The sequence below is a fragment of the Hippocampus guttulatus genome, chromosome 21 (genome assembly GCF_054856545.1).
Source record: "Hippocampus guttulatus isolate MCC_2025c chromosome 21, RoL_Hgut_1.0, whole genome shotgun sequence".
NCBI lineage: Eukaryota > Metazoa > Chordata > Actinopteri > Syngnathiformes > Syngnathidae > Hippocampus > Hippocampus guttulatus.
In genome coordinates this window covers 8,733,937-8,878,115 of record NC_141281.1, presented here as the reverse complement: position 1 = coordinate 8,878,115, position 144,179 = coordinate 8,733,937, and the positions used below count along the sequence as shown (strand labels likewise).

At 45.0% G+C, this 144,179-nt stretch overlaps 1 protein-coding gene across 1 annotated transcript; it reads right to left on the bottom strand.

Moving 5' to 3' along the window:
- Positions 1 to 37,245: 37,245 nt before the first annotated feature.
- On the bottom strand, positions 37,246 to 110,865 carry LOC147187008 (cadherin-12-like). The gene is made up of 12 exons (XM_086101918.1): positions 110,553 to 110,865; positions 90,820 to 91,249; positions 80,247 to 80,541; positions 74,363 to 74,482; positions 71,459 to 71,626; positions 69,177 to 69,364; positions 54,631 to 54,884; positions 50,527 to 50,663; positions 45,384 to 45,505; positions 43,571 to 43,688; positions 41,341 to 41,592; positions 37,246 to 39,477 (listed from the first exon to the last, which is right to left on the bottom strand). Exons 2-12 carry the CDS (start codon positions 91,075 to 91,077, stop codon positions 38,972 to 38,974), a joined length of 2,418 nt encoding a protein of 805 aa, XP_085958044.1. The 5' UTR covers positions 91,078 to 91,249; positions 110,553 to 110,865; the 3' UTR covers positions 37,246 to 38,971.
- Positions 110,866 to 144,179: the final 33,314 nt, after the last annotated feature.

The window sequence follows — 144,179 nt, the reverse complement described above, 5'->3', positions numbered from 1 at the left end:
TTTGTCAGCCGGCCCGATTGGTTTTATTACCTCGATGGACATCTTTAATAGCAGAAAGGGGAGGTGGGGTGGGGGGTTGCTAAAGCGCTCGCGTCACATTCAATTCATTTCCAGAGCAGCCAAGGAGCCCCGAGACATACCATAAAAAGGCTCAATTACAATGTACATCAAACTCTCCGACAGCACCGCCCGCTATTTTGATTCCTCGACTAATCTGTCGATGCCTGATTTATTTTTAAGTAGTGTGAGCAACTTCCTTTCCTCGCACTTTGGAGCCGAGCCGCCGCTTGGCGAATAGGTGTCATGATTTGCATCTCTCCGCACCTTGGTGCGTCTGTGCCGCCAAATGTGTTACTGTTAATTGCCTGTAGGAGAAAAAGAAAGAAAAAAAAAAGCTGGCGGCACATCAACCAAGCACTTTCCTGAGTCACTCAGCAATGAGAGACTTGACAATTGCGGCCCGGGGGCTGGGGTAGTGCCTCAGTTCATCAGACTGTGAAGGCTGATTATTAGCCCTTTGTTTCTTCTTATTGTCGTGAAACCATGCGGGTGTTTTTTGTTTTTTTTTTCCCCGACGGAAACAAGACTGGTGCTCCAAGAGGGCCGAAGCAGCTGTCTCGAGAGGAAAGTAGCACAGTGGTGCTAAAGAAGGACCGTAAATCTTAACAACACAACCGCAGCAGCGCTATTTGTTAGCCTCTCTGTTTTACTTAGCATGAAGCTAAACGCACATTAGCAAACGCACACCGCCTTCCTATTTGTTTGAAGTTGAGCATCCCGACTTTCACCGCTCTAATAGGACAGTTGTCGCTCCCGACGGCTTGTAATTGACATGCGGCCGAGTGGTTCTATTAATAGCGCGGTTAGCAGGAGCCCGGTCGCCCGTTTGCCATGATGGCATCGCAGTCTGTCTCGCCGGGTTTACCGCTGCATTTCGTGCGAGCAAAGTGAAGGGCAAGAAGATGCTCGCGGTGCCGTAAGTACGTTTTAAGCGGCGTACAATGACCAGCGTGAAGCTGCGTGCCTTGATAAGGTAGTTGAGCAGCACCGGCCGCCGTGCCAGGAAGTCCCCCAATCCCCCTGCTTTCTTTGTACTTGAACCTGTGCTGCTCGCCCACTCGCCTCCATGGTGACGGATAACTTGCAATCTGCCTCACAGGCCAAAATAAGCCAATGGAAGATTAGCGCAGCATTTAGCACTTTGACACGCCTGCGTAATTAATGGCACTTCTAAGGGTTGATTCTATGATCGCAGTGGTTCTAAAAATGCAGATGTCGGGTGAAAGTGGCATTTTCCTGACTTTGTGGTATTTCTAGTCATGATGTTTATTTCTGCTGCGCGAGGTGCTGGTTTGGTCCTGATGGTGGCAAAAGCAGAGCAAAATATTTTGCATGTTACTTGGAATTTAAAAAAAAAAAAAAAAACGGCCTCACACAATCCAAACATAGTTGAGGGGTGGCCGAGTGTGAGCGTTCGCTGACTAAGTGGCGCGAGCGCCGTTGTGACAGCTCAATGACGGAGCGATTACACGCAGCATCAACAAGAGGCTTTGGTATTTATCGGAAATAAAGGGTCAACTAAGTCATCAGGGCGAAATGTCACAGGGCGCGCTAACCTTTTTCCACGAGCTGGCCTTTTGTTGAGCGGCAAGATGGAGAGTGATGCCCAGGGGGCGGAGTCACGTCTAATGAAGTCCAAACCTGTGTTTGTGACACACATGAGAGATACCTCGGATGGACCGACGCACTGCATGGCAAGATTGTTTTCGTCAACAAACACGGGATAAAAAATCAAAACTAAATCAAAATGAACCGTCACGAAAAATCCAAATGTATTATAACTGAGCCACATGGACACGAGAAGCTATCTGTGCTTGGAAGTGAACCGCAGCACCCTTTCAAGTGACTGTCACTTCAAAATAAAATAACATATTAAAAAAAAATACAGCGGTCTCTCCTGACAGCAGTGACATATGCTGAATTTGTCTGCAAATGGGAACTTGGATGTAATCTCGTGTTTGCTAATGAAGCGATACTTGCAATTACAATCGTAAAAAAAAAAAAAATGTATGGAAAATGCTTCAAGGCAGTCGGTACAAAAATAAACAATATACAATTACAGAGAAAACAAAAGCAAACTAGTTTATTGTGCGCCAGTCGTGACCTTCAAAGCTCAAATGTTGGGAACGTCGTACACAAAGCAGACATGCTAACTTTTGATTAACGCCGTTACAATGCGTTTGTTCTGGCGTTGAGTCTCATTTCCACCAAGAAGTAGCGTTCGCTTCAGTACGATTCCGCATTTGCGCCGCAACACGTCCCCCAATTATTCAAACTACTCCGTCCCACTTTCCCAGGAAGCTTCCATTCAAGTGTTCGCCCGTTTTTAGTCCGTCCGCCATCTTTCGTCAGGTGAACGCGTTGTGGCAAGAAGCTCGCAGCCTTCACGCTCAAATCCGCCTGCGGCTTCGCACGGCGTGATTGGAAGCGAGCGCAATGATTAGGTTGGGAACGAGCCAAGTCAGATGCGGCGTTGTGTACTCAAAGCCCGCTCGTCTCCATTTGCCTCGGCGCTGCCAATGAAGCCCTTTGGCGGCATTTATGTTTTTTGTGACTTTATCACAGGGACGGACGGCGCCAGTGCCTTATCGCCACTCTTACATTTACATAGGCGCCAAGAAATCTTTTGCCCTGTCTCCGCTGCGCAAGATAAGACTTTATTAATCCCTGAAGGGAAAGTAGTCAGCGGTGTGCCCACATTTGTTTGGAAGGTGTCCTGAAAGAACCCGTCGCCGGCGAGGACATTTTCACAATGTTTGCATTAAAGGAACTCGCCGTCTTTTCCTTTCGGTACCTAGTGAAGTCCGAGGTAAACTGATCATCACTTCAAATTCAACCCGCCTCCTTTATTTTGTCTCTTTTTACAAAGTCAGTCAGTTTTATCTTCAGGGCTCTTATCTTATTTTTAACCTGCGTCAGACAAGCAATAACCTCAAGTGGTTTCTAGAAGTGCCATCGTAACATGATTTGGATCGAAAGGTCATTTCCCGGTTCCGAAAAACGTTATCATAAACAGTTATTTATCCGCAGTTTACGATCGTCACAACATCCGACACTGAGGTTACAAACAGCACGCTATGAACAGGTTTACTGGGCGGTGTAAGAACACACGGCTACACAGCATAAGGCGCAATTCGTGAGTCAGCACTATGCTTTTTTTATATTACACACACACACACACACACACACACACACACACACACACACACACACACACACACACAAACATACACTCAAAACAAAACACCTTAACTTTTCTTTCGGCAGCTAAACAGGCTAGCTAGCTTAAGTAGCTGATGTAGCAGGCAGCATATTCACTCAAATTTGAACTCCAGTTTGCGACATCAATCATCAAATTAAAAAAATATTTTTTGGTGTCATGAGTTGAAAAATACAAAATGAAGATTCCATCTCCTAAAGTTTTATTTTTCGCAAAAAAAAAAAAAAAGAAAAAAGATGACCATATCTTCCAAATTGTTGACTTTTGGGGGCGATTACACTTCAAGGCGCTCGGGCATTCGTGGTTCCCGGCTTGGGGTATCCTTGAGCGCGTTCAATTGGGTTTGTACTTAATGTGGACACTGCAGTGGGACGGTCGATAAGACGGGAGCGGAGTTTCAGTGCTGTATGAACTCTTTGGGCCACTATCGATATTCACTTTCAGCAAGTCACAATCAACAGGAGGCAGTAGCCAACACCACCGCCCCTCCACCACTACCACGGCCCCTCTCCCTTGCAAATGTTTAAGACATTATTGATTACTTTATTCAATCCCTGACCCTCTCTGTAAATTGTGTCTTCAGTCATCCCACCACGGGTAACTGATGTTACACAAATACTGTTTATAATTGTCTATATTCATGGTTTAAACCATAAATATAACACAGCAAACACCCAAATAGTTTAATATCATTACATTATCCACAAAACGGTTTCCATATGATTTGATTTTGCTCGTCCACGGTGTACAAAGCTAGTTTTTTTTGGGGGCTGTACTTGTGTATGATAGAGTCCCTCCACTTGCTAGCATCTTTTAGTATCAGAGTGAATAATCTGAATGAATCAAGATTTAAAACACACCAATAAAGGATGAATGCTTTTCAATTCCTATTAAAAGCTATGCTACAAATTTCACACCCTGCTGTATGAATTGGCAAGGAGAAATAATTATTAGAACGGTAGGTGACAAATAGCTAACAACATGCCCCAAACGGCTGTTGCCAATGCTAGCGGGCTAATGTGGTTAACTGATCCATGACCATACGGACTATTACAACTGCAGGATACGAGCACATATCATGTCCTGAGTTGTCAACATTAGCTTAGAGTTGAGAAGAATATTAATGAGGTTTGAAATCTGGACATATAAGGCAACTCAGTTTTCAATTACCCGGTCGGTGTTATTGCAGGCATTTCGGATATAGCGCCAAACACAGGAATCAGTTCATTTCTCGGCAAATAACTGGGGATAGGTTGCCTGGAAAAAAAAAAATTTAACGTGAATATGCTGGGGTTTACTTTACAGCTTTGGGTTGCGAGGTGAATCGACCCACCCCAAACGGCGCACGCGCCCAGCCTGCCACACTCTCACGGTTGAAGGCCTAAGTGTGAAAGTGATGGCCCAGAAAAGCACACTTTCAGAGCAGGTAATCATAACCATTAATCATCGCGCCGGAACTCGCCTTCCCATTGGCCGAGCGGAGGACTCGGTCACGGCCACAGATTGTGCCACCGTCGCCACCGCCGCACTGGCTGAATTTGCATGGCCCGCCACCCGCTCAAGGCCGTTTGGAGGCTGATTTGTAGCGGCTGTCCCGCCTAATCAACTGAGTTGTACTTCTGTAAGGTAAATGATGAAAAGGACTTTGGGCTGTCCGACTCAGTGGACGCGGAAGCACGGCTCCTAATAGGGTCCAAATGGCGTTATGAATGGCTTTATTATTTCAAGTCTAGGGTAAGTTATCAGCGTATTGCTTTGTGAAAGACTTCAGTTGGGTAGCAGGTGTCAAAACAGGAAAAGTAATGATTTCATTTCGTTTCAACACGCCCTAAAAACACAAAAAGTAATCAGTCCAATGAGGAGGTCAAAGCCCTTTGGTCACTGAAAAAAAATGTACTTTTTGTCAGTTGAAGTTGAACAATTACTGCTGTTCTATGACTCATTGTTATATTTTCTTTATTTTATTTGGAATAATAGTATGATTATATAATGCTATACATTATACATGGATATTATTAGGAGTATAGAAACCGAATGACAGATTATTGCAACTGCGCCAAATTATTTTATGTCACATATGGCAATTATATTGCTTGATGTTAGCTGATTTATGTATATAAAAATATATCTATATTTTGGCATGCATTATATTTGGCGGCATTCCAAAGCTCATGTTTACACCATTTTGGGCGCAGGCTAATATGTGGAACACCGCGATACTATTAGCCTAATTGCTGCCGCGCGACACTGTCACGGCGCGCGGTAAATGCCCCCAGCGCTCGTTTTTCTTGTGTACAAGACTGATAGCTGACGAAAAAAGTGCTGTGTTGCCACTGCTGGCAATGGCAATAGTGCTGACAAACTCTTCTGATTGCGGATAATGCAATTCCTCACGCTGGCAAAAGAAGTTGAGACTGCGGCGCAAACGACAATTACACGAGGGAGTCTCGGGGTCAGCGCGCTCGTATTTGAAGTGTCAGCAGTGGATGTTTAAAAAAAAGAACAGCCTTGCAGTCGTCATCTTTTACATTTGACAAGGTGGTGATTGTTGTTTTGTCCAAAAAAATGTTTTGGTTTTTTTTAAAACCTCGTTTGACCAACAAAGTCTTTTCTGGTTCCCATTTTTTGGGGAGGTTTGTGTCACCGAATTTAAAAGACCGCAGAGGTTTTTAAATACAAACAAATCTACTTTGAGTGTCATTCTAATGCAGTCTGAGTTGTAGTTCTCAAGATCGGATTGGTCTCGAAATCACTTTGTCATTTTGACTTGGTTTTGATTCCCTATTTTGAACAGGTGGGAATCCGAATTTTTGATCAAGGCACATGTCGAAACCAAGCTGGTACGACTGTGATCTGGGAGAAGCTCAGAACGCAGGCGCTGTGCTTCCTTCCTGATGCCACACCCCCTTGCGTTGTCCTATTTTAAAAGCAACATATCAGAATTTGTTTAATTGCAAAGATAATGAGAAAAAAAACACCCTCGTCATTTTGGTCTTTGTTTTTTGTGTGATTTTTCTTTGATATCATCTGTCTTAGTCTTGGCTGCTTTCCTGTGCAAGCACACATTTTTTTAATCACCTACTGTATGTCTTGTCGGTTCTCATGGAGCTCTAAGTCCCTCTCGTCTGGTCTCATTCATACGGGGAGCAAACTCACACCGGTTCAAATATTTGCCCGTTTTTGAGATGGAATGAGTTGCTGAGGGAGCGCCGGGTTAAGCCACTGTGACTCCTGAGGGACGGCGATCGCATTAGAAGACCGCACCGAGCCTCATCGTCCATTCAAGCCATTGTTTTCCCATCTAATCCCAAGAAGGCTTCCGCTGCTTAATGGCAGAAAGAAAGTAGCATAAAAGCGGCAGGAAGCCGAGGCAGAAGCGACGAAAGAAAAGGTCGAAAATGACCCAGAATACTTTTGGCAAGGCGTATCTTTGCCGTATCTTATCACCACCCAAGCAGACAAGCAGATTAGTATGGACTGGTTGAAGTGGGAAACAGATAGCAGAGGTTTTTTGTTTACCCCGCGGAGCCATTTATCAAGGTAAACACAGTCCAGGACAGACGCGACGCGAGACTCATCGATGCCGATCAATGAAATTGGGCCAAACGGGGTGAAGCCTGGACATATTAAAGGTTGATTCCACACAATGGGAAGTCAGCCCAACTTTTGCCAACACTTTCATTGGCAAAGTGAAATGAGAGTGACGCACAATACGATATGCGACATCCTTTTCAGTACCTTAATCTTGAAAGTTAGCTAGATGCCGCGATGCTAGCATGAGCGGCGCGACGCTCTTTTCACTTCAACTCTGTTCCTTGACGGCAGAAGAGCATCGCTTCTGTCTCAATGGAGATGTTCAACTCACTTCGACACGGTTTCTCGGGACCGAAATGTCACAAGAGGGTGGCAAAGCACCACTTTTGTCTAAATAACAGCGCATCATGTCACTTCAACATAGTTCCTTGACATCTAGATGCGACGATAGATATATTTTATATATAAACCTATATATATATTTATATACATATATAGTGCGCTCAATGGCCCAATACCCAAATTGTTTTGGTGTTTCTGTTTGAGTCACAGCTTCAGAATAAAAGGAGCCCCATATCATTAGCGCGCACAGCACCGCCACCATTAGGCTCATTGTATTTCCGCGTCGGGGAGCGGCTGCGTAATTGTCGCCGCGGGCGGTTTTAATCGACAGCAACAGGGATGTGCCGACAGGATGTACCAAAAGGCACAGATGAGAACCAGCCAACGCAAAAGGTTTGGGACGGAGGTGATCTCCTGAACTTCTGGCTCACTTTTATTCGATGGGCGCAAATGAAGAGGAGTGCTTTTCATCCACTTTGATGTGAATACTCCGAGCCAGACACTTAAAAGACACTTTGTTGTATTTGACTTTCTTTGGCCTACTTTCTTTTTTGGTCAGAAGTGCAGCCGCGATGGCCGTTGGCTCGGTTTCAAAGCGAAAACTGGGTTGCTAGCCACCTGTGCCAACCAAGGGTGTGTAAATCTGTACAGGCGCGCGAGTCCGTTTGACAAATGCAATGACACCACCGAAGCCCGAGGCTTGACAAGGACTTAAAATGTTGACAACAATGGCAAGGCGAAGCCAAAAGTGTCCCTTTGATAAGTGATCTGGGAGTAACCAATTTGTAACTCAGTCTTCGCAGGTAGAGACAAGTATTGACATTCTTGCACTTCAGCGCGCCGCGCTCCACGTGCCGATTATCGGGTCATTTTGAAACCGATTCCCTATTGACAACAAAGGCCTAGTTATTGGATGTCTGTAAAGATTATACAAAAATTATTAGAGCACAGTACAGTATGGGTTTGGACAAACAACTTCAGTAAACAGGCATATGGTATTACGCAACACAAAGACTAGACACAGACATTACACTTCACCTAGAGAGGGCGCGACGGGGCGCCACCCGACCGCATTTTTCAGGTGTGCCATAATAGGGCAAAGGAAAGAGGAGAGAGCCCTCAACCTCCCAGACGGGAATTTCTTCCAATTGTGACGACACTGCACGGATGTCGGCTGCCTGGCATGAAATCGAACCACGTCGCTGCCAACCTGCCTTCGTCGCCTCATTCGCACTCGCAGCACAGCCGCTACCTCACAGCGCCGAGTCAACGGGAACTCCTGAACTGTATGCCGCAGTGTATCAAACGCATTCAGTTTCACGACACGGCGGCTCACCTTTCAATCTGACCGCATATGGCTCGGGATACATATCAAGGTATTATATAGACTCGCTGTGCCAGACAGGACACGTATTGAATCACAGCAGTGACCCAACATGCATTTGCGTACGTTCAATAAACTAGGAAACAGACAGAACAAAGTGACTGAGCTTCCATCACTTTTTTTTTTAGCTTCACTTGGTGAGCCTCCCCAAAGCACATTTAAAAACTTTACCCCATGACACCCATAGAGGTATACTTCATTAACATACCTATGATGCTGCAATTTCTAGTTCCTTAAAGGCTGCCATGGCAACACCATTTTCAGCTCACCCTCCCTACCCCCCCCTTGAAAAATCTAGCGGCTTATTGCAAGAAAAAAAAGGAGGGTAAATGATGCAGCAAGTGAGAAAGCAAATCGTCCATTTCACAGCTCACAAAGTCTGACGCCAAGTGGCACTCGAATGGCGCTTCTCGCCTTACCTGTGCGGCCGCACGCAGGCTTACAGACGGCCGCTTCACAGAAGGCTGATGGCCAGCTGCTAAGACGCTACGCTGGAGTGCGCGCGGCAGCCGGTAGGAAACGGTAAGGAGGAAGGCGATGGCTGGTGGGGATGTGGAGGGGAGGGTCGGGGAGGTAGGCGTCAAACGCTGAATTATAGATGTGAGATGGTGAGAGAGCGAGCGACCTCTTTGCTGATTTCACTCACCACAGCGTGAATCATTTCCTGCGCGGATCAAATGGCAGCGTCCACTGAAGGGCTTCAGATTCCTGTGGAAACTGAGCAAGGTGCAATGTGGGCCATATAGGAGGACTCGCATCCCAAGTACTCATGTGCACAACTAATCCGATCAAGTCGCAGTGTGCGATAGGACCCCCTCCGGACTCGCTGTCACATCTGTTGCCCAAACCCGGGGAGCACTTTATTGGGCTTTTAGCGGCCAGAGAAATTATTCCACGCTTGTCGCAGGTGTTTATAGGCTCCCGGAGAACCAAACGGACGAGATGTAAACACGATATGGAGCCGGCGAGGCAAATTCGTGCATCGTAAAAAGGCCGAAAACGCACCTGTTGCCTGCCCTCTGCGGCCCAAAACCTAGAGTCCTTGAAACTAGCTATGCTAAAATTAGACGCATACCAACTAAGGAGAACCTTTTCAGTTCCACTATTTCCCGAACAAACACCTGTTAGTTGCCCAGACTGGTGCATATTATATTTGGGCTTTACTTTTAAATTTGGCAAGATGCCATGACGCTGACATGAGTCCCAACTGAGGAGCTACATACTCGCCTAAAAGACAAAAAAAAAACTGACCCAGCATGTCTAAATGAGCACCAATATCTATAAAAAATGTCTACTTGCGATTACACTAACACTAGCTGTGCCCTAACTAAGGGGCTACAACCTTTGGAGACTTACAACTTACCTTTAAAAAACTGCTGCTTACCTAATAAGGCCAAAATGAGCAGCTATACTTTTCAAATTTACCATTCTCTGCCACGCTACATCCAACCGTGTCCCAACTGAGAGGCTACAACCCCACAACCTTTGGAGGCCCACTATCGGCATAATAAACGCCTGTTACCTGCCCAGCATTGCCCCACGCGTAATTGATGCCTTTCAATGTCGCTACGTGCTGCTCTACGAACACCACCTGTGTCACAATGAGGGGATACAACCTGCGGAGATCCATGTCTCACCAAAAACCCACGTCTGGGTCCCACATGATCCAAATTTAGACAATACATTTAAAGTACGTTGGAGGCCGACAATGTCGCCTGTTTATTCTTTTTGTCTTGCCTAAAACTTGCCAGTTGCCCGACCATTCTACACTAAGCTAACACTAGCTTAGCATAGACCAATAACTTCAATCACAAACATTAGCTTAGCATAGACAGATATCTTCAATCACAATTTTGTGTGTCACAACATGACGCTAGCATGCGGCAACATAGCCCTGAAGAAGGGCCAGGATGTTTGTTGCCTGTATCCATTTATTATTTTTGTCTCGCCTAAAACTCGCCAGTTGCCTGACCATTCTACACTACGCTAACACTAGCTTAGCATAGAGAGATAACTTCAATCACAAACACTAGCTAGGCATAGACAGATAACTACAATCACAATTTTGTGTCTCACAAGATGACGCTAGCATGCGGCAACATAGCCCTGAATGCTAATGTGAAGTAACCAGGACCCAAAACTGAGGAATAAACATCCTACTTATCAAATGTTGATGCATCTCAGTGTCCTAAGTGGGTACTGCGCCCACAAATTGGGTAACGGATAATCGAAGCTAGCTTAGCTGCTAGCCAGAGCACAGCTGCGATGGGAAATGATCCGCCTTTCAGCTGGAAAAGTCCGATAATGAACCACTGGCCTCCCTGGCAGGAATTGATCCACGGCTGCTCGGTGCTAGAATCTGTGCAAAATAACAGCGTGTGTTGGCCTGTTTGGTCTAACAGTGCAATGAAGTGTAGACTAAGAGCCTTCCCTTTAAGCCTTTCCGTGGGGGATCAATACGCGGGCTTCTCAGAATGTCTCTTCACCAATTTGATGCTAAGAGACTGCTCAGTCACTTCTTCGGTATAGGCTGCAGCAAGAGAACTTTGAAGTGACTTTTTGTTGCATTATTGGACTCGGATATGCTCTTCAGTTCACCAGAAGTGCTTGCTGTTAACTTACGCTAAGATGAACATTGCAGCTCTGCTTATCTTTGAAGGTGTGCGGGATCTTTTCCCATCTTGGTTGCTAAGCCGTTGGTGGGAAAACTGGGCGTGAGGGTGGGGGCAGGGGGGGTATACGATGTCAATGAATCGCCAAGATGAACAAAGATTTGCTTCAAAATAGCCCCGAGACGCCTTGTACTTGCGAAGAGGAGACGAGGTGTTTATCACCGAGCCCACTGTGTTCCTCACTCCACGTCTGTTTACCCAACGCGATCGCCGTCCCAAAACGCATTACAAGCTTGTCTTTTTGTTTGCTGGCCACGACGTCGCCTTTACTTTCCGCTTGGAAAAATGGCTTCCAACAAGAGCGGCTCCTTGAACACGGCGGCAAAGTGCAAATGCATGTTTAACCGCTGAACCGCTGCGGAAAACACAGAATATTTTTGTTTTCAAGAAGATGACAAGCTTTTCAATGTTTGTGGAGAAACGTACAACCTGGACGTTTTTTTTTTTTTTGGTGGAATCGGGTGAGGTGTTTGGAGCGCTCATTTGGTTTTTTTTGTTTTTTTTAAGAAAAAAGATTCACAAAGATGGCGGCCACTTATTACATTGATAGTCCTCGCTATTTTATTTAATTTTATTTTTTAGAACGTCAAATTGACCTATGAACATTTTTGGTGCACCACAGAAACAAATATAACAAAAAAAAATAGCTGAACAAAGATTTATGATGGTGACCCAGAGGCTTTTTCTCCCTTAACTGGGAACAAATTGAAGCCAAGGGGAGGAAAAAGAAAAAAAATGAAGTAGAATTTACTAAATTTTATTTTGGCAATGGTTGCACAAAAAAAACAAAACATCTGTATCCTGATATATATATATATATATATATATATATATATATATATATTTTTTTTCAGTAGATGTACTGTCTACATAAATCCAAACGGCAAGCCCACCAGATTTTATCCATGCAGGAGATTTATTTTTTATTTTTTTGGGTGGGATGTGATGAGATCGCGGCACAGCACGAAGCAGAAAACATCCCAAGCGGGAAGGCGGGATTCTAATGAGCAGCTAACTAATGAGCGTCTCTTGTTTAAATAAAACAACTCTGCGCGCCTCCTGTTAACCGTTGCCGTGGAAACAGCGCACACAAAACACACAGCCAATTACAATTCATGGCGGGAAAATATCACTCATGAATATTTAGGCGACGCGAAGTCTCGAGAAAGTGTCGAATTAACTAAGCAAACGGCGTACAAGGGTGGAAGCGTGCGAAAATAACGCAACTCCACAAACGCAAACATGAGGAGCTCGTTTAATTGTCGTCAGAGTGATGATGCCAAGCGATTAAATATGGTGTTAATCGCCGGCATCGTGGAAAAAGTCAATTAGCATCCCAGATTTTTTTGTTGTTGTCATGAAGTGTTGCATGGGCGGCAAAAAAGCAAAACAACAACCAAAACGCACTGACTTTTTTCGACAACTAAAGTGATAATTTGAGCGTTTTTTTTTGTTGTTGTTGTTGTTGTTGTTGTTTCAAGTGGGTCTGCTCGGCGAAGGAGGCGGCGCTGCCGGTTTTCCGTCATTAATTATAAAGATAAACAGGCTGTCGCCGTGTCCGCCTTGATGTTGAAGGTCACGCCGCAGTTATCGCCGGCGCTTTGGCCGCTCGCTCGCTCGCTCATTCGCGTGTGCATCTTCGTTCAAGTCGCACGTGTCTTTCTACTCCCTCTTGATTCAGTTGCGCATTTGAAACCCTGACTTGAAATACGATTTAGTGATTTCGTGATGTGACGCTGGTTGAAGTCTGACTTAGGTACCAAACAAGGTGACTTGCCAAACTGGAACGGAAACGTTATGCTTTGTCACCATCTTGCAGGTGCCGAGGGACTGCGTTGAAGTGAGTTGATGCACCTTTTACTTGGACAAAATTAGCGCTTTGAGGCATGTTGGCGCCAAGAAACTATGCTGAAGTGAGATTCTTTTTCAGAAAAATCAGGGCTTTGCTGACATCAATAGGCGATTACTCGCACATATTAATTGTTTGTAAATGCCTTTTGAATGCCGTACTTTGAACTGTGAAGCACCTTGAGCTAGCTGCCTTGCGTATCAAATGCGTGATTGAAATAAAGCTGCCTTGCCGCATCCCCTGGAGCGGGATTCCGCAGTACGATTTCAATGGAACTGATCATTCGGTCATCAAGATTTCGATGAGTTGAGCAGAAAAAAAAAAAAAAACGCATCTGATTGGCGAGACGAGAGATCACCTCGTCGTCGTCGTCACGTCAAGCCGTGAGCCACCATGATTGAGGCCAAGCAGCGTCAACCCGACCGACCTCCTCCCGCTTATCCTCGCCTTTCGCTTGCGACCTTTTGCCTCGACGCCCACAGCTCAAGCATCAACCTCCGCCCTCTGTCGCACCCCCCCCCACCCCCACCCCCTGGCAATTGACGTTTCCCCAACTCCCCCCCCCCCCCCCCCATTACCGCCGATGTGATTCAATTCCCCCCAGGATGCAAGTCGGGCTCCATCTCGCGGTTATTGACCCACTTCGAGCTGGCAGTGTGGCACACGACGGCTGACGGGCTTTTCTCCCCGCCCCCCCTCCCCCTTCACCCACGCCGTGTGTGAACACGAAATCGTACTGCTGTGATATGTTGAACAAAGTCACAAACGTTAGTCATCGCAGGGGAACAACTGAAGGGTCAGCATCATGACCGCCGTGATAACACGGACGCTTACTGGCTCCGCCTCTGACCAAACGCACCATTAGCCAACGATAACTTTCGAAATAAACGTACACCGGGAAAAATGGTGCGTTGAATTTACTCAAATTTATTTTGCGGTTGCACAAAATACGTTTACATGATTTTTTTTCCCCCCTCAATACTTCAGTGTTGCTCCCACGCTGATTTTGTTGATTTGTTTGTGCCAGCTTCCATCTCGCCATCGGCGTGTTTGCGCGATTCCGATCCATACGACGACGCGTAATATCCAATCCGATGTTGGTCAAATGGGTCTTGATTTGAAGATATTTTCCACGCTCGTCCGCGAATCTTGTGAGTTGATTGCACGATTGGCGAACACCGGGGGGGAGCGCGGATGGGGTGTAATTCGGCTGCTGATTAGATGACTGTCAGGTTAAAAATAATAATAACATCGAGCTCCGTTGCCCTTTCAATGATTAGTTTTCACGTGTTGTGTATTTGTCAGCATGTCATCATGCTATAAATAACCGAATCTCGGGAATGAATTTATGAAAATTGACTTTTTTGACATTGCTCTTTTTGTCAGGTTTTAACAACTGTTTTGTTTTAGTTTTTTTCATATTCGGTTTATATACGGTATGTTGTTAGTTGATCTGAATGCGTGTCCGATCGATTTGCTACCATATTTAATGAAACACTTTTAACGTTATTTCTTTTTCATAAACAAAAATTTTCAACCCGTTTCTTGTGCCTACTAAGCTAGCTATGTCCACACCCCGATAACGCATCTGCCCTTCAGATAGTCAATGGTATGGCCACTTTAGAGCGCCACGTCGTCGGGCGTCAAGTGCACGCATGTCACTAAAGAAGGCGGAAGAGCAAAGTGATAAAATAATTTCCAAAATAGTCTGATGTGATAGCCAGCATGCGAAAAAAAAAAAGCCCAGTGTGCATAAGAGCACTTTGGTTGCGACAGAACGGAAAAGACGCGTGACCCGGCGTGGTATATTCACATTTACGGTAATTCAGCGCTTCTTTCACATACCGCTAGTAGCACGTTTTGACAATGCAACTCATTTCCTTCAGCGGCGAACAAAGTCTGCGTCATACTGCTTTCGATCCCCTCAACCCCTCATAATGTGCAATACTGAATTTAGCGGCATGCAAACTAGGCTAGCACAGCCTGTACATAAGTCACACTTATGACTGCAACATTTTTATCAGCACTTTCTACCTCGCAAGCGCAACAGTGTGCTTTGGACATCTTCCCATGAACCAGAGTGCCTTTGAAATTGGTCAGTTTTTTTTTTTTCCTTGCACAGCTTATTGGACGCTTGACAAGCTTTCAGCGCGGACTTCTACTGCAATTGCGGCCAATATTCCTAAGTAAATATGTACTCGCGTCCAAATGCCCCACTCGAGAGAATCAAGGCCAAATATGCTATCGGGGTCTTTTAGTTTGTTTTTGTTTTTTAAACATGGTCTTCGTACTTCCAAAAAGCCAAAACCAAATTTGATTTTCAAAGCCTTGAATTTTGAAAAATGCCATGACAAAAAAGGTAGACGGCCTCCTTGGCTAACTTGTTTTGGATCTCAGTAAAAAAAAAAAAAAAAAAAAAAAAAATTTTCTTTGGTTCCCGTTACACTTGTTTCGGCCTCTTGTGCATTTCGGAGTACAGTGGTATCTCTACTGACGAACGTCTCTTCATACGGAATTTTCAAGTTGCGAAACGTCTCAACAGGAAAATATTGTCTCTTGTTACAAAATAAATTTCAAGATAACAAAGGGCTGGGCTGCTAGTCGCAGCTCATTTTCCTGAACGCTACATACTCATAGCTGCTCTGCCAGTGGCTATTACGTAGCATCTTCCTGGAATCCCATTAGCTAAGAAGGACTTCTAGCGAATCTGTCTGTGTGTGTAGATCGACAGATGTGTCTATACGCGTCCTTGTCCTTCGCCCCTTGGGCCATGAGGTGTTTCGAGAGTTTTACGTAAATGCTCACTATGCTCATGTTTGCCATGAACATTTTTGAAGGAATGCATGTCAGGCTGATTGGACGCTCTAAAATTGTCCCTAGGTGTGAGTGTGGGCGTGGATGGTTGTTCGTCTCTGTGTGCCCTGCGATTGGCTGGCAACTGATTCAGGGTGTCCCCCGCCTACTGCCCGGAGATGGCTGGGATAGGCTCCAGCACCCCCCGCGACCCTAGTGAGGATCAAGCGGTTCGGAAAATGGATGGATGGATGGATTTTTGAAGGATTGTTAAAAGTCGACAAAAGCAAACGTCCCTGGATCAGTTCTTTACAAAATGCCAGGCAAAAAACCACTTCTGAGAGAGAACATGGACTAAGGAGGTCAAAAAAACAATGCATTTAACGCAGTTAAAGGATAAATGACCATCATTTCTATTCTTTATTCTTAGTTTTTTTACATTAAGTACCAACTTTAATTTATTGTAACGCGTATTTGTTACGTATTTTAATGCATTTTTATGCTTTAGAAAACATTTAGGTCTTAATTTTGGGGCGGCTTGGAACGGATTAGGGCATTTACATTGAAAATGCGTCTCTACTTACAAACTTTTCTAGTTAAGAAATTTCAGCACCAATTAATTTCGTAAGTAGAGGTACCACTGTACGAAGGAAGATGGCGGAACAGCAGCCGAAAGAGAAAAATGCGCGGGAGTTCTCGCCGACGCATCTTGACGGCATTCCTGGCAACGGCTTTACTTAAAATGCGCGACGCGTTTGAGTCCGTCTCCACATCGATATTGACCGATAATGTGCATATTTACAGTAGGGGGGGGGGGGGGGGGCACACAATCACATCGGCAGAAAGGCCTTTGTTTCTTGTCAATCAATTAACTTTACCAATATCCGGGTTGAATATGATTTAAAAAAAAAAATCTTAAGTGAATATGCTACAAAAGCAATGCAGAGAATTAATCGCCGTGCCTTCTTGTTGGATGCGTTTTGTTTGTTTTCCATCCACTCCAGCACGGGCGTGTAGAGCACATTTTAACGCTGCACTCCACGTTGGTGCCGTGCATGGCATCCACGCCTAAATCCCATTTGGACTTGGAGCGGCGTCGAGAGCCGCCATCTGCGTTGCGAGCGCGATGTCCAAATGTTGATGCAATATGGCGGCTAATGCGGGGCGAGACAGTTGGAGGAGGCTTTCGGATGGACTGGATTGCACATTGGAGTGAGTCATAACAGCAGTTTCCCGCTCCCACTTGGCCGCCGGCTAAAACGTGAGCGACAAGCAAAGCAAACGGCTCATCATCTCGGCTTTCTTTTCCGAGTATACGCCGCGCAGACAGCGAAGCGGCCAGGTAGTGTTTTCTCACGTCGGAGCTGATTTGTCTGCACAGAAGTCGAGAGGGAACAAAAAAATAAAATAAAATGATGGATGGCTTCAACCGCTGCAGCGGGCGCGAGTATTCATCATCAAGAGCGAGCAAGCGGAAATAAAACGGCAGAATACTTCGTTTTATTTTGGAGGACTTTTATCTGGGCTTTTTTCTTTTTAAGAAAAACCTCTGCGCTTTAATGCGGTTTTAATTCATAGCTCTCCATAGCAAAAGACCGCTTGAAATTGATTTATTCATCAGTGCTACACTCCGACCAACTGAATCATGATTTTGAGAGCTACTCGAAAACCACTTCCTGGTGAAAACACATTGGAACCGATACGTTCAAAATGCTCTGATAGAATGCCACCGATACCACTTTAGCAGATTGACATCATTTTAGCTACGTCCGTCGTGTTGACATACTTTCAATCAGTGGTCCATGAATACCAGACAGCGAGCGATTTGGCAACAGCTCGCATAAATCGACATATTCGTAGATTTGAAAAGAGAAAAAAATGAAATTGTCATTTTTGTTGTTATTTTGTAATGCCGCTTGTCCCGATCAGGAATAAATGACAGCGCCCCCACCCTTCCACTTGGCTATGCTATGGGGAATATACTGTGTACATCAGAACTCGACGCACAACAAAAAAAAAAGATAAGTGGACCCCAAATATTCATGGCTCTGCAACACATACAAATATTCTTTTCCTTTGCATTTTTGGCGTCAACTATAAGCGTGGTTTTGCTCTTTGCTTGTTCCCATCTCAGCGGCCATGATGAAAAACAAGTCTCCCCACTCCATTTCATTGGCCCATTCTTGTCCGAGACAGATGGACGCCGAAAAATTGCGATGCAACTTTTTATCATTGTGAGCGGGCGCAGCAGTGGCAGTGAGGTTTGACGACTCACTCACTGAACACTCACCAAATCTGCTCATTAGTTCTTTGAAAATTCTAACTTTGTGTGAGCAGCATGACAAATGGATCATGAGTAGACCCACAAAAAAATATTCTGTCACTTTGGTTTTGAACAGACACTTTTTGGGGCATTGTGAAAATTTTCCTAGGATACTTTAAACAAAGTAGTTCACGAGATTTTGATTGATAGTTTCTAAATTGGAACTACTTGCACCAAACAGGTGGACGAGTAACTATAGTCTGATCACTTCATTTTTATCGCACCATTTCCTTGCTTATAAACTGGAAGAGATTGTTCTTCGGCGAAGCTTCAATTCAGCAAAGACAGTCACTTCCTCTTTACGAGGATACTACTCCGTTGTTAAAAAGTCAATGAAAAAGACACAAGGAGGGTTTTGTCTCCCCCGTCCTGATCTGCACACAAAATTCCATCCAGGACCTTATGTTTATTCCATGGAGGGAACCCAAAAAAATTCCACTCGGACGACAATCCGTTTTGACGTTGCCGCCTGATCCGGTATTTGCAGCTTTTCCCGTCCGGTGTTGGAGATAAGAGCGAGGAGCCGCGCTCTACATTTATTCATCGGTGCCGCTCATGTGAACTGCGCCGGACAGATAGCCGTTCAGAGCCGGTGAGAAATCACAAGCGCCTTTTATTTATTTTATTTTTTTCTTACTGGACGTTGCGGAGTTCCCCCCGTATGAGCTTTACCGGCGCATGACGATAAGTAAGAGCGCGGCGGGGGTCAGAGGTGGTTCGCTTCGCCGCGGATCTCCTTCTCAATAACCTTCGCCTCGCGTTGAACAAGCGACCCCGCCAGCATCCCTTTCCGGGTTTTCCGTGTCGAAAACAGCTGAGTCGGTGCGCTTACATTTCTCCTTTGCATCCTTTTTGCATTCCGTGTGACTTCCAATTGTCATATTATATATATATATATATATATATATATATACATACAAATACATATACACACACCGAATTTTCCGCACTGTAAGGCACACCTAAAAGCATTCAATGTTCTCAAAAGCCGCCCGTGCGCCTTATAATCCGATGCGCCTAATATACGGATCAATATTCGGACTTCTTGGTTCAATTCAGGTCATTTCACAGCAAGCAGCAGTTTGACGGACAAAAGAAATTGAAACAACTCTTGGTCAGGTTTTAACAAAACACCACATGACATTGCCTTTCACTAGCTTAATGCTAACACTCAAAGCAAAAAAATGTAAAAAACGCAATTGACGCGCTGACGAACAGCAGCTCGGAAGACAGACAATAGAATAATACTCTCAGGCGTGTTTTCTTTATCCTCTGCGCAAAATGATGATGACTGCAGTTTACTGAGTCGCTTACAGTAGTAGTGAAACTTTTTTTTTTGTGCCGGCATGACGGATTATACTGGTGAAACGCATTCGAGACTGAATTAATCCATATAACGGCTATGAACCCTTTTTGTCATCTCTTTTATTTCCAATTATTACTTCTTTATTTTTAACAAATGATAGCACTCACAATCCATACTTCAAAAGAGGATGCATTAATCTTTTTTTGGGGGGGGGGGGGGTGTTACTAGTAATTCACCTGCTTTGACTTATCCTTTATCAAGCGACTTTATTGATCATTTTAATAAAAGCAGCAAAGGCGGCTTCATTGGCAGCAAGTTGTTAGGTGGGCCGCGCGCTTCGGCGACACCACGATGAATGGCTTTTATTACCTCCCGCTACACCCGGCACTTATAACACATTTTCTATTCTTTTTATCATGTGCAATCATTGATAGTCTGTAGCTGCAAACCCCATTGTGGAAAAAAAAAAAAAATATATATATATATATTAAATGAAAAAAAACCCCAATAATAATGCCGCACCACTTTATCACGCGGCCGGCGGAGTCATGCATCATCCGGTCGGACAAATGCAGAAAAAGCCGCAGAGTATTAATCAAGGTCAGCGGGTGGGAAGAGAAAAAAGGTAATTGACACTTTAACAAAATGTAAAACGTTCAAACGACGTAGCTCAGTCAAATATGTTTAGTTCACATTGGCAGTTCCATGTTTTCCGATAAAACATCCAAACGTATCCATTATCTTTTTGGTCTTATTTTTTTTTTCCTCCCGTATATTTAATTTTCAGGGAATAGCGCAAACCTGACATGGCAGGAGTTTTACACGCATCACGAAGGTGAGCAAGTGAGCGCTGACCCAAAATAATTACAGTCTTCTCAGTAACAGCGCGAAAAAAAATATAAAATATTCTGGCACCATCTCATCCCTCGCCGCGATGAGCTGACGGGATGTCACACTCTTGACTTTCTTCCTGATAGAAAAAAGATCGGCACTCCTCGACGACATAACTCGGCGCGGCGGGACGGACGCAAGATGTCAATTTGACACTCAAACTTGAAACGGAACACGCTTGACACGCCGCTCGCAAAAAAAGCGCGGCGGAATCACGATCGGGATAGAAGCGATCGATCGGAACGGACAAACAAAACGCACACGGGACACTATATTAGGCACACATCCAATATCAATATCAACTGGAATAATATTGCTATTTTGAGCAACAAATTTAACATTCATATTGCAAGTTGGGAATTTACCCATTTGTAGATTTTTTTTTTTTTTTGTTGGAACCCCTCATATATCTGAAAAACTCACGTGATCTAAATATCATGTGGACTTGGACTCAGACCTTGTGGACTTAAACTTGACTACAGCTTGGCACAGTGTCACGGTTTCAATAGTTATTCCATTACCAGCATTTTCTTAACCCATCACACATCAGGAAATCAAAAAAAAATCCATTTGAGTAGACAGCGTTTAGGTTGTTTGTCATATAGAGAATAAAAGCACATTAGCAGCATAATAGAATAATCACTCAAGATCATCTGTTTTCGTGGAAATAATTCAGCCGATCTGAATCCAATTAGAACTCGGCACATGCAGGACCAAACCACGCGTCCTCGCCAACAAGCACGCGCGTAAGATATTTGTCAGTAAGTCCAGCTGAAATCGAGTATTTTTAATCTTTATTTCTTTGATTTCATGCCGAGGTGCGAGTCATTTGTCGTGTTTAGCCGGCGCACCGCTGGCAGGCCCAAGACATGAATCATTATGAGAAATGTATTGAGCGTGGCTCTCATCCAATTACCTGCCAGGATGTTTCATGAGTCATAATATGCAAACAGCTGAGGGCCACACGCGCGTACTACACACTACTCAAACACTAAAAGGTGCGCACGGTACACATTCGGTAAGCGCTTCAGAGCAAAACAGTCCATCAGGTGGTCAATTAGCTTCTTATGGGTGCCGGCATGTTTTGGCTCGGAGAAACTCTCGTAGCGGCCGCCGAGATGATTCATGTCGGTGTGGATGCACGCGATCACGTGACCGGAGTCCATCGCGTGCGATTTATCACATCGTGACTTTTTCGGAGGTAGCGGCAGCGGGTTGGCGTCACAAAGGCGTCACAAATTCAACCACATAGTACAACTCACTCTGGTAAAATGGTTATCAACCTTCACATAAATGGCACAAACAACAGACCGATACTTAAAAATGCTGGACAACAAATGCACAAGTACCATCAAGCAAGCAAACAAACAAACATCAATGAACATAAACTGCTAGTGCAAAGGGCCAAACAGTTCTTACCTGCTGCCCATGTGCTTATCCGGACCCAGCAAACATTTCCACCCAATGAAATGAAGACCAGCTGGTGATGTAGCGGCTAGGCTCACCGATGTGCGTAGGTAGCGGCCATCTTGGGAGGGGCACCGCTGCCATCAAAGAAGGGCAATGCAGTCACATTCAAAGTCAGTCGTAACATTCTCATTTCTCAAAAAAAAAAAAATGTCAATCAAGCTTTAAAGATGTTATTCATCGAACCCTTTCGTGTTGGTTTGCTTTAGCACACTTTTGGCCCACTTGGTCAGGTAGGTCACCATAGGGATGCATTTCAAAAGGGGCGTGTCCTATCTACCTATGCTCTGACCAGACCTTTAAATGTGGCTGACCAGTTCATCGCTAAATAAGTACCAACCAGAAACATGTCCCAGAACAACGGATCCCATCCATCTGAAACCTATCACTTGCCGCTTCGCCAAGATATTATTACTTGATCACACAGAGATGCCTGCTGTAGTAAATTTCCATTACACCTTGAAATTGGACCCATATGATCGTGAGTATGAATGGAAGCGAGAAATAGGGCGAGAGAGAAAAAAGCGGTCCTGTCTGCAAGGACAAATTGAAGTCTGCTCTGATGGACAAAGATCACATTGAATTTCAGTGAGCACATTTTGTCTTTTTCTTCCTGTTGAACGAAAGAACACCTTGTGGCCTTTTTTTTTTGTCTGGAAGCGGAAAGAACAAAAGAAAGAGAAAAAAAACCCCTCATCTTCCATCTATGTCAAGTTGCTCACGCTGTGACATTCTTCCCCTTCAAGCTGATTTTTTTTTTTTTGACCGCCCTGACCCAACACTACCGATATTGCTTCTTCTTGTTCAAGTTTGGAATAGCTGCCTCCACCTCCCATTGGTCATAAAGTGCGTGGCGGGACACAGCCGCCGCTGGGGTGTTAAGGGCATCTTTAGCGAAAGGCTGCGCCGCAGGATATTTTCATTAGATGCTAAACGAGACTAGCGGCGGCGGCTGCAGGTCGAAAGCCAATTACGAGACATTCCTCACTTCCATATGGATGTCGAGCAGCAATTTGATTACAAAATATGTTACTCCTTCAACAAGTCCTCGCCAATATGATGGTGGCAAGGATTCAGGGGCGCTATATGGACTGCAGTGGAGATTTTAGGGCTTGTTTATGCACCGGTAGTCTACAAAGTGAACGTCACAAATTCACTGTTGTTTTTCTCCCCAGGCCAATCCAATACCTTTATTGTATTTGACAAATTATGATAATAAAGAATAGGAGGTAGGAGAGAGACGCGAGTTCATCGGAAAAAATACATGGAGAGATTTGATTTCACCTGTGATGAAAAAAGGTAGTGCTTTGCTTTTTTTCTTGTTGCCCTTTGAGTGCCAAGTAAAGAAATGAGTTGAGGAGCCTTATTTAGACAAAAGTGATACTTAGCCGCGATCTCGCGGCATCTTGTTGCCAAGGAACTATGTTGAAGTGGGTTGAGGAACTTTTAGACAAAAGTAGCACATTGCTGCCACATTGGTCCAAGGAACTGCCGGTAAGTTCAAGTGTTTGATTTTGATAAAAGTAGTGCTTTTGCACCCATTTGTGGAATCTTCACGCCAATGAACTACATTGTAATGAATTCAGGAGCTTCATTTAGACAAAAATGAGACTTTTCTGCCATGGAACTATTTTGGAGTAAATTGAAGACGTTGATTTTGACAAAAGTAGTGCTCTGCCACCATTTTGTGGTATTTTCATGCCAATGAGCTACATTGAAGTGAGTTGAGCAGCTTCATTTGGCCAAAAGTAGTGCTTTGCCAGCATTCTGTGTGGCATTTTGCTGCCAACAAACTTTGTTGAAGTGAGCTAAGGCGCTTCATTTCGCCAGCCCAGTGACTTGACTGCATTTTCCTTGCAGCGCAACACAGAAGCTGCGGCTATCTTAGCCATCTGACATTTCAGAGACATTCCACCGAGGGGGAATCGCGTGAATATCCCAACCCCGCTCTGCGGGGATTACAAAAAGTAAATTGCAGCTTTGCGAGGACACCAGAGGTCACCCCCAATCTTTTTTTTTTTTTCCCCACCTTTTCCTGCCGGTTAATTCTCTCTAGACTGGTCCCTTCGGTGCGCTTCATTGCACCGTCGTACAAATGCTTCCTGCCACTGATGTGCTCACCTGCGAACGCCGTGACCTTGCGTGCAGCTTCCAAGGCCTCTGCTGGAAGCAACAATGCCGCGTCTGTCCTACATAAGAGCCATGCAGGAAGACCCCCTGCCACATGTCCGATTTCTGGGAATAAAAAAAGAAAAATTAAATAAAGAGTCATTAGTTTCCACATCCCAGGAGCATTTGCTTCTTTCAGTCTTTGGGGAAAACGTTTTATGGCTTGGTGAAGAGTGTTTCAGGGGTGTTTGTGGTCACTGGTCGATGTAGGGCCGATTTCACAGTCCTCTGCTACAGTTACTGAGAAGTACAGAAGTTATATATTTTTTAATGTGAAGCAAAACTCTTGAGAATGTTGTAGATGTAAAAAGAGAGCAAAATATAAAAAAAAAAAACTAAATCTAAATCTAATTAAAAAACACAATTATCTTTTTTAAATTTGGTGGAATTAATTTAATCTATTTACTTAATGAGTTTTAGTGAGAATACTTTATGTAGTGCATACCATGCAGTTTCTCTAAATCTCTTCTCTAGAAAATGACAAACGCAACTCCAGAATTCATGACACTAACATGGAGCTTAGCTGACATTCATAAAAAAAAAATTATTTGATTTCGAAATATGTAGGTTATATATCATGTCGCTTGTAACTTCAATGGACTAAAATTCTTTTTTTCTTCTATTCTTTGTGCCCATGTGTCTGAGCTCTCATACTAAAAGCGCTCTGGCTGCTGTGATTGCTAGGATATAGAAAAACAATAGAGAGGCTTCTCCATCTTTAAAAAACAAACAAACAAACCAAAAACAAAACAGCAAAAAAAACCAAAAAAAAACGAGGGCATCACAAAAGAAAGAAATCACATTGCAGGGTTGATTGGACAACCCCCCCCCCCCCCACACCCCCTAATGGTAGCATCATCACGGGCGATTTAGGTCAGCGGATTCTTTAGAGAGAAAAGAGAGAATAAATAAACCAGCTGCTACATCATTGTGGGACAAACTTGAAGTGTTTGCGCCTCCACCTGAGAGGAGGAAGAGGAGGCGGCGGTCGCCTGGGCGCTGAAATGAAGCGGCTATTGACGCAAACAAATGCTGGGAAGGTCCCAGCATGCAACGCAACCACAACAACAAGACAGAATGTCTAAATAAGACGCAGCAGACAGCCTGGGAAACATCTCGCGCTTCTTTACGGTGATGTCACATTCAGGTAAAAGTTCAACCTGAGGCCGCAGTCGCACATCTTGACTCAATAGCAAAAGCCGGAAACCTTTTGACTCACAACATTTTCTGGCAAACTTTTAAAGCCTATCTTCTTTTTAAATTTGTTTTTACAGTATACAGCAAGTCTGAATTTTGAGTGAGCTCCCGTCGGTGTAATACAACATTGTGCCACAACATTGTCGGACAGCGCTGAGCTCCACTGGAAGAGATACAGCGTATACATAACGGGAAGAAGACAAGCAAGAGCTGGTCTGTTGCTAATTTCTGTTAGCACGTCAATGATGTTTCACATTATATCTTAGCATTAAGTGACCAGAATCAGTTAGTTTTCAGTATACTGTAATTTATTTTAACATTTTACTAAACTTTTTTGAATCATAAACTTTAACTGGGAGTAACAAAAAAAAAAAAGTTTGACGCGGGCTTTTAAAAAGCAGAGTGTGTCTGAGTAAAAAAAGAAACTAACAAAAAAACTAACTAAATAAATAAATACAATTGTTCTGATGCCATCTGGTGCGTTCTTGGTGCCAAGCATCTTTGGCGAAATCGGTATGTTTAGTAAGGCCATAGCTACGTCTAAATGTCAGGAAGGAGCTTTAAACCCATACTGAGGCATCTCTCTGCAAATACAAACCTTTCGAAGTAAGCAGCGATTATCTGACTATTTTTGTTCTTCATGTCTGAGCTCTGCATCGTCCCCCATGAATAACAAGGGTTGTGATGGCGTAAATTGCAGTAGCATCTGTAGATATTAATTCTGATGCTCACTGCAAGCGATGTAGCGCTTCTCCCTGCTGGGTTGCATAGATGTGATGCCACAGTGGTGTTAAATTTCGATAAACCAGCAGGCTTGGATCAAATCTGCAGCGCAGGTGTTGATGAAGACGAAGAGGAGCAGGAGGAGGGTAGTGGCGTTAGACGTCGCAGTCAGTCTGAAGCGTTAGCGTTTATTAATTTACACGTCGCTGATGACGATCGACGAATAGGTTTATATTCGCTCAAGATTTCGACCAAGATTGTGGGGGAGCAAATTCCTGTCGTGTGATTTGAATTAAAGATATCAGATAAGATTTTGTATGTAAGGGAGCCAAGTGGGAGCTAACAATACAGTACGAGCCAATGCAATCACTGGGTGGCCATTTTCCCGATGAACATTTATCTGCTGATTCAGCTGCTTCAAAGTCAACTTTTACAGAGTTCATTAAAAGCAACTTGATAATCTACGCATGCTAATATTCATAGATTGAAGTCCACACTTGAGTTATTTCCATATGGCTGAGAGAGCGCCAGTGCGCTTGCTGTGCGAAGCTCCATTTAGCAAAAACTTTAATGTGATCTTTAATCATCTGATGCAATTATAGCCTCCCTTCCTTTTGAAGACGATCGTTAAATGTTACATATGAGCTGTCTTTTAAACTCGCTCTTCAAGTGCCTGGCCAGCTATCTTGCGGTCTTCGCCCAAGTTTCACATTTGTTTTGGGAGCGAATCGGCATGCTACGAGCTAATCGTCTGTTTGTGAGTCGCATACTTTGGAGGTAATGTGTCACGACGACCGCAAGATACAGAACGTAAGGGAGTGTCACTGTGGAACTAATGAGTGGGACTTTGATCGAAAGATACACAACTATGAAGAAGGTATGTCAAATCACTAAACAGTATGTCAGGGAGCCAAAGGGCAATGCTATAAGCTAAACTAGGACAATAAAAAAATTCGGCCAGTGGGCCAGACTGATCCATCACGGGGTCGAATCCGGTCTTTGGACAGTTCAGGGTGTGTGCAGTACACCCTGAACTGCACACACACACACGGGAGTGAACAAAAAACAATAGATACAAGATCACGATTTAGTATGTAAGCTAATTTGCTTTGAGCTAAAGATACAGTCCGTAAATGAGGCAAATGATGGGGCTATGAACTTCATTAAGAAGGTGGCTATCTGGTTGGGGTATCCAGCTACAAATCTGTAAGACACCAAAGAGAAAGTGCTATGAGCTGGAATGTATGAGGTTCGAAGCATTTCCCAGTCAGCAGACACTTTGTCAAGCGGACGTTTTGCAGCGCGTCTGGTGACTGACGACGTTTCCTCGCCACTCGCCCCAACATGCATCATCCGGAGGACGCCCGCTGTACTTGAGTTCAATTGCCGGCACTTGTGTAAATAATTAAAAGTCTCTTATTTCCCGGCTTCACCTTTCATCGTGTGCTGTTCAGCTGCGTGAGGCTGTGACACCGAATTAGCTACTGGTGACAAATGAAACGCTAGACCTCTAAATTGCTTTTGTGCGGCGCCACTCCCCTTTGTTGCCCAGCGTAGCTTTGTTAATTTTGTGTGTGTGTGTGTGGATTATATATATATATATATATATATATATATATATATATATATATATATATATAGCTAGGTAGGTAGCTAGCTAGCTAGCTAGGTAGCTAGCTAGCTAAGTAGCTAGGTCTGTGGCCTATTTGAAAAAAGGCTTACAAACATTCTGTCAAGTACTTTTTCAATGTTCCTGTTCAGCACACAAGTGGAAGCATTTAGCCTCAACGTAATATTCTTCACAGCTCCTCCGAGGCTAAGTGCAAGGTGACATGCGAAGAAATAAGACATCAATAAGGTTGAAAAATAATTTGAGGGGGAAAAAAGGGCTCTAAAGAGAACATTCGCAGAGATTAATGTGAAGTTCGATGGCATCTGGAAAAAAAGAAGAACCATTCTGCTCTATTCAGATGAACACAACATTGACAGACGTTATATATCTGCTTTTGAAGGACTAAAAGCTGAATAATTAGGCTGATGGCCTGCAGAGTGCACTTGGGGAGGGTGGCGTGGAGAAACGTGACGAATATGGCAGGCGTTCATCAAAGCTGAATTATTCACCCGCGTAAACGAAGGCTCATGAAAAATGGACGCCTTTGATGCGGCGAGGAGGCGAAATGAAACATGATCGCCTTCTTTGACGGCGAGGGTTCCTACATTATTGAAGGTACTTGAAAGCAACACGACCACACTTGCGGCTCAGCACGGCTGCGTGCGCGGTCGAAATAATTGAGGTGCTTTATATGCATGTGTGTCTATCTGTCGATATCTATCTGCATGTGTGTGTTTGACGTTTGCAAGCTGGCCAAGTTAAAAGCCAGATGCAGATTGATACCGTCTTTATTCAGGCGACGCCGTTAAAAAGTGATTCTGTTTAAAGGGTGGTAGATAAACATGCCCCGTGTTTCCTTTAAGGAAATCAAAAGTCCACATGAGGACAAGGCTGCAGGCGAGTACATTGACGTGCTCCGCCGAGGGGGAAGGAGACACTTGCTCCGGCCCAAAACTGCTTGAGCTCTCCTCTATCCTGCCGCTCATGCATGCTGGCGATTTTTTTTTTTTTTTTTTTTAACGTTTAAATATTTTTAAAGGCTGTGACCGCCTGTTCACGAAGATGTAACTAACATGAGCCCGAGATCAGCCCCACTTTGTCGTCCGAGGGTCCTGCAATTATTCCAGTGAAAAACAAAGTCGAATGGAGTATTGATCTTCAGCAGCACGCCATCAATGCCCCCCCCCCCCCACCCGAGGGCTATTATTGTGGTTTAGAACAGTGAGCATGTCGGTTCGTGAAAAAACTTAAGCTAATTTCCGATTTTATTTTTTTTATTTATTGTTAGGGTAATTACATGGTGTCTAAAATGATTGACAGTTGTGGTCCAAGACAATGTTGTTGTTTTTTTCCCCCAGAGCTGGGAACCTGAATGCATCATTATCAGGATTGAGAGTATCTCCGCCGAGTGTTGTTGTTTGGGAGACAAACGCCGGCTCCTTCACTTGTCTTGTCATTTAAGTGGGGCATCAGCCGGCTGAGCCGCTTTGAACGCGCCAACACGATGCCGAGGACTCCTTGAGGGACGCCAAATAGTAGAGACGATCGCTTCCGAGATGTCAGAACAAAGGGAGGGAAGTCGATGAGCGTTGAAAAGTTGACGCCGCCGATGTGCAACAGCGTCGGGATGAACGCGAGCTCGCTGTGAACATCCGTGTCCATTTAGGAGGGCGGACGCGGGACTAAAGTTGCGGTAAAGCGAGGAAAATTAAGCGTTGGAGTCACGGTGGCGGAACGACAGCTTTTCAAACCGACGTGACGATCACAGGAGAGGGCAAAAAAAAAAAAAAAAAAGCATCCCGTGTGTGTGTGCGGTGATAATTTGAAGGTCAGCGCATGTTGTTGACATATTCATCAAACAGTTTTGTGTCGGCAAAGAAGATAAGTCATCTTGCCACGCCACTGACCTTTATATTAAAATGCTGTGACGGGGGGGGGGGGGGGGGGGAATGACACCGTGTTAAGCGATGAGATTTTTTATCACGGTTTGTTGATAAACCCGAATAAACGTTGAGGTTACCGGATCGATTTTCAATTAGCATCACCGCGGTATGTAGCGTCTGAGAGTGGTGATTGTTTTGGGCTTTCACAAAAAAAAAAAAAAAAAAAGGGAGGTAAACGCAAGAAGTAGACCACAACAAAAAAGGGGCTCGGACTATGTCAGACTGATGTGTAACCCTTTCATGCACCCCGCAACCTGATAACACACGAGGGTCAAACCCAGAGCCCGGGGGCCAGATCCGGCCCGCCAGGTCATATTATGTGGCCCGCGAAAGCAACTTGTCAACTTGCTAAAATCTGTCCTGAAATGTCAAATTGCCATGTGTAATAAATTGCGTTGAGATTTTGCAATTATTTTGTTACCCAGTTTACACTCCCTTGAGGAATAATTGAACAAAATATTATAATTGATGTGACTGATTTCAAAACTAGTAATCGATTAATTTGTTGTGTACAACTAATAATTTGGTGGTTTCACTGTCATAACGGCCCTCCGAGGGAAGACGTAACTCCAAATTGGCCCGCGACTAAAATGAATTTGACACCCCTGTCAGATCACATGATAAGCTGCCCACTGTCGTAACCGCTGTCCCTGAAAGGGGAAGTCAAGAAAAAAATTAACAAAACAAAACAAAAAAAAAACATCTTTGCAATAATGTTCTATGCACAGCTGATGTTTTAATACTTCATCTATCACCACGACTTCATTTTTATTTATTTTTTCATGCGGTCACCCCTGTGAAATAAGTACAGTGCAGCTTTTAGGAATTTCCGCGGTGATTTTTTTTTCTTCTAAAATCTGGTATGAATCCCCTTCAATCAGCATGTGTGCAGGGACACCAAGGCATTCCGGAATGAGTTAGGATAAGGTGTGTGAAGTCTGGCAGTCGCGGAACCGACCTCACTGATCTTCCTATCTGCCCGCGACAGTCCCATCCTGTGGGGGTCACCTTGTCGGGAGTAATCTGCCTTTTCCGCGCGTATCATTCCGTTGAGTTTGGCGTGGTGTGCCGTGCGTTTGTTCCCCCGTGCCGCTTCGTACCCGCGACGGGCCGAAACTGAGCCTGCCGTTTGCCGACAATGCGGACGCTCCGTTTTCCATCACGTGGCCAAAGGCTATCGTACGTTACTGGATGGACGAGCGCAAAAATCTGGCGGTTTTCCAGAAAAGAGAAAAAAAAACAAACTCGTGAGTAGGCAGCAGTCCATTAACATAGGTCGGCGTCGTTTTGACCGAACCTCTTCGGGTGTTTTAGCATAATTGTGGATGAGACCTTACTCGTATCATTCTTGCGGTTGATTGGCACGTGAACGCCGAGGCACTCGGGGCATTTTTTTTGAAGCGTTCCAGATGGTCCGACGGCTTCGAAACGGACGGCGCGATGATGGGCAATTATCCTCAGCGGACCCCGAGGAACTCTGAAGAATAAACAACGCTGATGAGTTTTGTGATAGGAAGGAAATTTGCGCGCAATTGATTAGCTCTCAGAGGTGCGAGCTGATTGTCAGCTGGCATGCAAAACGACACGCGTCAGCTTGTTAATTACGCTTCCAGGCAAGCGAGCAAAGCCCTCGGGATGGATTCCGGGGCGGGGGGGGGAGAAAAAAAAAAACGTCCTCAACTTGGAAGATGAGCTATCGAACGCGTTTATTTGATGGACATGGGCAGCCCTTGGCGGACCGACCGAGTTTCTCTTCCAAGAGTTTGGTCCCCGATAGCGGGCGGCTGCGCTTCCCAGAAGATGTCAAGCGTTGACTTTTTTTGGGTCTTTCTGTATTCTCCCCCTGAAGTCAGAATTAATGTTATTCCAAAACTTGCGGGAGAGTTTGACAGCCACTAGCCTTCGCTATCCGTCCCCCCGCGTGGAAGGCGCTAATGAAATTTCTTGTTGGAACAGAATTCAATTAACCATTCTAAGTGTTATTCTTGTCAGGTGCAATCACGTTGCTCAAAATTTGGCAGCATAACAATTTGGTAGGCATGCCAATCACGAGAAGACCAAAAAAAAAAAAAAAAGTCTCACAAAGCCAGTCTGCCATTTAGTTTTCAAGCGGCCATTTTGGGGTCATTTGACCATTCCCCAGGGGGTCCTTTAATCCTTTCAGGGGACAGCGGGCACCTCAGTGGACAGCTTATCAGGTTACGGGTTGTCATTTTTGGTGCATGAAAACCTGAGATTTCTGCCTGATTTCTCCCAAATTTGAACCGCGTGTACTTGACGGATGGCTGAAACAAAATGGTAAATAATTACAGTTTTTATCATTGCGTGCGAGTTGAATATGACAGCAAAGATTGATGATTCACCATAAAACACACACACACACAAACACACACAAAAACCCGTCGAACGCGGCTCATGAATATTTTGAAAATTCAGCAAGCATGTTTGAATAAGCAGCATGGAATTTGAAAGGCATTTCTGTCATGAGCAGAACCGCAAACAAAAGTGTCAAGAAGGCAATAAAAACCTAAGCTGGTTTTGAAAAAAATGTTTTGTCATCATTTTTATGTTTTTCTCTTTGACCCAACCTTGAGTTTTCCAACCAGTTCAGCTTAATTCAGCCTTCTATTTATTTTTATTTTTTTGCGTGTCATCCAACCATCAACAACCCTGGCGGAGTTGAACAACAAAGGTCAAAAAAAATCAAGTATTTATTTTGTCTCTCGCTGGGTGAGCGCACAGCACTTCCTGGCTGAACGCAATGAGCGAAGCTCGGTCCATTTGCCGGCGCCGTAATGAGAAAAGTGCCTAAGTGGAAATGTCGTCGGCTAAGCTTAGCGCCGAATAAAGTGGCCAATTTAAGGCCGGCTACTACATTCCGTCTTTGCAATGGAGCTCCGCGGGCGCTTGTTGAGTTTAAAGGGAGGCGGGGGGGGGGGGGGGGGGGCTCCTCATCAGTGAACAAAAGTGACAGCGTAATGACTTTGCTCATTTTCTATTTCTCCTTTTGGCAAAGTCGTGATTAGGCGCGAACCTGCCAATTCGGAAAAAGTCCGCCAGCAGTTTGCCAGTAATAATCTTCCATCAGTCCCATTTGAGCATGTACACAGCCAACGTGTCAATTTAACGCAAATTACAGACATTCGAGAGATAAAGTAACTAATATTAGGAATATACTACGACTGGCTACTAATTCTAAATTACTACAGTGGACTGCTGATCATGTTATCGGGTTACAGGGTGCAGGAAAGGCTGTAAGCGGACCGGCCAACATTACATTCTGAAATGGTTGGTGAAATAAAATTCATATTAATCGCATAAACCCATTGGAAATAAATTGTATCCATATTTAAAAACGTATTCAATGTACATTTTGAATGCAACGGGCATCAATTCTATAGACCGACAACATTCATGAATCATACTGGAAAAAAGAAAATTCACCATATATCACATTTGAAGAGGCTAATTATAGTTAAGTGACATGATGTCAAGATGTTAAAGCAGAGAATACGACGCTGAACAGCAGTGCTTGGCAACACAGATTTTTCGTCATTTCGCGGACGTTCGAAAATGTTGAATTGAATGAGGTTGGTCTACGATGGTGCCAAAATTAAAATCGGAGTTTCAAGGGCGGCTGGAATCAACAGAAAACCGAAGAGGTGTTTAATTTTCATGCACACGTTCCACTATTTATGATGAATACGGTTTGTGGTTCTCTCTCAAGGATGATCCAAGGTAATGAAAATATGGATTGAAGGATTTCAAAGAGGCGGCAGCGAACATTTTGAAATGAATCACGATTCTAACACGCCGCTTTGTTAATTGTTCCAATTATTTGACTTTCGAGATGCCCTATTACGCACCCATCAATGATTTAAATCTATCTTGCGAACGCGGCTCGTCTGAATGTCGACAAAACTTCGCCGGTCCGCCGTCACTCATATTAGAGGTAAATGAGAGGGAGTTTCGGCCTCCAGTCGCGAGTGTTAATCGTTAATCGCTTCAATTTCACACGCCTGCGCTCGCATCGGGGACATATTCCCGGCTACGTCAGTGGCATGCAGAGCCGCGCTAAATCCAATTTTGCCAAAAGCGTCGCCGTTAGCGGGTCCAAATTGGAAGCCAAAAGAGGCCTGGTAGATGAAGCTCCATAAAACAATGCGCACACAGTTGGCTCATTGGTTTGGCTTTATTAGCGCCTACAAGCTAATGTTTGTTTGTTTGGCATTGTGGCACCTTGGCCAAAAATAAATTCAAGATTTAACACCGTTTAATCCAATTTTACCCAAAGTGTCGCTGTCAGCGGGTCCAAATTGGAAACCAAAAGAGGCCTGGTAGATGAAGCTCCATAAAACAACCCGCACACAGTGGTGTGGCTTTATTAGCGCCTACAAGCTAATGTTTGTTTGCGGCATTGTGGTGCCTTGGCCAAAAATATGTTCACGTTTTAACGCCCGGGAGGTTGTCAAAGACACACTTTGCAAAGGCTCGTTCACATACCTGTGACATGCTCATGATCTCTGCCAGGCTGCTCTGCCATTCCTGTGTGTTTGCTGGTGGGCGGAGCCTCCTGTGGCACACCTGTTAGGCATGACAATCAGCATGGCTCCCACAATCTGAATCACTTCCTTGCTAGTAGTTGCACTTACTTTGTGTTTTCCTGTTTTCTGCCCCCCCCCCCCCCCATTTCAATTCAAGGGAGTGTTACATTTAAAAAGTGTTCCATCGGCGGGATCTGAGGAAGAACAAAAATATGTGCTTACGTCAAAAAAGCCGTACTTCGCCGTACTTCCTGCACGGTTTCGCAGCAATTGCGGTTTGAATCCGGGTCACTGCACCAAATTGTTAGTGATTCCTTGATGAGTCCCCCTGCAGGCTTGTCATGGGAAAATAACCACAGTGGCAGGTGATCATGTGTCTAAATGAATCCAATACATTAAAACTGTCAAAAAAGAAGTCTTTATACTCTGGGCGAGTAGAAACAGTGGTGGGTTGTGGCTCCGTCTCCCGCGGGATCAGGGAGAAAACAGTAGATTGAGTCAGCCCCATTCCAACTTACTTACAAATTCAGGAAGAGTAACCATTTCCTCAACTTTTCTGACAGTAACCAATGCCACGTTTTCACTTGAAACATTGCCAGTAAATAAAGATTTTATTGTGTTGCAACAGATTGGATTCGGGGGAGCAAATAATCAGAAATCCAAGTTGCCACAGAGCGGAATGCAGTAAAGCTGAATGGCAGTACACCCTGAGTGCAAGCTTTACCCTCCCACTGCGAGACGCAAATACGAATGTAATTAGGTTGGAAGAAGCGCGGGGGGGGGGGAAGACTGCGAGCAGCAGGCGACCCTGACCAATATTATTCGTCTTATTCGCCGTAATCGCATGCACGTTCTGTTCCTGCGAGGCAGCTCAGTCGCTTTCTTATTGGATTCAAAAATAGAACCAATGGTCCCTTGGGCCCGTTCTCCCAACTCTTGTGTGTGTGTGTTTTAGTGTCATTGAATCCAGCAAGCAGCCGACTGGTTTGAGTTATTGGTTCGTACGGCGTTAAGACTCAAACTTTTTCTTGGCTACTTATCCAACATTAAAAAAAATAAAACCCCACAAACAAACAAACAAAACCCACTGATACTCGTATACAAAATGGACTTTTCGCATTCTGTTGTGATTCTAATTTTGTTATGTTGCTACATTGGCTGGCTTTCTTTGAAGTCGTGCTGACAAAAAAAGCCAAGCTTTGTCGTAAAGCACTTCAAAGTCACATTAGGAGATACGTTTTACTCACCGGCGGGATGTTTTCAATCCGGTCTTAAATTATTTCCATGTAAATACAGCAAACGTGAACCTTATCGTAGCACACCGGCGAGTGTTAATACTCTTCCGGTCTCGCCATAGATTGACTTTGCGACACGAACGTCGACTTCACGAAACGAGCTTTGACAGCCTTCATTCGGAAGATTATGTGCGCGAAGACCTCTTTTTATGACCACAAGTGAACCCACACCACTATCAGACCAGATATATTTTGTTCTCAAAGGCTTGCAAAGCCACAGTCTTGGTTGTTAATTCGTGTTACATTGCCGTGGAGACTGTTGACTGGTGTCAATCCAAAAAAAACTGAGCTTGACGGCGACGACGTCTGACGCGACATCTCCGAGGCACCGAAATTGAATGCTGTCACATTCTTTTGTTCGCATCCAAACAATCGCTCGCTGCAATTATTTTTTTTGGACGGTTCCGACAATGCCTTTATATTCTCCCGTGGGACGACGAACGCTAATTGTTGTGATTGACTCGACGGAGCGAAGACCTTTTTTTGATTTTATAGCCGCTTTACGCTAGCGGGATTCAGAGGGAGTGAACAAAATGAGGCCGGTCGATGGCGCCGCTCCAGTATAAACAGCATCAATGCCATCACTTGCTGCTTGCCAGTGTTTTGTCGGCCCTCGGCTATTTCGCACAGTGAGCCAGTCCTTTTCGCTTGAATGCAATGACTGGGAGCCCACTGGCACCATTCACTTTGTTACTGGACAGTCTCAAGTAGACGTGGCAAGATTAAAAATAGCATGAGAATATCGTTTCTGCTTAAAAAAAAAAAGGGGGACCACAATGACTGAATTCACAGGCGGAGCTAGTGGGGGACGGAGGGGTCACTGGCCCCCTGAAATATAACCCCCCCCCCACCCACAGGAGCCAGACCAGATTGACTTTAAAGATTTTGCCGATTTTTCCCCACATTTCTCTCCTTTCGGGGACAGCGGTTAGGACAGTGGATACCTTATCATGTTATCAGGTTACAGGGTGCATGAAAGGGTTGATGTTTATCAGCGTTTTCTAAATTAACCATCTACATTGGTCTATTTTCCCTGGCGTATTTAAATTTTTTTTTTTTAACAGACTTTTGATGCGAGCCAAGAAGTAAGAATAAGCCACTGTCTTATCTTTTCCATAGGGTGCATAGAAAATTCAAATATTCAAGATATCTAAAGAAAAAACATCCTAAAAGCAAATTTTATTCAATATAAAAATTTAGTTTTTTTTTTTGTTTTACGGACCCCCCATTGGGTAAAAGTCCAGCTCCGCCATTGAATGATTTGTGACTAATGTGATGCATTTGAACTGTGATTTCTGACAACGGGGGGAGGGCGCGATGAAGTTAAAGTGTAGACCGCTTCATTAGCATCTCACGCTTGTCAAGGGGCGAATATTTGAGTTGAGATCTTATTTCGGGAGCATTCGGAAACTTTTCATTTTTTTTGATGCAGCGGGGTGGGGGCGCTGTGAAATTGCTTTTGGACAAAATCAAACTGTAAAATATCTGGCCGGCTTGGTTGGAAGGTAAGCATTGATGAGTGACAGAAACAAGAAGCGATTCACGACGTTGGCGTCCCGCCAGACCTTCCATTAGGTTGTTAGCGCGCGCCGCGAAATGGGACGCTCTTACAACACCGCAGACATCACTTTTTCTCCATTACCAGCAAACCTCAGCGGGCTAATTGTTGATTCTTCATTTTGGGGCGGAGGGTTGGGGGTGGTGGTGGGGGGGGGGGGCACTCAGCGGAGGATTTACTTCTCAAGTGAGATATGGCCGATTGTCTTATTGTGGGGATTACTCGGAGAATGTAACATTGTGTTTATCTGATGAATGACAAGGGAGGTACGAGGAGGTGTGAAGGAGGTTAATCGCTTGTTGGAAAAAAAAAAAAGGTTGCAAGTCCAGGTCTCGAGTTTGGAGAAACTTTTTACCCGACGCAAAAGTTTAAGTGTTTTATTTAAGAAAAAAAATGTGTTGATAACATGACAGAACTGCAGTATTTAGCCCTAATGTCGTTCTCGCTTTTTTTTTTTTTTTTAATTCGTTTACAAGACTAGTACAAGTCTATTCACATGACCGGACCTAACAGGAACATCCATTTTCTTCACCTGGGCCGTTGTTACAAAAAGTATCTCCCCCCAAAAAAAAAATTACAAAAAAAAAAAAAAAAAAAGTATGACTGCGAGATAAATAGATAAATACAACAAGCAAATAAATCAGCCGATAAATAAATAGAAGGATAAATAACATTCAAAAAAACATCTTTGGCCTGACGGGGGGCCACAAAAGTGACGTCGTCGGTCGTTTTGCTCGCGTCGAAAAAAAACATCGGACGTGCGTGGCGTGAAATCTTCTATTGAGGCACTTTGAAGGATGTTCACGGAAATGACATCATCTCCACGGATTACGCGTCAAACACATTCAAACTGAATGACTGATATCAGCACGTCACTGGATGCTCTCGCCGTTGATTTTTTTTTTTTTTTGGTGTTTATGTTTTGTTACAATTGTGGGACCGATCGTGAAAACAATTTAAAAGACAGAACCGGGGGGAAAATGATGGAAAGATGTTCACCGGGCATTTTAGGACATGCTCGGGCATCGGAGTCAGGTGTCAAGACAGGAAATGTGGGGGGGGGGGGGGGAGTCTCAGGGAAGAGAGATGTCAAGTTGATTAAATGACAGCGTCAGATATCAGAAAAGAGTCGTCACATGTCAGGAAAGAATTGCTCCTTTTTCGTGGCGTTGCGTTTTCGTTTCGGCAAACTGTCAAGTCGATGCAATTGCGCCAAACGGCATCAGGAAGAAAACTACACAGAAGGAAACTCAAATAAGCTGCCAGGCTGTCTCTCTTAAGTGGAATACTTCCCCCGCGGCCTCGTTTTCCAAAAAGGAGGGGCTTGTGCTCCGCTCCGCTACGTCACGGCACATGTTGGCATTCTTGGTTCCCTCACAAAATTGCTGCTCGACGCTCCCGCGACCAAAAACACATTTTGTCACGTAACCCCTCACCCGGTTGTTTCGACAGCCACTTGACACCATCCGAAGCATTTTTTTTTTTTTGTCTTTGTCTCATCAGACCACGGTTCCAGTAATCCATGTCCATATTCTATTTGGATTCAGTAAATGGATTTTTCATGTTGCAATTTTTAGGGGAGGCGTCCTTCTAGGATGACCAATCGAATGCGGTGTGTTATGTCAGATCATTGCCAGCCTGACCCTGTCTCAGGCGCACTTGGGCCTAATTTGGAGATTTCGCCGAGGGGACAGAAAATTCAAACCGTAAAGCTGTACCATTGTCTTCAGTTCGATAAATTTCCTTCGGCGTTACCCCGTGAGAATAAATATTGACCGACATTTGAGGGGTATAGTCACTTCTGTAAAATGCTGTGTATAGACTTGACAGATATCCAAAGATGCATTTCCATAAACATGACTTTTTTTTTTCTTCCTGACACCGCATGACTTTTATGCTGACGTTCAATATCAGCGGCTAAAATCCAATAAACTGGCCAGCATATCTTCCTGAGACTTTTTCCACAATCTGACACCTGACCCACCTGCCCCCTAACACCCAAGGACATCCTAAACCGTCCACCGTGCCAAAGGCGGGCTCACCAAACAAAACAAGGTAACACGTTTGCTTGTGGAGTCGGCGAGTAGCCTCAATGCTCCGTGTTCGTCGAGTCCGAGCGGGCTTCCGACTGCTCCCCGAATATTCCCGCCAGTGTCTTAAAGCGCGGCCCCCAGTCGTTGAGGTAATCGTAGTCCTCCTCGGCATCCACGGCCAGCGATTCGATGGAGCTAAGCGACTCGGCCACCGAGCCGTTGCCCTCGTAGGCGTAAGTGGCGAGCGAGTCATACGGCGGCGCCGAGTTGTCGCCGTCGTGCTCCTTCAGCCGCTGGTTGATGAATGCCCGGATGTCGGCGCTGTCCTTCGAGGGGGGCGCCCTGGGACCCTGTTTGACCTCCGGCTTGACGTCCCGGCGGAAAAGGTTGTCCTTGACGACTTTGGGGTTGCGCAGCGTCCCCATGTCGAAGGCGTGCGTGTCCTCCTCGCCGCCACCTTCGTCGTCGTAGTGGATCACGTTGTCCCGAATGTCCTCTTTGGACGACATCAGCGTCTCCTTCTTTTTCTGCCGCTTCAAACCCACGTAGAGGACCACTATGACTGTGGGGAGGGGGGGGGGGCACACACCAAAAGAGAAAAGAACGTGAACTAATAGCTTTTAACTCATTCACTCCCAAAGACGTTTTTAAACGTCTTTTCAGACTTGGTCTAGAATTGGCTAGTACTGAATGAGTTAATTTACCCCCCCCCCCCCCCCCGCGCACCCCCTCCCACAACCCAATTCAGTGTGAGGCTAACATGAGAAACATTCTGATCATTTTTGAGTGTTTTATTCTTGAGGATAAAGACAAGGCTCATTTTTGTAAAAATCTCAATTTTAGACCTAGCATGTTAGCACGTGATGCCGCCCCACAGTGCAACTGTCATGTATAAAGCCTACCCCCCCTGAACCAAGTCCAGTAACGTCGATCTGCACAAATCTGACATTCTCTTTGACTTTCACGCACGTTCCGCCTCGCTTGAACCCCCGCACGTGCGCACATTTGACCCTCACGTCTCCGCTCACGAGGAATTGCTACTTCTCTGGCCGCCCCGAGCAGTTCAAAAACAAATATATCAAGAACATTGTGCACTGTGCGCCACTGCCCGGAATTCATTTGGAGGTTAAACACGCAAACCTTCCGTGGTTGCGCTTGTCGTGTACACTAGTTTGTGTTCCAACTGTGACTAATTTCTTGGTAAAAATTGATGTATAAACAAACATGATCAAATCGCAGATTTGGATAAAAATCTAAATGGATAAAATAAAACTCTAAGTAGGTCTCCTCGCTCACTTCCATCCCTCTCTCTCCCCCGCTCCATTTCTGTGCTCGGTGTAGTGTGCCAGCACCCCCTAGTGGCCGCTCTGCAGGACACAGCAACAACCCGTCACTTATTCATGAGCCAACCTGGCTCAAAACTTCATCGGCGGCTTCACAATGCAAATGAGAGACGGCTGATCTGCTTAATATAGCTCATCGCTCGACCTCGCCGCTCATCCCCAATAATCCTGCTCCGGAATCCAGTGCGGACCAGTTTTTCCCCCCCCCGTGAGAATGGAAGCCATATTGATGAAGTATGATTAAATACATGATTTAAAAACAAGGAGGGGGTGCCTATGTCTCACCACCTGTTCTTTTCCCAGATTATGTATTGATTTCTGTGCATTCTTTATGTGTGTGTGTATGTAAAAAAAAAAAAAAAATATATATATATATATATACTGTATATATATTTTTTTTCTCCTCAAACTGCCCCTGCCCAGCCATGATGTAGAGTGACCACCGTGGAGCCAAGAAAATAATAAAGTCAAGTTGGAAAGCCTGCCCTTGATTCACAGCAACACGTTAACTTCTACAAAGCAATGACCGTCCGGCGTTCATGCTTCACAAAACAACGCCATCAAGTTCGCCGTTAACTCGCCCTCCCTCGTATGTAAATGAGGTAGGGCATTAACAGCTCGGGATGAAAGCGTTCCGCCATCACCTTGCAGGGAACTTCGGTTTCGGGTCATATAATCTGCCCCCCCCCCCCCCCCCTCCCAATCCCCCTTCCAGCAGTCATGATTGTCTCAAAAATGAACACATTCATAGTTTGTGTCCTCTAATCATCCCAACACGCTTCAAAACGACAAGACACGCATCGAGCAGTGTAAACACTGAGGACATGTTTGGGAAATTAGGTGGATTGCCTTGTTGTGGATGGCGCCATGCGGTTGCCGTGGCAACTATCTGTCTTAGAGAAGGGCTCGACCACACGTGGACGCATCTATTGGAGGATTGCAAATGTCAAAATGTTCTTGTCTCAGACAACAAAACGGTTTCAAGATATGATGTTGAAGAAGTTTTGGAAGAACCCTCATTGTCTTTGACATGGCACGTGTAGAAGAAAGCAGTTCGAGAGCTGTCCGGACGGCATACTGACCCAGCAGGATGACGATGCACAAGAGGATGGCGATGAGCGCGCCCGTGCTCAGGCCAACCGGTAGGAAAATGGCCTCGGCGCTGCACGTCAGCAACGAGCCGTCGGCCGCGCAGCCGCACACTCGGATGGTCAACGTTCCCGTGCTGCTCTTGGGTGGGTAACCGTTGTCCTCGATCACCACGGGCAGGTGGTAGATCTCCTGCGAGCGTCGTCGGAAGCCGCCGCGCTTGGTCACGATGCCGGCGGTGTTGTCTAGACCGGAGCACAAGGTCGGTTGGCATTGGACGCTGCGTTTTTGAGTGTTGCCGAAAAATATATGAGGCACGTCATGAAAAATTGAAACAAAATCTCCCTTAAACATAAATGGGTGCTATATTTTAGTTATTTCAGCGTAGGAGTTTTATGTTTCATGCAATGCAAAAGTGAGTCGGGAAAAAAAAAAACGCAACAGTGTCGACAGACAACGAAGAAAATTAACAAGCGGCGACGACGTTTGAAGGCGATGGAGGCCGACGTGTCGCGTAACACCGAGCAAACGTGTCAAGATAAGAGCGGCCCGGTTCTGTCGGCTCGGGCTGGACCGCCTGACCCGCTGTCACGGCCGCTTTGTTTCTCACAACAAGGCCGCCGCTTCTTCTTGACAGGAAGGGGGAGGTCGGGCGTTTCAGCGCACCTTTGCAGCAGTCTCGCTTTCTCGCTCTGCGTACCTCACAATCAACCTGCTGGTGGCGCCGCTGATGTTTACTTGCCGTCCCTGCCTATCGCGTCTCCCAGCGGCCCAATGTGTTCATAGGGCCGCCCGATGGGAGGGACGGGGGTTCTGAAAGGTAAAAGTGAGCTGAGCTTTTGGGATGCGGGCTCGTCACGGATGGTGAACGCATTGGCTTCCCCCCGGGCAGACTTCATCCCGACATGGCCCACTTTTCCACTTCAAAGACCTCGGCCATTCGAGCCCTCCATGGTGGCCAACCGCCCACCTTTGAGATGCATTTATTTATGTTTTGTGGTGAGCGGTTTGACATCATTGTGGGGGCGTTAGCGGTGGCTAGCACTACAAAAAAAGGGATCTTTGTGAAAAACACTGAGGAGTGGCATTCAAAGAAATTCTGAAGAATGATGTCAGGGCAATTTTAGCTGGTGTATATGTATTTTTAATTCAAATTTAACTAAGGGAGGCAATGTGAGGCTCAGAGCTAAATATTTTCACGGTCAGAAGGGTCAGAAAAGAATGGACATCAACTAGTTCTGGTGGGGAAACATTTAGCTCATCAACATTTTTCATTTTAGTTTCTTTTTCGTTTTGACTTTTGTTGTTTAACTTCAGACGGTTTTAAATAGTTTTTAGAGCAGGTTTGTTGTTTTTTGTCAAGATTTTAAAAAATGCCTGTCAAGTATTGCTACAATTCTCAAACCTTCCTTCTTATGTACGGACATACATCAACGCCGAAATAAATACATTTGAAATCAACACGGAAAACTCATCAATAACATTAATTGACAAAGTCGAAAACTGTCGGAATTATAGTTAGCTTTATCAACCTATGATGTTACAGTTATCTTAACGGATTGCGCCCTCTACAGGTTGCTTCCAAGCATTAAAAACTGACGTAATAAGTTTTATAAACGTATGATGTCGTTCCAGTTAGCTTAACGGATTGCGCCCTCTAGTGGTTGTTTTCAAGCATTAAAAACTGCCGTAATTATAGTTAGTTTTACAAACGTATGATGTCGTTCCAGTTAGCTTAACGGAGTGCGCCCTCTAGTGGTTGTTTTCAAGCATAAAAAACTGCCGTAATTATAGTTAGTTTTACAAACGTATGATGTCGTTCCAGTTAGCTTAACGGATTGCGCCCTGTAGCGGTTGCTTCCAAGCATTAAAAATTGCCGTACTTAAGAGTTAGTTTTATCAATGTATGATGTCGTTAGTTAGCTTAACGGATTGCGCCCTCTAGCGGTTGCTTCTAGGCATTAGTCAGTTCCAGGAGACAAAAAAACAGGCTCACACAGTTACCGAAGACATGCCAAATTTACCAGCCTGGTAAAGCTCACTCCTTACATTTGTACCATGTGTTGTATACATATATATCTTCCCATATTTACACTGAACACGTTTAGTAATTCTCCTCAAACTGCCCCTGAATTTTGCCCCCCCCCCCTTCCTTTTTCCATGATTACGAATATTCTCTCACTTGATTGAAATGTGGGCTGGTTGCCGCCATACTCGACTTACTTCCAAAGTCTCTGATGGTGAAGTTCTTGTTCCTTACTTCGTCTTTTGTTGCTTTGAAGGAGAACTGCTGGCCAGAGTTGGGCACATCTTGATCCTTTGCGCTGAACAGCTGAATCACCTTTTCGGATGACAACAAAACACATTTAAAAGTGATGTCGCAACTGAGCGCTTTCGGTGTAGACCTCGCTCAAGTCGAAGCAGCCGAAATTTGCAAGCTACCATCCATCATTGGTCGGGACCGCCGCGGCACGCCTGCGAATTGGACCGCGTGGATCATAAACTCACGTTTGCTTGGTGAGGTTGTGTCATAATAAACTCGTGGACACAGTCGCTGATTCAGCCGCCTCCCTTTGAGCCAATAAAATATTGGAAAACGGCTCTCGGTATGACTCAATCAGATTTTGGAGGAAATTGGGCCGTCAAGAGTGGAGTTTGGTCGGCTTTTGTGGTTTATGGCAGAAACTTTTTTTGTTGTTGTTGCAATTTAACATTTCGTATCTGTCCAGTACAGGGGCTACTTGGTTCAAGATAGTTCAGTTTCTTGGGCGGCGGCGTACGGCCACATTTGTCATCGGAACGGGCTGTAGCCTATCACTGACATACACAAACACAAAAATAAGTCTTGACTGCAGTACTTGATGACATATAAAACTTATCTGGGGCATGAATACGAAACAAATGAAAAACACCCAGCATGGTGTTAACACTCATGTCGGTTAATCGAATATTCTTACGCTGAGCAAACTCGTTAATATCTTAATACCCAAGTGACAGGTTGAAACAAAACACTCTTTGTAAAGGCAGATCAAGTTGATTTTCGTCAGTCAGGCAATCAATGTCGTAGGCCAGGAAATGTCCACGCGCAATGTTTGGAGCCCCGCATTCGACTTGATGACTGTTGTTGATCCCATTGGATGAACCGAGTCAATATGTCTTTGCACTTTAATTGAACAGCTGACACGACTGTCCCCGCTGAGCCGTGCTCCGTCAATAACAACCTCGTCGCGCCGACTGGCGACATCCAATAAATCGTCTTTCAATTTGAAAGCGGCGCCACAACTTATTTTGCACATCAGCGAAAATTCCAGAAGAGAGAGAGAAAAAAAACGTCTCTCGATAACTGCGGCGAATATCTCCTCGATGCGGCGATGTGATCGAGTGCCAAACGACGCCCGCCGCATGGAGATGCTAGCTAATGAGCTCATTTGCAGGCGCCGGTGCTTTCCAGTCCTTATTTACTCGCGCGTTCAGATGGGCTCTGTCTTAAATGCATCATGCAAAAAAATACTGCAGGATGACTTTCACTTTCCAATGAAATATACCGTCCTTGTCGATTAAGAACTTCACACTGGTGACCTGAGCCTAAGAGCAGTGTGGACAAAAATAATGGGACGGAAGGACTTCTTCTTTCCACGGTACAGCCAACCAAACAGTGAGTGATTAATGAGCAATATCGATACAAAACATCGAATGACGTCTAAAAACATAACACGTTGAAATAAAATTCACCAGCGATCAAAGGTGCTTTCAATAGATTGACATAGCAACACAGAGGCTGAAATCTGATTGGACCAACAAAAAAAAAAATCTTCCAAAGTGGAAGTATTTTAAAAATAAAATATGACAATTTAAGTTGCAGATATTAGTCAATCGTTCTTATAGTGTCGAGCCAACGGAGAATGCCTTGCTGCCTTGTTAACTTCATCAATCTGCGTTTCTTTCTCATTATTTCCTCAACAGGCTTTCGTTGGGTCAACGCGTGATCACGTGTGGCGTTCAATGTCCTGTGGGGAAATCGGACTGTGCGACGTACCTGTCCCACTTTGGCGTTTTCACACACAAAGCTCTCGTAGGGACTGGCGAGTTCAGGCGGGAACTCGTTGATGTCCAACACGTGGACGGAGACGGCCACCCGGCTGGTCAGAACTGGACTGTCTGGATGGTGAAAGATAAAACATGTTTCGAAATTGGATGTGAGACGACGAGGCGACTGCAACAAAGGTGGCAGTGACATTGTGTGGCCAGTAGAGGAATTGCAGTCCCAATATTTTTGCTCGCGCACTTATAAGCCAAAATACTGAAGATTCACTTTGCAAGTCAATTGACAGTGTGTGCCCCAAAATTATGTTTGGGCCCCGTGAATTTTAAAATACTGTCCTTCGAATAAAGAAAAAAAGTTCATGAAAATATATTATCTGAATGACATTTACGTGACGGAGGATATGATGGTAGATTATACAGTATATATATTTTTACCCCCAAATAAGTCTTCTAAAACATCAAACAGACAAACGATTAATAATCTTGAAAGGATATCCAGTTCAGAATTTGATGGAGACGATTATTCGTGAGATATTCTTGGTGGTAAATGTACATGCGACTCACACGGTTAAATGGAAGCAGGAGAGCCTCCCACCCCCCTCCGGGAGACCTCGACAGCGTTCCATCAGTGCGTTACGAGGAAATGTTCTTTTTATACAACAGCCCCAGAAAGGTAAACTTTATGGATTTGATGTGGGAATAGGCTTTTCTCCGCTTACTAAGGTTGGAGATGGGGAGGCGGCAGGGATTGGGGGTGAGGGGGATCTCGCCGAGTCGTCTCGAGGGGATTTGAGATGCAAGACCTGGGCTCAGTGAGTAACCCGCCTCTGACCTTGACGCCGAAAGCAATCTCGCCATGCCAGGAGCCACTTTGTATTTGCTCAGAAAGTGCCGAGGTCCCGGATGCTTTGGAGACCTTCAAATCTTCTTTTACCTCGAAGACAGTTTTTTTTAAAAGAAACGCTTTGATGACGACAGTACAATCCTGACTGGACGATTCAGTCCACTAGGTGGCACCATTGTACCAAAATCCCTTGGCGTCTTCCTGAGCCTCATAACACAGCATGCGCAAGTTGTTTTTATGAATCAGAATTCCTCAGAGGCCAGAGCCGAGCGTTTCTGCTGCTTATCACTTATTATTATTATTTTTTTTTAAAAATTAAACCTGTTCGAACACAACGTTTCTCAAACCTTTTCTGGTGCATGATATTCACACCAAGTAAATGTTGACTTGGGGTCACACCAAATGCAAGAGCTGTCATGATGTGACCAGAATATATTTGTAGGGTAATGTAGAGGTTACGGCCGCGGTTACAATTGAGTCCAGGATTTGCCCTTTATTTGACCTCCTGTATGAAAACTGAGAAGAAACCATCCAGGAACTGGAGAGGCTTCACACTTAGTTTTTCTGACACATCAAATGATGCTCCGGACCAAGCTACATAAGTAGAACATCTTTTTTTACTGTTTCCCCAATGTTTCAATATAAAGCAGAAAATAGCATGGGCAACTGTGGCTCTCCTTTCCCACTTGCAAGTAGATTACAATCGGTGAGCATACAGCCTGCTCACTGGTTGTTTTTCGGGAAGCGAGACTCCGTCGTTCTTCACTGAAAAGGCCCAAAGACACCGACTGAATCGTGTTGAAGGGAGGAGAGGAGCTTCGTTAAGTCACGCCATAGCCTCGTCTAATAGAAATTAAGTGCTTTGCACCAGTCTTGTGGCATTTTAAAACTTTTTTGGGTGGGGCCTTCCAAATTGTTGGTGTTCGCAGCAGGGCTTGGTTCCTCGCTGAACTGTCGAAACTCATTAAAAAAATAAAATGATAATAAGATTTTGTGCTGACTTTTATTGTCCCCTGATTTGGGTGTATTTTGATTTGGTGGTGTGCCGTGAGATTTTCTGATAATTTTTGGAGTAGTGAAAAAAGAAATGTAGCTTGGGAGACTGAGAATGTTGCAAAGTAAGCCACTGCAATAAAGCACACCCTAAAAGACAGGATTGCAAGTCCAACCGTAAGGAAAAGCTACGACGAGCTTCCTCACTGCCCCGAAGCAAGGCGATTATTTTTCGCACCGCGGTTCTTCGTCGCATGAGAGCAGCCAAGAGAGCGCATGTTCCCGTAACCCCGGCTTCCTCTCCGAGGCGCCTTCTACGGCCGCGTCTCTGGAGTGCTGCAGATGGCGCTCTCATTTTGCTGCATGACTGCGGCGGCAGGCGCAGGGAAATCTCCGGGGAGAGAGTGAGAGCAACTGTCGTGTTTTTTGTTTTTTGTTTTCCCTGCGCTTTCACTTGGCCGTGGTCAGAGAAGCAAAAGGGAACGTGATCGACGGCTCTATTACTGAGCAATCGCAGATGCCTCCTGATTACTTCACAGGGTGATTTCAACGGGCATTACTTTACATTTAATTGTGAATGAAGAACCTCAGTTGGCAAAATAAGCCTCTTGCCTTTTGGCTGAAAAATGGATTCTCAACCTTTGCTGACAGCACAACACAAAATGAATTGACACGAACCTGATCATTGCCAAGACGTACCACAAACTTCTGGATTGGTCAAGCACTGCTTTTATCTACATCAAGGGGGGTCAAACTCATTTTTGTCACGGGCCACATTGCCGTTCCGGTTTCCCTTGGAGGGCCGTTATGACTGTGAATTTTGTCAAACCAAATGTTGAACCACCTCCACATATCGCATACGTGGCACACAACAAATTGATGGATAACTTGTTTTGAAAGAAGTCAAGAATAATGGCTTGTTCAAATATTGTTGTTTATGGATTAGATAATTAGCAAGCGTCATGGAAGTTGACATGCTTGATTTGCCACATTAAAATGATGTGGCGGGCCAGATCAGGCCCCCGGGCCTTGACTTTGACACCTGTGCTTTACAAGAAGCTCCTCACCTCACTTGAACACACTTCCTTGGCATCACAAAGGCACAAAATGTTGGCGAACCACTACTTTTGTTGAAAACAGCATATCACAGTTTTAAATTTCTTTTTTAAAGCAAATAATGGCAGGCAGGTTTAAAAAAAAATGTTGACAGAACATTAAAAAAAAAAATCTTGTCGCGGGCCGCTGAAAATTGGATGACGGGCCACAAATGGCCCCGGGCCATAGTTTGGACACGGCTGCTTTACAATGGAAATACTATGAAGTTTGGACTTCAATAGATGACCTAAACAGCATTTCCTGGCGAAGGGAAAAAAAAAAAAAAAAAAAGGTTTCAACTGCCAAAGCACCAAGTCACAAAGTCAATTCCCGCACATGCGAAAGTGTTTTGCGGTTTCACAACACATCTGTCTGACTTGCTCGTCTCCTTGGCGAGGAAGCATTATTTGCGCAGGGGTTGACTTCATTGTGACTTCAAACAAGTGACAACGCCGTGCGCGGCGATGACAGGACGGGGCGGCCAAAAAAAGACAAGCATCCAATAGCCCTGAGCTCAACCTCCTGCCAAATCCCATTCAAGGTCAAGAGCACATTTCTTCTCTCATGTCGGATGAGACGTGCCTATCGCTGCCAGGACGGGAAAGCGTGCGGCCATTATTTTACACGAGCAACCTGACCGGGTGTCATTCCTGCTCTCGAGGAACATTCCAGGCCGCCGCATGGAAGCTAGATAAGAGCACCAGCGAGGCGCAGGTGGGCGAGGACGATGCAGAAAGGAATGCATTGTTCCCTCGCTATATGGCCCTTCATCTGCTATAGCACAGATTTTTTATTATTTTTTTAGAACCCATCGCCCTGTGGGCTACATTACATAAATACTAGCTAAAGTGCGGAAAATTGGGCTTTCGAGACTTTTTCATGTTTCAACAGGTGCCAGGGTAGTTCTGGGTGGCAGAAAGAAATTGAAAATGACAAATTACAGTTTCACTGTTTGATCAACACCCAAAACTGCTGTTTTTTTGTTCCCCAATTTGACTTTTCAATGCCAACATTTGCTTGGGCTGTCTTGAAAAGATTTGGCAAATCATGCTAGCCTGCTAGCTAATACGCCGCTCTACAATAAGCTATCGCAGGGGAGTCCAAACTTTTAAAAAAATACGCTTTAATCGTTCTGTTCCTGCACTGACAAAGACCTCAACGCTCTTCTGAGTCCGAAATAAAAAGTTTGAACTGAAATGAATGGCCATCAAAAAGCTCTGAGTTGCTCTTGTCGCGCAGTTGGGTGACTCCAAAGCCCCTCGCCTCGCGCGCGCACCCCAAGCACGACCGGCGTGTCGCTGCCGTGACCTTGATAGGAAGCGTGCAATTTCCGTTTCCAAGGTGACGGCGATGACGAGAGCGGCGAGTTTCACAGTGAGCCCTAATGAATATACAGCGTGGGTAATTTTGATTGAGCACCGGCCAGCCTCGGGGATAATGACTTTGATGCTTCTTAGCAGGAATGATGACTTGATGACGACGGATTTGCTTATTTATCCGGGAAATTTGCCGCACTTCCTTCCATCGAGATGGAAAAAAAAAAGAAAAGATAATTAGCTTGATGGTGTGTCTTAAAACCGCAGCTCTGCCCACCGTAAATCTGCCGTAAAACTCGCCCAGGCTAACGTTTTTACTATGGGCAAGGTCGGCAGCAAAAAAAAAAAAAAAAAAAAAAACGCTATTAAAAAATGAAAACGGCGAAGTTGAGGCAACCCTCCCGAGGGAGACGCCATCGTGGTTTATCATGGCCCGTAAAGCTTTTCGTTAAAAAAAAACAAAACGTGATTGAATATTGACAGTAGTAAAAGTGTTCAATCTGTAATGGCCGCCAGCGACAAAACGACTAGCTTGCGTTTTCAAATCCATGACTGTCGTCGTTAATGCTCCTTGGCGAACACTCACCAATGCCGCTGCTGTCGCTAATTTTTTATTTTTTCTGCCTTATAAGATAAGAAAAGATAAGACCCCAATATTTCACTCCGGTCTCTATTCATGTCTTTCTTGTGTTAATGCGCCAAGTAGCTAACGCTTTAGCCAGCTAGCGGTTCACAGATCCGCACTGTGAAACGTGTCACCCCAAGTGGACAAAATGATAACTGCAGCTCACATGCAAAAAAAAAAAAAACTCCCCAAAAAACAAACAAAAAACATTTGGCTGCTGCTTCATGGCTTTTATTTATTTACTCTCCTTCCCGCTACTTACTCAGCTTGGTGGCCACGATGGAGATGTTGTGCCAGGGCAAGGTCTCCCTGTCCAGCATCTCGTTGGTGGAGATGGTTCCCTCCGCCGGGTCGATATCGAAGTAGCTGTCCAGGTCACTCCTCCAGTCGATAGAGTACCTGGAAGACAAACCAAATTAATATTATTTTGTTCCAGGCAATAATCACGTTGTCAAAGTGTTCATTTACTCATCGGGAATTCTCATTTCGAGCCGACATTACAAATCACGTAATGGGCTACGTGCACTTTGGGCCACGCTGAGCAAATGAATGACGTCAATCTCTCAACCATCCGGCGACAATGTCAGAAAAAATTGTTTGCACGGCAAGCGGCGTTCTACTTCAATGCTGTCAAGCCGCTGAAAGCTTCTTCTTTATGCGGAATGATGGCCTCGTCAGTCAGCAGTCAACAGCGGTTGTCTCCCAACCCCCCGAATCACAGCTTGTGTGGAAATGTTACATTTTTTCTTACATTTTGGAATTTGTCTTGGTACAATTTTCATGTCATCTTTGAAGCAAAAATAGCAAAAGAAAATGTCTCCTTTATGCTCGAGGTTCAATAGCCACGCAGCTTTCAGTTCAGGTCGCGGATTGAGAACGGACGGGCAAAATACGGTAAAGTTGCCATCTCGGTTTGTCTTCTTGTGCCGAGTGACTTGATCCTCTCATTCGTGTTAGTCAAAATGTTTTCATCTTGTCTTTTTCGGAGTGTGTGTCAGGAGTGGACGGATGGAGGTAGGGAGGGAGGCGGTCTGCCTCATGTTCACAAGATGAGAGAATGATGACAGAAGCACTTCTCGCTAAATGTTTTACAACTTTGCGGTTGGCTTCCATTTTCGTTCCGTTTGATTGAAGCCCGTCTTTTCTTTGAACGCCAGCTTTTTGAATCGCGGGCGGTACGGAATGCGGCTTTTACAGCGGCAACCACTTCGGGCAGAGGTCCAAAGATGGATGGAGTGTCATTGTTGCCCCTGCTAAATTATTTTACGCAAAGTGGGACCTAACAATCGAGTGATTAATCATGAACATTTCCTTAATGTGGAATCGGTTGTTGATTTGCTCATGCCTTGAAGCAACGGAAGCCAAACGTCATAAGTCCATGTTGGTGCCAAGGAACTATGTTGAACTACGTTTGAGGAACTTGACTTCAACAAAACTGCGATGATATTCTAATTTAGACAGCTTTTTCTGCACGGATGCTATTTTTAGACCGCAAACGCTCACCAGCAAAGTAAGGTCTTGGGCATGCGAGTGTTTTAACGCGGGAAAAGCTCCTTAAAAATCAGACCACCATTCAACATTCATGACGGTCTTTTGTCTCCCCGGATACTGATGACTGCTGCATGCGCTGCTGCTAAATAGCAAATCGGCCTAAAAGCGTCCTTGCCTATGCGTGATGTCTGCAGCTCTCTATTTTTTTTTTATTTTAAACTCCAGGATGCGTGTTGGCCACGCTACGGATGAATATTTAACACGCCGGAGACAAAGTGCAGTTTTACGAACAAGAGACCTTGTACTCTTTTGTTGTTGTGTGACCAAATGTCAACTCTGCGCTTTTGTTTTGTTTAGTTGCATGGTAAAAGATTCATAAAAAAAAAACTAAAAAAACGCGCATCTCGTCCTGAGTCGTCTCAGCGGGTTAATAGATGTGAAGAACAAAAGGCTTGTCATCCATTTTTTAAGAGTGCCCTATTGTTGTGGCACTCAGGCAAGCCGAGGTTGAGTTGCGGGAGGGGGGGGGGGGGGGGGGCGTGAAAGCGTCAAGGCAGCAGGAGTTGAGCTTCTCGCGTCACATCCATAACGGGCCGCTGATGTTTCAACGGTAATGACCAGAGAGTGAGCAACAGTAAAGTACAACGTTCGAACTTCGATTAAGATCCTATCGCGCGAGTTTTACTTGTTGTGCTTCCTTCTCACAGGGTGTCATCCACTTTCTGCCGAGAGTTATTTTTATGTCTAAAAAGCTGCGCTGCTGAGAGAACAACAAATGGTGATTGCGTGGGCGGGAAGTGTCAGCTTTCTCGTCTTCGGGCTAACTCGGAGTGCGAGAGAATGTCCCGAAGAACATGAATTTGATGTTTTGCCGACATTTTGTCCCTGCGGATTTGACCTGCCGTCTGTTTCTTTTTTAGCACTCAGCCGAGATGAGTGTAAGATTCTGGAACAAGAAAGAAACTAGATTGATTTATGAGTAACGTCTGATCCAAGCTGGTCAAAGGTGGAGCGACGTGAGAATGATGAGATTTTGCTCGTGATGGGAGTGACTGTTTTCTGTCAGAGCAACAACACGAAAGATTTTGATGGCTATTGGTATTTTGGTATTGGGGGTAAACGATATACCGGGCTCAGAATTGTGTGTCTGTTACGATCTTTGGCTCCGGGATTTTTGCTGACTAAGCACTGGCAAAAGGCTAGCAAAACAAAATTTAGGCTAGCAAAAACAACATTTAAGCTAGCAAATTTTGTGCTAGCAAACAAAGTTCTTTATTAGTTTTTTCTTGCGTTATTTTTATGACATATTCAAAATGTTCAAAAAGAATTTCTAAAATCCTTTTAACACATTTTAGGGTTTTAGCGACTCCTCTTTCCAAGATTTCCAGATTCAATCCCGTAGATTCGTTTGTTTTTCAATTTCATGAAATATGTTATTAAGTCTTGTAAAATTGTCATTTGACGAATGGAACTATGCAACCACCGTTCGTAAAGTCGGCAAGGTGGAGACAAGTTCAGAGCCGGCGAGCGATGACGCCACGGGACCGTGATGCTGAGCCGCGCCGCCATTGATTGATTGATTGTTCCCGCGACTGATGACACAAGTCCTCCGCTCGGAAAAGCTGCGGCGGCCTTGATGAACAAGGGCCGTGAACATCGACGGGTGGATGAAAAGACGTAAACGCTTCAATCACGCACTAGTGCCAGGAGAGTGTCGGGACATGCTTGTCGGGACACGCCGCCCAATAGGGAGCGGGCGCATTGTGTTCTTCCCAATCAGTGTTGTTCTCGAGAGCACTTCATTAGGGGTCCAAAGCGCTTCGTTTCGTCTCATAATTACATTTACGCTGCTAATTGGAGACAATTGAATGATAGTTTCACCGGGTTTGTCAATGTCTATTGTCTGGATAGGCTGGAAATGTTGGGCCTCATTCGACAAGACTTCTTAGGACAACCATTTAAAAAAAAAAAAAAAAAAAGACAAACCGTATTTTCTGCACTTAGAGGCGCTTCGGAGTATAAGGTGCACTTTCAGTCAATGGCCTATTTTAAAACGGTTATCATATATAGGGTGCACCGCATTATAAGGCACATAGAATAGAAGCTACAATAGTGTGATTGCGTTATGCATCCACTAGATGGAGCCACGTTAAAGGGAATACAATACAATACAGCTTTATTTACATCGAGCTTTCTATGTTACATGTACAGCAGATTTGACAATAAAGTTGTATCCAGTCCAATCCAAGCAACCGCTGTAGCTGTAACAAAGTGCTTTCCAGAACATTTAAAATACTACGTCCAAGATATCAGAATATTGATCCATATAGAAGGCGCGTCGGATTATAAAGCGCACACGTCGGCTTTTGAGAACAATTAATGCTTTTAGCTGCGCCGTACAGTGTGGAAAATACGGTACATTTTCCTTGTGCACAAAAAGGCTTGCAAGCTTATTTTTTTCTGGACCCAACTAGAAAGTGAATCATAATTAATTGGCATTTGTGAATTTTCTGCACAGTCCTCTTTTTGAATGGTTGGAAAAAAGGATGGAGATTTGAAACATAACAATGACAAAATAAACGAATCCATTTTTAAAATAATCGTTAGTTGAAGCCCTCATGATCGGGCAATTTTCATCGAGAAGACTACGTTCCCTTCTCACCGCGCTTTTGTTTTTGTATTTAGCGTACTACATTTTCATTGCCGTCATGATTTTCTTTCACTAACTTCAAGCTGCAAATTCCTCCCCTGTGTGGTTTCCTCTCATTTGTAACCACGACAACAAAGCCATTTGCGATCCATAACGTGGATACTTTTGACGTACACGGGCGACCGGGCGTCGGACAAAAGGAAGTTTTCCTGAGTTGAACTTCACCTGACTGGACTGCTGCTGGCATCCAAGTCCTGCGCCGTCACCGCTCCGATGATGGTGCCCGCCGGCGTGTCCTCGTACACATCCATCACGTAGGCGGGCTTATTGAACACCGGGGGCTCGTCCACATCCAGGACGTTAATCTTCACCGTGGCCGTGTCTTTGAAAGCCCCGAAGGTCTGAAATCGGGGATCCAGATGAGCGTTGGACGCGTCGACCTTGAAGGTGTACGCCTTCTTGCTCTCATAGTCCAGCGGCTGGAGGACAAAAAGAAGAAAACCAGGCGGGCTTCAAGTCACAATCACCGCCGCCGCTGCCGGTTATTTGTCATTTCAAAAGCATCGCGGTGCCATTATCCCCCGACATCCATTTTATAACTGTTGTTTTTGGAAGTCAGCGTGGAGATGGATGACCCGGATTGGTGCTCGCCAACTGTTTCTATGCCCCCGCTGCCGTGGAATAAATGAGCGGCACACCCCGTACGGGTCATAATGACCATAATAGCGCCTCCTGGATAGGCGGTAGAAAACATGAGCACCTTGAAGGCACTGTTCTTCGGTTCTTTGGGCCATTTCCAGGGGGTGGCATCTCAACAGACTCCTCCTCAGGGATTGAATTGATTGCCGACAAACTTTAACTGGCTTTCCCAGACCAGAGTTGGGCAGAATACTGAAGGGGCCCACAATTTTTTTTATCAGTGTTATTCGGGTAGGGGGCATCTCCGGCCACGCACTTCCAAAACAGATGTATTTGTACATACGTGCAAAATACGTGCTCATCGATATATTGCATTTCTCATGATCCACCATTCTAACCGAACAACAAATACATATCACGTATAGTAATTCCCCCCCCAGTGGATAAAAATGACCATTCAAGGATGGCACAAAACTGCTTAACAGCTAACTGAACGAACTCATTTTGTGCAAAAAAACAACAACGAATTGCTGAGTTGATTAAAACACACTTTCTCAACAATCTTGAGTCTATAATTTGCTAACATTTTTTTTTTTTTTTAGAAGTGGCTAGACGGCAGCAGCTTTCAGGCGTTTGCAAGTTGTAGTATTGTGGAACTGGGCACCAGCGTGTCTGACGGAAACAAAATGACTCAGACCCAACTCAAGTACCCCAAATTGCGACGAGGAAAAAAAACGAACACAGAAAGACGAGAACATTTTCAGGCAAAGCGGCAGCACTTCAACACCAAAACAAATACCTTAACAGCTCCCCCCCCCCCATTGGCAAAAGTTGCCCAAAATGAAAAACAAGCCGTCGAGAGGTTGACATGCTCGTCCGTCCGGCAGCTTTTGACATGTAAGCTCAGGGTCAATTAGTGAAACGTGTGCGGAGAAACTTGCGCGGATCGACGTGCGAGGGCTGAGGTGTGAATATCTTGACAGCGGTGACACGCTTGTTCACGCCTCGGCCTGTCTGCTGCCCTCTCATGTGAGACCGCCCACACTCGGCGAACGCTCGCCGCCGTCACGCTCCGCCGGCCCCTGCCGTCGCGCGGGAGACATCCACGTTGCGTGTACTTCAAATGGACTAACAAGGCGGCACCTCGGCAAGCGGCGCTTACCTGCCCTCCCGTCCCGGGACGCCTGACTTCTCTGGCAGCTTGTTTGGAAAGAAGTTCAAATCGCTTTCGAACGAGGAGATTGTTTTTTTTTTTTTTTTTTTTGGGGGTGCGAAATCCCATCTCAACGAGTCAAAGTGCAGCTTCGAGAAGTTATTTCATGCTTTTCTAAGATAATTATGACTTGGAATAGGATGTGCCAAAATAGCCACATGCTGCTTCACCAAGACATTATCTGGATCATATTTAGCTAGCAAACCCGGTCTGGTTAATTCCATTTTCAAGTTTCTCAAAAGCAGCCTAATCACGTAAACTGACATGAGAATAAATAAGCTTTTTTTTTTTTTTTAATGATAGAAGCAACCCCCCCCGCCCCCCCCAAAAAAAAACAAGATGCTCTGTCTTAAAACTAAATTGCATCCGTTGGAGGCGAGAGACTTAGAGACCCTCCTGTTCCTCCTGTCATCGGTTTTCTTGATTTTACAGTTGTCCTCTGTTCTGGAGGAGCAGGTGTCCATTAAAGGACTTGTGGGGGAGGGGAAAAAAAAAAAGACACGGCGAGGTCTGCCAATCTAAAAGCAATCACTGACCATCAGCTGGCGTGATTGGTTTGATTACAGAGCAGCAGATGCAAGCGCTCCAGGCTCTTGGAGCCACACTGGGGAAATGCATCAGGAAATGCACTTTGTCCTCCTGTGTGGAAGGCGGTTGACGACCACGGCTTCTCACATGCACACTTTAGAAGACACAATTCATCGCGGCAGGCATTCAAAGCGCACAACTAAAAGGCCTCAAAACGGCCGGGCGAGCAATGACAGCGAGTGCCGGAAGTCAGCGACACAAGAAAGAGATTGAACGTGTGGTCCGAGCACAGCGGTAACACGTTGTGGGTTGCGTATTTTATTATTATTATTTTTTAAGGAGGTCAGAGTGCTACTTTGATCAAAACAACGCGAGGTGACAGGGGTTCAAACGCCTCCCGCTCGACTAAATGCAGTCCTTGAGTGTAACAGGGCCTTTGATGACTTCACCGGTTCCTAATTCAAGTGCAAGACCACCAAGTGACCCAACGTGTAGGAGAAAAGATAAAGTGATGAACGAGGGGAAAAGGAAAAAAAAAATCGAATCAATTCTAATTACCGTATTTTCCACACTAAAAGCATTCAATTTTCTCTCTTATCATCCGAAGTGCCTTATATATGTTTCAATATTCTGATTTCTTGGACATAGTATTTTAAAGGTTCTGTCAAGCGTTTTGTTCCAGCTGCAGCAGTTGTGGAAGCGCGAGATAAATAAAGCTGTATTGTATTCCCTTTAGCGCAGCTCCATCTAATGGATGCGTAACCCAACAGCCGTTTTCTTTCTTTTGGGATTTTTGTACGTGTGCGCCGTTGTGGGAGTGAACACAGGCGACGTGCTTCCCGGCCGATGGGAAGCGTTCTCTTTAAATTCAGAGAATTAAAGGCAAGCAGTCGATATGGCGAAAGCATAATGCTGTCGAGCATGCAGTCTACTTTCTGCCACCAAATTTTCAGGGCGTATCGGTGGCGTCTCAAAGAAAACACTGGGAACGCCCCGTACGGCGTTGCGTGGTCTGCCAAATTCACAAATATTTTCTTGTATGTACAGTACAGTATGTATAGCGTTTCGAGAGCTCGCGATAAGGAAAGCAGCGCACGCCAGGCTCAACCAAAGTGCAGGTGGATGAGAGGCGAGAGCGCCGGGTGGTCGCCCAGCGGGGGGGGGGGGGGGCTGGCGTGTACTCAGCCTCATTAGCCATCTCGCGATGCATGGCTGCCGCGAGTAAAAAAAGAGAGGGGAAAAAAAAAAATTAAAAAAAGCTCCTCTCAGTGCAGAGTTCTCCGTTGCACGCAAAGATTAGTGCTACCTTTGCCTTCTGCACACTAATCTTCCACCTACAAAGAAAGTGCGGCTGTCCCGCTGGACAAACAACTTTTCAGTTCGTACAACAACAAATACATTTAAAAGTCGGGGGATGGGGGGTGGGGGCGGGGTTGGTGTTCTGCGCCGGGTGGATGCCGTAATGACAAAAGACAGGTTTACTTTTTTTTTTTTCCGTTCGTGGTGGAGTCAGGTTGCTGGCAGTGCTTTGAAGCGGATTTCCTGGGGAGAAACAGATGCGGCGGTGCACAAAAACAACCACGTAAGGTTCTTAAATCGATTCATGAGGCGATTGGAGGATTAACTGGATCCACCAAATAATTGTATAGTCTTGTCAAGACATTTTGGGAGAATTTTGTGTGTCCAATGGTGGCGTGGTGAAGAGCGGTTGGGCGCGGATGCCTCACAGTGGTGAGGTTCGTTTTTTTTCCTGCTGTTTTGAGTTAAGATATTGAGATGTTCCCATTTCAGCTTCACAAAAAGTCTATCTATCCATCCATTCATTCATTTTCTAATTCGCTTATCCTCACGGGGGTTTGGGGCGGGGCGTGCCGTAGCCTATCCCATCAATATTCGGGTAGTAGGGCGGGGTACACCCTAAACTGGTTGCCAGCCAATCACAGAACAACTATTTGCACTCACAATCACACTTAGGGACAATTTTGTGTTCCGTTAGCCTGCCATGCATATTTTTGGGATGTGGGAGGAAACCGGAGTACCCGGAGAAAACCCACGCAAGCACTGGGAGAACATGCAAACGCCACACAGGAAGGCCGGAGCCCGAAATCGAACCCTGCACCTCCGCACTGTGAGGCGTTATTTAACAGGACTCAGTAGGGGGCGATGAGGAGCTTTGAATTAATGAGAAGACGAGCTCAGGTGTCAAACTCGATGTGGAGGCCATGAGGGAAATATCTCAGGAATTCATTCTCAGATTTTTTATTTTTTTTTCCGAGGAGGTTGACCTACTTTTACGCGATTGGCTGTGAGGCGCCAGAGTGGGCACCCGCGCTCGGGTTTTCAAGCTTTCCTTGACGGTTCGAATCCGGAGCGGATGTCACGGGGAAACGTATCGACGGCGGAATGTTTTCGTTCCTCCCGCTTGTGTGTCAGGTGAGCATCACAACAGAAGTCTCACTTGAAATTCCAGACATGTTTCCCTGCCCTTTGATATGCAAATGTGCACCTTCAGTGCACCGCCACGGATGCCGAATGGAGCGTGGTCGCGCTTCACAATAGAACCTGAGCTACTCCACGAGTCCACGCCAAATGTGAAGCGCGAGCTAATCAACGCCGTTTGCCGGGTTCCTCCCCCCCCCTACAACAGATCCACCATTTCATTTCATGGATGGATATTCCCTGGCAATGCAGTCAGGCAGAAGAATAGTGAAGAGAGCAAAAAGAAATAACAGAACGGTAACAGCGGCATTGCGGTGGATCATTCGCACTGCCGCTTTGCGCTTTGACAAAGAGATGAATTTTTGTTTTGTTTTGACTTACAAGCAAAAATTCAAGGTTGAAGTGTCAAACACGTCGCATGAGCAAGTCAGTTTAGCCGAATGATGTTAACGAGCAAAGAAAAATGTCATCGACCGAATAAATTAACACATTAAGGAAAACGACACTTGCAGGTATAAATTCTTTATCCTCAGCAAAAAACAAAAAACAAAAAAAAAACCTCACTGAGTCAGGCATTAAAGTCATCTTTGTGTGTCTACGTCTGCATTATGCCATCCTCTGACGGATGGCTGCTAGCAGGCGTGATGGCCACGTTATTTTAACCCTTTCTATGCACTAATAATGATAACCTGTAACCTGATAAGCTGTCCACTAGAGTAACCGCTGTCCCTGAAAGGGTTCAATCGTTTCGGCAGGAAATTCATTTGAAGGCCGCAAATGTATATTTAGTTGCCGTGTCTTTGTTTTCAAAAGAACTGGATTGATTTCAACTACCTCTGAAAAATTCAAGGCTTTTCTTTTTTTTTTTTTTCCGGCCAATGATTCCGTTTCTGCCGCTCGCAGTAGTGGTGGATGAATTGCTACAACACCAGCAAAGAATTTGAGTACAAATGAGAAGAGAGTCCAAGTTGACATGAAGTGAGCTTTCATTCCGACTGGAGTGCCGGAAAGGCGAGTGTCGCTACGTCGACACAGGCATAAAAGAACAATTTGCTTCAGAATATTGAATGTTCCCCTCACACCTACGCCAGCCACTATAATGAGCAAGGTGGGTGGGGATGGGGCGGGGGGGGGGGGGGGGGGGCGCTCTTGTGCCAGGGCCCGGAGGGGCGAGTCAGCATCACTCAGAATCACAAGCAGGCTGATTCCATTTGTTTGCAATGCAGCACTAAAGGTGTTACGCGGGGAGATTAAAGAGCGGCAGAAAAACAGCGAAAAATATTGAATCTGTCAGCCGTGCGGCGGTGGCGTTAAATCTGCTTAGGTGCGCAATTATGTATTGACAAAGACACTTCGAAATCATGAGCAACGTGCCTGACGTGAGCCCGCGAATGGCTCAAAGCTAACAAACATCTCATCGAGGGTCCAAAAAATAAAATAAAAGTATCAGCGCAATATTAGCTTGCAGCATAAAGCAAAAAATAAATAAAATAAAATGGCCGCGGGCTGTCCAGTAACTTGAAAAATTCCTCGGGTTGGGGCACTCTTGAGAGACAATCAGTCGGGCTATGAAACATGAATTCCTAAATTGTTACCTTTGACTTTCCGATGCCGTGCTGGCGAAATAAACCGCCCTGCAAATAGTTCTAATAAATACTACAGTACATTTGTGGAGTGCGCAGCTCTTTGTCAAGTTGTTGAACAAATGCTTCCCCGCGCGGAGATAAGCAAAGCAAACAGCAAAAAAATAAAAAAAACAAAACGACTTGCATTTTTAAGACTAGTGACTCACAAGCGCGGCTCGCGCTATTTAAAAATCGGCAAAATGTGTCAGCTGACGACTCAAGACGCCAGCCGATGAGTCAGAAGCGGATCTTTTGATGGATGCCGAAACTAGAACACCACCCAAAGTGTACTCGTACGACCTCAGGCCTAAGCGCTTGCATTTTTGTTCCTGCTCCAACATAAGACTTGATGTTGACGAAAGATCCAAGAGATCAGTGAGTCTCCAAAGTGTGCTATTCCTTCTAGTGGTATGTAAAAGAATCAGAACCGTTTGTTTTTGAAAAAGATTTAGCTCAAATTATTTGTGTATATTAACTTTAAGAGAGAGCTATTTTTCCACAACTCAAAAAAAGTCCAAGTTGTGAGATTCAAAATGAACCAAATGTCCTAGAAATGCAAAAACCGACAAAATATGATAACAGATTTTTTTCTTTTTTAATTCAAAAACGGAAAACCCACAAAGTCCAAAACAGAAAAACGCCGGACACAAGAATCCAAGGAAAAAAAAAAAATAGGAATCAATAAAAGGCGCTTGTAAAAGGCAAGGTCATGGAACACGGAGAAAACAAACGAAATGACACAAGTCCAATTCACACGAATAACCAAAAGCAAGATCAAATCGCTAAACAACGACAAAACGTGGAGCTCAGGGAACAAGAACAACTATGACGATGAGCTCGAGAGGTCAAGAAAAAACAAAAACTTGAGCACGAGCAGCAACAAGGTCAATAATCTGACAAGCAGCAGGCAGCTTGTCGGTCTTTGAATACATGGCGAATTATTTTTCGGCAGCAGGTGTGCACACCGAGGGGAAGGCCCTCGTCTGCCACCCGCTGAAGACACACAAGAACAGGATCGTGACACTCGTAGCATAGCTGCGGCGCGCTTTCAAAATATAAAGACGTCAAGATCGGGAATAATATCCCATTTTGACGGGTTTTTTCCAACATGAAACTTGTTAAATGTCCTTCACTGGGGAAATATCAAAATGGCTCCACGGTTTGGACTGACAGTCCACAAAGTGCATCGGAAGTCATCTCAGTCGCCGAGAGCGGCGACAACAAGCGGCGCCCTCTGTGAGGAAAATGACCGTCAAACTGAATCGGGAAGTGTTTTTGAGCCCGGGCATAACCTTTCAATGGCGAGCTTGTGAAATCGCAGCAGAGTTTTTTTTTTCTTCTCTCTGCCGTGGGCACTGCGCTGCGCTCAATAAGCTCGTCATCAGGAGAGAAAAGATTACATGGCCCAAAGAGAGACCACCCCCAAACCCCCCACCCCCACTACCACCGGCACCGGCGAGGGAGGAGGGATGCTCACTTTATTGGGCCGCCATCAATCACATCAGTTTGTGTCCTCGCTTGCCTCCATCGCTCTGCTCGCACCACACCGGACCTTTTTGAGCGCTTGCCAGTATGCCCCCCCCCCCTCCCCCACTCCCCCCACCAACCCCTTTCTCTCCGGACAGCATTTGGACTGACTGTGACCGATTCCTGAATGCCGCTGTTCGGCCATTACCACATGAAACACCTCTCCTCACAGATTGTGGTCAAATCAGCACTCACCTTTGTCCACCAACGCTAACGGCATTTTGGAAAGAACTTTTTTTTTAGCCTGAAAAATGAGGGCACAAAGGCATTTTAGGTTAAGATGCAGACACAACAGTGACAAGCGGGCCCCCAATGACACTCGAATGGAACGTTCTCAAAATAAGACCAAAAGATTTTTTTGCACTTGAAGGTGAATCCGTCCAGATGCAGGCAGTTTCATGCCACCCATCTGTCTGCTCCAATTTGGTAGCAGTCCAACAAAATTGTCTTTGAATGACATCTGGAAGTGTCGGCAATAAGCCGAAAAGGCTCGGTAGGCCGTTCCAAAACAATAAGTAAGATTTGCCTTCTGTTTTTAACCAATGGCTTCTTCAGTGGCTCTACTCTTGACGGACATACACGCCAAAGTTCATGTTTCGACGTAAAATTGGCTCAGAGGGCTGAGTTTTCAAATTCGCTTGAGAGGCCAAAATTGACCTAAAACGTTTTTCCGTAAGCCAAATCAAAATGAACGACTTTCGTTTTGGTTGTCTGGTAATTGGCTTTTTCTTCGTCCTTTTTTTTTTTTGCAAGCGCTTTCGGTTTGTATCATTTTTTACATCCTGGTTCTTTGTGACCCGCATTTTATATTGTATATTGTCAGTCTTACGACGTTATTTTGTCAATATATTCCTATATACACACATCTTGTCCAGGAATATTTTCCTCTTCGTGCGCTATTGATTTTCAGGCCGCAGTCTACTTCCTGCACAAATGGCCGCTGTCCCTTCTCAGATCTGCGTCGTTTACTTTTCACCTCTCAGCGCATGAAAACGCTCGGCACCCGTTAGGGCTGAATTTGCACATTCGACCGCGACTGATCTCGAACGATCGGTATCCAAGAGGCCGGACGGAGGCGAGGTCACGCGTTTGGGTTTTAATAGCACTCGGGCAAGCCTCAATTCAAGGCGCGCTATCATTTCTTTTCATGGCGGAAAGTGAAAGGCAGCTTGATTCCGGTCTCGGGGAATGATTTCGCCTTCAATCCAACCACTAATGACATTTATGATGGAGGAAGTGGACCGCGCTCAACTGGCCGGCTTTAGTGAAATTAAGTCTTTAATTAATGGCAGGGAGGATGAAAAGGCTTCTTGCCTCAATACTGTCAATTGCTTTGACTGGGGAAGCTTAAACGGAGCTCATCCGGGATCAATAGCGGTGATCCGACAGAGTCGTTTTCCCTGTCGGGGCCCACACCCACAGAATACTCTCATCCGCAGAAGAGTGCACTCTGACTAAATGAAAAGAGAGAATTTTGTTCTGAGTTCATCCGAAAAAGCTAGCTGTTTTTTTTATCCGATAACCCAATTCTGGATAAAAAGCTGAGCAAAGTGCGGTTTTATTTATTTATTTTTATTTTTTTCCTGACGTCAGACAATTAGTTCAGTTTTCCAGCAGAACGTGGACGACACAGTTCTATTTTTTATTTTTTTTTTGCAAGCATTTTCAACCGGCGAGGCTAAAGTTTCAGTAGCACCTGGAAATGCGAGAGCAGGCTACCGTCCGCTCAGATCTCAAACATTGTGGACTGGCAACAAAATTTTGGATCTGCTAACAGTCTCAAGGCTAAAACCGGACTTTGCTTTCTGCCGGATGACTCTCCAAAACGTCCAAAGCGCAAACTCAACACGCTAACTCAACGCGCTAATGCTAAAAAAGGCTTTGCTAGCTTCTTTGCATAGCGCTTGACATCAGCGAGGATTTAGCCATGTTTGATTCTGGACTTGGAGGCTGCCAAAGATTAAGCAGAGTTTACCTCCACCGCTCTCACTTTTATTGGTTTTCCCATTTTTCTTGGTTTCAGATTCGGGACATCCGAAAAAGCATTTAGACAAATGAAACAATGAGCAAGTGAGACGAGCTCTCTTCGCTTTCTGTGTGGAGACAATCGAGAGATTTGGTTTGGCAAAGCGACAGGCTTAGTTTCATTCCATTTGCAAACTAAAGAGCTTTCAAGGTACCTTTTGATCATTTGTGATGCTTTTTGGATGAGCTTATATATTAGCAAGCGATGGTATTGGGTAGTGACATTAATTGACGGGTGACCAAGTCGCCAACACGAGAAGCGGTCTCTAAAATGCATACATTTTTATTTATTTTTTTTTTTGGTGAGCTATTTTATGCACGGCACTAGCAACGCAATATGATGACATCGCGGGTGGTCTGTCACGTGGTTTTGACAAATGAGAAACATGCGAGGGGCCCTGAAATAGAATCTCGCTTCATTCACAGCATTAGCATCACCATGGCAACAGCAAAGCTGCTTCACACCTGACGTGAAATACAAAAACAAAATATATTTTTAAAAAAACAACGCAAAATACAGAGTGTTATGGAAAAAAAAAAACAATGGGCTATTGTCAATAAATTAATGAATAAAATGCAGGTTGGACGAAAAAGTCCTCCGTAGCTTATTCTTTGGCAACTGGATGCTCCCAACAGTTTGGCAAGTTTCTATTACAACAAAACAAGATCCACAAAAAGGAATGCTTCGCGTGAGTTTGGTGTCGAAGAACTTTTTCCACAAAAAAACCCCCGTTGAAAACGGCGTCATATGGACTTGACCTACTTCTGACACCGATGAGCCGAGCCCAAAACCGTTGGACTACAATAAAGTTATACACGTCTCGGGATGCGGAAGCTTTAAAGTAGCGCATGGGACTCCGTTTCGGATTGGATCCGTATTATTCAAATGTTTTCCCGAGAGAAGCGAGCGCGCCAGCCAAATATTATGCCACACATGCGGTCTTCAAACAATGCGGGGTTCACTCCCCGAGGCTGGCAGGAGCAGATTTGCACGACGCTTGGTTTCCCCCTCCGTCTGCAGGGAGAAGGTAAATAAACAAGCGAGCGGACAAACGCGACGTTTAATCGGAGAGGAAGCCATTTTCGGCGAGGGCGACCCGAGGCTCTTGTTTGTCAACGTGTCCTTCCCCCTGTACCGCGTGTCGTCGGTCTGCGCGCCTCCCCGGGAATTCTTTGGCGGATTTACCTATTGTCTCACGTAATCTTATGTTTAACAGATGGGATGTGCGAGCCCCCATCACGCCTGTTTTTTTTTTCTTCCGCTTGCCAGGCTGGGGAAACAGATGATCATCCTTTGAACCCATTACTCAGCCTGATCCTCTTATCATAGCCAACCTTCCTCACTCTCTAATTTGGCTTCTGCCAAACTCGGCTGTGTACAATGAGGCGCTCCTTTGTGTGTACGCTTGTGTGTGCGGAAAGTCAAACGAGGGAGGAAAGGAGAGCAGTAGAAGGATTGCTCTCTGGGGATATTGCGGCAATCCCGAATAAAACAATGGAGTGGGCGGGTCAGAACACAGCGAGTAGCTCATGAAGGCTTTATCTTCGTCTCCCTCACACCTTCATCCTCGTCTTCATCACCCCTCGCCCACCTATTGTGCGTGCGCGTGACATCGTGGAGGCCGTCACTCACTCACTCGGTCGGTCAGTCACTCACTCACGGTAACTTTGGTGACTTACACAAGTCTTTTCTTTTTTTTTTTTTGCCATGCTGCGTTGTGTTGTCATTTCCGCAGCAGGTGGCGGGCGCCTACGATGCATCGTCCCCACTTGTTCAAATTGTCTTCGCGGTAGACTTTGAGGCTTGCGATAACATAAAATAAATAAATAAATACATCGCAGATGAAAGACATAAAAAAAAAAACACAAACACCTGCACACCCACACTAACACACACTGAGTGCATGCTGACTACCAATTACTGCCACTGTGAATATTTTGGTGGGGATCAAAAAGGATCAAGAGCACTTTTTTGGTGCTAAAAATAGACAAACAACAGGAATGTTGAACGTTCTGACGTTAGAAATATTCGGAAAGGCATGCAAATGCATTTGGCTTTTTGCAATCAGATGAAAACCTTCCGCATGACATAAATTGCACAAACCGAAAGTGAAAGCTGTATTCCGACAAAAATCGTGGTTTTTTTTTGCTACCCGTTGTCAAATTGTACCTCAGTTAAAGTCTTGAAAATAATGATTCACTGTCAGTAAATGTATTGTACCGAAAGTTGCGTACTGGATTGAAGAAAAAAAAAAGGTTAAATATTATGCGCCGTGAACATTTTATTCAGTGATTCTCTTGCCCACCACTAGAGGGAGCCCGGATTCCAATAGTACTTTAATTTGCGAAACCACATTTTGCGAATCCCCGACATAAGATCAGAGTGACCGTTACAAACGTCGATAAAAATATTTTCCCTCTGCAAATGAAGGAAGCGAGTGTGTTTTACAATCACGCCGATGCAGATTGCGAGTGCAGCTTTTATTTCATTTATTCAATCCATTCAACAAGCCGCTATTCACTACGAGAGCAGCGATAATTTCAGCCGTATTCAAAATGAAAGCTTTTTTTTTTCTTTAGAGGTTTCAAGCAACAGTGGGGAACCTCTTCATCGGAGCACATTACCACGTGTAAAAAAAAAAAAAAAAAAAAAGTTATTTTTTTTCCTGCCTGGCAAAAGTGAGTTTAGCGGCTGGTGTAATTACGCGTGATGACTGTGACAGTTTTAGTCCTTTTATTTCGAGTCGAGCTCAACATGAGCGCCGACAAATTGAATTTGGACTGCCCAAAGCGGTGCGCGGTGTGCGCAAGCGTGGGGGAGGAAGCATTCGGGGAGATTGGCGTATTGTAAGCAAGCACATTTAAAGGCAGTGGAAGTGTGAATTGAAGCACTTGTGTCAAACATAACACACACACACACACATTCACACAGAGTAGGTGCGCAGCTGTGTGCGTGGGCCCGAATGACCCACGCGTTCACTCTGTCTGACGGCTCGACGGCGCCTCGCGAAGCTTTGCCAGACGTGAGAGCATGGCAAATCAATTGTGTTTTTCGGCAGTGCGCCCGCAACATTAGCGACGCAGGCTAATGATATTGATATTGTGCTTGTATAACAATACCGCATCGGATACCGAGAGCTGCATCTAATATCCTGCCTTCAGGGGAGGGGAAAACAACTACGAGTACGAGAAGCAGATTTTCAAACCAGAATGGCAAAATAAAATAATAAAAAAAGGGGGTCTTTGTATATTTCTTTAATAGCAACAAAGTGCTGCTCATAAAACGTACACCGAACCGGGCCAGGCAACCCCCGGGTCGGGCGAGAAGTGAGACGGCGCAGTGGAGCCCGTGGGGAAGCGACGTGGCGTTATTTGACTTGAGTGAATTTGGACATGATGGATGGCGCCAGTGCTCACAAGTCAGGGAATAACGTTCAAGATGTACGCCGATGCGTTTAATTGCCACAAGGGGTCTCCAAATCATATCAATAAATATATTGCATGAGGGCATGATGCATTGGGGCCGCCGTTCTTTTGGCTCAGAAGTTTCATGAACGTGTTTGTAAATGTGTATATCCTGGCCAAAATGTATTATCACTATCCTTGATCTTACTTTTGAAGTGAGCCGTTTTTTTTTTTTTTTTTGAAGCAACCATTGTGGGCAAATTCCAGTGCTCACAACTCAAACTACAATCGAGAATTTGGCTAAACAAGCCCCGATCTGTCATGATCCTGTTCTTGTGTGTCTCCAGCAGGTGGCAGACGAGGGCTTTCGCGCCAGCGTGCACACCTGATGCCAATTCGATCAAGTTAAGACGTATATTCACGGACTTCGCAAGCGCTAGATCGGCGTCGGATTATTGACCTTGTTGCTGCTCTCGCTCCTTGTATTTGTTTTTTTTTGCACGGCCTGGCATCAAAACTCGATATTTTATGCCCCTCGTTTACGATTATTTAAGAAATGCCATTTGTCATGTCATTCCTAATAGTTATGCAAATGTAAAAAGAATTAATTGTATCATACACTGGACATATAGGTTAGCTTATTTGAAGCCTCCATATTTTTTTGAAGCATATAGGCCAAAGTTAATAACTTGCATGTCTTATCGTGGTTTAATATATTCCGAGTGGCTGCTCCATTTCGCTCCCTAATTTTAGCGCCCCCCCGTAACGCCTTCTTTTGTTCAAAGGAGCGACGATAGACCTTGAAGGCTTTATCCCGACGTAATTAATTCCTCTAACATCACCGTCACTTTGGTGCAAAGTTGGCCGAGCAAAATGGCGTCCCTACCAATGCCGTGGGTTCACGACGGAAATAAATTGCAGCGCGGATCAAAGCCGACCTCTGGGAGTCTTAATCAACTTAGCGAGCCGAACAGACGGCCCGCGAGATGAGCTCCTCCGAGCCGGAGAGTGGTGGCGACGGCGCAACAGGGACGCTCACGGAGGTTGAGGGGTCATGGCGGGGTGCGCCCCGCTGCCCGGCATTTTTTTCTTTCGATGAAGTCAAACATGTATTATACATCAGGAACGTCTTCTATATTTCACCTCGCAGCCTCACTGTCCTCCATAGAAAAATTATGTAGTCATCTTAAAGCGGTTTTGTACCACTAAAATAATGCTCGCAATATAAATAAATAGGGGGTTAAAATACATTGAGCCCGCTGAATCATTTCAAAAGCAGCTGAAGTTCAAGTTCACTCTCCATGACAACAAAATCAAAGCGCTGCACGTTTAAATTAAAAAAAAAAAAAAATTCTCAGAAGGCCACTCACCCGCTTGAGGATGATGACGCCATCTTGGTTGTGGTCGTTGGTGGTGATGTCAAACATGGCGCCGCCGTCGCCCGGCACGATGGTGTACTCCACTTCGGCATTCCTGCCCACATCCAAGTCGTGGGCCTTAATCCTGCCCACGGCCGAGCCCACCGCCGACGACTCGGGAACGCGCAAGTGGAAGAAACCTGCAAACGTTTTGTCATGCTAAGATCAGCCAATATCAACGTCTGTTGGCGACTAATATTTCCCCTTTGGCGCACCGGTGCAAAAGTCGAGCGCACCCAATTTTTTCCCACCACATCACATTCAACAATGCAGTTTTAGAAATTGCCGTTGAGAAATTAGGATGCCAGGACCCCCAAATTGTTTCAGTCTCAAGCTCTCTATTCCTTTTTTTTTTTTTTTCATGCATGAACACAAACTCGAGTGTTTTTGCCAGACCCGAACAAACCCCCGTTGATTGTTATCACACAAACACATACACACACACGCTCTCATTTGTTATTCCTCAGTTTGACCTCCGTGTTGATCCGAGGCGCAAGATGGAGCTTCCGGAATGAATCTGGCAGTAATTTGCCTGCTAAATAATTAAGAACTCTGAAGGTCAGGTGTTGATTTTCAAAGTTTTGGCAACGTTTTCTATGTGGATGTAGAACACCCTTGTTCTTTGGAAAACGTCCGGGGTTTTTTTCTGAAATAAGTGATCGTTCCAAGGCAAAAGTAGAACTCTTTGTCCAGCTAAACTGTCATCAGGGCTTGTGGGGACATATTCGGCAGAGTACAGAAGCATCGACACGTGGCGCCAATCTTTGTGCTGTGACAGAATTATGGAAAAAGCAACTTTTTGCTTTCCACAGCACGGCTCCATTTACATTCCGGGGGCGCTCGGCGAGCAGTGTGGCTCACTGCGGAGGTTTGCGCTTTGCTGTTGTATGCTTACTGCTGCTGTGCACACAGTCCCCGACATTAGCCAGAGCCCAAAACACACCAGTGACTTTACAGAAATTGATTTTTTTTAACCACTTTGACCTGCTGATTGAAAGAGGCGAATTCATGAGGTTTAGCAACCTACAAAAATAAATAGTGAAGTCACATTATTGTGCTTAAACGCAGTGAGTCAGCCCACCCCTCAGTGCATCTTGCTAAAACCTAAATCTAAATATAGAAGGATGCTCCACGAGCGACAACAACGGCCAGCCGACAAGCTTTATTTACCGGAGCTTGTCGGCGCAGCCATGCGAAGACAAGTCGACCTTTTGCGCGTCATTGGGACAAACTGTGTAATTACGTATGCCGTGACTGTGGCGGAAACTTTTGGAAAGGCCAAACTCAAGTTTCGAACCATCTGGCTCTGGTCGTCCACCGAGCGGTCAGGTCCAGTCAAGGGCTTGGACTTGGTTGTCAAATGCTGACGTGTCTTGTATGTGTTGGCGGCTACGTCATTAGCAAAACAATTTTGCCTAAATGTCTGCTAGCTTAATGCTAACAAACAGTATTGGAGTCTTTGTTATATAACCCTTTAGACAATGGCCATTTGAACACTGTAGACAGACAATACTTGGCAAGTTTATATTCTTTATCCTCCGCAAAAAATTACCATTATTACTGCAGTTTACTGAGTTGTAAGTGCAGTCGCAATTGCTTTACGGATATCTTGTTATACTGCCCCCAGATGGCCAAAATGAGCAAAACGTGGCAACATTTAAATTCTTTACATTGCATAGAATTTTATTAGTCTTATTTGCTTTTATATATTTTTTAGAGTTGTATGTTTTTTAGCTTAAACATGACCCAAAAGAGGCAGTGAAAGAACCACAGTTTCAACTTTGCATTACCAGCAACACGTTGCGCTTTTGGTCGTCACTTAATTCATCGATTGTCGTAGTCCGGATTGCTTTTCTGAAGCGGCGGCGTTGCATCAGGAAGTGTATTGGGCACGCCATCGCAGTCATTCAAAGAAATTTTGTGAGAGGACAACTTTGAGTGATAATTGACTGATGGACTGATGGAGTGCCGTTCGACTCGGCACTCAAGTAAGGAGTTAATGTGGTTTTTTTTTTTTGAGTGACAACAGAGTGCTCCATCATAACGTCATTGACGCTGCGTGGTTGAAATGACACATTCCAAGATGTTGTGTGTCACAAGTGGGGAATGCGTTTGACTTGAATCTACTGGTCCAAACTTTATTTCCGCCAAAGTGAACAGAAGAGGCATGAACTGGAAACCACTATTTTCAAATCAAGTTTGTGTCAAAATGGTTCAAAACCGGCGCCACTCACTTTTGGAAAACCTGGGCGGGTTGTCGTTGACGTCGGTGAGGGTGATGTTGACGACGGTGGTGCCGGCCAGCCCCCCCAGTTGCCCCCCCATGTCCTTGGCCTGGATTAGCACCTGGTACTGCTCCTTCACCTCTCTGTCCATATTGGGCAAGGCCGTCTTGATCACACCTGCGGCACAGCACAAGCACAAATGTCAGCGCCGGGCGGACTGGCATTTAAAGGAACAGAGTGGAACTATATAAAAGCCAGCCAAGTGCGCGTCCATGCCTGCCGCACATTTTTATTTCACCTGGGGAGGAGGAATAGAGGTCGCTTGACAAACTTGACATTCAAACGGCGCACTGTAGCCAAGACTTGCAGTGATTCACTTGAAGATCACACGGTGTCCGTGCTGCGCGTTTGTGGACAGATCAAATCTGACCAAGATTAAATATTCTCAAATCAGGGCAACGTGCGCATTGTCGACTGCAAAAGCTTCGTACTTGTTTTGTTTACAAGCCTAAAGGTATTAAATATTTTATTACAGGTGAGGCATAGGTTTCGCTTAATGTAATCATTCAAGAGGTGTACTGTTGGTGGTATAAAAACACTAGCATAATATATCATAATGCTTTCTGAGGGTAGTTGTTAAGTGTGTACCTGGCAGGTAAATTAATATATTAATATATGCAGCTGCATTTACACTTGGGGCTGAATTCACTTCTGTTGGCAGTTTATTCCATTTGATCGCAGCATAATGGCTAAATGCTGCTTCACCATGTTCACGTAAATTCAGAATTCTGGGCTTCACTCACTGACCCGAAGTCAGCAGATCTTAGAACCCTACTGGGTTTTATATTCCATTAGTATTTTATTCCGACGTGAATGGAAGAGTTTTCAATGAAGAATTTTAAGGGGAGAAATGCTTAAAATACGCATAAAGTGAACATAAATGTCATTTACATTTGACACCCTACAACGTGTTGTCGCTAACGCCCCAAAAACATAGATGCCTTCTTCATCCAACAACGTTCTCATTCCTTCGCATGCCTACATGTTCAAGCCACCAAAATATATCCACTTAAAGCCTCCGGTGACTGAAATATATCCCACTGAGCTGCCGCGGGGCTATCCACACTGCGCGGTGTGGAAGCTAGCTAGCTTAGCCAAGAGTTTTCTGGGGCTCCTCATGGTCAGTGATGGGCGGCGGGCTCATCACCTCCTCTCGTGGGAATTTAAATAACAACACTGAGCACTTCTGTTCGTAACCAGGGAAAATTTTTGAGCTATGTGTGTGTGTGTGTGTGTGTGTGTAGAGTAGCAAGCTAGCTCACAGCAGCTAGCTAGCTCACAGCACACCAGCTAACAAAGCGATACGAATTACTTTAAAGTGAAGCTGTGAAATGTTGATTTATGTATGCTTGGTAATATTTGAGTTCAATTTTACAAAGTCCACGTTTCAGAGAATGTGTGTCCCTGTGAGTTGGAAACCCAGAATTGAGATTTTTTTTCAATTCCGAGTATACCTGTGAAGATAATTTCACAAAAGCCCAATTTGGCTTTCTTCCCACCTGTTGATTGCCGACCAGCGTTTGCACGGATAGACGGGACGCCCAGTCGGGAACATATTTATTCTCGCAGCATGATTTGCGCTTGTAGTTGCCGTTGTCTTGCCATCCCGCCTCAGTGGGTGTCCTGCAGTGAGTGGCAACACCTTCCACCTGTGTCGTCGTGGTGATATGCATGAAGGTATTTTATGACACCGAGAGCTGTCCCGCGTGTCCCGCTGCCGGCAAAAGTCTCTTTTAAAGGGGGACACATTATGGAAATGTGACTTTTTAATAGCTCGTACACAAATAGCGGTGTGTCTGGAGTACGTGCGTAAGCCATGAAGTGTGAAATTAAATAACAACATTAAAATCTTTTATCAGCCTTTTTTCAGAAAATGTGTCTGCGAGTGAATTTTGCTGAGTAGTACGGGGACTAATTTACATATCGGGCTCTATTTTTGTGCACCCGCGTGGCGTAACTCTGAAACAGAGGTGGGTGGGACGTTGTTGATATTTTCACAGTGAATTCAAAATTGAATGTTACACATGCTCTTATTATTTGTTTTAGCAATGGCAAAATCAGTTTCAAATAATGGATTAAAAAAAAAATCCAAACCAATCCTCCTTTAAATTCTGTACTTTAAAAAAAAAAAAAAAAACAACTCCCCCTTTCCTGCCACCCAGCTGCCAATCCACAAGCTTTTACCGCCGTTCTGCTGCATTGACTGCAACAGAATGTGAGCGTAAACAACGAAATAAATAACCGCAGTAATGTTTCGGCGTAATTGTGTTTGGGCATCTTCAAACGTCAGTCGTAAACAATTGTTAGGCAGTCAGCAACAAAAGCGGAGAAGTGATGAGACGTTGAATGGTAGACATCTGGAAGCTGCCGGGTCACTAATTTGTTGAATTGTGCTTCACATAAAAGGATGGAAACAATTAGGGAGGTTCGATACCACTTTGTTTTGGAGTTTTCGTTTTTTGAGTACTCACTGAGTCGTGATGCCTCAAGTACTTTTGATATATCAAATTTAATTTCACACAATGACAAAAAAATAAAAGAAAATTGTGAAGAAAGCCTTTTCTTTCTGACGCACATCACACAAGTCACATTCATTTATTTTTTCCCTTTAAGTATCGGCAGCTGGAATCGCAGCCTCGACGAGTACTCGCTGACTGATATCAGTACCGGCCCATAACACACAATGCAGGTAACTGCCAGACGAATAAAATGCACTAAAAAAATTAAAACGCTACTTTAGCATCGCACAGCTTCATACAGTGAGCGAGGAATTAAAAAAACAAAAGAAGCATCGATGATTCTTCCTCAGACCGCAATTTGGGAATGACTGCGGACATAGTTAAGAGCCGTTACCGGTTTTGGGGTCCACTGAGAAGTAGGGCTGTCCGTGCAGGATGCTGTACACCACTCTGGCGCTGTTCCCGTATGTCGGGTCGTCGGCGTCGGTGGCCGTCACCTGCGTCACGTAAGTCCCTGCGGCCACACACAAACAAAAACAGAAATAACACACACCTGATGTTATTCATTGCCCTTGAGAAATTGGGAAGAGCCAAACTTTGGCGCAAAGCATAAACACGTCGAACAGTTCTTTCTAGTCTCCCAGTTGGGCTGCATCCAGAGCGGCCTGTTGACGAAATAAAGAGGAGGACACCGAGGAAAATAAAGAGGCAGACTTGCCAACGCTGTTTGCATGGCAGCCGTCCAAGCAGCGTAATTACACGTTGGATCCACCTCGCCTAACGTCATTATTTGCCGTGGCTTTTCAATTAGAAATAAGCGTGTTTTTTAAATCGTTTTATCATAGTAAACATACGGAGGCCATGGAATGACTTGTGGCGTTGCGTCCTGGAAATTATAATGAAGTACGCGGGCGATTACGAGCAAAGCCGATATGGCGGCTGAGAAAGACTATTGCAATGCAAAAAAAAAAAAAAAAGTGTTACTTTTTCGCTCTCCCTGAATGTTACAGTGGGTTTCATTTCCCCCTTTAATGAGTTGGATTACGTTTATGATGACGATGATGCATTTTTAAAAAAAATCAATAAATGCATTAAAGGAATAAATTAGGAAATTAAGTTGAGTAACTTTTGCAAATAGGAAATGTGAAGAAAATTGTTGATGGAGAAGAGAGATTATATGCATTTTTTTTTTTTTTTACATGTACGCTTATTAAAAGTCAATGCAATGAAAATGTATTTTAATTCAAATTAATTACATTGTATAGTGGACCGCTGAAATGAAATTCAATCAAAACAAAGTGCATTTTGCCAACAGAAAATTAAATCAATCATGAGTAGAATGCCAATAAATATTTTAATTCAAAATGAACTGAAATAATGACATTTTAACATAAACAAAATCCCAAATCGTTTACTCTCAAAAGGTCATAAAAATAAATAAATACAATTAAATTCTTAAAAATTGACACTAGATTGCCAAATAAAAACATTTTTAATTTGAAACCAAGAAATATGATCCGTATGTGCAAAAATGCATCAATGTGTACCCTAAATATCGACTTCCTCATGTTCCTTTGGCTCAAAAGCTTATTTTCCTCAGCCAGTTTCATTTTTCGGGGTTTGAGGTGTACGTACCACCATGCGGGATTTGTGGACTGAAATCGATTTTTTTGTACTGATCTCATGATGCGGGTACTGATCAACCCCAAACGTTATCAATACTGTCCACGTACCCATGACAGGCGGGATGATATGCCCCATGCTAATCTGCCGCGAGCTGCATAGGAAACAAGCTTGCAACAAATGCCATTCAAACACAAAACCACTGCAGATTAGCGGCTAACAAAGCCACCTTTTGAAGCATCTCATCGTGCCGAGACCCCCAACGCGAGCAGAGGACGTCCCAAGTCCTCAGCTGTTCCCCCGTGTTTGCACTTCCTAAAATAGAACGTGTCCGCCGCAGGCCGCCAACAGTCCGAACAAGGTGAGACACCAAAAATTTTTAAAAACAAGCAACATTCTGCACTACAACAAGTTGGTAGTATGGTTTACTTCCAGCAACACATAGTCTGATTTGAGATGAGATTAATACTTAGGTAACATGATTTAAAAAAAATAAATTATAATAAGCATGAGAAACGCCTCGTAAGTGGCTTCCTCTCATTTCAACTTCACCCGATGAGACAACAATTAAGCGTCGACGCGGCGGTCCACTCGGACATCCCGCCCCCGTTCCTGCCACAACTGACAGACGAGCCTAATAGCTCCGTGCACACTGCGGTGTTACCGCGGCAACTGCAGCCTGGAATAACTGCCGTGACTGACTCTTCACGTCAAAGTGACACACGGATTGCGCGCATCGGCTTTGTGTGTCTATGTGTGCGTGTGTGTGTGTGTGCGTTTAATATATAGGTATGTGCTTCAGTTGATTGTCACATTGTAACGGCGCGTACCATTAGGACAGACGAGGCGGAAATTACGCTGTTGACAAATGGATGGTATTAAACGCCTTCCATTGGAGCTGTTATTGAGAACTTTTGCAGGACAAAAGCATGAAAATATGGGACAATTTGATGCGGGACCCTGATTGCGAGCATCTTCGCAGTTCGGCGTTTGCGAATTTGCTGCGCGGGTTATTCGAGTGGTCTTATGTTCGTGAGGCCTGGCCTATCCCATAATTGTGGACGGGGCATGGCATCAAAGTTTGACGGTAACTTTTTAGAAAGCTCGGGAGTCTTTCGTAAATCACGGACAGATGCACAAACAAAATCTGGAATTTTTAAAAAAGTTTTGTTTTGAAGTATTCATGCTGGGCTCACTCCAGCACTTCGACAATTGCGATCGGAAACAATCGGAAACAGATGAGCAACACCAAACTTTTTTTGGTTGTTTTTTTTGGATAAATAGTTATGTGTGATCATATCCGTAAACTGTTGTCAATAAATGAGATTTTAATAATGACTGTCCTACAGAGAGGCAATCATTTCATGACTCGTTACAATTTATTGCCATCTCTAACCGAGTGTGCGCCGATATTTTAAAATGCGTCATGTCAATAAATCAATTATATTATTAAATCTTAGCGATAACAGGAAGGCTAAATCCACCAGACGTGTTGGCGGGATAATCAGTTTCGGCTAATTAGCCGCCTGTCAATCATCTCATTATCGGGAGCTGTGTTGTCGCGGCAACACAAGCGTCGACTCAAACGGTACCTTGCGGTAAACACTTGCGGCATGCGTTCTTCCCTCTTCATTTATTTATTTTGTTAGTTTGTTTGTTCCCGCACCGAGTGCGTCATTGGCATTCTGACTGAGGGGAGCTCATCTTCCGGCAAGTTACCTTGATCTGCTCTCACGGGGGATTGGATGTGAATCGCGGCCCCTCTCTCTACCTCAAATGTCACAAGTCCGCAGGGCGAGTGAAGCACCAGCTTTGCACGCCGGTTGTAGCTGACCGACAAATCCCCGAGCCAACTTCGTTGACTCGTCATCGTCACCTTCTGATCTGATTTAGCGGAGAGGACGCTGGGCCATGTCCGAGCGACGAGTAATACACAGTGCTAATGCCTTTGAGTGAAGCGCCTAAAGCGGGTTTGGAACCCCGGACCCAGTCTTCAAATACTACTTTGGAACCCTCACCTTGAGAGCTGAAGTTAACCGGGAAAGCCAACTGTCAGACCATAAACCCTGACAGGAAACCCGAATGAGAATCCTGCCAACCCAAACCGGAGGCCCTCATCTAAAACCTGAAACCAGTCTTCAAATCTAACTTTGAAATTCAAAATTAGCCTCATTTGAAGCCCACTTTGAAACCCTAACCTTGAATTGAAAACCCTGAATTTAAACCCCAACCCTTGTACGAAACCCTCCAACCTACCGATAATCCTACCGTATTTTCACGACCAAAAGGCGCACTTTAAAAGTCCTTTTTTCAAAAGAAATTTCTGCAAAATGGACAGGGCGCCTCATCATGCGGGTCGCTTTGTGTACAAGTTCCAAAACTCAGTGAATGCCTTTTTATGATGCGCCTGACGTGTCTGCTCGCACTGTTGGACGAGCTTTCGCGAAAGCCGGGCACATTTCTGAGTAGCCGCACGGCTACCTGACCGACTCTCACAATGACGCCAGGGAACTTGAACATTTCAGATACAGAAGATGAGGATCTCGATGGATTTGAGGATGAAGATCGATCAAAAAATAACGTGAAAACTTAAATATTTCAATAAAGTACAACTGAACTCCTTACCTACAACTGCCTTAAAAAAATGCTAGCGTGGAAGCATGCTACTGTATTTTTTTAAGCTAGTGTACGTTTTAGCATCAATATAGAAACAGCATCGGTAACTGACACTACGCCTTTTAAATACGGTGCGCCGTATGGTCATGGAAAATACGGTAACTGGAAACCGGAGTGCAATCTTGAAAAACACTCGCATAATTTCAAATTCTCACTTGAAACGCTAAACATGTCGGCCAAATCTTCCCATTGAAACTCTAATCCAGCCTTGAAACCCAAACCGTAGCTTGGAACCTGAAATCCAAATCCTCACACCGACCCTGGTTAGAAACATGACCCCGAAACCTGCTTCAGTCCCTTTTTCGGACCGTCTCCGTTCTAAATGTCTTTACCGTCTGTCTTGTTATCGCTTTAGGGAACTCCAGCGACACCATAAATCTACTCAACTTTTCTGCTGACTCTGCAGAAGTGTCATGTTTAGCATGCATTGACTTTGTCGGCGTGATCGCTGTCAATGATTTCGGCGGGTCCCGGGGCAGCAGAAAGGACTTGGGACAGCTCTGGATCGGTTTGGACTGACTCAGCAGAAGACAAGTAGAAACTGGACTTTTCAAGGCCATTTTGAATCTTCCCGAGGTTACGTTGACTGATGTCGCTGTGTTTTCATTCGAAACAAGAAAATGACCTGAATTATTTATTCCGACTCGCCTCCCTTTTGTCCTGAAGCCCGGAGGGCTTTGGGGACCTTGAAGACGATTTCACTTCTACAATTACAAACGTGCCTCCACATCTGCCGTGAAGGTCGGCTTTGCTTGAAAAAAAAAAAAACTGACGCTGAACACTGAAACTCTGAACAACGAGAGCTGGCTGCAGGAGAAACGAATCATTGTTGAAAGCACTCAAAAAATACACGACATTTAGAGCTCATCAACTTGGGGGCAGTTGCACTGATGGCAAACTAATTATGCACATTTGTCATTCGCTACTCTCCAGTCTGGACTTTTTCCTCGTGCCGTTATTTTATCTCCTTCGTCGACAATGTTTGTGTCAAGTCTGCATCAGGTGTTTCTTTTTGTAACCTGGGTGAACATGACACATTATAATCCTGCGTGAAAGCTACAACTTGAAATATATGAGACGACATCGAAAATTCTGCGGCGGCCGCCATTTTGACGATTGTATAGCTTCCGGCAAAATTTAGACACATCGCTGCCCAGCCAGTGCTTTCATTTGTAGCTTTCAGCAGAATTTTTCGGGGGGACGGGACGGGACAGGGATTCACCTACTGTTTATTAGTAGTTACACCTCATTGCCGCTGAAAATTAAAAGTGGCGTTCCCCAGGGCTCGGTTTGCATTTACTCCCTGTTGCTAGGATAATGAAGGCCAATGGAATATCATCATTCATTCCGGTGACACATCGACCTAGACATTACACAAGAAGCGCTTTGAATGCCAGGGAGATATAATTTCAGTTCAGAGCTAAGAAGATGGCCATAAAAATCTAAAATCTGGCTTTGTCCCTCAGATGTTCATGTTGCTACTCGTTTTTGTAACGTGGCCTCATGCGCAATCAATGACCCAAATTTCTTCTGTGGTTAAGTATATTTTATAAAATCCCTATACTGTGTAGAATGTCAGTCATCCAAAAGCTGACTCTACTTGGCTGTTGAAGACATTTCACCTTTGACCAAATAAAGTTTATTCAGATCTAAATCTTTAGTATGGTGTTGCACTGTTTATGATTCGGGTGGGTGTAGCGAGGCAATGTTTTTCTTTGTGATTGCCAGTTCAGGCCGGTAATGACAGTTATTTTCTGGGTAATGAACCGACCAAACATTTCACTTGTGAGTGGCCATTTTGCCCACAAAAAAAAAAAAATTGGATCGACAGTGAAACGTCTTCAACAACCAAGAAGAGTCTAGCTCCAAGTGTTTTGCGGAGCACTGTACCGCCTAATTTGGTCAGTTCGACTTCAAGACGCGCCCTCTGCCAATTCAACGCAAACATATCAAGAGACCAAAAGCGTTTGCTGCCTTACCCACGGGTGACATCTCAGGAACGGTGGCCCGGTACGGCCCTTCCAAGAACTTTGGCTCGTTGTCGTTGATGTCTTGCACCTTGATGACAAACTCAGACTCGGGCTCCAGGGGTCTGTTGCTGTTGAGGTCCACGGCCTGGGCACGTAACGTGTAGTAAGGCTTTTCCTCGCGGTCCAGACTGCGTAAGGCGTGAATGTCCCCCGTGGTTTGGTCAATGGTAAAAATGGAGCCGGCGCCTTCGCCCGACAGCGTGTACTTGACTGCGCTGTCGCCCTGATCCAGGTCTGTGTGCAGCTGCAAGACAAAAAATAAATAAATAAAAATAGGAGGACAGGTCCAGCGCTAACACTGACACGCGACTCAAAACGCTAAGCTCTGCAGACGCTGTCGAAAAGGGGGGGGGGGGGGGGAGCAAATGATTGCGCTGTCAGAATTTCCCATTGACTAATGAGGATAAATCTCTCATCAATGATACACGCTCGCTGCGGAGATTAAGACCTGAATTCCATTCGTGTGCGACACGGACGCTCAACAACAAAGGACGACTTCACAGCGAACGGACCGCAGTGACCGATGAGCTGCCGTCTTTCTCGTGCTTTCTTTCTGGTGGTTTTTGTCGACACATCTCGCGCCAAGCAAAGTTGCTTCAGATCCAAGTCATCAAAGCGAAGGTTCGTTCAGGAGTCAATGTCCTCTTATGAGCTTCTGATGTCTTAATCGTTGACCTTTTCTCAATATTCAAGTTCAGCTAGTGAGTGACTAACACGCTTGGTTGTTCACTGGGCTAGCATGGGCGTGGTCACGATTCCTAACGATAATATCCATCCATCCAAACAAGGTTGACATTTTGAATGACCGACATCTTTGGGATTTAGAGGACGGGGCGTAAAACAGCGATTGATATTGATGAGGCTAAAAACGAAGAGAAGCTAACATGCTAACAGGGACTTGGAGAATTAGCCGGGTGGGGAACAGACGGCAAAAGTGGACTTAGTCCGACGCACACTTTACGAACTATTTGGTGCCAACGACACAATGATCTCATGTGATTTGTAAGACCATGAAAGCTAAGCTATACCTTGATGAATTACAAAATGCCACATGACTTTTGAAACACATTTGACAGGTTGGTTGAAGCCCTTTGCATTGCGCGAGGCTATTGTGCTTTTCTTGCCCTCTTTTTTATTTTATTTTATTTTTTTTATTTGAGGCTTCAATGGCTCAGCAGATTAAAAAAAAAAGGCTAACGATGTTAGCGTGGTCTCGTCTTGTGATGTTTGTGCCTTTGTATGATGCGGAAAAAAAAAACGGCAATCATCTGACAGATGCGTCTTTTCTGTTGCCTCGAATCAAAGATTGCCGTCTCCTGTGGGCATTCTTTGGCTGTCAGACGGTGAGTTTAAGAGCGTCTTTGCTCTCGGGTGTTCTCCTGAAACGTGCACGCTCAGGTTTGTAAGTTTTTAATAAAACACAGTGTCGGTTGCAGGGTGCTGAACAGATTGGAGAGGCATACCCGCAGGGGGAAGAACTTACAAATTTGCCAAGCTGTTTTTGCTTCATTTACCACCCACACTTATTGTTTGGTGGGTTTTATTCCTTTTTTTTTTTTTCATGTGGACTCGACCGCCACAGATGCTAATAGGTACATGAAAGCGCTTTGCTGGGGACTTTGCTCGCGGCGCGTTGCAAATCCTACAGACGGACTGTTGCAAGCGCCGGCGCGCTAATCGTCCTGCGAGTGACTTTACAATCACACCAAGTAAAGTGCAACATCTGCGGAGTCTTACGCAATTGGGCGGGAGAGGGCTGCAATGGAAAGGCTTGTAAAAAGAAAAAATAAAGTTTTTTTTTTTTGCTCCCTGCAAAGTGAAAAGGGGTAACAGAAAATCTATATTTTTTGACTCTTCAATCATGTCTCCTGTGTGTGCCAATGTATTCCTCATTTGAAACACTTGATTTTCCTTTTCCTTAAATTAATGACACCCCCCCCCCTCTCATTCATTACAAGCCAATGCCATTTCGTGTAAAAATTAATGAGGTGACAGGCTTGTTTCTTTTTTTTCCCCATTTGCATTTCTGATTCAGCGATAAGAGGAAATTTGCAGGTAGTGTGGCGCACAAAAAAAAAAAGCTTTCATTTGTCCAAACTCAATTTCAAAAATCATTTCATCACAATTTTGGAAAAAAATGAATGTTTAATCAGGCAAACAGCCTGATTAAACATTCAGCTTGTAAAGCTCCTCTTGATGTTACTTGCCCGTCCCGTTGTTCTACAGGGGCAATAGGCTTTGTTACCATGACGACGGGGACAGTGGAAATGGGACATGGTCACGAGTTGACAACCTGTAGTCTGACGGCAAAGGTGTAAAAGAACAATTTTCCTTGGTGGAGGCAACACTGCAAAAATGTAACCGTCAAAAACACGGACACGTTGGCAAACACAGATCGACACGTCGCTGATAATGTTTTCTAATGCTAATCCGTTCTAAAAACGCAGCGCTGTTTACGTTCTCCATCCGTCATTTAATTCACAAAAGTCAGAATGGCTTCCTCACAAAACGCATTTCCATAAATAGTGAGACGCAGAGATTGGCACAGTTGTTTTAAGCAACTGGGCATTTTCTGCAGTATGCGTCCCCTATATATATTTTTTTCTCCCATTAATTGCAGCCAACCTATATAATGCTCACAATAGTCCAGGAATATGAATATGAAGCATGATATCCATATTGATCGAGTTCCCGGCCATGGGAGATAGTCGTGCCTCATTCTCCAGTTAAGATGTGCACCAAGCGGCGCTTCTCATCTGCTATGCACAAAGGTTGCATATATTGATTCCTTTGACTGATTTTGGTGCAGAATGTAGGCAGCTTGTGTTAATAAAAAAAAAAAAAAAGCGTAATTGGATTTCTGCAGCCGGGATTATACGCTGCACCTCGAAGGAACACGTATGGGAAGCCTGGGAATGGGCCCATGAAGCCTGACCAATCAGGTTTGCTTCCACATGAGGTCTGAAAGGCCCTGCTTATTAACTCTTTTCCGTCAAGGGGGCGCTGTGCAATCGAGGGCTTTTTCATGACAGCAACGTCATGTCCATCTTGAGCAATGTGATCGAGAAAAACACTGCTCGAGCAAGTTTTCAATGATTTTAAATTTCAGAGTAAAGTTTTAAGATATGTCTGAAACGTTCCTGAAATGTTGATGTTGGGTTCCTAGTTTTGGGTTTAAACAAGAGAGTGCGTACAATTAGCTGATTTATTTATCTTTTCTATTTGCACTGGGCCCTTGGTTGCTAACCCTTTGTGACTAGCAAGGGTTCACCGTTTGTTCCGGTATCTATGCTAATAACCTTGTCATACGCTGCAAGACAACATGCTAGTTCACGCCGCAGATCCAATTAACGCCCGTGAAATAATCGATGGGAGATAAGACACCTGACGCGCTTGTTTGTTTACCCCTTGACGCTAGCTAGCTGCGGCGTGAGCGGCCGCTGTGCTAGCGCGGAAGTACAGTTAGGCGGCGGGAAAGCTCAGCCATCGGAAACGGCGCGGCGAGGTTATTATAGCAGATCGATATCAGCACGCGGGCCATTTCTCGGCGGCTGACACATCGCTATCTGTAGCCGCGTCACGCCTGCGCCGCCAGGCTTCGAGCGACTCTCTGCAGCACGTGGGCTGAAACGAGGTCTCGTATGAAAAACGTACATGCTATCTGAGTGTCGCGCGCGCGCGCGTGTGTGTGTGTGTGTGTGTGTGTGAAAGCGAGGCCACAAAATAGATATGACACGTAACTGGCTGTGTTAGCTCAGTGCCAAGCAAAGATGGAGAATTGAGTCACTGTTTTGATGACCTGTGACTTGAACAAAACTAAAAGACTTGAGACTCGACTTGGACTTGGGAGCGTGTGCCTCGGGACGTGACTTGAGTCACGATGAGCGTTCTATAATATAATATACTTTTTTTCAGATTATTTTTAGGGGGGTAGACCGTTGCTGTCTGCATTGGCTTCGTCCAACGCCAGCTATTTATACGAGTTTGTGTGTTTGTTGACAAAATGGACACATAGGTCAAGCATCCAAATGGCGCCTGTCGCCCTATCACGCCCGCCACATGCGACATTAGCAACCGTTATCGATCGGGTCGATGCCTTTTCTCATATCACACTTGATTAAGCAACGGGGGGCCTTCCCCCCCCGACGTGGAACTTAAATGTCAACGTACGGACAAGACAGACACATGTAAGTGAGACTAACGGCGATGCTGGAGTCTGTCCTGACAGGTGGTCAGATGATTTGGGGGTTGTTTGACTGGACTGGTATCCAGTCAAAAAAGAACAGCCAAGAAGAGTTCTGTCAGCGTAAAGGTGACATGTCCATATGTTGTTCGCTGTCTGCATAATTCCCGTGGTCCTCCCACAGATCCATCTTATTTAAGGATCATCAAACGGCTGATAAGTGGTGTCAGCGCATTAGCCATGCCGCTAGCCGGATGCCATTTCACAGATAAACGAGATGATTGTCAGGCTCGTCATGTCCGAGGTCAGCGACAAGCGCTGTGGGCAACAGTCTCCTCGCCTTGTTTTTGGATTAATTATTACGGTCTGTCTTATTTAAGGCCTTTAAGAAATGCAGCTTTTTGCCATCCGGTCACCGTAAACACGTTTTGGTCCGACGGGACACCTCATCTCCCGGAGCGTTTTACCACAGAATCCCAAAGCGCTTCAACTAAACCACATTTAATGGGCCGTGGAGGTAAAAGGTGCTCCGCTTCCTCTCTCATGACTCCTTATTGGAAGTGTAGATTCCATATAAATCTCAGCGGAGGCGGGAAGCGGGACGGGGAAGTGCCGTCAATAAAAGCCGGGGGTGGGGGGGGGGTGGTCATTCCGGGGAGCAAACAAGTCTGAAGGAGATGCAGCGCCGGCCTTTTGTCAAAGTGCTTTACTGACTTTTATTTAAATGAGCGACCTTTCGTCTTCTGGTGTCAGAAGCGTTGGCGCATCACCAGGTCAACACACTTCGGTGGACACTTTTTGGACATTTCCAAGGGCGGCCGCATTTCATGAAGTTGCAAGTTTGGTCCTGCTGGCTATCAACCTAGCCTGGTGCTAAGTGGCTAATAGTTTTGGAACGAAAAATGACGTTTGAAACGGTGATGATTCACATAAAATCAACCCAGGGTATCGTCAACATTTCGGAATTGGATTTTCGGATTTCTTTTTCTGAATTACAGAAACAGTAGTTTGATTGTACTGACTGATCAACTCTGATGCTAACTGGCTATTAGCTTAGATTTCCAGTTGAGAATTTGATACAATTCTCTTCAAGGTTCAGACTGGGCGACATCTTAAGACCTCAAATTGTGACGTTCCTTTGCTCTTTTACTTTCCCTTACCGAGGGTGCTTTTACCCCAAATCTGTCTCAATTAGTCTTATATAAACCCATCTCTGCTTCTCTTTTTGAAAGTCTCCTTCCTGCCGTGCACAGCTGTTACTCCAGATGTTCTTGGTGACTTTATCCCCAAAAGGTCATGTCCACAAGTTCTATGCCACCACCAGAATCTGACATCCAAAGCAAAGCCATCTTGGTATGGCTTCAAGTTTCCTTCAACATTTCAGGTTACTCCTTTCAATATTCCAACGACTTCTCCGAATTAATCAGAACGTAATTAACCCCGAATGAATCTAATTAATTTGACGATCCAAACTGACGCGACTCTCCTTCCGATCAATCAGAACCAAATGCGAGCGACTTAACGGCGGCGCTCGCTCAACCAAAGCGGTCGGTACGCTGACGTTTGCTCGCACATCATCAGTGTTCCGCGTGAGCTAATTGGCAGATTAACCCCCCTGACGTCCTTGACGCTTGAACCGCTAATGTGCGGTGATGTGGAGGACGTGCACCCTTGGACGTGCCGTGCTGTCAGTAGCGTAAATTGATTAATCGGAAAGAAGCAAAAAAAAAAAAAAAAAGAGCACCGCATTATAAGGCGCATACAATAGATGCTATAGTAGTGGCTGTGGTTGCGTTGTGCATCCACTAGATGGAGCTATGCTTAAGGGAATACAATACAATATAGCTTTATTCATACTGAGCTTTCACAACTGCTGCAGCTGTAACAACGCGCTTGAAAGAACTTTTAAATTACTACATCCAAGAAATCAGAATATTGATCGATATATAAGGCGCATCGGATTATAAAGCGCACTTGGAAAAAAAAAAAGAATGCTTTTATGTGCGCCTTATCGTGTGGAAAATACGGTACTTAAAACTCAATTTTGCAATAATATTTCCCCTGCAGATTTAACAATACTGCACGGCGGTGAAGCGTCTCCGGATGAGGTGAGTCTTTAAGAGGCCACATGTAAAACCAGCTTGAATACTTTAATCGGAGCGCGCGTGTTGCTGATAAAGATGGCGGCGGCGGCGCAACCTTATTTGCACCTTGGTGAGCCGCGATTAGCAGTGGCTGCTTGGTGTTTGCCTTCGCGTTTAGTGGCGGCTGTGCACAACGCAAACATATTAGCAATTATTAGTGCGCTAAGCAAATATGAAAACGTCACTTGGCTTGTAGCCACTTTGGTTAAATGAGGTCAGACGCGGCGCAACCGAGTGTAAATGCTTTCACGAGGAAATTTAGCAGATTTTCACATCTGATAAAGGTTGTTTTGCTCACACGCGTCCATTCCAGCTTGAGCGAACGGCATTTGGCGGCTTTTTCTCTGAGTGTGTTTTACTTGATACACGGCCAAAGAGCATCAAAGCATCCACTGATAATAGCGGGTAACCTCGCCTCAACACAATACGACGCTTTCACTTACAGAAAATGTATTTCTGCAGTGCAATATGCCCCCCCCCCCACCCTACTTTTTTTTTCTCTGTGATATTATTGCGCAATTCACCGGTGTTTTCTTACCTGGAATTTGAAATAAGACCAAACATAAGCATAAATAAATGTCAGAGGACATTTAGGGTGTGGAAAACATTTCCTAGTAGACCAACTGTGTGCATCCCAACTTTGGATTCAAAGTGACCTTCGCGTGTTTGTGTGGACAGGAAATAAGAACTGAAATGTTATCTGCAGCATCCCCGAGCCGCTCAAAGGACAAAGTCAAGCGCTAATAGCATAACTAGCTGATCCGTAACACCTTCACTGACCCACCGCCCACCCCCCCGGGCACCTCTCTCACCTTCTCCCCCGACTTTCTGTGACACCAAATTCCACACGCTGTCATAACTGACGTCTCGTCTCGTTAGTCGCGCCAAAGTTGGAATTGCACTCGACAGCAACGGGTCATAAATTGGGGTTGCAGCTTATTAACCTAGGACGGTACCAAGTAGCTGTAAGATAATAATCGATAAATGACTTCCTTGAACTTACGATTGAATGGAATGATTCACATCACAACCCGTCCAGGGTGTGTAGTGAAACGTCACGGCCCGGGTTTCGAACCGAACCACTGCTGCCAATGCAAAAATCGCAAATAATTGAAGCTAGCCACACAAAAGTGTTTTTTTTTAATTATAATTGCCGATATGCCACAACATGTTAACAAAAAAATAAATTAAAAAATGTTTTTAAATCAGAAGATTATTTAAAAAGGAGGATATTAGCCTAAGATCGTGTGTATCATTGTGTTTTGCCGTGTCGTTTGATGTTTGGAAAGACTTTTCTGGATATATTTCTTGTAATAGCGGTTTGCTCGCACTGGCTTTTTAATCTCACAAAGCAGCTGATCCATAACATCGGTGAACACTTTGATCATAATAAAAATAATCATCATAATAACCTCAGATGAGAGCTCCATACGTGTTGTGTTTGAACGTGCTGACCACACAGAAGACTTAGTTGTCTCTGCTCTCGTGCCTCTCTTAGCGCGCGCGCACTGACCAAGCAGAAAATAATGGGAGCGATACGGCGGACAAAATGGGATTTGACTCGGTTGCTCGTCCACTCAGCGACTCAAATCGTTGACTTTTATGGAGCAGCCCAAAGGGTACGTAAATTCTAAATTAATACAAGGCGACGGAGGAGACTTGCGAGTGTATGCCTGCGCGCGTGCCAGGTGCTCGGCGGGCTGACTTGGCAAATGTTAGCAAACGCACGCAGCTGGAGACGCTGCACTTATGCCTCGTAATGGCTGACAAGATGAAAACAAAGCCGTGCGATAACAACAGCGGCGGAGAAGAGAGAGACCAGATCAGCGCATCCCATTAAACATGCATAAGGGTTGTGCATTAGCATAAAAGCACTGGAAATACACAACCATATGTCACAATATCAAGTCTACCTCAATGGACGGCCAATACAGTGGTAGCTCTACTTACGAAACTAATAGGTTGTGGAAGAAATTTCTTAAAGTAGTAGAGACGCGTTTTCCATGTAAATGCCCACTGCGACTAGCAGGCCATACTGCATTTTTACTTTTCGTATCTTGAAATTTCTTTCACAACTAGAGGCAATATTTTCCTGTTGAGGCGAAAATTTCGTATGAAGAGACGTTGGTGAGTAGAGGTGCAACTGTACAAGCGCCGTATCAGGAGTACGTAAGGCAAAAATAGAATTAACCACAGATATACCGACACCTGATACACGACGGCGGTTTGATCTCCCAAGTGCAATGCGACTCACCAACTTCCACTCGCTTATGCTACGAAACACATGCTAAATGCTAAACATGCTAATCAAAGGACAGCAGGGAAGGATGACGAGCCCCGCAACACCATTCCTTTTTGCCTAAGTACATAATCGTTAAAAAGCTCATTGGCGAGAGAAAATGCACCGCTTTGTCTCAGTCAAATTGGCAGACAGCTAGAAACGATGACGCCAATTAGCTGGCTAATTGTTTCGTCGTTCGCTGCCGCTTTCCTGCTCACAAACACACCCACACGTAACGAATTCACCGTTGAGTTTGTTCAGTGGAAATCACACTTTCAGCCCAGACTCAGAATACCTTCTAAAAGCTCCTTTCATGCCGGTGGCCCAGCCGGTGGTCCACTTGGGTTCATTTATGTTCTTGGCAAAGGAGGACTGTGATCTTTTTTCTGCTCTTTAAAGTCAACTTGATAACTGCGTCAAAGATCGTGTCACCGTCACCCTGCCCTCACCCTCAGCGGCTTTTATCCTTTCTAGCTCGCGCCACCATCAACGTCGTTAGGGCCCACTCTCGTCTCTAGATGCTTTTCACAGAAAAGTCGATGATCGTTAAGTAAGGCGCAAACTCGAGTCCGCATGAGTGCCTGATGGTGGTTCGTCATTAGCGATCTGGGTTTTATGACTGATGGGCCCCAAGGTCAGGGTATCACAAGTTTTTCAACTACCAAATAAGAAAAAATAAAATAAAGCAAAAGGATTGGTGTAATGAATTATGGTGCAACTATAAGGTATTTTTCCACCCAGCGGTAAAGGTTGGATCATTAAATCCTATCAGTTTTCGACTGTAGCTCGGGTTTGGTATGAGTGTGACATCATTCGGAAGAAACAAAGCCAAGAAGGGCAGCATGGCTAGAGTGGCAGAGTGGTCGTTTGCCATCCTCTGAGGTTGGTGGTTTGAACCCCTGGCCATGCAGAAGTGTTCTTGAGCAAGATACTGAACATCCCAGTTGTTCCCGCGTCACCATGTCGTTGCTGGACAGTCCGGGGCACTTGTGTCTTGCGCCTGTAATGGGCAGCATTTTTCACAGCCCCGCTTTGTTCAGCGGAGAGATCGGTGCTGTTGAACGGTCTGCGGCTGGATGGATGTAAGTCTTGAGGAGCCGACGATGAGAAGAAAGGAGCGTTAGCGCCGATGCGGATTTGGAACTGGGAGTCGCGGCTTGGAGTTTGAAGCGGATTACGTGGGACAGGAGAAGTGCACTCATCTCTTTTCGTCAATGGACGCTACAGCTTCGTATTTGCTTTTAAAACTTAGCTTGTAGCAGACGTGTGCACATTTTCAGCATGACGTCTCTGATCCACTGGTGAAAGGACACTTTGATCCTCTCCTCTTTCATCTAGAACTGCTTCAGACAACAAAGTGTATGCAGAAAAGTGGTGAAGATTGCACGACTGTCTGTGCCCTATGTGTTGTGTTGTGTTATTTTTGTTATTTTGACTTCAAAATGGCGCCGCGAGAGTGGCTGCCTTTCCAGCAGCTCCAATATTTTGTTGTTCTACTTCTTCCTTTCATAACTTTGCTGCTGTGAATTGGGAATTTCTCCATTACGAGACTAATAAAGGTTTTCTTATTTTCTTATCTTATCATTAGGTGAATGAGGTAACAGTGTGAAGCGGTTAGGGGATGAGATTTCAAGACAAAGTTTGGGGCTTTAATCTAGGGTTGTGGTTTCAAGAATTGAGTCGGGTTTCAAGCCTGGCTTAAGGTTTCAAAGCAAGGTGAGTGTTGTAGAGCAACAATTTCCTAGGATTCATTACGGGATTTGTTTTAAGGGAGCGTTGGAGTCTCAATGTAGAATTTTAAGTCAGAGTTTTAGTTTGGTTTCAGACCAGAGATATGGATTCAAACAAGGGTAAGTACTTCATTCAAGGGTTATTGGAAGTCGTCACAAGAGGAGTAGTATAAAAGTTTTTTACCTTGCCCACGTACTGTGGGTCGGAGCCCATGTACTCCTCCAGCACAAAGAACTGGTTCCAGACCCAACCCCTCTTAACTCGTTGGAACCCAGCCGGGCCATTCCTCAGAGAGCCCAGCAAGGTCCTGGGTCGCGCCCTCCCCACCATCCTGCCGGGTCCCAGTGGCAAGGAGGGCGACCCTATTGGGGGCGCCGGCGAGGCCGAGCCTTCCTGGAGGTGATACCAAAGGAACAGCAGCAGGCAGTTCCTTGCTAGCATTGGCGGTCTGTGCGGGTCAGCTCTCAAAGTCGAAGTGGCGCGGGGGCGAGAGCTGAGCCACGGTGAACGCACTTTGGCCGGGCAAGAGGCGGCACGGCGGCGCCCTCCCTCGGGCGCCGTGCTTTTTTCCCCCGTGTTGGTCAGGAAGGAGCGCTCCTCAGAACCTCATCACCTGAAACACAAAAGACACCTTTAAGTATATGCATAAATTGTATTTATATGAAATCTTAAAATGGCCGACACGGGTTTGGGCTATCATTCGCCGTATATGCCTTCATCAGAGGAGGAATCGGAATTTGACTCTCGGGCCTAAATTGGTGATTCCAACCTGGATGAGGGTTTTAAACGAGGGCTTCACAGTGCCCAGCTGACAATCGGCAACGTTTCGATATCAGCTGACTGATGGAAAAAGAAAAAAAAACAAAAACGGCCAACTGACATATGCTGCGAAAGAGGCGATGTGGGGAAAAAAAAGCTTAAGAAGGTGTAATCCGGCTTGCCGACGTGCAATTTAATACGTTCTTTGCTCTCTCTGCCACTCGTCTGTGTTTGTGTCCTTTGTGGCGAGACGGCAACGCCGCCTGTCACATCCTTTGTCGCGCCGCCTTATTGAGTCGCCTTCTGTATGCCAGATAAAGTAAACGGCTGGAGTGAAACCCTCGGAAAAAATAAAAATAAAAAAATGATACAAAGTCAGAACCAGCCACACGAAATCATGTCGTGACACAAATTATGCGACATGATTCACTGGCCGCTCTGTCACAATACGACTTCAAAATGTGGTTGGGTGAGGGTTGGGGCCTGAACCGACTCTTGGCAAAAATGAAGGCATCCAAACCGACTCAAAACTACATCGGATCAAGTATCGAAATGATCAGGGCGACCCCCTGATTGCACGTGATCGGGAAAAACCTTCCAGTCTTTAGTCAGAGCCAGATTATACAAGCGTCTGAACAAACGCCATGTACGAATACGACATGGTTAGCCTTATAAATACGAAGCTAGCGCTGTCAAACTAGGGCCATACTAGATTGTGTGAACCAAAACATATCAAATCCAAACGATAAGCAGAGTTGCGTGTCATTTTATTAAACTGGGAAAAATATGCATCCAATCCGGGTTATGTTTCATGAGCATGCTGTGGTCTTGTTATGACTTCACCTGGTTTGTTGCGCCTCCTCACCTAATCAGATTTCCGCCAACGCAAGAGGGCAAGCCGTTAATTTCATAAGCGCAGCCCTCGTTGCCTCAAGTGATTAATTATGCAGACCCGCAACATGGATTTCGGCGGCAGATTACGACGTTAGCGCGGCCCGCCGACCCGCCGACCATTGGTCTTCACGCCGCGTGATCTGAAAAGTCAAGAATGATCTACAAAAGTTCTGCCGGCGAGGTCTACCTCGATTCGGGTCAGACGTTAGTTCTCCCACAGGTCGCTAGTCATTTAGTGCAGCCGTAATGGAAAATGACTGTTCCTGCAACCCCTGCAAAATGCGGGTGCCCCGAGAGGGCTCGCTGCTTATTTGATGGGCTTAAGTTCATTAGCATGCGTCGGGGCTGGCGGTCGCGCGCTCTGACCCGTCGCTGACAACGCGTCATCGGTGTCATTGTCGGACGTCGCTTTCGATTTTCGCAAGACAACGCGGATGTTCGCGGAACGCCGAGCAAATCCGCGGAACTTTGAAATTTTATCCCGCTCGCCCAGAACACAACAAACAGCGATATAGCGCATAATAGCATTATTTTATGTTCATCATAATTTGCTCACAGCAGAAATATTAAAAGTCAAGGTCGGCGTGCACAATCATTTTTTTAATAACGTATATTTCCCATTTAAACTGCACGCACATAAAAGCTGGTTCTTATTGTCCTTCTTCCTCCTCACCATATAAGGACAGGCACATAAACAAATACGATAAAAGCAAAACAATGATAAAATTAGATATAGTTTAAAAAAAAATACATTTGTATTATTTAGTGTACAGTCAAACCTCGGTTTTCGAACGTCTCTGTTCTCGACCAAATCGGTTTTCGACCAAAAATTTCGAGTTTTTTATGCCTAGGATGACGTCCGAAAACCGTTTCTCGAACAAACTGAGCGCACTTGAATGCACCACTTGACTCCTCTCGCCTTCCTTACACGAGGAAGTGACGCTTCCTCGGGTAGCGTTCCATTGTGAGCAGACGTGTTCAATAAAGATTTTTTTTTTTTTTTTAAAAGAGTGGTTTCGGTTTTCGAACAGCTTTCTGGAACGGATTATGGTCGAAAACCGAGGTATGACTGTAGTTGTATACTCGTTTAGTCAACTCACAGGTTGTGGAAATATCCAATAATGTGCTTCGAGGGTATGATGTTTTTTCTTGTTAAGTTGTGCTGAAAACTTGCCGTGTCTTATTAAAAAACAAAAAAAAACAAAGCTTCAAACAATATCAGTCGCGCGACAGGAGTGCAAAGATGCAGTGGGTGCGGCGTTGGCGCCAGAGGAGACTTTAATATTGGCGAGGCCTTCAGGGGAAAGAGTGGGAGGGAGGCACCAAGGTGGCGGCGAGCTAATGAAAAGTAGCAACGTTAGCACAATTCTTCGCGCGCTCGTCTCGGGCTCGGGCTGAGCGAGCGTCGCACCGACGGCCGACGTGTCGCAATGCGAGCCGTGCGTGTCGCCCCGCCGGGCAGCGCATCACAATACAAATGTTCATCACGTCACATGAGTCACCGTGTCTGCCGTTTTTAGTGCGGCCCGCACGCGTTGTGTTCGGGGGGGAGGGCGGCTACAGTTCGCATTACAACGACGTGTTACGCTAACACGCTCAGGCAACGTGCAAAAAGGAGACGAAAGCTTCGCGTTCCAAATTTGGGGGCAGGACATACAGTTAGCCCGGAGTCACTGCACGCGGCCCTTTTGTGTCGAAAGCAATAGTCCCGCATGCACAATTGTGTTTGGGGGGGGGGGGGCAACCGTTGACATTGCATCCGTTTCTCTTAACACGCAAAGGCAATGTGTAAAATTATCGGGATGGACACGGGAGTTGAGCGCACCGTGGCGACGTCTGACACAACTTTGAAGACCAGGATGTTGCCGACGGTACTTTTCCATGTCGGTACTTTTCACACTGAATAGTGGGGAAGAAAAAAAAATTGTGCATCACAAACAGGCTGCATAGAATGAGTCGGAAGTGAGAAAATAGGCCCCAAAAGTGGGTCACGCGTGTCCAAGCCAAAGCTGCCAACTTTCTTGACGATGTCATTCTGGCAACCATAAACAGACTCCTCCTTCTTAGCGTCAACTTTGAAGTGCATCTGCCTTGCCGATCTTTCTTCAGCCACAAAAGTGTTTACTGGGTTTCTTCTTCCGGCGCCAAATTCCTCCAAGCGCGCCTCGATACACCTTGACTCAGGATCATATGAGAGCGAGCCATCATCACCGTCCAATTCTCGTCAAGCGGATGCCAGAACTTTCAAGAATCTGGAGCGTCTTCTTGTTTCCATCAGGTTTATTATGAGAGTGAGCCAACGCAACACACACACACACACACACACACACACACACACACACACACACACACACACACACACACACACAGACACACACACACGCACACACACTTAAACGGTGACAAATGGCAGCCGGCACCTCCCTGCCAAGGCTGCCGATGCTACGAGGACGCCGCCGCGGTCACGACGCGCTTACGCAATCAGGAATCTGGAAAGCTGAATTGAAATCCGACGATCAGCCTTCAAAAGATTCTTTTCTCCGTGCTAACTGTTTTCGGATGGTAAAAGGGAGATTTTGGGTGGCCAACCTGCCAAGGAGCGTATTCACGATGGAAACCCGGTCCTTCAACAAGCTGGATAGAATCAACCTGCCCATGTCTAAAATCATCACCAAGATCAAGAAAGTCAGTGGAAAGCGGCTTAATATGTATTTAAAAAAAAAATACACGGCACAGTTGACCTTTTGCGAAGCCGCTGAGAAGTTTGACACTTCTGTTGAATTTATTAGACATTTTATGAGTATGAAACAACACAGTGTTGCTCCTTGAGAGTAATTATGGTTTGGCTGAAGAGGTTGAAAGGGAACCTTTTCACTCGCTTCCCAAGGCGCTCAACTAATCCAGATAATTACAGGCTTCGGAAAACACGACAAAAACAACAACGAGCCGCCGATCGAGAGTGTTAACAAAAATAATAATCAAGTAACTGTCATCTACCTTTTTCCTCGTGCCACTAAAATATACACATCAGTACCTTTCCAGGACATAATCTGCACCTCAGCTTTTCACTTTCTGGTTGATCTGGTCTTCATGCTTTTCAAACGGAGGTCTTATTTTTGCATCACACTCGTGAGTCGGACGCTCGCATCGCCCTGAGCAGGGGTTCCATTCACGGGAAACAGCGTGCGGTCGTGACCCACGTGGAGGCGTCTCTGTAACGGACGGATAATGGGCGCAGGTGATGGCCGGCTCCCGCTGTTCACCACCGATCCCGCCCGAGTGGATGTGCGTTCGATAAAAGCATGCCAGCTTGACTCGCAAACCCCCCCACACCCCCAGGTCGAGGCGAGGCAGTCGAGGCGAGGCAGTCGACAGCGTGGCGGAGGGCCGGCAGCGCCGTTCACCCGCTGCCGTCCAACCCCGCTGCTCGGGTTTGAGCAAAGGAAAAACGCCCGTGGCTGGAATTTTGCAGCCCCTCGTTGCCTTGCGTCATTAAAGTGGTGGAAGGGAAGCGGAACGCTTGTAACTCGGCAGATAGCGGCTGACATTTGCCAGGCAGGGAAATGTAAAGTTTAAACTCACAAAAATTGAAAATAGCCTCCGTGTAAAACTCAAATGGCATCGATGCAGGCTCTTTTTTTTTTTTTTTTTTAATATCTGACCCAACAGGTGCTCATGCAATATTGACAACAGTGTGTTAATGATCACGCTGGAGCACATGAATAAACTATATGCACTCGACATGGTTATTCGCGTAGAATTGATTTATAGCTTTATAGCGCAGTTAGGAAATTTTATTGTGGCTATAGAAATTGGAAAAAAAAATAGCAGAGTCAAAATCTGACAAGTAGATGAATCTTGCACGGCCTGTAATAAATCGTTTTAATTTATTCAGGCATCTCTATGGACACCTAAAATAAGTGCCTACCTTTCTTGGAGGAGGGAAAAAAAACACAAAACGAAAATGCGAATAAATTCCAATCAGATCACAAAGAAAACTATTAAATAAATCGAAGCTAGGTTTTTTTTTTGTATATTTGTTTTATTGCACTTTTTAAAAAATGACATGATCTAATGAACCCCCATGCAAATAGACCCGCAGGGATCCCCAGACCCCGGTTTGAAAACCACCGCTCTCAATAAGTTCCTGTGTTGCACTTTGTGAACACCACAGCTAACAAAGTCAAGGCCCTGGGGCCAGATCCGGCCCGCCACATCTTTTTATGTGGCCCGCAAAAGCAATTATGTGTCAACTTCCATGATCCTTGCTAAAGTCTGTCCCGAAATGTCAAATCGTGATTGTATAATAAAAAACGTTGACATGTTGCAATCAACAAACGAGAAACGAATAGCGTTGTTTTTTTTGGAAAGATGTGTCACAAAGAAGCAGTGACAGGTTTGACGAAGGCTAAAGTGACAGCCGAAACTGTCAGCGAGGTAAGAGATGACAAAACTAGTAATCCATCCACTTTGTTGCGTACAAGTAATAATACAATGAGATGATTATGTCAACATTTATTCGTTAACCGCCCTCAGAGGGAACTCCAAAGTGGCCCGTTACAAGAATGAGTGACGCCCCTGGCCATACGCGATCAATTCCGCAGCGTTCCCTTGACCTTCAAACACTTTATTAGCAAACAGTTGACATCGTGTCGCCGCTTAACCACATCAACCGTTACGGCTGTTGTCGCGCTCTCATTAGCCCCGTTGAATAATCACGCGTACACGCAGGCGGGCAACGTGCACAAAGTATATCGCGACCGTTACGACCGCCATTACGCTGCTGCATGGCTGCTTCCGCGTTTTCTCTTAATTAGACGTTGCTAAATGTTAGCAGATAAAAACGCCGGCGAGAGACTCAGTCGCTGTGTGGATTTACAGCCTAGCTGAGCAGATGGCGATAAATTAGATATGAGATGGGGTGGGGGGTGAAGGGGGGGGGGCATTTGGAGTCCTAGCGATATATCCCAAACCTTGTTTAGAGGCGGAAGAAAATCAAGCAGCCGCCCTGATGAGGTGTCACATTCCGTTTCAATCAGATGTCGACGAGCTACGACGGACAAGTACTTCATTCTCCTTCGACGTTTGTGCGCACAATTAATTTCGAGCAAAGTCTTCCATTCATTGAAATGGAAGTGACATTTGGAAAATAACATTTTAACATTATAGTGCTGATCATGTGCCGTTTCCCAGAGTGCCTTTTTCTGGATTCTGATTCATTTGATACGGGAAAAAAATCAAATCAAATCGTAGGAGTCAGAGAGGTGACCAAAAAACAAAACAAACAAAAAATAACCACACAGGAAGTCAGCCATATTGGTTTGAAATGAACAAACCGTTTTGGCTAACTTTGGCGAAGTCCGCATATTGGTCAGTTGACAATTTTGCCTCCGAAGCCAATTCTACTGAGCAACATATTTGGTAGGCATGTCTATGATGCATAGAGCCACAAAAAACATCTCAAGAATCCAAACTCTGAAAGGGACAGGATTGATTTTGTCTATTTGCAAGTGTCCAGAAGATTTGAAAATTCAGCTCCCCTGAAATCAATTTAACTCGGCAACATGAAATTTGGTCGGCATATCTTTCATGAGTCAACCCACAAAAATCGCTCAAGAAGTCATGCCTAAAAAAAAAAAAAGACCTAACTTCCATTTTGGTTTGAAGCCATTTGGGCAATTTCAAGACAAATGACTTCTTGAAATTTTACCCAAATGCTGACAAATTTGTCACCACGTCTACAAGACAGCCTGCTGTTGTTTTGACATGTTCCAAGACACCACCTGTGAACCAACAAAAAGTATCTCACTGGAACCCATCGATTAAAAAAAAAAAGAAAAAGAAAAAAACAATTTAAACTGGTTTGAGGGCGATTCAGAAAAAAAACGTGTTGCTCGTCCAGTCACACGCTCTCATTCCGATTCACTCCGGAGTGTTTAATTCTGCACTTTTATTCCAAATACAAGCACATTAGCCTTGTCTTGGGCGCCAGATTCATCATTGTGCTTTTTCTATTACCGCGCTCATCTAAATGCAAATGGGGAAGTGTCCCTTTTCTCCAGGAGGAGGAGGCTCCTGGCACAGCATGTGCGTGCAACGGCGGCGGAATTGAGACGTGCTCCTCGGCCTCTTTTTTTCTCTCTCTCTCTCAGATATGCGATCTGAGCTAAAGAACGCTGATAGTGTTGACTTATTGGTGGGAGAAAAGAGGCCTCCGATTGAACATGAGTGCGAAGCGGCGACTCGGCGAGGAAGACGTGCCTCTTTTTTTTTTTGTTTGTTTTTTTGTTTTAAACCGGTCGTGGCAAACACCTCAGCTTTTAGAAACACAATGCAAATACGCCTGCTGCTACAAGCACTCCCCCCCAAAAAAATCAAATAAAATTCTCGAGGAAAGGTTTTGGCAACAAAACTGCGGCAAACTATGTCGTTAGCATTGATTCTGATTTTTTTTTTGTCCATAAATAAACTTAATAAATATCATTGAGATAACATTTGCTTAGGATTGCTGTGAAATTATTCTGTCTCTCGATTGTCTTTCGTATTACCATCTGAAAATGTAAATCGTCAATACCAAAAATGGAACTTCAAGCATTTTCAGCATTGGATATATTCACACACCGAAGCGACATTAAAAATGTGATTTCAAGGGAAACAAAAATGAAATGATATGACAATACATATGGAACCAAATTCAGAACCGTCACCATGTAGAAGCAAAATCAACAGCTTCAAGTCTGTCACACTCCGAACGACCTCGGCTGAGTTTTCCCCAGGAAAATTTGGGGCAATTAAAAAAAAAAAAAAAAAAAAAAAAAATTAAAGAAAATACTTTGCCTCCTCTCGACAGGCCTGATTTGTGTGCGTCGTTATTTCATCGGGAGTTTTTAAGACAAGACCGAGACGGAGCGCAGACTTTTATCGCCACCAAGCGTCTGCCGTCGGGTTGTTTAGCAACGTTTTTAATCGCCTCTGCGCATCGGCGCCGCCTCAAGTAGGCGATAAGAGACTGACAACCACTGGGAAGTTTTTTTTTTTTGTTTCCCTACGCCTTTTTTTTCACTGGAGACTAATTAAATATATTTCCCATCTCAGCATCGAGCCGCAGCGGTTGCCGCAACATAAAGGAAGATTTAGTGCCGCAATTAACATTTTGGCGCTGGCTTGAGGAGGTGTTGGGCAGAGAGCTCAAGTGCACATCAGGTGTGTGTGCAATAAGAACAAATACGTTAGGCTTTCATTTGGAAAAAAAAAAAAAAAGTATGGCATGCGCGGGCAGGTTTTATGTGTTTCTTAAAGCAGTGAGAGAGCGAGCGAGAGAGAGAGAGAGAGAGAGAGAGAGAGAAAAAAAAAATCTAAGCTGCGCATCATCAAGTGTTGAAATGCCATCAAACGGCAATAAAGATCTTTTTCTTTTGCATTTTTATACTCAGCAGGGCACTTTCGAAAGCTATGAAATTACTTTTACACTCTAAATCAAACCCCAAGTTCATTAAACAGTATTTATTCATTGCGGATGGCGATGTTTAGCGCATAGATTGACGACATTGCAAAATGTGGGGGGTGGGGGGGGGGGTAATTTAGTGCCAATGTAAATAATTCTATGATTTTATTTTTTTTTTGTCGCCGAGTGTTTTTGTTGAAATTTTGTTTAAATGTAATATTAAAAAATATATATATTTACGACCCGACCCAAACCATGCTTCCGAGCGAACCAAAACAAACCGACGGAGTTTCATTTCGACAAATCAAATGGCCATGAAGTCCGACATCAATGTGAGTTGACATTAACACTCATCCCCAGTCGCGCGGTTGTGTCATATGCCCTCATATTAATTTCCGAGCCGAACTCGGCAGGAGTTGACTGCATCGTGTGCGTTGGCGATACTGATGATGTTTGAGAGCGTGTCTGCCGTGGTCCAGTAAGCATTCCGAATAAATAATGTGAATCAGCGCATTGCCCAGAGGTCTGCTTAATTATTTAAAGCCTCAAATGGCTTCAGTAGTGGACATGAAAAAGGGAGAATATTCCATCCAGCACTTTCATCATCACAAATTCACTCGCGGTCCCATTTTGACTCATGAAATGAACGTGCAGTTTTCATGCATTATTTTTTCTTAATAATCAATAATTCCTGGAGGGCCAATGTTTAAATGATGAATAATGGACTTGTGTGCGCTTTCGGCGACCACGTGTGGCTTCAATCCGCGATAACAAAGACCCAAAAGCGCCCTTCGTAAAGACGTCGTTTTTGTATTCGACCTCATTAGACTGTGCAAGTGTACCAATCAATCGGCTGTGTTGGAATCACTCGATCCACTGTCATGTTTTTTTTAACTATTCTTGTATAATGCTTCTTCGATATGCACACCAGTCACTACAGCGGGCATCTATTGGAAAACATTTTTCTTCCAGAAGCAACGCTATTGAGCTCCATTTTCTTCTAAATACATGACAAGTTATGAATAAGTCAATACAGTGACTACCTTGATCGTAATATACCGTTGAAGAGAGTGGAAACTTGGGTACGATTCAAAGGAACTGTCCTAAAAGTCCTAAAAATCATTTCGAATATGATCGAATGGCCATGACCTACGGCGGGATCCCTCAAGGGTCGGTCCTTGGACCCTTTTGTTCAGTCTGCATTTGCTACCGTTAGGTCAAATGGTTCCGAACGCCAACATTGGTGATCATGGCTACGCGGATGACACACATCTTAATAGTAAAACGATGCCCAAGTCGGAAATCCCGGGGTGCTGCTAAACTGTGACCTGACTTTCAACAACCCTATGAAATCAATCACAACGACAGTCGACCGGAGAAATGTATCAATGCTTTTATCTCCAGCAGACTTCATTATTATAACCCAGTAGGACTCTGAGGTCTGCAGACCCGGTTCAGTTAGTGCAGCCCAGGTGTCCAAGCAAACACGGTAAAGCGGCTTTTTATCGTTATGCTGCATGCAAACAGAATACATGAAACTGCAGACACAAGTGAAATCCGCTCCAAGTACAAATGATTTTAAATCTGTCAGGACATCAGCGTCCCAACAGAGACGAATTACAGTCAGCCATGAGGAAGGTGGACCGCCGCCACAGTTATCCCGCTGTGATAGATTCTTTTCACCCGGTCAGAACCGCCCATATCGTTTGTACGCTTACGGTTATTGTGTTTCGGATCGCATCTGCCGAGGCGCGCCGGGGGAGTCGCAAGCCGGCGACATCGTTAAGGTCCCGGCCGGGCGGCGACAATTCCGCTTCCCGCCGAGTGATTGAGCAATGTCGTACGCTCTTAAATTCTCATGGATTTCACATTAAGCGCGCAGCTTGCGCTGTGAATATTTGCTTCGAGTCGATACGCACAAATCTTACTTTCTTTCTGCGCTGTCACGACGACAGCGCAACAAATGTCAGCCTGCGGCGAATGAAATCAAAGTATGTCGTTTGGCATTGCATCTGTTCTGAGCCAATCAGAAGTGCGGGGAATGTTTGTTGTAAACAATGCAGAAAAACGATCGTTAAAAGTTGTCGCAGTCCACCGTCAGATGGGGTTTTACACCGACACAAATAGAACCGAATACCTCCTGCAAGGGCCAGATTTGTGGGTGGGGTTTTCTTTTGTTGTCCACTACAGTGGACAGCTTCTCATTTTATCAGGTTAGGGTTAAAATCGCCAACCATAAACCTCACCCCCAGCCGATTCCGAAAACCGAAAGCCCAACCTTAACCTCGAAGCTTTCGCCCCACACCTCCCACCCTGTCAAAAAAATGAAAGTCACGGGGCTGCAGTTTTGAATATTAAAATGAGAAAAATAGTCTCATCAGCCTTACCAACATCCCGATTTGAACCTTCCTGACCAAGCGCTTTGGAAATCATTTCATTAAACAGCTTTTGCAGCGTCAGTGAGCAAAAAAAAAAAATGCAATCCGACGTTCCCGTGGGGGCATTGAAGGAGGAAGGAAAGAGGGGTTCAGATGGGGTGAATTCACCTGGGAGCGTTTCACTGCCTCCTTTAAACATTTCTCATGTTATTTTATTTATTTATTTTGGTTTAGTTTAGTTTTTTTTTTTTTTTAATCATGGCAGACAAAAGACATTTTCCCGCGTCTCATTATTGCGCTTGAGGGAGTCCAAAAGGCATTAAGGTTCTGCGGCTATGATCATCACATTATGCTATGCTAATGTCTGCCTTGTGCTTCCTGCATGTACAATGCCTGATGGCAACATTAGAGTGCACCGTCGTCACATGCTAATAGTTGGATGCATTTGGCCTCCAGGCCACGCTCGGCGGTCACGGCATGCTCGCCCGCCTCTGCCGTGCAACGTCTTTCCTTTTGATTCAATGTCAACTTTTCCGGGCTCAGAATTCAACAGCGACGCAGGATGCGGGAAAACGTCGGAATCGGCTTTCCTTGTAAGTTGTCAGATGTTCTTTTGTCTGCCGACTCTCCCCGGTGAGAGAGCTCCGCCGCAACTGCTGGTTTTGCCGACACAAGGCCGCCCACGCCGTGCGTGACTCATCCGGGTTTTCAGATGACACGCTCTCGAGGAAACAGAAAAAAAAAGCTCCCATCTTGATATGGAAGACTTTGGCCGAACCGAGTTTCATTGTCGTCTCGACGTCGTGATTGAAACATTGTTTTATTTTATTTTTTAAATTTAGATTTAGAACATTTTTTGTTTGATAAAATGCTATCATTTTTTAAAACGTAAAATGATTTATTTTTCTTCTTATTTTGAACAGAATTTTTCTGTGGTCACAATCGCGCAAACACCGATTGTGTTGATCGTATCTGATGTTTCAATTTTTATTTTTTTTTAATATATATTTCAGGTTCGCACTTTCAGATTCCGGACACTAAATATCGTTCATGATAAATAATTACGCCTTTTTAAGGATATTTACACACTGTTTTTTTTCCTTCAACAATAACAGCCCGTTGAGTTTGCACGTCGGTGCAGTTGGGCTAAATTAATTATCTGCGGCTATCGATTAATATTCGAGCACGCTGAAGGCGACGGCGTCACCAAAGGGCCATCAGTGCCGGCAATCAAGCAGGTCGCCGCTTTCGGCGTTATTAGCCTGGAGCGACGGCGCGGCCATCAGTCAGCCTGCTCATATTAAAAGGTGCGCTCTTTCGGGTTCCCCGGCGACATAACTGCCCTAATCAAGCAGTTATCGCGCCAGAGGCCAGAGGGAGGCAGAGTAATGAGAAAGCAATATCCAAGATTAAGAATTAGTCTTTTCTGTAATGGCTCTGTCTCGCTGGGTCGATAGCGCGCCGTGCCGCCGCATGCACAAGTGGGCCTCATCGCAGGTGGAGTAGCGCCTCGAAGGAAAACAACATCATCAGCCGCTCCATGCGTCACTAGAATCGATGAGGGGTCTTTTCGCAGTTGATCGCTGACCGATTTCAAAGCTATTTTATTTAATTTTTTTAATGTGACGAATGGAAACAATGGGTCGTTTTGAATATGAGCTCAAATCAACGACAAACAGAAGAGTGCCTGTTTTGTCATAAGAGTCAAACTAAATAAATGAATAAAAAATACATATCGCAGCACGATTTGATGCAAACGTAACGTAATGACTTTCCACAGCGGCTGTATATCCATCCGGGCGGATGTATATTATGAGATTGGTAGCAAGTGTGGCTAACAGAAGCGTGAGGTAAACCTGTCTGACGCCTCTTCCTCTCCGATTAGCAAAGACGATTGGCGCTCTAAAAGAGATCCCGCGTTGCCGTCGACAGTCGCTGTCAGCGGCGTCATTCCGCCTGGCGCTAATCGACGTTAATTCTGTGACAGGTGAAAATTAAACATGTCTCCCACGTCGCCGCACTCACTTATTGTCGCGCCATCGCTCTGCTCCACGGTGAAGCCCCCCCCCATGTTTATCGTGGGAGATATGTTCTAGTCTTGGCTAGCAATATGTGAAAACCCACATGATGGGGTTCCAATCGCGATAAAACGTAACAGGTTTATACTTCCCATCAACTTTAAATCCAATCAAAATTGTATTTTGCAGTTCTCGCTCTCTGACGGTCGAGACATATTGTGTGACATCACACGCAACGCAAACATAGCATTCAAGCTGTTCATTGTCAATGAGTGGAAATTTACTGAAATCAACGAGACACACAACAAGACGGGACTAAAATTTGTGTACTTCAACAACAGAATGATCAACCGACACAAAAATATGTCTCTGCCATCTTCGCGCTAATGCGAGCAAAAAGACACAGACGGCTCACGGAAATTAGCATAGATATTAATGTAATTATACACCTTCAAACAATTGCTATTGTAGCGCACACGGCGCAGCAACACATACAATCATAATACAAAATAAGATCACTAAACATCGTACATTTAAAAACCAGAATGTTCTACCTAAAAAATATATTGAATGAAAGTCTGCTAGCTTAATGCTAGCATATAGTGCGAAACACAGACAGGCTCACGGAATGAGCGTAAATGTTACAGTAATTAGACACAATTGTTTTTTCGGTTCAAATGACGCAGACAAATAGAATTGAAGCAAATTGTTTCACTTTTGAAATACATCGAGAGACATACCAAATCGCCTTGTCTTTCAATCTCATCTTTCTGACACTGACAGAAACCTCACTGTGCTCCTGTGCGCGAACCTGCAGCAGTCCCACTAGGACGGCCAAGTGCCAATTAGGCTTCCATCTTTTCCAGTTGCCTCAAACATCTTATCAGAAAGCAGGAGGAGGTTTGGGGAGTTAAGTGCTCACTGTTGTGGCAATTGCCTGCTTCCTGCACAAATTTCATTTAAAAGGAAAGGCGGGTCATCTAATTAAGAAGGGCTTACTATGGTCATCAGCGCTCTCAACAGCTCAACGATAATCTTGAGGTACATTAGCGCATTGTTGAAAAGGGAAAAAAAAACGAAACTTTTTTGGGATTTATTTTTTTTTCTAAAGAAATGAGTCTTAATGTTGAGAATTAAGTCTGAGTAGTTATTTTTTAAATAATATTTTTATATTTTTTAAATATATCTTTATTGAGGGGGAAAAAATCATGTCATTTTTTGGAAAAAATTTTAGAGTCGCGATTTCAAGTCTTTGAGAAACAAGTTGCAAAACAACGATTTATTCAACGTGAGGAAAAACTAGGTAGCTAATTATCGTAACAAACTAACTTTTTGGAGGACTGTTTCATTTTCATAACAACTTAATTTGATTATAATTGCTGACATTTTTTTAAAGCATTTTCTTTTAAATATTGCGTATCAACTTGTGGCTAGAATCCCCAAAGTAAAGAGAAGAAGAGTCATGCTAGTTTTTTTTGGGGGGGGGGGGGGCGGGGGGTTTGCAAGCAAAAGCAAAAATGAATGGCATACATTTATATTGACGTGCCAGCAGTTGAATGTCTCAGATTTCTGGAAATAACGGTGAATATTGAAAATGATGGCGGTGATTATATGCTGATTATTTTCAAGTGCGGGGAGAGAGGTGGGGGTGGAGGGGGGGGGGCTAATGATTAAGAATTAATGAGCCACCATGAGATGGTGTCACATGCCTGCCGTTCCCACCTGCCCCCCCGCACCCCCCAGCCGCCTTCAGACGCCAACGCTGATTTCCCCCGAGAGAGTGTTAATTATGTAATTCATGCTCATATGCGGATAACGCGCCGCATGCGCATGTTCGACGCATGTCACTTATATGTGTCTTTACTTCTATTTTTCCGATCACACGCCGTTTGCACGTTAAGGTCTACACTTTGGGGTTGGCTAAATAAATCTTTTGCGATGATAGAAGATGTCATTCTTCGTCCTTGCGACAAACATCATCGTGTCGAACAGCTATTGAAGTGAGAAAATGGTCTTAGTGTCATTCATTTATTTTTGTTTTGCTTCGCATCTTAATACAAACGGTTGAAAAGATCCATTAAATACCTTGATTGCAATTTTTTTTCCACTCACATAAAGTCCATTAGCTTTGATGTAAAGAAGGCTGGCTAGCTGTAACGTTACGCTAACCAGCCAAGCATGAAATTAGTACTTTTGTCTCAGTGGTTGATCATTGTCAATGATAAGCAATTGTTGAAGTTTTTCTTTTAAGTGTAATTTCCTCTTTTTAATTTAGGTACAAAGCAGGCAGTCGACTATCCTTGGTTTCTATGACTGTTCATTGTAATTATAATGGCCACTATATTTGCTCTTCGCTGTTGCGCAACTAATTTGTAAAAAGTTGAATCGGTGTCATGATTCTCACATTTGGGGTTAATGTGTTAGCTGCAGCTATATTCCTGCTCATTGTGATGTATGAAAATAAATAATAAATGAATGACAAAGAACAAGCGTCGGCACCGAGCTGATAATGATACTAATAATCATCATCATCATCAAAACAAAGAGGCCTCCGATGTGTTGTTGTTTTCAGCCTGATGGCGGAGCGGAAGGACAAAGAGAGACTCACCTCAGTCTTCACTCGAGCTTATCTCGCAACAACAAATGCCGCGCATAGAATGTCATGGTCGGATTGGGGGGGGGGGGTCATCATCTGTTTCTCATTTTTTTGCGCATAACACAAACTAAGTCGCCGCCTCCCTCGCATTGTTGACTAAAAGAGGAAAGCACTAGAAGCGATAAAGCACGGCCTTGCTCCTGTTAAATGGACTAAGAAATCATCTTGACACAAAGCCAGGGCGAAGAGTCTTGTGGGCGCTACTTCCTCAAGGTCAAGTGTGCGCTTTTCTGCATCTGCGGGCGTGATGAATAATAGGGGCCAATGCCATATTTAGGGGGTGCGCTAATGTATTGCGCTTACTGCTGAGATGAAGAGAATGGTGGCGGGTCATTGAAATAAAAAAATAAGAACAATCCAACAGGTGTCAAGAAGTCGTGACACGAAGACAAATCAAGTTCAAATGAAAGTCGACTCAAGGTGAATACAGAGACCCCAAAATCACCTCTTTGACCGATTTCGGTGCCAAGCTTGAACATAGAGAGATGGAACATCAAATTGAGGGCAACGATTATTTCTTGGTTGATTCTGGAAGCAATGCTGTTGTTACTTTTAGTGGTTGCATCCAGGCAAAAATATTGCATTATTAAAATGGCAACTCTAAAATGACATTTTTTTTTAATTTGGGGTAAATCAAAACAGCATTTCCCCACTATTGAATAAACTTTTATTTTTAAGTAAAATATAGAATATTTGGTAGGTCCAAAAAAAAAAACATACTGTGCTAAGGTTAAATAAATGTTAACATTCTTCTTAGTAAGTCACAGTGTCCCGTAACTGCTTAACTATTTTTCCAACACACCCGTGAACTAACCATTTAATTTTTAGGTCCGTGCGCATTAATATCTGTGCGTAACTGCTCAGCCCTCCCCTCTCTGCGCTCACTACCAATCGATAGTATGAACAGTTATTGAAACTTGACTTTTTCAAAACACTGTAAACCACCCTAGAAGCAGACTGGACATCTAAACTGTGCTTTCCATTACTGGTGGAACTCACAAAAATGGAAATTGTCCGTCTTAAAACATGATCAGGTTTTTCCTCCTAAATGTGTTGAGCAACGTATATATACTGCACTGTGCGCTGCATTGACCCACAAGTGCCAGTGTGCCGCTCGGTCTAGTTCTAATGAAATCTAATGAATCCCGCCCGTAGCAGCCACGAAAGAAATCATTGGAGACTACCTGTGGGCTCGTTGGACGAAAAGTCATTCACGTGTGTGACAGCAAATCTTTGCCGGCGGAAAGTGCAGGCGGCTTGCAGGTGTTTGACTGGAGTCTGGCCGACTTGTTTAAGGTGAAGATGGAGCTGCCATGGGTTCACTGCGAGGTTAAAATGAAATCCAGATAAAGAATCGATAGCGTGGCTTGCAATGGAGAATGTGGCGCAATTTTCACAAGGGATGCAAACTAAAAAGACGCCCCCCAGGGGGGCTCTTTGGGCCGTTTTATAAAGTGTTTATCTGCAATGTTGGGCCTGTTGAAAAATGGGGGTGAGGGAGAGGGGGGGGGGGCTAAGTTTCTTTCTAAAGCAAGCCAACAATAGCTGCCTTTGAAGTGCCCACACAGGAGACAGTTGTGAAAGTCATTTAAAGCCAATAAAAGCCTCATTCCTGTGAATGAAATGCACAAATATGTGCTGCCTCTCCTTGCGAAGTGAAACACAAAAAGACTGAAAAATGGTCTTCAACCAGCGAGCGGTCGACGCGTCATCAGCCCGAGCGTTTTGCGGCTTTCAAGTGGTAGGGGGAGAAAAAAAAAATAGTGGTGTGTCTCCAGGTAACTGCATCCTTCCCACGTCTATTTCCAAACCAAAGCGCAGCGCGGGCACCGCGGGGGGGCTCCGGCGGGCTGCCTCGGCATCAGAAGCCTGCGCGGGGGGGTGAAAGTCTTTCCTCCGAGAGACCGAGCAAGGAATGACAAACAAGCGGAGACCAATCCAGACTCTTAACCAGTGGAAATGAACCCTTTCATGCACCCTGTAACCTGATAACATGATAAGCTGTCCACTGTAGTAACGGCTGTCCCCGAATGGGTTGAGAACAAACGGGAATCAAACATCAACACTCACGATTATCCGCTCCTATTCCGCCAAATGCCTCAGAAGTCATTGGACAGCGCTTCACAGTGCAGATGGACAATTACCCACCCGAGGCGTATCGCGAGAAGCAACCCCAAAGGTTTATTTGAAGCAAAAGAAATTCAATGGCATGCAATGGGCGGAGCTGATTTGAATGTGTCCCAGCATGCATTTTTACTTGCTGAAGACAAACGAGAAAGGCAGCGGTTACCGGATTCGGGTGTCAATCATAAAAGCTAAAAGTCTGCAGTTGGAGCGCGTTCCTTTAATTTCAATTTCATTTTTATTTGTTTGGTGTTTCGAGCCAAAAGGATGAGAATATTTTCCATGCGGCAATATTTATGGACCTGATTATACTTCCAATCTTGCCGTTTTTTTTTTTTTGGGCGAGTTAGCTTCCGGCTAACGTCCTCATCGGCGCAAGCTAATTTCGCTCTCATTGCGATTGAATGGCGGCAACACAGCAAAGCTCATTTGAGCCGCCCACCGTTTGACGGAAGCGAAATTTTTCCTTCACATTATCGTGACTCATTTTGCTAGCAGTTTAAGCGCTAACGTTTTTTCCTGTCTGTTCGTTTACCCGCCGTCGTGAAAGGTGATCGGAAGCGACTCGGCCGGTGCAAGTAATTCATTTGAAGTTGCCGAAAGTCTTTTTTTTTTTAGGCATGCTTGTCTTCCTGCGCACTTCTGGTACATTTTATCCAAAAGAAAATGTTCGGGGGGAGGCAACTTTCTTGGCCAAGTCCAATATCATGAGTATCGGGATGACGTATTTGACTCATCGGTGCGTCAGCTTGAACCAACCGCCCGTCAGCGAAAGCGGACAACTTGCCCGGATTGCACCCGAAGGTTGCAGTGGAACGTCGCCTCCCCCAGCGGGGGGAAGGTGAGGGGGGCTGGGGCTGGGGCGGGGGGGGGGGGGCGCTTTGCTCACACTAGCTTCACTGTCCTTCCCTGCAGCTCGTTTGATTCTCCCCAAGCAGGTGTTTGCTGCGGAATGCCGGCAAGACTTTCAAGTGACTTTTCATCCGATTTGCCCGCGCGTTTGTCAACGCTCGCGGTCGCATTAAACGGGAACTTGAGCATGCATGTCAAGTGCACACGTCGTAACGGGAACAAGTCCACAAGCGCTCAAAGTGGCTCTCGGAATCCTGACCCAATGCTCATCCGAATAAGCATCTGCTTGCTGCAGAAAGCGGGGGAGGGAGAGGTCAGAAGGGGGGTGGGGGTGGTGGTGGGGGGAGGTTGCATGTGTGATCCCTTGTTTCTTTGCAAATCAGATTCCGTCAAGCCGCTTGGATTGTTGCCTTTAATCCCGGTCCGCTCGGCAGCGGGCGACGAGCACTCGGAGATCGCTGGGATGCGGCGAGTGCGCAAACAAACGCTTTTAGAAGCTCAGCAACTGACTGCACTTTTAGCGCACACACACACACACTTACACACACACACTTACATGTAGGTCGTCAAACCCAACTCACGCGCGCTCACACAGACACACTCCGGTGTTTGGGATCAAAGTGCCAAAAGCATTTCCATCACTCCTGCCACAAACCGGGTCAAGCCAATCAGCTCAATTAATGGGAAGCACCAGCGACACATTTTCCCTAATTCATGACTGGAAGATAAAGGAAAAACCTCACATGGAACACCGGGAGAGGACATCGGGGACGCGGATACACTTGACTTACCCCCCCCCCCAGCGGGACGCTTGACAAGCACGTAAAATCCAAAACAGCCCGCGCGTGATCCTGCAACGCCTCCTCCGAAAGCTTTCCACAGAAGCCGTCTCCCTGCACCTCCTGCTCCTCTTTCACGTTGAATTCCCAACCTCGTCGTCCTGACGCTTCGCTTTCATGCTCTCTCTCCTCCCCGTGGGGGGTGGTGTGATGGGGGGGGGGGGTTACACTCCACGCGTGGTGGACTCGACCTCCACTGTCACAACGGGTGCGCGTGTGTGCTCGTGCTTGTTTTGAGAGGCGTGCAGAAAGTGGAGTGCTGCACTCGCGCTCTGCGGGCTGACGACTGAGCTGGAGAACTTGCGCGTGCGTGTGTTAGCGTGTCATCGTGCGCGCGCCGAGAGAGAGAGAGAGAGAGAGAGAGACACACGCACACACACGCCCCCCCCCAATGACTTGTAGTGGTCAATTAGCTTTTGTCTGCACACACTTTAGTTGGCACGCCTCACACCGAGATATTATTGTGCCGTTTTTTTAGGGGGGTCGGGGTGGTTGGAATATATCATTGGAGAAATTTGTGTCAATGTGTAAAAAAAAAAAAAAAAATCTATAAAAATAAATAACCAAATCACATGCTGACGGCGTCTTGGCTATTCGCAATGGAACAAACGCAACGTTGATGTTTTGCAGCCACACTCGTGTCACTGACGCCAATTCACACTCCACCACTAACCCCCCCCCACCCCTCCACCCACTCTCCACCCCCTACCCAGCCCAGCAATAACCAACGAGAACTCCATCCAAACTTCCGTAGAGATCAGTTAAGAATTTGCGCCCTCCAGAAGGGAAAATATTGCGCAACCCCAAGAAACAACTCTCTTAGATGTACTTGAACACCAAGATTCTAATTCTAATAAGAAAAAGACGTTTAAAATACCGTTTCATTCACGCCCCCAAGAGTCTCTTTATCCCTCTGAAGTTAAATGGAAATTAATTTGTTTTATTTTGCTACTTAATTCAAGAATGAAAAAAAACCTGTCATCGAGCAAGCAGCTAAATCTTGTGAATTGTTTTCTTTTTTTCGGGATCAGACTTGCATACATATTTTGGGGTCCTCTAATATATAAGAAAACTCACAAAAATTGATTTGATGTCACCCATGAGCAAATATGAAAACACAATGTCCTTGGGCGGGGAGTTTCAAGATCAATTTTGGGTTTAAATTTGGTGTTACGATCCCAATAATAAACATTCTGTGAAAAAGTGAGCGTTCCGGCAAAAGGCGGAGTTTGACAAAGGCATTCGGCCACGCTGTTTCCAATTTCCACGCGCGTCCTTTACGTTTTGCCTGAAAGGGAGGTGACTAGACGGGTCTGAGGGTGACATCAGTCAGCCCCTGTTTGATGAGTGAGGAGGGATACGCGAGAGAGGAGTGAAATCGTGAAAACATCAAAACTCCACGCGTTTCTCTGAAGTCTGCGACCTGCATTTGTTTTAGGTTGTTTTTTTTTGTTTTTTTTCTTCACATGATTTAGCGCCTCGCCGGGTCGCTGGCTTGGCTAAGCAGAGGAACAACCAAGGGCTTTAACCTTTATAAAAAAAAAAAAAAAAAAAAAAAAAAAACACCCGGGCATAATGTGGTGGCGCACATCACTCTGCGGAAAAGGTTATACTTGCTATTCTATTTGAGCCGTCACAAAGACGGACACCGGGGGCCCTGCTTTTCCCGTCAAATTCCCCACTTTGGAAAATGAAAAAGGCAAAAAAAGCACAGGCGTCATTTGACAACCGTTTGTTTGTTATTTGACGGACATGTTAACCGACGCGACTTAGCATTCCTCTTGTCAAACGCTGCGTTGGCCAACAAAATAACTGGCCGCGGTACTCTCGAGCCGGGATTTGCGACCACTGTGCTATTTATTTATTCATCGCAAATCTGTTTCTGACAGCGACATATTGTGACAGGCAAAAAAAAAAAAAAAAAAAAAATCAAAACAATTACATGTTCTTCCACTAGGTGGAGTATATTGAGATCACATAATTGTGAAAGATATTTATGGCACGAAAATGTTTTATTTTTTTATTATTTAGTCTTATTATTACTTTTTTAAATTATTATTCTTCTCCGTAACAATTTGCATTTTTTGAGGGCCTAAACATCCATAAAGATTTTGACTTTGCACATTTCTCACTGGTTAAAAAAAAAAGGGATATTTTAAAGTTGTTCTCCCAGTTCTCAGTACCAGAAAAAAAAATGGGACTGTTGTGCCCGCTAAAGAGGTTTAAACGGAGCGTTGCGGCCCGTGCGCACTTTGTGGGCCGAGTGATCAAGAGATTAAGGATACCGAGACGCGATCCTGGAAGATGACAAACTCATCGGGCGAGACTTGAATGATCCGCACCGCACTGTAAATCACAATACTGTATGACATTGCTTTTTTTTCTCTCTGACATAACTGAACTCATTTCTTGGTCTAACGCCCTCCCACCCCCACACGAGCTCATCAACAGAAGAACCAGGGAAAAAAAAACTAGACATGCAACGGTTTCTTTATAAGCACTAAGAAGATGACCTGGTTCCACTCGTCATCTGTTGTCAAAGGCGCAAATCTCAGAGCTTTTGTTTCCTCGAACAACAGAACGCCTTTTTTTTTTTTTTGCTTGCGCTTTGTATTCTGAAGCTCTTGCTTTTCACTGTCTCCGAGAGCAGCCGTTTCACGCTAGGAATCACTTCGCCAAATTCTTGGTGACTATTACCGAAGGCTACATATCACTTAATTCGGCAGCACGCGTACTCGGGGGGGGCTCGACTCGGATTACGCAATGAAGGAGCGAAAACAAAACAATTGAGCACCGCCGCAATAGCATCGCCAAACACACCATCTTTCTTTATTGTTCATACTTGGCAGAGGTTCTGCACTCCACCGAGGAACATTCTGCGTCCTCTCAGGTGGGAAATAACAACACAGATGAGGGTGCTTCCACCCCCCCCCCCCCCACCCCATTATGCTATTTCCACATTTGAGCCCAGCAGAGGGCCGACACATTTACAAACCAAATAAATACAAATGTCCCCGCATCTCACACGAAGCGCTCGTAAAAGGCGAGCGGATGGCCGCCAACCCCCCCCCCCCAAAAAAAGCGTGCCGGAAGCTGTATTTAAGTGTGGCCGTGTGGCTTTTAAGCGCTGCTGCAGGATCAGGCCTGTCCAGATGGCTCGCTGCGGCCCGAGAGGACTCCTGATTTTAATCCTCTTGGCACCGGCCGGGCTAAGCCAGAGGTGGAACGGATGCTTGTAGTCAGGCGTCAGTCAGGCCGCGGCGGCCCGATGAGGCTGCCGCCACGGCGCACGCGCAAAAAAAAAAATAACATGTTGGCGTGCCGCCATAGTGGGGATTGACTGACATTTCATTGAAGGTCATCAAACACTGACTGATGCCAAACGCGGGAGAAAAATGTAAACAAGCTCCATTTAGAATATACCTTACCCCAACATTTGATGCCACATTCATTTGCAGATTTGATGTTAGCTATAACATCCACAAATTTGGCGCACCCCTATTCCTGGCACCACTTGCCCAAACTCTGGGAAATAATCAAAACAAGCCTTGATTTGATGATCTCAACTTTGTGCACAAACTCTCCATTGGAAGACGTTCAAAATGATCCATATCTTGCGCTTTCCCCCCAAAAAAAACACATCATCGTCCAGCAAATAAAAAATCCAGTTTAATGAAAATGATAAATGGAGTGCACTTGTTTAGCGCTTTATCTTCACTATACATTTCCAAAACTATCTTCACTCATCTCATTCGAACATATTGGAGTGTCGCCTACACCGGAGAGTTGACACGGCACATCTACTATCTACTAAGGTTTTCCTTTTTAGTTTAAAATAACTTATAGGATCCTGTGCCATGCGCTGCCCAATGGCAGAACCCAGGATGTTGTTTTTTCCCACTTTAAATCCACCCCCGTTGTGTTGTACTGGCCTCGCCTTAGCTAGCGCTAAGCTAATGTTTCCAACATCCGAGTTTGCTAGCTCCCTTTTAGCGAGATATAACATACTGCGACATCGAGTCGTGTCTAATCTCATGCCGGAACCGGTGCAGTGATCGAAGACGCAGACTGAACCACAGGTCAAAGTTTAACTTTCGTACTTAAGTCAAGAAACTTACGTCACGTCATGCCAGAAAACGTGCTACATTTAACGAGGACTAACACGTTCCGGGCAGTGATCCCACGAGACCCCCCAAGAGTGTCATATTGGAATATTAATATCCTATCAGAGGAGGCGTGAAAAATCACGGCTCATCCTAGGAGGGATTATTTACACTGCAAAGTTCACGCACGTGTATGACTGCGACGCTAACTGTGCCGGCTTTCTCTGTTAATTGACCGCCAGAGGAGTTCGCCGGGCGTCTTTTGCCTCATCGCTTACTTCAAACCTCCGCCGAAAGAGTACAAAAGCGCTCTGTTCGAAGAGGGAGATTTTTCATTTCAAACCCGGCTTCCGTCTCCTTTTACAAGCATCCGACACAATTATTAGGTACCATCCAGTTCATGAACGAGCAACGCAATGAATATGAACGTCAAGATACGAATCCATCCATCCCAATGATTTGCAACTACCAAACGCTCTTGTTCAGTTCAGCAGTGCCGCCGCAGACATTTCCATTTCAAAAGTCTATTGATTCTTTTCTTTTGTCCTCTGGAGTAAATATTGGCTTGCGCGGGGCGTGGGCGGAAGGGTAGGGGGTGGATTTTAGGTGGGGCTTTGTAGTGTTTTTTGAGGTGGGGGCTCAGGTGCAGCTCTAATTCGCCAGCGGGCTCCTAATGCACTCAGCGGGGTGCCTCTGCATCAAGGAGCTCTAGACAGGCGTGGCTTGTCCCTTGGGGACGGTTTTAGGATCAGAAGGGCACACTTGGAGACCCCCACCCCCAGTTTGAAAGCTTTATAGCCAATCCCATTTGGGGAGGTGCATGTATCTGTTCGTCCTTGAAAAAACAATCTCTTTTGTAGCATATGTGTTGCGGTTTGTTTGCAAAATACAACTCAGGGGCTCGAGATAGTGGGCAATTTTCAGATTCAGGTTTTTAAAAAAAAACATGTTTGCATACCTATTCCAAATTAGGGTTTTGGGCTTTTTAATTGGTGTTGGGGTTTTAAGCGATCTATATTGTATTTGAAAATTGAAGTCTGTACCGTAAATCCAGCCTATGAAGCATTTTTAGCGGCTATTCTTAAAGTCGCATTCCTTATTATGTTCGGGAGTCCAGCTGCATGCTGAAAATAAAAGCTCAGCATCATCATCATTTCTTTTTTTAATTCTGGGAGGGGAACATACGTCGGGAGTCAGCGCTAATGCGTCCGTGCACCAAATGTTCTGCTGCAAAACAGTCCATCTTTCCTATCCAGCAACGTCACCCCCCCCCCCCCCCCACTTCCGGTGAGGTCCAATTCAGCAGCTTGGAGCGGTTGGAGAACTTCAGCCACACTTTAGTCGCCCATTTTAGGACTTTGGACTTGTTTGTATGAAACTAAGGAACGACCCGACTCGACTTGAAAGTGATATTCACGCGACTGCATTTTGCTCAAAGTAAACAAGCAACTTTGGTTTCAGTTTGTCCGTTGCTGACAAGTGTGCAAAGATTTTTTTTTTCTTTCTGACTGAGCAAGACTGTACAACTGGATTTTATGACTTGGCCGAACTCAAAGATTGACTTGGTAGAAATTTAGTGGAGACTCCACTTGACAAAGAAACACTCTCATTGAAAGCCAGTGCGACAATGCAGGTTGGACGACGATCTCATCAAGCTTCTCCTGGCCCCGCAAATATTCCCGGCCGCTATTTAAGACACCCGACAGGGAAAAAAATGTAATTTCACGGATGAAAAATATCATTCCGACAGGAGGAGGAAGTAGTTGGGAAGGGGAGGGAGGGAACGAGCAATTTGATTTAGAGTCCCATCAGGCCCGTCTGTTAAAAAAAAAAAAAAAAAAAAAAAAAAAAAAAAAAAGTTGTCTAAATTGTGTGGCCACACAAAATGAGGTCACGTTCGCTGCAGGTGGAGGCCAAGCGGTGTCTCAAAAATGGGGATGATTTACCAATTTGATCAGCAGCTAATCAGCCCGCGCAGACGCCGTAAGCCAAGACGGCCGAAATGAGGCCATATTGCTTCGTCCTCGGCTGGCGGCGGCCGCTGCGGCGCCACAGTTTGGAAGCGCATTAAGTACAGTGCAGACGGCGCAAGGATGAAGCGCTCCGCCTGTGGGCGGAGGGCGAGATATTGAACGAGGACGGACCGCGTGGGGTGGGGAGGGGGAGGGTGGAGGGGAGTCGTGAGGGTGCTGAGTGGGAAGCCGCCTGCACGAAACTCAAGTGAACAACTGAGGTCCATTACGATGCTCTGCTGTATATAAATATCAACACGCAATTTGTCAATACGTTTGCCGGTTGTCTGTTGGCCAAAGTAAATGGAAAATTTGAATTAAAAAAAAAATTACAAATTCAGGATGAAAATTTCAATTTGAAATTGATTTCAGAATTCCATCAATTTATGAACAAAATTCCACTTGGAGGGGAAAAAAAATAAAATTTTTAATTCAAATTCCGGTTCATAGGTAAGCTACGTTCGCGTAGTTGATCACAAATCAACCGGCCTCGATGAGGAGAACGGGTGAATGCAGGTAAGGCCTTCCCCGCGGGAAGTGTGCCACAATCGGCCTTTCTGTTGGAGTGTCCGGGCTAAGCGCCCCGGCTCCGTCCCAACGGCGTCGGCCGCGGGCCAACTTGGACGTGGCGACGAGAGGAGACAGCGACGAGCCAGCGACTGTGGATTTATCTCCCTTCGCGGCGGCATCGCTCGCACGCTTCCCCCCCCACCCTCCTCTCTCCTCCCGCCGTCGCCTCCACAGGGCGATTATGCTCTGAATTCCCACGATGTGGCCAACCGGCAGATGTGCTTAAACACAAAAAGGATTTGCACTCCCGACCAATCGCACGCTGCGGTGTCAGGCCACATGGCGCGGCGGCGGCGGCGGGCGGGCAGAGCGCTGCCAGGCTATTGTTCACAAATGGGCTTGAAATGAAGCCAAGGCTTCGAAATGATACGACCCCCCCCCACCACCGGATGTTTACCTCCGTGCTCGTTAACTACAATATGAAGTTATTAAGTGAACGCCGGTGTTCTCAACTACTCCACCAACACGCATGATTTGGTTATTAGTCATGTTAGCCGTTAGCTTGTTTGTGGCGCTCTCTTTTTCACAGGGCTCGATGCTTAGTTATTCATTTTAATACTTTTTTTTTTGTTGCCAGCGTACACGTGTTCAGATGCACTCAGAGCAGGATGTTGGAGGAAAAATAAAAGCCAATAAAAAAATGTGGATCAGTTAAAAGAAAAAGTGCAGAAAAAAAACATGGCTACGTGCATTGTGCACTATGCAAAAGATAATTGCAGTTTTTTCATAATTAACAAAATAACGAAATACTTGACATTTTAGTGAGGTTGATATGAATTTCGAGACATCTTATGGATTTTTATCAAGTTTGATATTAAAAAAGTAGAATTAAAATATTAAAAATTACACAAAATATCTTATCTGTCGAATTATCTGGACAGACAAACACAATGATAGAAAATACTTTATACAAAATGAAAATAAAACTAAATATATAGAGGCATGAGAAATGATATATAAAAATGATTGTATAGAAAAATTCAAATATATTTCTGGCTGATGGTGATTACAAATTCAAATGGCGTGTGCGTCATCGCATGTTGCGTGCGCGTCATCGCATGTTGCGTGCGCACGCGTTTCCAAAGTAAAAGCCACTTTGAAATGTCTCTCCCTTCCGTGTGCCCAAATTGGCCGGGCGCCGGGGTGGCGTAAGATTGCTTTCTTTGAGAAACTCACACGATGTTTTATTCATGAGCCAAATGTCCGGCTTTGCTCGGGTTATCAGATGCACTTTAGATGTCACTACAGGGAGAATCGTTCCAAAGAAGAGGCCGGCCCCAACGTCGTGACAATATAAATCCTGAGCGCACGCTTTTACTTATTTATCGTGTTCAGGCATTCAGCCACTCAGTTCACAGCAAGTGCACAATGGACGGACGGATGACGTGTGTCGCTTTTCATTCTCTACTTGAACCTCACTGTTAGGATTTTTAAAAATGCTTTGAAATTTTATATATATCAATAAATCACATATTGCGGTTGCATCATGCATCCACTAGATGGAGCTACACAAAAGGGAATACAATACAATACAGCTTTATTTACATAGCGCTTCCCCAACCGCCGAAGCTGTCACAAAGCGCTTTACAGAACATTTAAAATACTACGTTCAAGAAATCAGAATATTGATACATATATACGGTGCATCGGATTATAAGGTGTACTGTTGGCTTTTGAGAAAAAATTATGCTTTAGTGCGTTAAGTACGGTAGTTATAATACTAAGAAATGAATGTTAGAACACAAACTGTGCAGCAACACATGTAGAAAAATAATATAGCAATCACAGGCATATATTCTTTATCTCTTACAAAAAACAGCGAATACTACTTATTGAGCATGGAAGAGACCGGCTTCATATATTTACCACGTTAGCATTGTATCGCACGCGCGTTACTGCTGTATGCTTTTATAAAGTCAACCCGTCGCACCCACAGGACTGCCGCAGCGGCGTTCGATGATTTTTACAGTTCTGCGCGCGCGAGCCTGGAGTATGTAAAGACTACCAGAGTGTGTCAGCTGTCGCTCGCAATGAAACATTCGTATTTGAATTCGAAATTTGTATAAAATGCCTCCCAGGGACGCGGCAACATATGCCTTTTTGTAGTGGTTACGCTCTGCCTCCCGGGAGAAGCGCCTATGCGGCTCGTTGCAGACTGCACAGCACACCACACAAATGAAAGGAGAAGAAAAATGGAAAAAAGTTGGAACTAAAAGTCCTCGCTTCCTCATGCAAGATGCACCCCCCCTCTCCCATGAAGAATCTGTGATCAGAATAAAATAAATTTAGACATGATTTCTTCATTGGGGCTAACGTGCACAAGAATGAATCGGGAGCTTTTACCTTGACACAATCAATATTTGATGGGAGGTGTCGGGTCATTAGAGCGGCCCTTAACTTGAAATTCACAACACGGACGTTTGACGTTAAACAGCGACGGCGGCGCTTGCCAATATTTGATCTGCCGCGACAATCAGTGACCTTTCAACTCCGCCTGGTTCTTGAATAATTCCCTGCGATTGAAGGAAATGCAAGTTATGGTCGTTTAGGTTTTTTGGGGGTTCTTTTATGACCGTTTTACATTGCTATACCCTAGAAAACTAGTATCTAGTAGATATCTAGTCTTTTGATAGTGCCGCTTTATTCTATGAGTCTCACCAAGTATTTGACTTTGTTCCTTGTAGCACAAAGTGAAATCTAACTGCGCAAATGGTTGGAGTTTTCTTTCTTGTTTGTATTTTCATTGACGGGCGCGGGTGTTGCGTTTGCGCCGTTGTGGGAGTGAACCCAGCCGGCCTACTTCCTTGCTAATGAAAGCGGCGTCACTCATTCCCTTTAAATTCAGTGCAGCAGAGGCACACAGAGTCTTTGATATTGCGGGAGCAAAAAAAAAAAAAAAATTGATTCGCTAGAGTCCACGCGGAAGAAATACATTCGTAGCCTCCACTTGCGGATGAAGTAAAGTTGGTCACCGCCGTGAAATGGGCACTTGGATGATGCAGGCTGTTGTCATATTTATGAACGAAATACAATGATAGCCAGCACACATGAAAGCGGAGAGCAGAATCTGTTCGAATCCACTCAAATCGCATGACAACAGCTGTGCCACAACTTCGACTTGCCTTTAGCTTAACTAATTCCAGTCCACTTTCTGTCACCAAATGGTCTCGACTATGACATTTTTCTTGTGAATAGCTGGTGTACCCGAAATGAGGTCAACTTGACATACTGTATAGTCTTTGCTAGTGCCACTATTACAACTTATTTTTAAACCATTTATCTTTTTTTTTTTTAATTGTCTCTATTTATTATTGTTTTTTTCCGTCTTGTGCATTCCTGACGTTCTCTACGGCAGCAAAAACAGAGACAATACATTTTGACTTGAGTTTTTAAATACAATACAATGGTAAGAATAGCATTATAATCTTGAAATGCTAATAATTAATTTTTTCATTGGGAAAACAATTTCCAAGCGCTTCCGCGATGACAAAGTGAAGGCGCGTGTCTTGAAAAACATGTTTCTGAATGCTTTATTTGCTAAAGTCTTTTCATTCGGCGCGGATGCTTTCGATTGCGACGACAACGCCAAATGGGCAATAATACAACTTTTATTTGCAGACTACTTCATTTACAGAAAATTTAATTAAACCATCCGCACACAGCGTGACCTGGCAGGCGCTTTAAAAAAATAAAGAAATAAAAAGAAGCTTGTGACTCAACGGTATGGTAATGACTTAATTGGACATATTTTCCAGCTCTGACTCCATTTGTCTCGAGTGGGGTCTTCAAATGCACGCCTGAGCAGACGAGCGGGACAATTAGGAGCGTCTCGCTGTTGGAAATTAAGCAGATACTGCGCAGACCGCTCCAAAATGAGGGATTAAGTGCTTAAAAATGTTCCACTTGATCCCTCCGCCGGACTTGAAAGCGAACTTTGGAGATTGCTCAGAGACACGAGCGCATTAACCAGCCCCGCCCACTATTCCTGCCATCAGCCTCACTGACACCCAGCGCAGTAACTTCAGTAACCCATCCCCAATATTCATCCTTCACTCTTCGCAAAGTCACAATCCGTGCTGAAATGATAAATCTAGACTGAGAGCTTTGTGTGTAGGGGAGGAGCTAAGTTCAGCCTGGGTTGCTAGTTGCATTTCGGGAGTTACCAGTATACCCGAATTGCGCAATCATTTACACCTCAGAGGGTCACCGTCTATGATACATTCTAAAACGCAAGTCAACATAATTGAACGACTCAAACGAAACAAAAAGTCAGCGGTGTTGAAAGACAAACAACTTTGTTCTTAATTAAAGCTAAAACTAATGAGGGGTCCAATGATCACGATGTGCGTATACGGTTTTAATGCCAAGTAGCCATTTGCACCTGCGTGCATGCTGGCCTCTTCCACGCCGTCTTTGTCCAAGCAGCAAAGTTTGCGTATTGATACTATGAATTTCCCTCCATCAAGAAAAAAAATATACAAAAGCGGACCTTGGTAGATATTCATCACTGCCACCCTTTTATTGCCAGGTGTGCTCAGCCCGCAAACTCCCACAACATACATGCATACATAAATAAAGCACGACGGCGTTTTCTTTTTTTATGTGCCAGGAAGCAGGCTGTTCAGGTGATTGATGGAAGTAATCTCAACACAACGCAAACGTCCTCACGCTGCGCCGTAAAACACGCCATCAAACTGCCCTAAACTTTGCCAGGAATAAAAAATTATGGAGAACGTGAGCCTGGCTTACTGCTTCCACATGAACGACGGAAGAAAATGTAAATTTCGGTTGTCATTATTGTTTTTTTTTTGGTAGATTCCTGTGAAAACTGATCCACAGAGGACGGCGGTTCGATCGACCTTTGCTGTATTTGTGTGGCAATGGTCAATCAGGTTATCGTGTGCATTACCGCCCTCTGGAGGACTGGAGTTTGCAGCTCTTGACCCTATTGTAAGCATTTTAATCCAGAAAAAAATAAAATAAAAATCATAAAATAGAAATGGTTCAGTCAGTTCATAAAAAAAAAAAATTAAGAACCCCAACATTTAAATAGGTGTATAAAAATGAATATATTTTGACTGGCATTTACGGCAAAATTGAAATTCATCACGAGAGACATTACAACGTGCTCAGCTTTGTTCGCCAGGAGACATGTTTTGTTTTGTTTTTGCCAGCCTTTTAATTAGCGGGGTTGCTTGAAGAAAACAAAATCGCTCTCTGCCAAGTGTGATTTGACAAATGATGGCAACGAAGGCGACGCCGGTGGCGCCTTTTTTAAAAATAAATATTGTAATTAATGAGCTCTTGACCCTATTGTAAGCAACAATGGCGAGTATTAAAAACATGTCTTACAGTTATAAGACCACATAATTCAAAAACTGTAATGACTAATGGAGTCTTACTTACCGGATGACGTTTTATTAAAGCTGACATGAAATGCATTTTTAGGAAAAAAATAAAAGCGGCCAAAGATGAAAGTATCAGATGGCCTCGGTGAAAAGGTTAAAAAAAAAAAAGGGGGGCAAAATCTGAATGTAAATTCAAAATGGGGAACGATCTGTTCGGTTTGGTCTATGGCACAAAAATACGTTTTTTGTAGGTCTTGGCCCATTCTGTGTGCCTCCCAATTCTGGTCGGCCTCGGTCAAACGCTGCTTAGTTCAAAATGTACCAGGAGCGCTACTTTTTTTGAAAATCACAATAAACTTCAAAAATGATTTGCAAGGCTTGATGTGTCTGCAATGTTTTCACGCGCACGTAGACCCACAAAAACAGCGTACATTTTTTTTGGTCAGTAACGTGTCGCCAAGGCAACGGCATGGAGAAACAGTTCAAAAGTTAATTTAACATCATGAGTCCCTGTTAAATTGATTCTTGTATAATTTGTGTGCAAGTGTCACTATCATAGACAATGGCAATATAAAAAGACGATACGGTTTGACCGACCTGACGAGAGATTTAATACATTTTTTTTTTAAAGGTAAAGGTTTCATCTCCTGTAAAATCACAAAGTCCAATTAAAGCACAATTTAGAGGTGGATCATGGAAAGCAATTATCTTTTTAAATTAAAAAAGGAGGCATGAAAAAATATATTTTTATATATATCACTACTGAATAAAAGTCAGCAGGGGGCAGGCTCCTCTCTGGCCGCCTCCATCTTATTAAAATGTAAAACCTTCAAGGACGTCGGCCGAGCGGTATTCCCGAGCAGAAATGTGACTTTTTAAATGATTCATAGAACGATGAGAGCGCGACTATGATTGAGCTAATTTAGGCTGTTCTTCAGGTCAAGGACTGTGCGGGATTTCCCATGCTGCTTTTGCCGCGGCTTCTTCAATTCAGGAATGTCCGTAAAAATAATGAAAAAAAAAATATATATATATTAATAAAAATGACCCATCCTCCTGAAAGGCGGCTTTTAAAAGTCTCGGAAATGCCAGACAAATAATAAACAACCTGCAGCTAGCCCGTCGTAGCGCAGCCCCCGCCTTGTATCGGATTACACGCCGTACCTAATTCGGTGGCCTGCGAGCGTCTGCATCAATGATCTCGATGTAATCGGCGTAATTAGAGTCATAAAAAGCAGCGAAAATCTCATCAGCGAAAGCGCATCCGAGGCCGCTTCAGATCTCGCGTCGAGCCCTCTCGGACAAAAAAAAAAAATAATAATAAAAAAAAGGGCACGGCGCTTAATTAAGTCTGGCTTCGGCTGATCGGCTCTCGTTAGCAGGCAGCGAGCCAGGACAATGGCCGCCGTGATGAATCTGGCCCTGATTATTTATCCATATGTTGGGCCCCGGCAAGGAGGGGAACAAAGCGACGTAATGCGTCATTGCTAAAACGCAGCTCGTCCGCGCCCGTGCGAGAAAAGCGCTCAATCAATTGAAAACCGCGAGCGCTTTGGATTGATTGTGAGCACTAGACTTCAAGCACCGCCGTGCCGCCCGAACAAGGCTCCTAATAAGTCGGCTCTTTTTCGCAGCGGTGGGTAAGTAAAGTGACAATGACGACCAGCGAGAGGGTGTTCCATTCGTGATGGGGGAAGAGCAGGGCAGAGGCTATCAGGCTCCGCCCACGTTTGCGCACCAAGTCTCAGAACTATGAGGCACTCTTGAGTGATCATTTAAAGGGCAAGTCAAACCCCAAATTTCTGCTCCGAAGCAGGTGAGCTTTCATTGTGATTGGCGTGAAAGCCACCGAAATGATTCAGAAATACGGCGCAATACTTTGATGTACGAAGCACAGAGGCAGCCCCCCCCCCCTTAAAAAATATAAAAATAAACAATAGCGTGTTGGTCACTGGAAAGAGAACTAGAGATTAATGGCCAAAGTTTGGAAAAACAACGGGGCGGGCAAGAAACAAAAAAGTTGAGCAACTTACAAAAAGCAATATGTCATAATGAGAAAATCCCATTTGCTGCTCAAGTCTTCGCCCGCGAGAAACGCGCCGGCGAAATCCGCCGCAATTCATTAAACCGGCCACATTAGCCGGAATCATCACTGCACATCTTGTTTTGTTTTTTTTTTCCTCTCCCCGCGCCGCTCTCATGCTGCCGGCGGAACATTTTCAAAGTGCACCTTTCTGTCAATCGCCTATTTAGCATTGGCACTCGATAGCCAAGGATTGATTTACGATCAGCGCCGCGCTTTCTGCCTTCGGGGAGTCCCGCTGATGCGTCCCCCCCCCCCCCCCCCCCCGCTTCCATCCAGCACTGATTAAATGAGCGGCTTTTTTATGGGCTTTTGGTTCCTGGCGCTCATAAAGTCTTCCCACTTCCCGTCGTGCCTTTTTAACATTAGCGCTACTGTAGTTTAACCCGGGATTTACGACAGTGTGATCACGAAGAACGGTCGCGCGAATGAGGAAAACGCTCGCTGATGGTGGAAGAGCTCAAGGTCGGCCATATAACTCGGGTGTTTGTTAGCGTGCGAATTTGAGGATTTCACTCGACTCGCACATTAGCTTCCGTCGCGTGCTAGCGCCTCCAAACCTGAAAAGTATCGTTAGCCAGCTAATTTCTATCATGGACGAACAGTTTCATTATTCCAGTCTGCTGGCATTGGGGCCACAAAGTATCACCAGAAAATGTCGCCCAAAATTTCATTTGTATTAAGTCAATTTCAGCGCAGCATAACTGGAGTAAGCGCACTGTGAATCGTAGCATATTGTTGATACAAATGCTAACGTTCAGAAAATATCAAGCTGTGAACCCTGGAGAAAAAAAACACACACAAAAGAAACCACACACATAAGGGCTTTTAAATAGCAGCAGTTTATAATAGCCTGAAGGGGAAGGGACATTTTTAAGGCGCTGGTCTACTGCCGCATCCACAGCCCAGCGATTTTTACTTCATTTTGCATTAAATCAGGTCGCCCTTTGACACTCCCGTCAAGAACTAAGTTTTGCTGAAACTTTTTCTGGCCCGGCGCGAGGGTAGGGCAGGTTGAGGGACCGTTTTCCTTGGGGAAAGCATCAGACCTAACACGGCTTGCTTGTAACCGAGCGCTAACCAGGAGACGCTTCATTAGCTCCAAAGGCGCATCAGCTAATGGCGGGAAAAAAAAAAAAAAGGTTCTGCCGGGTTCATACACAACCTCACCAGTATATGAAAGTGAGTGGAGCAAGCCAGGAAATACAAAATTGGGAATAAGGGTGACATTTCATGCCATTTGCCTCCCCGAAAAAAAACCTTTCAGGTAGCATACTTCAAAGGAAGTCTTGGTCCTGGTTATTTTCAAACGATTTTGTCCCCCTTTTAAGGATCCAAAGTGAAGCATCATGGCAGTCGTCCTCTCATCACCTCAGCCCATTTTGGAATTCTCGCCGCCGGTTGAGCGGCCACAACGAGAGGGATACATTTCCCACCAGACAAGACCTTTTAATGAGCTGTCTTTTGCCATTAGGCAGAGCAGCAGAAAGTCTCGGGGCCCATGAGGGTGCCCTGTCCCCCCCCCCCCCGCCCTACTCCCTCACGTCGGATCGTACTTTCCATTTGAGTTAGCGCGAGTATAAAAAGAAACATCGGCGTTGATAATATCTACTCAAACCTGCGTACTCGCAATTATATCGCTCTATTTTCTCTCGGCTAATTGCGATATCCATCTCGTGTACACAGAGGATTGTCTACTGCAGTCTCGATGATGAAGACTCAGCCACCGCCATATAAGTGCAATCGAGCACCGGCGCATCGACGGCGTAGCAGCAATCATTTCTCGGCTTGTTTACTTATTTCCGCCCCCGCCCCCCCACACCAGGCAGAACTCCCGCAAAATTTTCAGACAGGGCACGAATGGCGACAACTGCTTTCGACATAAATGATCGTGGCCATTGAGTTTTGTGTGTTCAACTCCACAGTAGCTTCTGATACCTAACCCCACGTTGGTACCTTGTACAAAATACGCGGAGCTGGGGGGCAAAAAAAGCCGGCTTTTGGATGGCCAGTGTGGAAAAAGGCTTACGATAGATCGGTCTCCCGCAGGGTTTCCCCAAACAGGGGATGCCCTCCAGGGGGTGAGATTAAAAAGTGTCATTTGCACTGTTTGATGTTAAATATAAACATTTCTTCGGCAGAGGAGGGCTGCGGCAACTCTGCGGGGATGCCGAAAAGTCCGCACGGGGCTTCGAAAGTTTGCAAAAGGCTGAGCGGCCGGGAAGAAACTTCCAAATTATCTTTTCTCGCCGATGACTTAAAGCGCGTCTTTTATTTCGCACTTGCTGAGCGCCCTCCATTTCCTTAACACTATCATTAAGGTTAGCTCAGGCGGGAGATGGTACACAGCCGGACTATTTATTTATTTTTTTGCTGACACGCCCACCCAAAGTGACCTCCCTCTGCGAATTCATCGGGGACGCGCATTTGCGTCATTCGCTTGCCCTGTTTGTGCTCGAGCGCAAACGTGTAAAAGAGTGAAAAAATAATAATACGTGGCTACCACCGCGGCGATGTCATCGCGGGAACGAATGATCCCAAACAGGACGGGGGGGGGGTTGCGAGGGATTCATGTTTCAGTTGTTCCATGTCAGCGTAAGCATCTTACTGGGACTGACAGAGAGGCCAATTAACCTTATTTACCATGGCGGCCTCCGTCCCCCTAACGAGCTCCGCTGGGTTCCCGTCTAATAACCAACTGCCGCTGTTGTCGGCGGGTGGCGGGGGGGGGGGGGGGGGGGGGGCTGCGCCTTTGTTCCGGCTACCGGCGGTGTTTGTCGGGCAATAATTAAGGTGACAGGGTATCAGCTCCCGCGTCGACTGAACAAGAACGTTCACGCTGTTTGCTCGTAATTTTTGTGTCCCCCCCCAGCTTTCAATGGTGGGCCTCCCACGGAGTTTACCCGCACTTCTCTTAGCATCCGGCGTAATACTTATTTGCTCACTTGTCAAAGGAGTTTGCCACACAGGGAGGAGAGAAATTCTTTCCATAATGGGATTATCCGCCCGGCACAAATAAAATGTAATGAGAACTTTGGACGCGCTGCTTACATGCTTAAGTGAGACGCCCCGCAGACAACAAACCCCATTTGGTGTACCGGATAAAAATATTTGTCCGTAGCAGGCTTTTGGACACAGTACACATTTGCGAGGTTCAAAGTAAAAGGAGATATTTGAGGATCAGCGACTCAAAATAAGAAAGGCTGCGCAAAACAAACTGAGGACCGGATCAGATCTGTGGCGAGAGGCTGGAGGGCGCAGGCACAAGAACGAAACACACTGGAACAGGACAAAAGGAGACAAGGACCATTCAGACACAAGAAAGTTGAAACAATCAAGGCGGGACTGACAATCAGATTGGCCCAGGAGGGCAAGTGACCTCAAAAGAGAGCAGAGTCCTTTCAAAATAAAACGGGGCAGTGGCCAGAAAATACAAACAACGCTCACCGCGGTGTGACAAATCAACTTCAAAACAAGGTTAGAGCTTCAAAGCCCGTTGTCAGTCTGGGATTGGGGTTTCAAATTATGATTTCAAACCAGCGTCTGGGTTTTAAAATGCGGGTTTAACAATGAACGCCATTTTTCCCCATACGGCGTGAGATAAACCCGTTTAAACCAAAGTGACGCCTCAACGATGGAGAAAACTCCAGTTGCCGGGATTAGCGTTCACCTCTCTGTGCCGCTTTCGTCTTCGCGGGCTATTTCGGTGCCGACAATGGAGGCGACTGCTCGACGTGAGGGAGGGGGCGGAAAATCTCATCGTCGCGGCCAACAGGGAATGCATTTAGGTTGAAGCAGCTTACGAGAGCGCGCGCAACCTTAAATTCAATTATGAGCCAGATGGGTTGTGTAGTCAAGGGCGGATCGATCCAAATGTCGTGACTAACCATACCGACGGCTGCGTTGATGTTTGATGGATGCCGGCGTCATGAGATGGGATTTCTTTTTTTTTATTTTTTTTTTTGGTTTCACTTGCTGCGGTTACATCACGTACAGGCAAACGTCACGTCATCACAATGTCCCCAGAAAGCATTTGCATTTATGAAATTCGCAGCCACCTCACTCGTTCAAGTCGCAGTCCGCAGTTTGGGTGATGCCGGTGTCGCGAAAGTACATGTCATGTCAATTCGCTCAGATTTCGCAATTTGCAGATGTGCCCGCCTATTTATTAAAATCACTGTATCATGGCGATACCCGCCCAGGATTTGAATGATATCACAAAAAATTCCGATGAAGCAAGTACTCATGTTATCATTTTTTTGATATCAGTATATGTATCGTATTGATGGTGTTGCAATCATACACATTGATTCAACTGATATCCATGTTGGTCTTGGTATCGGTGATACTAGCTAGCCCTGAATCATCGCATTTCATTCAGATTCAACAATTTGATGACTCAAAGGATTCACCGTCGATATTTGCGATACTGACTGGTATTTACGGACAAAAATATAGAAATATTAAACTTGTTTCGCAACTACCCAGCGGTAAATATCCACATTGTTCCAGGGTAGTATCAGCGCGCACACATTGAAGGAAGCACAAATCAAAGCGCTTTGAGCTCGATCTAATCCTCTCCTCTTGCTGTAAAGTAAATTCTCGACTCAATCGGTGACACTCCTTATGTCTGCAACGTTTCCCTTCACTAAGCAAAAGGTGAACTCCACTTGAGATTCATCTATTCAAGCCTTTCTGGAAGAGGAGTCACACGCCCGGCGCGCTTTAGTGACCTTGTGTGGAGGAGCCTTTCCCGTTGCGGGCCTGCGATTTCGCCGCTGCCCACTGCGCTCAGCGCAGAGGCCCTGCGGAGACGTGCGCGCAGGCGCCGCGGTTCGCAGATTAATACGACACCTACAGGAGCTACTAAGGATGAGGATCGCCATGCCGCACTCCATGTGACGCTCGGGAGTGGGAGTTTTCGGGGGCGGGGGCGGGTTGGAGGCAAAGCAAAAGGTTTTCAAAATAAGCGGTACAGCTTAAAATGTGTGGAAGAGGATTTGAAGTGATGATTTCAAATGACGGTTTCAAGCGATTGCCGGGATTTGAGTTTGTGGTTTTGAGACTGGGTTTGGGTTTCAAATGACCGGTTTCAAAACCAGAGTTTGGGTTTTAAAATTGGGCTTGAAGAAATTACGTGGGGTTGGAATTGAACCCTTTCGGGGACGGCGGCTACTACAGTGGACAGCTGATCATTATCGTTATCGGGTGACAGGGTTTCAAGCTTGAGTTCAAAAATGGGTTCGTGTTATGGTTCCCAGTTTCCGCCATTTCATTCTACTCCTTTGGTATTATTTCGGTTGCTGATGAGCTTTTCAAGCTCTGTCAGCTCACAAAAAGCCAGCAAATGCCTTCGATCACTTCGGCGGTCTCATGCCAACTTAATGATTTTTTTTTTAAAATAATTTCACGAGGACGCCTTCCATGATGCTTTTATTCACCATGTCCTTCAATCTTTACTCATTAGACTGTTGCTTTTTTTTTTTGTTGCTGCTTTCAAGTGGCGAGCTCTGAATTAAAAAAGAAAAAAAAAAAAAGAATGAGTCGCTTGACTAAGTGGACGCGATCATCTCTTTGCCTTCCAATCTAACATGTTCCTCATTAGCGGAAAAGATTCACTGTGATGATTGCGTGTGTCCTAATGGCTGTTGGAATAATGGCACCATAATTCTTTTTTTTTTTGGGGGGGGGGGCGTAATCTAGCTCAGCAGTATGTCGCGTCCACGAAGCTTTGAATCATGGCATGTTTCTAAAAGGCATCGGAATAATGGCAGCTAGCTTGAAGTCACAAAAATAAAAGTTAAATTTAAACGCACCTTATGATTCAAATGTGACGGCATTGGAAATCCTTATAGCAATTCTAATTGAAGCACGACAAAGGAATTGCTCCATTCATCGATTAAACACATGAATTTTACTCTTTGTCTCCTTGTTAGCGAACAGCAAAAAAAAAAAAAAAAAAAAAAAGTTCTGCTTCATTGACGGGCCCGTTCAAAATTTTCGAGAATGTCAAATGAAGTTCAGCTTCGAAAGGTTATCCTGTCGAGTATTGTAGGTGCCATCAAAAAGGCTCACTCTCTCTTATTTTTATTTGATTTTTTTTTTTGGCGCCTGGTGTTTATTTTCCCGTTACAGCGAGCACTCAATAATGTTGGCGGCATGAGAGCCACCAGAGAAAAACGCGGCATGTCATCGCCTCCAAAAGCGGCCGGGAGCCATCTGATCATCAAGAGCCACACTCACTCCCCTCCCCCCCACCCCCGCTCCGAAAAGTTGACCAAACCGCCGCGGCTGCACACCGGCGACCCCCTCGCCGCCCTCCCACCCCTTTGTGCGCGTGCGGGGCGGCCCGTCGGTGCCATTTAGAGCGCCGTGCCCTCCAATACGCCGGCCTTCGAGGAGCTGTGCGTGCCCGCCAATTCGATCAATTTGATTGACAAAAGGCGGCAAATTGCTTGGCCGGAGCTTTCGCGCTGCCTCTTGTTCTTGTGGCAGGAGGGAGAATGCGAGTGCGTGGAAATGCCCCAAAGCGCAACGCGGCGTGCCGCTTTCATTAGGCCAGCGTGTTGCTATTACACTAATTCAATAACTCTCACTTGTTTTGATTCCAGACACAATGAGGTTTTTATTTTTTTTTCGAGTGACGGTTTTAAAACAGGATTCGGGGTTTCATAGAATAATTCCAAGACGGTCTGGCTTTCTACTTTGTGATGAAATTTAAAATTTAAAACCTTAAATAAGCCGGTAGGGTTTCAAGGAATGGTTTTACACCTTACCGATACCTGGAGTACTTTTGATGTGTCGAATTTTCATCACACAATGGCAAAAAACGAAAGATTTGCTACTTATGCAGATGATGCAACAATCTGCCACTGTATCGCTTCAACTACCGTATTTTCTGCACTATAAGGCGCACCCAAAAGTATTCGTAAAGAACATTTAAAATATGGCGTCCAAGTCATCAGAATATTGATCCGTATATGAAGGCGCATCGGACTTTAAAGCGCACGGTCGGCTTTTGAGACAATGGGATGCTTTGACGTGCGCCTTATAGTGCGGAAAATACGGTCGATAATTATCTGTGACTCATTCGGTTATGCAATACATTTGAAAAGAATACGTGTTTGCATTTCTAGAGTGGGTAGAGCATTTTGATTTGGCCGTTTTATAAGTAGCTTGCATGCTGAAAAAGTGTGCGCACCCCTGGTTTCAGTTTCATATTTTTAATGAAAGTTTCCAACGAGGGTTAGAGTTTGATCAAATAATCCGTTTTATTTCAATCGATGGGTTGATCATCGTTTTTTCTTTTTTGGAGCCATACGCTGTCTCGGAACGCCTCAAGTATGACTTCCTGTTGGGAAGTTATTCACAAAAACAGCTGAGAGGGAAGTTCAGCCCCATCTTGGCTTCAGGGATAAATCACTTTCACACAAAAAGTGTGGAAAATGATTGCGATGCTGAGTCACCTGGCCACGGTTAAACTTGATCTATTTGGCCATTTTTACCCCGCTGAAAATAAATGGCTCTGAAAGGAACACCCGTGCAAAGTTTGGCCGTCACCCCGGAGGCTCGACTTTAGCGTCTCCGCGAGGCGGGATAGCAATCATGGCAGCTGCTCCCCCACCCACAATGCATCTGTGTCTCCTTTTTCGCCCCCTCCTGGCTCTTTTCCAGCCGGCGCACGGGTGACACGTTGAGAAATAAGCATGCAAGCTGAATGTTGTGTACCTCCGCAGACGTCCTGGCTAATTAGCCACCGCGCAATGTTTTACTGCTGGTCACACAAACGCATGCAACGCAATTAGCCGTTGACAATCGGTGGGACGCTGCCCGCGGAGCTGCAATTACCCCTCCGATAACGCACTCGACCGCCAAAATAAAAGCCTAACGTAAGCCAAAACTTGAATAGGGCCTTTTTGGCAGACATAATTAAATAAGTGACCTGAACTAGACCATCATTGCTGTAAATTTCCACCTGCGAAGGCCACCTTGCATTTTCTTATCTTCCTTCACACATTCGGACCAGTTAGAACCGGTAAAGTCCAAAAACCTGGGACACGGTCACATTAGTTCGGGTTATGTTATTCCCTGTGTGGGTGTGGCTAAAACGGCACCTGTGCGGGTGTTAAGGGTCCACTGTTGGGTTTTGATCTTCTGGACATTAAATAGCCTCAACTGTAATACAAACACAATCTCCTGGTCGTTATTTCAGGACAGCGAACATTCAAGACAAAGTAAGTGGAGAACAGAACTTGACACATTCAAGCGGGTGAGGCTTTCAAGACAAGGTTAGAATTTTAAAAAGGTAGGGTTCTAAACGATGGTTTCAGGCCTGGGTTGACATTTCAAACAGGGTTACTGGTTGTTTCTTTGCTGACTTGAAATGTGAATTGAAAATGAGGATGCTGTCGGATCCGCTCACGCAAGCGTCGTGTAATCGTTCGCTTCTCGGGCGCGCACACGCAGCTTCTGTGGGTTCATTCTGCGCGGTAATGAAAATGAGGTTGCGCGCCGTCACGCCTCAAACCGGTGTGCAAGTCCGAGCCGAGCCTTGTTGCATGAGCTGATAATGACGAGAGGCGTTTTGCAACGTCTCCGAAAACTCTTCTTTCTTTGTCGTGAACCGAAATCACCTTTCAGGTTTGACTTTTAAGCGTCGAGTCAAGAAAGCGGGAAATACGGAATCAATGTGCAGCGACACGTTTCTTTTTTCCGGCTCTTGTTTCCTCCGCTTGGTTTTAATTAACCTACTCTGCCATCGCTCTTCGGATTCTGTGAGTCTTTGATTCGCCTCGAAAGCTCACACTTTGGCTCGCTTCTACTGATTGGTTCGCTCTCAAGTGCGAGAGAGAGGTTTGACTATGATGTCACTCATCGCTTTGTTCTCGCATACCATTAAGAGGTCACATTTGACAAATGAATTATGTGACCAACAAAACGAAAACAAAAACAAACTACGGGATTGGATCCGGCGGAAGATGCACTGATGCACGGAACTTCGTCCTTCTCTTCCCCTTGCGCTGATAAACAAAAGTCAGCCTGGAAGCTCTTTTCATAATTTATATCGACTTTATGAGACACTCTGCCAAACAACCCAGGGGCATATTTTATTTCCTTTCATTTTTTATAGAAAGAAGTTGCCCACCGAGCGTCCAATCATCTCCGTAAACAGTCTGCTCTCAAGCCCCGCGAGTGAAAACAGCATTCAAACTCCTACACCCGCCTGAAAAACTTCCACATCTTAATACGCCGCGCAGGTTAATAAGACGATGCGGCTTCCAGTAATCAGATCATTTCAATGTGCGGCGACGCCGTGTGAACCATCATTTGGACATCGGCGATTGCTTTCAACACAAAAGGATGTTTTAAGTCGGCCAGGGGGTGTTTCACGTCACCCTGTGGTGTTTCTGTTTTCGACACCCCATCCGTTGTCTGTGCCTTTCACGCTGAACGACGACAGAAAAAAAAAAGAAGGAACTGACTGATGGTTAGCTTGAAAGGGGCTTCAGATACTCCCTCAGAAGCCAGAAAGGCCTTGGAAAGGTGCCAATTCAGCCATTTGAAAGAAGATTGCACAATTTAGTCGCTATGCTAGCTGGTTCGTCACTATGCTAGCTGGTTAGTCGCTATGCTAACTGGAGGATGATGTAAAATCTATTCAAATGCGCGAGGCTATCAATGTAGCTTTTCAAGACAAATAATATCAAAGCCGGGTTTCGGAAGACCTGAATTCGTTTTCAGTCGATGAAAGGAGAGAGTACGAAATATTTTCACTTTTTGGGGCACTGTGGCGTGAACTATGGTGTCCACCGCAGGAATGTTGAGGATGCTATTCTTTATTTAATTTGAATTTGTTGCCATTTTTCCCCCTTGTTAAAAGGAGCTGTAGAAGAATTTTAAAAAAAGGGGTGGGTGGGGGCGGGGGGGGTAAATATGCCTTTTAAAGCATGACGGCATTAGTGTTTAATGCTTGCCTCGCTGCATTTTCACCGCGATTCATTGTGGCGGAGCTCCTATATAAAGACAATTATGCAGTTCTCTCCACTGAATTCGTCATCCATATTCAGATGAGTCGCTCTAAGACGCTTTCACAGTGCCAATTGTCGCTTCAGGCGTCCATTTTTTCCCCCCTTTATAAACCTTTGAGAGTTTCTACACTGCCTCTGATGTTCATGCTCCATATGATTCCTCTAGCAAGAGCCAAACAACGGACTGCTCCTCAGCGTTTCTCCCCCCCCCCTCCCCCCCAACACAATCAAGATGAGAAGCACGAGCGCGTGCAGCGGTCAGATGGCGATACGTCCCGGCGGAAAACATCTTTTGTGCACCTCAGCAATCTTTTGGAAAGAAAATGAATCGAGCAGTCCGAACCGGCCTGTAATCATCGTTCTGTTGCCTAAAGTGCAGAGGCGTATGGATGGCGCTCGGCCCCTCGCGTGCGTACGGCCTTTGTTTTTAGAGCCCGCCAGGACCCGGCGTCTCGTGACAGGCGGCGTGTTCAGCTGGAAACCCCGCCGAGCGGCCGGCTGGCAGGTTAAGTGCTTTGCACATCACCATGGGGACCGCGAGGCCCCGACAGGCAAAGTTCATGTTCTCGGCTCGACACTCGGTAGCCTTTCAGAGGCTGCGGCAAGCTTGATATTTGCCGGGGGGGGGTTAATGTTGGGACCAAACCAAGCTCAGATGCAAAGAGCCAAAATTGGATGGCGTCCTTAATGTTTTGAAATGCATCTAACCCAAACTACCCAAAACCTAAACTCCATCTTGAAATGTTTCGCTGCTCAGGATAAGCGCCTATAGAAAAAAAGACAAGATGAGGTTTGGCTGTGCGAAAGCATTTATTTAGATGTCGCGCCGCGCTAAGTTGAGAAACGGGTGTAAAATGGCCGTAAATTAGTTCCTGATGGAAAATGAGCTTTGCCATTTCTGCTTACAAAGCAGCCGTCAAAATAATCTCCACCAGCCGAGCCTAACCAGTCACTGGCTCCTGGGACCGTCCGTCCTCATTATCGACCTCTCCTCGCCCCTCTTCACGTATTGAGGGGATTTTCATTTATCCGCAACTCCTATTTTTGGGGGGGGGGGGGCATGGGGTGGTTCCAAATTCATGTTGGCTATGATTGCATCCCCACTGACCTTATTATAAAGGCTGAGAGTGTCAGCGACAAGACGAAAGAGATGGAGGTGCCGGAGAAAAGAAATGGGTCGTCCCCGCAGGTTCTCCATAAGGCGCACACCGGGCGCGGTCACGTGACTCATGCTGTAAATGCGCCGGACCGGCAAACAATCGGGAAAAATGCCCTCGCGAGCCCCTCGCGCATCGTCTCTCATTGAGAGAAGCAATTTAGCCTTTGTCTCACCTGCTTTTTCATTTCTACTCTCCGAGCGATGGGAGCCAAATGGCGGCGTAACAAAGTGGCCCGAGGGTTCGAAAGCTACGGAAAATATAAAGGGGAGTTTCAAAGCCGATGTTTACCCGGCGCTCAAACGCTCGCCTATTCCGCGCAAGTCATTCATTGTCGCGTCGTGCCGTTGCGGCGCGCGACGCATCCCGCCGCGTCGGTCGGTATGCGTCTCTTGTTATTTGGAGCCGTCGTTGCCACTTCAACCGAAGGTGTTCTTGAAGACCTCAAATGTCAAGACGATTGCATTTATGTAGCGCCGACACGGCGGGCTTTTAGTTACCGCCAGGCAATTGAGGTCCACGCGGAGCGGAGAAATAAAACCGCATTTCTCATACCGCAACGAAAACCCAACTGACCTGCGCGAGAGCAAGCAATCTTGCGGTGGAGGCAAGACAAAAAAAAAAGGAAAAAAATCCCTTTAAAGCTGAGTGTACACGTTTCAGAAGTGTTAGTTTGAAATGTTACACCATACCAAAGTCAATTGTTGGTGACAAAAAGTCAAAGTTAATTCGTGCCCGAAAAAAAGACACGCGAGTCGATCGCTTCGAAGACTGTATATCGTCTTTCATGTTTCGAAATAACCAAACGTCACGTTAATTCAAGGCTAAATCGTCTTTGAACCTCACCAAAAGATTAGGTTGATCAGATCGGCTTTTCGAATTCACGCCGACTGTCAAAAACTAATTGCGAAGAAATCGCCACCGTCCGCGGTGCTTCCCTTATCGCTTCTCAACTTACGGAAAGAGAAAGAGACACTTGGTGCATATCCACAAAAAAATAAATAAAAATAAAACAAAATCTCTTTTTAGCCAACTGTTCGAACTCCACCTTGCAAAACGGTTGACCACATTTATGAGTCACCGTACACATTGAAAATGGTCCATCCGGGCACTTCCAATCGTTCTTTCTTTCTCAACTTTAGATTTCATCTCCCAAAATGTTTTTTTTTTGGGGGGGGGGCACTCCAAATCCTTTGAGAAAGTTGTACAAGAGTACAAGCTCACTCCTTGCGGCTGGAGTCATTTCCGACATCCATGTTGCCCTTTGCGTCACCTGCTGGATCAGCATGTGCATATACTGTATGTGTATAACGCGCATTCCAAAAACAAGCGCTTCTTCGGAACGCTTCGGTTTTATCGACAGTGTCGCTGTAGCTTGTAAGGAAGGTTGGAAAAAAAAGAAGAAAAAAAAAAAAAGAAAATCACCACACCGCTCAGCACCTGCTCCCAGAATCAACTTGTAAATGCGCCGGCTTCCTGGGCACATCGATCATTTCAGAGTTGTTGTGTTTTGTTTTGGGGTTTTTTTCCTCTTTCTTTCCCTTGCAGGCTGCATGTGTCTGTATCGTCGCAAATGAGAGCAGCAGATCGAGCCGTGGGCAACCGGCAACACCCGACGGACAAAACACCCTTCAAATGCTCGACCTCAGTGCTGTTATGGAAACCTAAAACACTCGCCTCCAGTTGGGCTCGTCTGGCTTTCACATCCAATTACATCAACCTGTCCAAGCATGCTACAGACGTCTGCTTTTTTTTTTTTTTTTTAATTTAATGCGATTGGACTTTTTTTTTTTGGATGCTATTGACCTAATCCTATTAATTTTATATTTGTCTTTGGAGTAGAGCAACCATAAAAAATCAGACAGTCCAATGGACCTGATGTACTTTAACTCAATCAGTGGCAGCCATTTTCAGACAATTCTTTATCCGACCACCTAATTTTTTTGAACCCTTTCGTGCACCCTGTAACCTCATAACATAAGCTGTCCACTGTAGTAACTGCTGTCCCCAAAAGGGTTAAATACATAAAGACATGCCTGAATGATAAATAATTGAAATAAAATACAACCAGAAAATTGCAACAAAAAAAACAAACCAAAAAAAAATTCTAGGTTATTTTCATGCGTTTATAAAGTAGCGATATGTTTTCCCAAAATGAAAATCTGCCTGACTTTAGACAGGATTTGACGAAATACAATTTACATTCACATTTTAATTGCCTTTATTGAATAGCAAGGGCAGCAGGTCCGGGACATCCTAATTTATTTGCCGCTTCGAGAAAAGGCTGCGAAACACTCGGAAATTGAATGAGATGATAAATTAGAGCAGACAAGAGACAAACGCTGTTATGCTAAGTGCTTTGTCATACAGTTTGTTGCATTATCGTTTAGTTCTTTGACATTTGGTGTGCGCGTGGCGGAGGGGTGGTGGGGCGGGGGTGAAATGCATTAACAGTATTAGCTGTGTGCATTTAATTCTCCCCACCCGTTCAAGATTTAGCATCTGCTCGGTGACATCCATTATTTATTGTTCTTTAAGAGCACAAAAGTGTCTTTGTGACAGTGGCTAATATCTAAATGGCCTTTTTGAGTGCACACAACCCCACTCAGGTTTTTTTTTTTTTTTTTTTTACACACTTCAGGGCCTCCTGTCACTGCGCATTTTTCTAATAGAGCCACGCCGTTCCCTTTGTGACATTTATTGCTTGCTTGTTTGGTCGGTCACCCTCGCTGGCCGCGACAATGCTTCTTAAGCTCGCTATCGCCCAAAATCTTACATCGAGAGCTGCATTTACGTTGCCAAGAAACAACACGCACGAGTACAGGGAACATGTGATGAGTCAAATGACAACAACAATGGAGTGACATCAACTTCTCCAAAGCCGGGAACTAAATACAAACAGACGGACGAGACAACGAGGCACACCTAGGCAAGACAAAGAGTGGCTGGAGGGAGCCGATTGGTTGACACAGGGAACGGCAGATGGGGATGAATATGAAAGCAGCGAAAGCTATGAACATTGACCGCGGGAAAACAAGAGGAAACATGAAAAAGCTAAATCTAAATCTAAATCAAAAACAGATCATAACACATACGGGTTGATAAAAATCTGCCAATGCCCTGTCAATTTCATACTGATGCATTCAATTCGAATCAAACTCTCGGACCTACGGTAAATTTATCTTGGAGGAGATCGTGATTTCACTCTCAAGCCATTCCATCCCAGCAAATCAGACTTTTTTTGTTTTTGTTCTTTTGTTTTCATATCGTGTGCAGCCAGATGTTTTACCGTCGGCGTCGTCATTTTCTTTTGTCACGACACGAGCGCGGCGTGTCTCGCGGCTAGACGTTACGTCCGCCGGCTACGTTCCGCTCCCTTCATCGGGGCTGACAAATTGCGGCAATTACCCTGATGAAGTTCAAAAACGACACCATTACGATGATGCAATAATGAGCCCGGCCCACCTGACAGCGTCTAATAGGAATCTGCCGCAAGGGCATCTCGCTGATGGATGAGAGCCTCCCCAGGCATTGCCGTTTTGTCACGAGGGATCATGGATCTAAATAAACCCTCGCCCTGTGGTTGCCAAAAGTCTACCACGAACAAGTTGATCAAATTTCGGAAATGGTTCGTCGGCTTTTCGGATTGCGATGCTAAAATGTTCAGCTCGTCAAGAAGCTTTGCGGAAGCTTGAGAAAAATCCCTGATGATTTGAATCGGGTGGAGTTGGAGACATCGAAAATGGGGCGGAGTGATGTTTTCAACATAATAATTCTCCGGAACATTTTGGAACTGAACGTAAACTTCTCCATGGGTCACACGGTTCTTGTGGTTGTCGCTTCCTGTTACTTGAAACGCGCCGATACGTACTCACCGACAACGTCTTAATCTCTTTTTTTTTTTTTTAAATGCACATTCTTAATGCCATGCCACTTTTCCCTATTCATGTTGCACGTTCCAAAAGCCATTCCCTATATGGGGCTCTGTGGCCTATCATGGCCGCTTACTGGGCGGGGAACGTTTGATAAGGCATCAAGCATTTTCGATGTTGCAAAGTCGCTCCAATGTTGCAATACCTCGCATCTCATTAGATGCATGCGTGGGACAATTCATCTGTTTGGCACATTTAATTCTGGTGGGAGCGAGTGGGGCTGAGGGGAGGGGGGGGGGGGGGGATAGTGAACGCAAGCGGAATAAAGAAACATATAAGAGACTTAATTAAAAGCAGCTTTTAAAAAAAAAAAAAGCGGCTTTATTTATTCATTTTTTTGCTTCTAGTTCACTGCTTTCCACCTCCCTGCTGAGGGATGGTCAGACGAGTGCATGGGCAAGACAGCTGGTGGGCCGAGGCGCCCAAGACCCCTGACCGCCCCCTTAACGACCCAGCCGACCGGTTTGCCGTCACGGGCTCGCGAAACCATCTCCCGAGGGGTGGTTGAAGGGGCCGCGGTAATAAGACAGGAGTGTGCGTAAATATCACGGCCGAGCAGCGAGCGGCTGACAGCACATCAGACGCGAATGGCGGCTAATGTATTTGTTCATAAGAGAGCACATTAGGACGAACGTGGAGACAGCGCGGTCGCCCTCGAGGCTTTGCCTTTTCTTTCGAGTAATGGACGTTTGCCAGAGATGTGATGAGGCTGCGTGGGAGTCGCCGTGACCTTTTTAACAACTTGGGTTTAACGAAACTTTTTATTATATTTTATTTTATTTTTTAGCTTTTTAGCATAGCTAAAAGCGATGCTGTTGTGACTTTTTGGCTTTGTCACCGCAGTGAGTGGACGGTTTGATATCACCCGAGAAAATTCGTCATCATTCACCCCAAAAAAACATGATTGTTCCAAAACTATGACACCGTTATTGAATTACTTTGGTGACCAAATGAATTGGTGAAATTTAGTTATATATCCATTCGTTGGCCCTTCAAGCTGCTCTGGCTGCTCAAATAACGCAACAGGAGTCCTTGCAGCAATTTTACAGATTTTGCTCACCTATAATTCATTCTTATGATTAGCATTTTTTTTTATTTTTTTTTTTTGCTAATAGCCACCATTTTGGTTTCCGTAGAACACGGATCAGAGACGAAGGGAGAACATGCGCGCGGATACACAACGGAATTCCTGCACACTCGTGTGTCATTTTCTCGGATAAACGCTCATCCGGACGCAAAATAAAAAGTGGCGACGACACGCTACGTTTGCGTTTTCTGTTCAGGTTGTCGTCATTGAAATGTGGCACCAACGCTTTGTTTTGATGAATAACTTGGTCAGCATGAGTTGGAAATTTAAAAAACCAAAATGCCTGTCTTGTATGACCTGATGATTTGGACTCCTAAGTACAAATGATTGTAAAAGTGTCGCTGAAAGGCCGACAGGTAGTCCATCTGGGCTAAATTGGAGGCATTTGAACATGCGCCCGCTTTTATCTACCACGAGCGATTACAAGCGTGCTCTGCCCTAATCCGTTGACTTTTAAAATATCCCTTTAAGAGGGTGGCAAGATGAATGTTTATTGCCGCTAATCCCTGACTGTGATGTATGAGTGCCGCCGTTTTTCCACCATCGCTTTCCCTCACCGGAAAAAAAAAAAATGGCCGTCATGCGAAAGCACGAATTCGGCTATGCCAGTCCGGCCTTTTTTTTTTTTTTTTTTATAAATGAATCTTCCACTCAGCAGTAGGTGTCAGGAAATGTTTTCACCTCCATAAAATATTTGCTGCGTTATTGACACCTTCTTAGCGGCACATCAAGGCTGTGTCCGGGTGAGCTGTCAGCGGCGCGTAAGGGATGTCATTGTAATCTCTTTATAGCTGCAGTAGTCAAACGGCTCCTTTAGTGGAATTGGTTTGGTGGGCTGTACCTGGATGACACCGCCGCAAATGAGATGGCCTGATTTATGGACGCCCACGAGGATCGCCGGGATGAATCATCTCTCTCCAACGTGGAGATCGGCCGGCCGCATGCTCCGGTCCCTGAGACGATCGCCGGGCGTTGATCAACGCAACTTCCTTTGTCCTTTTATTCGGGCGGGGGTCTTCAGTCTGGGGAGAACAGTTTTTATTAGAAAGCGTTGTTTCTTTGTCACTGCGACTCAATGGTAAAATATATTGTCATTTGGAGGCCCTTTCCAGATCTGGATGCTTTTGAAAATTCAATTTTTGCGGAGAAAAATGCAATTTGGTGGTCAAATCTATTATGTAGACCCAAAATAAATAAATAAATAAATTCTCATGCCCAAGAAGAGACGGAATGTCTTCCATTTTGGTTACAAGCAGCCATTTTGGGGACATGATGGCCATGATGACTTGCCATGGGAACTCACACAATTCCTCAAAGTTAGAGGCAGTTTCATTTATCGTGAGATTTTTCTAATCACTGTTGGAGCCACAAAAAGAAACAAAAAGCCATGGCCTAAAACGCACAGGAAATTGCCATTTTGGTCCAAAGCATCCATTTTAGGTCACGTAGGCCATTTGCAAGTGTCACTCAAAGACAAACTTATTCTGGAGATTTGAACCAGTTACTACCCAATTTGAAACACGTGAACTAAAAAGTTGACCGATGCTAAATCGCGCAAAAATGTAACTTGCAGTGTCGCATGTGACCATTACAATTTAAATCAACAATCCGCACAGGGGAGCCTAGCCCTATCTTAAAAAAAATCCAGTTCGAACAAGTACCGATTGGCAAACGGACTGAAAGATCACCTCTGTGGCGGAGGTAATCACCTTCAAGGCGCTTGGTAATGAAGCTCAATATCCCTGCCAATGTTTGTCATTATCCCACGCAGATGCTGCCGCAAAACATTTCTAAAATGCGTGCCGGAAATAATAAATAAATGATAAGAACAAATGAGTAAATGAAGAGACATTAGCAAGCCACGGTACACAAAGGAAAGGGGGGGGGGGGGCATTCTTAGCCGAGGGAGACAATAAGGTCAGTGCAATTATCCGATCCATTTAATGCCATCATCGAGCGTGACTTGCTTCTCTGCCCATTCACTGCGTTTTTTTTGGGATGAGTCGCATTATTTTTAATCCTCCGTCTAACCAGGTGAGACGAGCCGAGATATTCATTACGTTCTCTCTCTCCCACTCGGACTGAAGCGGCCGCTTTATTTGGCATAAACAGCAGCTTCGTATGGGCGCCGCCGAATCAACAATCAACTCGCACGAGTTGTGGCCGTTCAAGACGGACGCAAAGGTTGAGCGTAGCTCGACTTTAACCAGCTCAAATTCTTCTAAAACATACTGTATATTTAGCATCTTTCAGAGGAACTGGAAACAGTATCCCAAAACTCGGAATTAGATCCAAGAACTAAAAACTTGACCCAGACCGAGGAACGTTATCCTGCAAGTAGAATAGATTAGCACATTGTCCACGTTGCATGAAGATTAAATTCATATCAACGGGAAACCCAGAAAGAGAAACGTTACCACCAACCAATAACTTTTGCCTGGAGCTAGCGACTTTACCCCATTAACTATAAACTTCACTGAATAACAAATAACTAGCAACTGTAGAACAGTGCTAGCAACCGTAGCCCAGAGCTAGCAACGTTAAACCAGATCTCGGACCTTTAGCCTGGAACTAGAAGCTGTGACACTGGAGTTTTGTAGCTTTGAATCCTTACCCACAAGGAGAAGAACAAAGCTCAACTTTGCCAATTTACTTTCCACAGAGGAGCAGAAGAAAAAAGCAAATGCATGCAAATTCAGAGCCGCCGTTTGCCGCACTATTTTCAATTTGTGTGGACTCCAAAATGAACGGCGAGTAGGACCTGTGGCGCTATCTTTGCAGCATCCTCGCGGGACGTATTAAAGTCCGAGTACACTCTCATCCCATCACTTAAAAACAATACAAATGCTGACACGGAGATTGGAAGGATGCTGAAGAGACGTCTGCGCCTTCATTTGGACGGCAGCCACTTTCCATCAGACATCCGATAAGAATAAACAAGGCTTATTAGCGGGTCTCTAATTAGATCTCTGCTACAACTCTGTAATTAGCCGAAGGGAAAAAAATACATTCACATCTCGCGAGTCACTTCAAACGGGTTTTGCGATTGGAATTCAGCGTTATGTGCATCGCTTTTGTTTAGAACGTGTTTGACAGCTGGCGGATGACGGCCTTGCAGATTAAACAATTGAAAATATGACAATTAGCTTGGAAAAAAAATCCAATGACGCTCTTGGACACATGAACTGTTTGCTAAGTGTGGTAAAAAGGGGCTTCTTTATCACGCTGTGGGGTCTGGGCAACATTCAGTGTCCTCAGG

What these genes read in the sequence shown, in the direction of transcription:
- LOC147187008 (XM_086101918.1), bottom strand. Translation starts at nt 91,077, where the DNA reads ATGCTAGCAAGGAACTGCCTGCTGCTGTTCCTTTGGTATCACCTCCAG. An exon ending in ACCCACAGTACGTGGGCAAG is followed by an intron (nt 80,542 to 90,819) that starts GTAAAAAACTTT and finishes TTTGTCTTGCAG; the next exon opens with CTGCACACAGACCTGGATCA. An exon ending in CTCAGTGGACCCCAAAACCG is followed by an intron (nt 71,627 to 74,362) that starts GTAACGGCTCTT and finishes GCTGTGCCGCAG; the next exon opens with GTGTGATCAAGACGGCCTTG.